Source organism: Triturus cristatus, chromosome 8 (genome assembly GCF_964204655.1).
Source record: "Triturus cristatus chromosome 8, aTriCri1.1, whole genome shotgun sequence".
In the NCBI taxonomy this organism is placed as follows: Eukaryota; Metazoa; Chordata; class Amphibia; order Caudata; family Salamandridae; genus Triturus; species Triturus cristatus.
The window spans coordinates 737,281,052-737,419,343 of record NC_140591.1 but is presented as its reverse complement, the minus strand read 5'-3'; the positions used below and the strand labels follow the sequence as shown (position 1 = coordinate 737,419,343).

The following is a 138,292-nucleotide window of genomic DNA, read 5'->3' as shown; positions in this document are numbered from 1 at the left end:
ATAGGGAGAGAGAGAGCGTCAATATAAACAGACTTTATTTCAATCAAGCTGTCTTTTCTATCCTTCAGGAGCAGAATGTTCTGATCATCAGCGCTCCAGAATGTAGTGTTTTCTTGGCAAGCATCACATATTGTGATGTGTTAGCTAAAAGTTCCATATCCTAGAGACTGATATATTCCTCTGTACTTGTACCTTGGGGATTCATCAAAACCTGGCATCATAAGCAGCTTTCTACTGCCACAGACTGGACAGCGAAACAATTTAAAATATCCCAGAAAAAGAAAATAAGCATGCTTAATCAGAGCTTTCTGGACAGGAAGGACATTTGAGCAAGTGAGGAATAAGCACTGCTTTTGTTAATTTGCATAGGCAGAATAGAGACTTCTGGGAAAAGGCCGAAATTACAGTCACAGAAAATGGCTGCATCTATAGAGAACGCTAAGAAGTGTTGGCAGCTTTTCCTCTGACCCTGGCCACTTTTACAAGCAATCCTATGATAGTCAGCAGGACCCACCCTAAAAAGGAAGGGGCATCCACTTGGACCCTTTCCACCTTTTCTAAATCTCGCCTGATCGAGCACTGATTGAGCAGATAAGCACATGTAATTCTCATTTCAGAAAGGTATTGGTTAGTTTGCTGCTAGCAGCTCAGTTATGTTATGATGTTAGAGGCTATGCAAGGAATGCTTTAGTCCAGCGATATGCAGTTTTTATTGCGCCTTGCATTCAGCAGGAAGATCTTTAGCTTGAATCTGTGGCCTAGGTATTCACCTTGGTATTTCTTTTGGCACAAAGTGAAGGAGTATTTGAGAGAAAATGCACAATGTGTTTCTTATGCTGTTATGAACAACTTGTTACTCTTTCTCATTAAGCTTCAGCCACTGCAGAAATATATAAATAAGGGCTGACTTCCTGTAAGACGTGTCCAAAGCTGGGACGGAATAAAAGGAGACACTTGTAAATGATAGTGCTATCGTTTGAGAAAGGGTAAGTTGAGACTGACTTTCATGCGTATTCACAGACCAAGCATCATAAAGATACCAGCATGATCTTCATTGCGGGCTTAGAGCCGTTATTAGCTTTTGAGAGGTAAGAGGATTTTGAGGGCTCGTTGGTCTAGGGGTATGATTCTCGCTTTGGGTGCGAGAGGTCCTGGGTTCAAATCCCGGACGAGCCCTTTTCTTGGTACTCTTTTCAAGTTGTTTTGAAGTTTGCGTTTCAAAACCAACATCAATTTTTTCTTTGCAGTAGTGGATAATTCTTTGCTAGAGTCTCATGCTTCAGCCCTGCCCAGTCTGAGCTAATACCAAACATCTGGTCTTGCATGGCATGTACGAGCGTTCAGCTAGGGATGTCGGGCAGGTTGCATGAAAGAAATCTAAAGCCAGAGGCCCATGGAATAGCCAGTTCGGAGCAGTTTCATTACAGAAAAATCAACTGTAGGTATCTGTTTCTGTAGTGTAGTGGTTATCACGTTCGCCTCACACGCGAAAGGTCCCCGGTTCGAAACCGGGCAGAAACAGTTGTTATATTGTGTTGGCTACAATGTTGATAGGTGCCGTTTTGCCATGGAATTGTCCAAGCCCTGAAGATTATTTCATGCAATCTCGTTCCAAGAAAGGGAATTCTCTCAAAACACTAAAGTAATCGGCGTGTGGATGTATCTGTTGGTTCTCAGACCTTGCTTTCAAAAGAGCCCTGCAATCGGTTCACTGCTCACCTAGAACAAGCATTAACATGGAGAATTGTTGGCACCAACAGGAATCTTATTTTAGTGGAGTGTTTCTGGCTTTGAGTGCAGAGGCCCTCGGCTCAATTCCAAGATGATCCTTCTCAGGGTGATGATACAAATGCATTGTCACCTTTACGTTTAATGTCAGAATCATTTATTTCCAGTTGGTGGTGTAAGAATGTTTGCAACAGTATGGCGATTTTTCCTAGCCATGCATGAATGAAAGCATATCACTCGCCTTTAGGTGTTTTTCTAATACATTGATATTTGCATCTTCCTTCCTAGCCTGCATGTTTGACTATCTTACAGGCTGCATGTAATAAGTATCACATCAGGGCCCTTCTTCTACTCAATTCACAACTGTTCTATCACGACATAGATAAGAAAGCTGCATCTGCTTTTGTTGTGTAGTGGTAATCAGGTTTACCTGACGTGTGAAAGCCCCATGCTTTGAAAGTACACAGTAACAAAGAAACCGATGACTTTTATAAAAAGGTGTCATGTGTGTCTCTTACTTTGCACAAAAAGTGCCAGAGATGACTTCATTTGCAGTCACTTGAAAAGTAGGGATTCTCCAATAAATGGTAAATGGTTGAAACAAATCTGAAGAAATGCATGACATACCTGTGTGTGTGTGTGTATGCATGTATGTATATATAGGGAGAGAGAGAGCGTCAATATAAACAGACTTTATTTCAATCAAGCTGTCTTTTCTATCCTTCAGGAGCAGAATGTTCTGATCATCAGCGCTCCAGAATGTAGTGTTTTCTTGGCAAGCATCACATATTGTGATGTGTTAGCTAAAAGTTCCATATCCTAGAGACTGATATATTCCTCTGTACTTGTACCTTGGGGATTCATCAAAACCTGGCATCATAAGCAGCTTTCTACTGCCACAGACTGGACAGCGAAACAATTTAAAATATCCCAGAAAAAGAAAATAAGCATGCTTAATCAGAGCTTTCTGGACAGGAAGGACATTTGAGCAAGTGAGGAATAAGCACTGCTTTTGTTAATTTGCATAGGCAGAATAGAGACTTCTGGGAAAAGGCCGAAATTACAGTCACAGAAAATGGCTGCATCTATAGAGAACGCTAAGAAGTGTTGGCAGCTTTTCCTCTGACCCTGGCCACTTTTACAAGCAATCCTATGATAGTCAGCAGGACCCACCCTAAAAAGGAAGGGGCATCCACTTGGACCCTTTCCACCTTTTCTAAATCTCGCCTGATCGAGCACTGATTGAGCAGATAAGCACATGTAATTCTCATTTCAGAAAGGTATTGGTTAGCTTGCTGCTAGCAGCTCAGTTATGTTATGATGTTAGAGGCTATGCAAGGAATGCTTTAGTCCAGCGATATGCAGTTTTTATTGCGCCTTGCATTCAGCAGGAAGATCTTTAGCTTGAATCTGTGGCCTAGGTATTCACCTTGGTATTTCTTTTGGCACAAAGTGAAGGAGTATTTGAGAGAAAATGCACAATGTGTTTCTTATGCTGTTATGAACAACTTGTTACTCTTTCTCATTAAGCTTCAGCCACTGCAGAAATATATAAATAAGGGCTGACTTCCTGTAAGACGTGTCCAAAGCTGGGACGGAATAAAAGGAGACACTTGTAAATGATAGTGCTATCGTTTGAGAAAGGGTAAGTTGAGACTGACTTTCATGCGTATTCACAGACCAAGCATCATAAAGATACCAGCATGATCTTCATTGCGGGCTTAGAGCCGTTATTAGCTTTTGAGAGGTAAGAGGATTTTGAGGGCTCGTTGGTCTAGGGGTATGATTCTCGCTTTGGGTGCGAGAGGTCCTGGGTTCAAATCCCGGACGAGCCCTTTTCTTGGTACTCTTTTCAAGTTGTTTTGAAGTTTGCGTTTCAAAACCAACATCAATTTTTTCTTTGCAGTAGTGGATAATTCTTTGCTAGAGTCTCATGCTTCAGCCCTGCCCAGTCTGAGCTAATACCAAACATCTGGTCTTGCATGGCATGTACGAGCGTTCAGCTAGGGATGTCGGGCAGGTTGCATGAAAGAAATCTAAAGCCAGAGGCCCATGGAATAGCCAGTTCGGAGCAGTTTCATTACAGAAAAATGAACTGTAGGTATCTGTTTCTGTAGTGTAGTGGTTATCACGTTCGCCTCACACGCGAAAGGTCCCCGGTTCGAAACCGGGCAGAAACAGTTGTTATATTGTGTTGGCTACAATGTTGATAGGTGCCGTTTTGCCATGGAATTGTCCAAGCCCTGAAGATTATTTCATGCAATCTCGTTCCAAGAAAGGGAATTCTCTCAAAACACTAAAGTAATCGGCGTGTGGATGTATCTGTTGGTTCTCAGACCTTGCTTTCAAAAGAGCCCTGCAATCGGTTCACTGCTCACCTAGAACAAGCATTAACATGGAGAATTGTTGGCACCAACAGGAATCTTATTTTAGTGGAGTGTTTCTGGCTTTGAGTGCAGAGGCCCTCGGCTCAATTCCAAGATGATCCTTCTCAAGGTGATGATACAAATGCATTGTCACCTTTACGTTTAATGTCAGAATCATTTATTTCCAGTTGGTGGTGTAAGAATGTTTGCAACAGTATGGCGATTTTTCCTAGCCATGCATGAATGAAAGCATATCACTCGCCTTTAGGTGTTTTTCTAATACATTGATATTTGCATCTTCCTTCCTAGCCTGCATGTTTGACTATCTTACAGGCTGCATGTAATAAGTATCACATCAGGGCCCTTCTTCTACTCAATTCACAACTGTTCTATCACGACATAGATAAGAAAGCTGCATCTGCTTTTGTTGTGTAGTGGTAATCAGGTTTACCTGACGTGTGAAAGCCCCATGCTTTGAAAGTACACAGTAACAAAGAAACCGATGACTTTTATAAAAAGGTGTCATGTGCGTCTCTTACTTTGCACAAAAAGTGCCAGAGATGACTTCATTTGCAGTCACTTGAAAAGTAGGGATTCTCCAATAAATGGTAAATGGTTGAAACAAATCTGAAGAAATGCATGACATACCTGTGTGTGTGTGTGTACGCATGTATGTATATATAGGGAGAGAGAGAGCGTCAATATAAACAGACTTTATTTCAATCAAGCTGTCTTTTCTATCCTTCAGGAGCAGAATGTTCTGATCATCAGCGCTCCATAATGTAGTGTTTTCTTGGCAAGCATCACATATTGTGATGTGTTAGCTAAAAGTTCCATATCCTAGAGACTGATATATTCCTCTGTACTTGTACCTTGGGGATTCATCAAAACCTGGCATCATAAGCAGCTTTCTACTGCCACAGACTGGACAGCGAAACAATTTAAAATATCCCAGAAAAAGAAAATAAGCATGCTTAATCAGAGCTTTCTGGACAGGAAGGACCTTTGAGCAAGTGAGGAATAAGCACTGCTTTTGTTAATTTGCATAGGCAGAATAGAGACTTCTGGGAAAAGGCCGAAATTACAGTCACAGAAAATGGCTGCATCTATAGAGAACGCTAAGAAGTGTTGGCAGCTTTTCCTCTGACCCTGACCACTTTTACAAGCAATCCTATGATAGTCAGCAGGACCCACCCTAAAAAGGAAGGGGCATCCACTTGGACCCTTTCCACCTTTTCTAAATCTCGCCTGATTGAGCACTGATTGAGCAGATAAGCACATGTCATTCTCATTTCAGAAAGGTATTGGTTAGCTTGCTGCTAGCAGCTCAGTTATGTTATGATGTTAGAGGCTATGCAAGGAATGCTTTAGTCCAGCGATATGCAGTTTTTATTGCGCCTTGCCTTCACCAGGAAGATCTTTAGCTTGAATCTGTGGCCTAGGTATTCACCTTGGTATTTCTTTTGGCACAAAGTGAAGGAGTATTTGAGAGAAAATGCACAATGTGTTTCTTATGTTGTTATGAACAACTTGTTACTCTTTCTCATTAAGCTTCAGCCACTGCAGAAATATATAAATAAGGGCTGACTTCCTGTAAGACGTGTCCAAAGCTGGGACGGAATAAAAGGAGACACTTGTAAATGATAGTGCTATCGTTTGAGAAAGGGTAAGTTGAGACTGACTTTCATGCGTATTCACAGACCAAGCATCATAAAGATACCAGCATGATCTTCATTGCGGGCTTAGAGCCGGTATTAGCTTTTGAGAGGTAAGAGGATTTTGAGGGCTCGTTGGTCTAGGGGTATGATTCTCGCTTTGGGTGCGAGAGGTCCCGGGTTCAAATCCCGGACGAGCCCTTTTCTTGGTACTCTTTTCAAGTTGGTTTGAAGTTTGCGTTTCAAAACCAACATCAATTTTTTCTTTGCAGTAGTGGATAATTCTTTGCTAGAGTCTCATGCTTCAGCCCTGCCCAGTCTGAGCTAATACCAAACATCTGGTCTTGCATGGCATGTACGAGCGTTCAGCTAGGGATGTCGGGCAGGTTGCATGAAAGAAATCTAAAGCCAGAGGCCCATGGAATAGCCAGTTCGGAGCAGTTTCATTACAGAAAAATCAACTGCAGGTATCTGTTTCTGTAGTGTAGTGGTTATCAAGTTCGCCTCACACGCGAAAGGTCCCCGGTTCGAAACCGGGCTGAAACAGTTGTTATATTGTGTTGGCTACAATGTTGATAGGTGCCGTTTTGCCATGGAATTGTCCAAGCCCTGAAGATTATTTCATACAATCTCGTTCCAAGAAAGGGAATTCTCTCAAAACACTAAAGTAATCGGCGTGTGGATGTATCTGTTGGTTCTCAGACCTTGCTTTCAAAAGAGCCCTGCAATCGGTTCACTGCTCACCTAGAACAAGCATTAACATGGAGAATTGTTGGCACCAACAGGAATCTTATTTTAGTGGAGTGTTTCTGGCTTTGAGTGCAGAGGCCCTCGGCTCAATTCCAAGATGATCCTTCTCAAGGTGATGATACAAATGCATTCTCACCTTTACGTTTAATGTCAGAATCATTTATTTCCAGTTGGTGGTGTAAGAATGTTTGCAACAGTATGGCGATTTTTCCTAGCCATGCATGAATGAAAGCATATCACTCGCCTTTAGGTGTTTTTCTAATACATTGATATTTGCATCTTCCTTCCTAGCCTGCATGTTTGACTATCTTACAGGCTGCATGTAATAAGTATCACATCAGGGCCCTTCTTCTACTCAATTCACAACTGTTCTATCACGACATAGATAAGAAAGCTGCATCTGCTTTTGTTGTGTAGTGGTAATCAGGTTTACCTGACGTGTGAAAGCCCCATGCTTTGAAAGTACACAGTAACAAAGAAACCGATGACTTTTATAATAAGGTGTCATGTGTGTCTCTTACTTTGCACAAAAAGTGCCAGAGATGACTTCATTTGCAGTCACTTGAAAAGTAGGGATTCTCCAATAAATGGTAAATGGTTGAAACAAATCTGAAGAAATGCATGACATACCTGTGTGTGTGTGTGTATGCATGTATGTATATATAGGGAGAGAGAGAGCGTCAATATAAACAGACTTTATTTCAATCAAGCTGTCTTTTCTATCCTTCAGGAGCAGAATGTTCTGATCATCAGCGCTCCAGAATGTAGTGTTTTCTTGGCAAGCATCACATATTGTGATGTGTTAGCTAAAAGTTCCATATCCTAGAGACTGATATATTCCTCTGTACTTGTACCTTGGGGATTCATCAAAACCTGGCATCATAAGCAGCTTTCTACTGCCACAGACTGGACAGCGAAACAATTTAAAATATCCCAGAAAAAGAAAATAAGCATGCTTAATCAGAGCTTTCTGGACAGGAAGGACCTTTGAGCAAGTGAGGAATAAGCACTGCTTTTGTTAATTTGCATAGGCAGAATAGAGACTTCTGGGAAAAGGCCGAAATTACAGTCACAGAAAATGGCTGCATCTATAGAGAACGCTAAGAAGTGTTGGCAGCTTTTCCTCTGACCCTGGCCACTTTTACAAGCAATCCTATGATAGTCAGCAGGACCCACCCTAAAAAGGAAGGGGCATCCACTTGGACCCTTTCCACCTTTTCTAAATCTCGCCTGATCGAGCCCTGATCGAGCCGATAAGCACATGTCATTCTCATTTCAGAAAGGTATTGGTTAGCTTGCTGCTAGCAGCTCAGTTATGTTATGATGTTAGAGGCTATGCAAGGAATGCTTTAGTCCAGCGATATGCAGTTTTTATTGCGCCTTGCATTCAGCAGGAAGATCTTTAGCTTGAATCTGTGGCCTAGGTATTCACCTTGGTATTTTTTTTGGCACAAAGTGAAGGAGTATTTGAGAGAAAATGCACAATGTGTTTCTTATGTTGTTATGAACAACTTGTTACTCTTTCTCATTAAGCTTCAGCCACTGCAGAAATATATAAATAAGGGCTGACTTCCTGTAAGACGTGTCCAAAGCTGGGACGGAATAAAAGGAGACACTTGTAAATGATAGTGCTATCGTTTGAGAAAGGGTAAGTTGAGACTGACTTTCATGCGTATTCACAGACCAAGCATCATAAAGATACCAGCATGATCTTCATTGCGGGCTTAGAGCCGGTATTAGCTTTTGAGAGGTAAGAGGATTTTGAGGGCTCGTTGGTCTAGGGGTATGATTCTCGCTTTGGGTGCGAGAGGTCCCAGGTTCAAATCCCGGACGAGCCCTTTTCTTGGTACTCTTTTCAAGTTGTTTTGAAGTTTGCGTTTCAAAACCAACATCAATTTTTTCTTTGCAGTAGTGGATAATTCTTTGCTAGAGTCTCATGCTTCAGCCCTGCCCAGTCTGAGCTAATACCAAACATCTGGTCTTGCATGGCATGTACGAGCGTTCAGCTAGGGATGTCGGGCAGGTTGCATGAAAGAAATCTAAAGCCAGAGGCCCATGGAATAGCCAGTTCGGAGCAGTTTCATTACAGAAAAATCAACTGTAGGTATCTGTTTCTGTAGTGTAGTGGTTATCACGTTCGCCTCACACGCGAAAGGTCCCCGGTTCGAAACCGGGCAGAAACAGTTGTTATATTGTGTTGGCTACAATGTTGATAGGTGCCGTTTTGCCATGGAATTGTCCAAGCCCTGAAGATTATTTCATGCAATCTCGTTCCAAGAAAGGGAATTCTCTCAAAACACTAAAGTAATCGGCGTGTGGATGTATCTGTTGGTTCTCAGACCTTGCTTTCAAAAGAGCCCTGCAATCGGTTCACTGCTCACCTAGAACAAGCATTAACATGGAGAATTGTTGGCACCAACAGGAATCTTATTTTAGTGGAGTGTTTCTGGCTTTGAGTGCAGAGGCCCTCGGCTCAATTCCAAGATGATCCTTCTCAGGGTGATGATACAAATGCATTGTCACCTTTACGTTTAATGTCAGAATCATTTATTTCCAGTTGGTGGTGTAAGAATGTTTGCAACAGTATGGCGATTTTTCCTAGCCATGCATGAATGAAAGCATATCACACGCCTTTAGGTGTTTTTCTAATACATTGATATTTGCATCTTCCTTCCTAGCCTGCATGTTTGACTATCTTACAGGCTGCATGTAATAAGTATCACATCAGGGCCCTTCTTCTACTCAATTCACAACTGTTCTATCACGACATAGATAAGAAAGCTGCATCTGCTTTTGTTGTGTAGTGGTAATCAGGTTTACCTGACGTGTGAAAGCCCCATGCTTTGAAAGTACACAGTAACAAAGAAACCGATGACTTTTATAAAAAGGTGTCATGTGTGTCTCTTACTTTGCACAAAAAGTGCCAGAGATGACTTCATTTGCAGTCACTTGAAAAGTAGGGATTCTCCAATAAATGGTAAATGGTTGAAACAAATCTGAAGAAATGCATGACATACCTGTGTGTGTGTGTGTATGCATGTATGTATATATAGGGAGAGAGAGAGCGTCAATATAAACAGACTTTATTTCAATCAAGCTGTCTTTTCTATCCTTCAGGAGCAGAATGTTCTGATCATCAGCGCTCCAGAATGTAGTGTTTTCTTGGCAAGCATCACATATTGTGATGTGTTAGCTAAAAGTTCCATATCCTAGAGACTGATATATTCCTCTGTACTTGTACCTTGGGGATTCATCAAAACCTGGCATCATAAGCAGCTTTCTACTGCCACAGACTGGACAGCGAAACAATTTAAAATATCCCAGAAAAAGAAAATAAGCATGCTTAATCAGAGCTTTCTGGACAGGAAGGACATTTGAGCAAGTGAGGAATAAGCACTGCTTTTGTTAATTTGCATAGGCAGAATAGAGACTTCTGGGAAAAGGCCGAAATTACAGTCACAGAAAATGGCTGCATCTATAGAGAATGCTAAGAAGTGTTGGCAGCTTTTCCTCTGACCCTGGCCACTTTTACAAGCAATCCTATGATAGTCAGCAGGACCCACCCTAAAAAGGAAGGGGCATCCACTTGGACCCTTTCCACCTTTTCTAAATCTCGCCTGATCGAGCCTGATTGAGCACTGATTGAGCAGATAAGCACATGTCATTCTCATTTCAGAAAGGTATTGGTTAGCTTGCTGCTAGCAGCTCAGTTATGTTATGATGTTAGAGGCTATGCAAGGAATGCTTTAGTCCAGCGATATGCAGTTTTTATTGCGCCTTGCATTCAGCAGGAAGATCTTTAGCTTGAATCTGTGGCCTAGGTATTCACCTTGGTATTTCTTTTGGCACAAAGTGAAGGAGTATTTGAGAGAAAATGCACAATGTGTTTCTTATGTTGTTATGAACAACTTGTTACTCTTTCTCATTAAGCTTCAGCCACTGAAGAAATATATAAATAAGGGCTGACTTCCTGTAAGACGTGTCCAAAGCTGGGACGGAATAAAAGGAGACACTTGTAAATGATAGTGCTATCGTTTGAGAAAGGGTAAGTTGAGACTGACTTTCATGCGTATTCACAGACCAAGCATCATAAAGATACCAGCATGATCTTCATTGCGGGCTTAGAGCCGGTATTAGCTTTTGAGAGGTAAGAGGATTTTGAGGGCTCGTTGGTCTAGGGGTTTGATTCTCGCTTTGGGTGCGAGAGGTTCCAGGTTCAAATCCCGGACGAGCCCTTTTCTTGGTACTCTTTTCAAGTTGTTTTGAAGTTTGCGTTTCAAAACCAACATCAATTTTTTCTTTGCAGTAGTGGATAATTCTTTGCTAGAGTCTCATGCTTCAGCCCTGCCCAGTCTGAGCTAATACCAAACATCTGGTCTTGCATGGCATGTACGAGCGTTCAGCTAGGGATGTCGGGCAGGTTGCATGAAAGAAATCTAAAGCCAGAGGCCCATGGAATAGCCAGTTCGGAGCAGTTTCATTACAGAAAAATCAACTGTAGGTATCTGTTTCTGTAGTGTAGTGGTTATCAAGTTCGCCTCACACGTGAAAGGTCCCCGGTTCGAAACCGGGCAGAAACAGTTGTTATATTGTGTTGGCTACAATGTTGATAGGTGCCGTTTTGCCATGGAATTGTCCAAGCCCTGAAGATTATTTCATGCAATCTCGTTCCAAGAAAGGGAATTCTCTCAAAACACTAAAGTAATCGGCGTGTGGATGTATCTGTTGGTTCTCAGACCTTGCTTTCAAAAGAGCCCTGCAATCGGTTCACTGCTCACCTAGAACAAGCATTAACATGGAGAATTGTTGGCACCAACAGGAATCTTATTTTAGTGGAGTGTTTCTGGCTTTGAGTGCAGAGGCCCTCGGCTCAATTCCAAGATGATCCTTCTCAGGGTGATGATACAAATGCATTGTCACCTTTACGTTTAATGTCAGAATCATTTATTTCCAGTTGGTGGTGTAAGAATGTTTGCAACAGTATGGCGATTTTTCCTAGCCATGCATGAATGAAAGCATATCACTCGCCTTTAGGTGTTTTTCTAATACATTGATATTTGCATCTTCCTTCCTAGCCTGCATGTTTGACTATCTTACAGGCTGCATGTAATAAGTATCACATCAGGGCCCTTCTTCTACTCAATTCACAACTGTTCTATCACGACATAGATAAGAAAGCTGCATCTGCTTTTGTTGTGTAGTGGTAATCAGGTTTACCTGACGTGTGAAAGCCCCATGCTTTGAAAGTACACAGTAACAAAGAAACCGATGACTTTTATAAAAAGGTGTCATGTGTGTCTCTTACTTTGCACAAAAAGTGCCAGAGATGACTTCATTTGCAGTCACTTGAAAAGTAGGGATTCTCCAATAAATGGTAAATGGTTGAAACAAATCTGAAGAAATGCATGACATACCTGTGTGTGTGTGTGTATGCATGTATGTATATATAGGGAGAGAGAGAGCGTCAATATAAACAGACTTTATTTCAATCAAGCTGTCTTTTCTATCCTTCAGGAGCAGAATGTTCTGATCATCAGCGCTCCAGAATGTAGTGTTTTCTTGGCAAGCATCACATATTGTGATGTGTTAGCTAAAAGTTCCATATCCTAGAGACTGATATATTCCTCTGTACTTGTACCTTGGGGATTCATCAAAACCTGGCATCATAAGCAGCTTTCTACTGCCACAGACTGGACAGCGAAACAATTTAAAATATCCCAGAAAAAGAAAATAAGCATGCTTAATCAGAGCTTTCTGGACAGGAAGGACATTTGAGCAAGTGAGGAATAAGCACTGCTTTTGTTAATTTGCATAGGCAGAATAGAGACTTCTGGGAAAAGGCCGAAATTACAGTCACAGAAAATGGCTGCATCTATAGAGAACGCTAAGAAGTGTTGGCAGCTTTTCCTCTGACCCTGGCCACTTTTACAAGCAATCCTATGATAGTCAGCAGGACCCACCCTAAAAAGGAAGGGGCATCCACTTGGACCCTTTCCACCTTTTCTAAATCTCGCCTGATCGAGCACTGATTGAGCAGATAAGCACATGTAATTCTCATTTCAGAAAGGTATTGGTTAGTTTGCTGCTAGCAGCTCAGTTATGTTATGATGTTAGAGGCTATGCAAGGAATGCTTTAGTCCAGCGATATGCAGTTTTTATTGCGCCTTGCATTCAGCAGGAAGATCTTTAGCTTGAATCTGTGGCCTAGGTATTCACCTTGGTATTTCTTTTGGCACAAAGTGAAGGAGTATTTGAGAGAAAATGCACAATGTGTTTCTTATGCTGTTATGAACAACTTGTTACTCTTTCTCATTAAGCTTCAGCCACTGCAGAAATATATAAATAAGGGCTGACTTCCTGTAAGACGTGTCCAAAGCTGGGACGGAATAAAAGGAGACACTTGTAAATGATAGTGCTATCGTTTGAGAAAGGGTAAGTTGAGACTGACTTTCATGCGTATTCACAGACCAAGCATCATAAAGATACCAGCATGATCTTCATTGCGGGCTTAGAGCCGTTATTAGCTTTTGAGAGGTAAGAGGATTTTGAGGGCTCGTTGGTCTAGGGGTATGATTCTCGCTTTGGGTGCGAGAGGTCCTGGGTTCAAATCCCGGACGAGCCCTTTTCTTGGTACTCTTTTCAAGTTGTTTTGAAGTTTGCGTTTCAAAACCAACATCAATTTTTTCTTTGCAGTAGTGGATAATTCTTTGCTAGAGTCTCATGCTTCAGCCCTGCCCAGTCTGAGCTAATACCAAACATCTGGTCTTGCATGGCATGTACGAGCGTTCAGCTAGGGATGTCGGGCAGGTTGCATGAAAGAAATCTAAAGCCAGAGGCCCATGGAATAGCCAGTTCGGAGCAGTTTCATTACAGAAAAATCAACTGTAGGTATCTGTTTCTGTAGTGTAGTGGTTATCACGTTCGCCTCACACGCGAAAGGTCCCCGGTTCGAAACCGGGCAGAAACAGTTGTTATATTGTGTTGGCTACAATGTTGATAGGTGCCGTTTTGCCATGGAATTGTCCAAGCCCTGAAGATTATTTCATGCAATCTCGTTCCAAGAAAGGGAATTCTCTCAAAACACTAAAGTAATCGGCGTGTGGATGTATCTGTTGGTTCTCAGACCTTGCTTTCAAAAGAGCCCTGCAATCGGTTCACTGCTCACCTAGAACAAGCATTAACATGGAGAATTGTTGGCACCAACAGGAATCTTATTTTAGTGGAGTGTTTCTGGCTTTGAGTGCAGAGGCCCTCGGCTCAATTCCAAGATGATCCTTTTCAGGGTGATGATACAAATGCATTGTCACCTTTACGTTTAATGTCAGAATCATTTATTTCCAGTTGGTGGTGTAAGAATGTTTGCAACAGTATGGCGATTTTTCCTAGCCATGCATGAATGAAAGCATATCACTCGCCTTTAGGTGTTTTTCTAATACATTGATATTTGCATCTTCCTTCCTAGCCTGCATGTTTGACTATCTTACAGGCTGCATGTAATAAGTATCACATCAGGGCCCTTCTTCTACTCAATTCACAACTGTTCTATCACGACATAGATAAGAAAGCTGCATCTGCTTTTGTTGTGTAGTGGTAATCAGGTTTACCTGACGTGTGAAAGCCCCATGCTTTGAAAGTACACAGTAACAAAGAAACCGATGACTTTTATAAAAAGGTGTCATGTGTGTCTCTTACTTTGCACAAAAAGTGCCAGAGATGACTTCATTTGCAGTCACTTGAAAAGTAGGGATTCTCCAATAAATGGTAAATGGTTGAAACAAATCTGAAGAAATGCATGACATACCTGTGTGTGTGTGTGTATGCATGTATGTATATATAGGGAGAGAGAGAGCGTCAATATAAACAGACTTTATTTCAATCAAGCTGTCTTTTCTATCCTTCAGGAGCAGAATGTTCTGATCATCAGCGCTCCAGAATGTAGTGTTTTCTTGGCAAGCATCACATATTGTGATGTGTTAGCTAAAAGTTCCATATCCTAGAGACTGATATATTCCTCTGTACTTGTACCTTGGGGATTCATCAAAACCTGGCATCATAAGCAGCTTTCTACTGCCACAGACTGGACAGCGAAACAATTTAAAATATCCCAGAAAAAGAAAATAAGCATGCTTAATCAGAGCTTTCTGGACAGGAAGGACATTTGAGCAAGTGAGGAATAAGCACTGCTTTTGTTAATTTGCATAGGCAGAATAGAGACTTCTGGGAAAAGGCCGAAATTACAGTCACAGAAAATGGCTGCATCTATAGAGAACGCTAAGAAGTGTTGGCAGCTTTTCCTCTGACCCTGGCCACTTTTACAAGCAATCCTATGATAGTCAGCAGGACCCACCCTAAAAAGGAAGGGGCATCCACTTGGACCCTTTCCACCTTTTCTAAATCTCGCCTGATCGAGCACTGATTGAGCAGATAAGCACATGTAATTCTCATTTCAGAAAGGTATTGGTTAGCTTGCTGCTAGCAGCTCAGTTATGTTATGATGTTAGAGGCTATGCAAGGAATGCTTTAGTCCAGCGATATGCAGTTTTTATTGCGCCTTGCATTCAGCAGGAAGATCTTTAGCTTGAATCTGTGGCCTAGGTATTCACCTTGGTATTTCTTTTGGCACAAAGTGAAGGAGTATTTGAGAGAAAATGCACAATGTGTTTCTTATGCTGTTATGAACAACTTGTTACTCTTTCTCATTAAGCTTCAGCCACTGCAGAAATATATAAATAAGGGCTGACTTCCTGTAAGACGTGTCCAAAGCTGGGACGGAATAAAAGGAGACACTTGTAAATGATAGTGCTATCGTTTGAGAAAGGGTAAGTTGAGACTGACTTTCATGCGTATTCACAGACCAAGCATCATAAAGATACCAGCATGATCTTCATTGCGGGCTTAGAGCCGTTATTAGCTTTTGAGAGGTAAGAGGATTTTGAGGGCTCGTTGGTCTAGGGGTATGATTCTCGCTTTGGGTGCGAGAGGTCCTGGGTTCAAATCCCGGACGAGCCCTTTTCTTGGTACTCTTTTCAAGTTGTTTTGAAGTTTGCGTTTCAAAACCAACATCAATTTTTTCTTTGCAGTAGTGGATAATTCTTTGCTAGAGTCTCATGCTTCAGCCCTGCCCAGTCTGAGCTAATACCAAACATCTGGTCTTGCATGGCATGTACGAGCGTTCAGCTAGGGATGTCGGGCAGGTTGCATGAAAGAAATCTAAAGCCAGAGGCCCATGGAATAGCCAGTTCGGAGCAGTTTCATTACAGAAAAATCAACTGTAGGTATCTGTTTCTGTAGTGTAGTGGTTATCACGTTCGCCTCACACGCGAAAGGTCCCCGGTTCGAAACCGGGCAGAAACAGTTGTTATATTGTGTTGGCTACAATGTTGATAGGTGCCGTTTTGCCATGGAATTGTCCAAGCCCTGAAGATTATTTCATGCAATCTCGTTCCAAGAAAGGGAATTCTCTCAAAACACTAAAGTAATCGGCGTGTGGATGTATCTGTTGGTTCTCAGACCTTGCTTTCAAAAGAGCCCTGCAATCGGTTCACTGCTCACCTAGAACAAGCATTAACATGGAGAATTGTTGGCACCAACAGGAATCTTATTTTAGTGGAGTGTTTCTGGCTTTGAGTGCAGAGGCCCTCGGCTCAATTCCAAGATGATCCTTCTCAAGGTGATGATACAAATGCATTGTCACCTTTACGTTTAATGTCAGAATCATTTATTTCCAGTTGGTGGTGTAAGAATGTTTGCAACAGTATGGCGATTTTTCCTAGCCATGCATGAATGAAAGCATATCACTCGCCTTTAGGTGTTTTTCTAATACATTGATATTTGCATCTTCCTTCCTAGCCTGCATGTTTGACTATCTTACAGGCTGCATGTAATAAGTATCACATCAGGGCCCTTCTTCTACTCAATTCACAACTGTTCTATCACGACATAGATAAGAAAGCTGCATCTGCTTTTGTTGTGTAGTGGTAATCAGGTTTACCTGACGTGTGAAAGCCCCATGCTTTGAAAGTACACAGTAACAAAGAAACCGATGACTTTTATAAAAAGGTGTCATGTGCGTCTCTTACTTTGCACAAAAAGTGCCAGAGATGACTTCATTTGCAGTCACTTGAAAAGTAGGGATTCTCCAATAAATGGTAAATGGTTGAAACAAATCTGAAGAAATGCATGACATACCTGTGTGTGTGTGTGTACGCATGTATGTATATATAGGGAGAGAGAGAGCGTCAATATAAACAGACTTTATTTCAATCAAGCTGTCTTTTCTATCCTTCAGGAGCAGAATGTTCTGATCATCAGCGCTCCATAATGTAGTGTTTTCTTGGCAAGCATCACATATTGTGATGTGTTAGCTAAAAGTTCCATATCCTAGAGACTGATATATTCCTCTGTACTTGTACCTTGGGGATTCATCAAAACCTGGCATCATAAGCAGCTTTCTACTGCCACAGACTGGACAGCGAAACAATTTAAAATATCCCAGAAAAAGAAAATAAGCATGCTTAATCAGAGCTTTCTGGACAGGAAGGACCTTTGAGCAAGTGAGGAATAAGCACTGCTTTTGTTAATTTGCATAGGCAGAATAGAGACTTCTGGGAAAAGGCCGAAATTACAGTCACAGAAAATGGCTGCATCTATAGAGAACGCTAAGAAGTGTTGGCAGCTTTTCCTCTGACCCTGACCACTTTTACAAGCAATCCTATGATAGTCAGCAGGACCCACCCTAAAAAGGAAGGGGCATCCACTTGGACCCTTTCCACCTTTTCTAAATCTCGCCTGATTGAGCACTGATTGAGCAGATAAGCACATGTCATTCTCATTTCAGAAAGGTATTGGTTAGCTTGCTGCTAGCAGCTCAGTTATGTTATGATGTTAGAGGCTATGCAAGGAATGCTTTAGTCCAGCGATATGCAGTTTTTATTGCGCCTTGCCTTCACCAGGAAGATCTTTAGCTTGAATCTGTGGCCTAGGTATTCACCTTGGTATTTCTTTTGGCACAAAGTGAAGGAGTATTTGAGAGAAAATGCACAATGTGTTTCTTATGTTGTTATGAACAACTTGTTACTCTTTCTCATTAAGCTTCAGCCACTGCAGAAATATATAAATAAGGGCTGACTTCCTGTAAGACGTGTCCAAAGCTGGGACGGAATAAAAGGAGACACTTGTAAATGATAGTGCTATCGTTTGAGAAAGGGTAAGTTGAGACTGACTTTCATGCGTATTCACAGACCAAGCATCATAAAGATACCAGCATGATCTTCATTGCGGGCTTAGAGCCGGTATTAGCTTTTGAGAGGTAAGAGGATTTTGAGGGCTCGTTGGTCTAGGGGTATGATTCTCGCTTTGGGTGCGAGAGGTCCCGGGTTCAAATCCCGGACGAGCCCTTTTCTTGGTACTCTTTTCAAGTTGGTTTGAAGTTTGCGTTTCAAAACCAACATCAATTTTTTCTTTGCAGTAGTGGATAATTCTTTGCTAGAGTCTCATGCTTCAGCCCTGCCCAGTCTGAGCTAATACCAAACATCTGGTCTTGCATGGCATGTACGAGCGTTCAGCTAGGGATGTCGGGCAGGTTGCATGAAAGAAATCTAAAGCCAGAGGCCCATGGAATAGCCAGTTCGGAGCAGTTTCATTACAGAAAAATCAACTGCAGGTATCTGTTTCTGTAGTGTAGTGGTTATCAAGTTCGCCTCACACGCGAAAGGTCCCCGGTTCGAAACCGGGCTGAAACAGTTGTTATATTGTGTTGGCTACAATGTTGATAGGTGCCGTTTTGCCATGGAATTGTCCAAGCCCTGAAGATTATTTCATACAATCTCGTTCCAAGAAAGGGAATTCTCTCAAAACACTAAAGTAATCGGCGTGTGGATGTATCTGTTGGTTCTCAGACCTTGCTTTCAAAAGAGCCCTGCAATCGGTTCACTGCTCACCTAGAACAAGCATTAACATGGAGAATTGTTGGCACCAACAGGAATCTTATTTTAGTGGAGTGTTTCTGGCTTTGAGTGCAGAGGCCCTCGGCTCAATTCCAAGATGATCCTTCTCAAGGTGATGATACAAATGCATTCTCACCTTTACGTTTAATGTCAGAATCATTTATTTCCAGTTGGTGGTGTAAGAATGTTTGCAACAGTATGGCGATTTTTCCTAGCCATGCATGAATGAAAGCATATCACTCGCCTTTAGGTGTTTTTCTAATACATTGATATTTGCATCTTCCTTCCTAGCCTGCATGTTTGACTATCTTACAGGCTGCATGTAATAAGTATCACATCAGGGCCCTTCTTCTACTCAATTCACAACTGTTCTATCACGACATAGATAAGAAAGCTGCATCTGCTTTTGTTGTGTAGTGGTAATCAGGTTTACCTGACGTGTGAAAGCCCCATGCTTTGAAAGTACACAGTAACAAAGAAACCGATGACTTTTATAATAAGGTGTCATGTGTGTCTCTTACTTTGCACAAAAAGTGCCAGAGATGACTTCATTTGCAGTCACTTGAAAAGTAGGGATTCTCCAATAAATGGTAAATGGTTGAAACAAATCTGAAGAAATGCATGACATACCTGTGTGTGTGTGTGTATGCATGTATGTATATATAGGGAGAGAGAGAGCGTCAATATAAACAGACTTTATTTCAATCAAGCTGTCTTTTCTATCCTTCAGGAGCAGAATGTTCTGATCATCAGCGCTCCAGAATGTAGTGTTTTCTTGGCAAGCATCACATATTGTGATGTGTTAGCTAAAAGTTCCATATCCTAGAGACTGATATATTCCTCTGTACTTGTACCTTGGGGATTCATCAAAACCTGGCATCATAAGCAGCTTTCTACTGCCACAGACTGGACAGCGAAACAATTTAAAATATCCCAGAAAAAGAAAATAAGCATGCTTAATCAGAGCTTTCTGGACAGGAAGGACCTTTGAGCAAGTGAGGAATAAGCACTGCTTTTGTTAATTTGCATAGGCAGAATAGAGACTTCTGGGAAAAGGCCGAAATTACAGTCACAGAAAATGGCTGCATCTATAGAGAACGCTAAGAAGTGTTGGCAGCTTTTCCTCTGACCCTGGCCACTTTTACAAGCAATCCTATGATAGTCAGCAGGACCCACCCTAAAAAGGAAGGGGCATCCACTTGGACCCTTTCCACCTTTTCTAAATCTCGCCTGATCGAGCCCTGATCGAGCCGATAAGCACATGTCATTCTCATTTCAGAAAGGTATTGGTTAGCTTGCTGCTAGCAGCTCAGTTATGTTATGATGTTAGAGGCTATGCAAGGAATGCTTTAGTCCAGCGATATGCAGTTTTTATTGCGCCTTGCATTCAGCAGGAAGATCTTTAGCTTGAATCTGTGGCCTAGGTATTCACCTTGGTATTTTTTTTGGCACAAAGTGAAGGAGTATTTGAGAGAAAATGCACAATGTGTTTCTTATGTTGTTATGAACAACTTGTTACTCTTTCTCATTAAGCTTCAGCCACTGCAGAAATATATAAATAAGGGCTGACTTCCTGTAAGACGTGTCCAAAGCTGGGACGGAATAAAAGGAGACACTTGTAAATGATAGTGCTATCGTTTGAGAAAGGGTAAGTTGAGACTGACTTTCATGCGTATTCACAGACCAAGCATCATAAAGATACCAGCATGATCTTCATTGCGGGCTTAGAGCCGGTATTAGCTTTTGAGAGGTAAGAGGATTTTGAGGGCTCGTTGGTCTAGGGGTATGATTCTCGCTTTGGGTGCGAGAGGTCCCAGGTTCAAATCCCGGACGAGCCCTTTTCTTGGTACTCTTTTCAAGTTGTTTTGAAGTTTGCGTTTCAAAACCAACATCAATTTTTTCTTTGCAGTAGTGGATAATTCTTTGCTAGAGTCTCATGCTTCAGCCCTGCCCAGTCTGAGCTAATACCAAACATCTGGTCTTGCATGGCATGTACGAGCGTTCAGCTAGGGATGTCGGGCAGGTTGCATGAAAGAAATCTAAAGCCAGAGGCCCATGGAATAGCCAGTTCGGAGCAGTTTCATTACAGAAAAATCAACTGTAGGTATCTGTTTCTGTAGTGTAGTGGTTATCACGTTCGCCTCACACGCGAAAGGTCCCCGGTTCGAAACCGGGCAGAAACAGTTGTTATATTGTGTTGGCTACAATGTTGATAGGTGCCGTTTTGCCATGGAATTGTCCAAGCCCTGAAGATTATTTCATGCAATCTCGTTCCAAGAAAGGGAATTCTCTCAAAACACTAAAGTAATCGGCGTGTGGATGTATCTGTTGGTTCTCAGACCTTGCTTTCAAAAGAGCCCTGCAATCGGTTCACTGCTCACCTAGAACAAGCATTAACATGGAGAATTGTTGGCACCAATAGGAATCTTATTTTAGTGGAGTGTTTCTGGCTTTGAGTGCAGAGGCCCTCGGCTCAATTCCAAGATGATCCTTCTCAGGGTGATGATACAAATGCATTGTCACCTTTACGTTTAATGTCAGAATCATTTATTTCCAGTTGGTGGTGTAAGAATGTTTGCAACAGTATGGCGATTTTTCCTAGCCATGCATGAATGAAAGCATATCACACGCCTTTAGGTGTTTTTCTAATACATTGATATTTGCATCTTCCTTCCTAGCCTGCATGTTTGACTATCTTACAGGCTGCATGTAATAAGTATCACATCAGGGCCCTTCTTCTACTCAATTCACAACTGTTCTATCACGACATAGATAAGAAAGCTGCATCTGCTTTTGTTGTGTAGTGGTAATCAGGTTTACCTGACGTGTGAAAGCCCCATGCTTTGAAAGTACACAGTAACAAAGAAACCGATGACTTTTATAAAAAGGTGTCATGTGTGTCTCTTACTTTGCACAAAAAGTGCCAGAGATGACTTCATTTGCAGTCACTTGAAAAGTAGGGATTCTCCAATAAATGGTAAATGGTTGAAACAAATCTGAAGAAATGCATGACATACCTGTGTGTGTGTGTGTATGCATGTATGTATATATAGGGAGAGAGAGAGCGTCAATATAAACAGACTTTATTTCAATCAAGCTGTCTTTTCTATCCTTCAGGAGCAGAATGTTCTGATCATCAGCGCTCCAGAATGTAGTGTTTTCTTGGCAAGCATCACATATTGTGATGTGTTAGCTAAAAGTTCCATATCCTAGAGACTGATATATTCCTCTGTACTTGTACCTTGGGGATTCATCAAAACCTGGCATCATAAGCAGCTTTCTACTGCCACAGACTGGACAGCGAAACAATTTAAAATATCCCAGAAAAAGAAAATAAGCATGCTTAATCAGAGCTTTCTGGACAGGAAGGACATTTGAGCAAGTGAGGAATAAGCACTGCTTTTGTTAATTTGCATAGGCAGAATAGAGACTTCTGGGAAAAGGCCGAAATTACAGTCACAGAAAATGGCTGCATCTATAGAGAATGCTAAGAAGTGTTGGCAGCTTTTCCTCTGACCCTGGCCACTTTTACAAGCAATCCTATGATAGTCAGCAGGACCCACCCTAAAAAGGAAGGGGCATCCACTTGGACCCTTTCCACCTTTTCTAAATCTCGCCTGATCGAGCCTGATTGAGCACTGATTGAGCAGATAAGCACATGTCATTCTCATTTCAGAAAGGTATTGGTTAGCTTGCTGCTAGCAGCTCAGTTATGTTATGATGTTAGAGGCTATGCAAGGAATGCTTTAGTCCAGCGATATGCAGTTTTTATTGCGCCTTGCATTCAGCAGGAAGATCTTTAGCTTGAATCTGTGGCCTAGGTATTCACCTTGGTATTTCTTTTGGCACAAAGTGAAGGAGTATTTGAGAGAAAATGCACAATGTGTTTCTTATGTTGTTATGAACAACTTGTTACTCTTTCTCATTAAGCTTCAGCCACTGAAGAAATATATAAATAAGGGCTGACTTCCTGTAAGACGTGTCCAAAGCTGGGACGGAATAAAAGGAGACACTTGTAAATGATAGTGCTATCGTTTGAGAAAGGGTAAGTTGAGACTGACTTTCATGCGTATTCACAGACCAAGCATCATAAAGATACCAGCATGATCTTCATTGCGGGCTTAGAGCCGGTATTAGCTTTTGAGAGGTAAGAGGATTTTGAGGGCTCGTTGGTCTAGGGGTTTGATTCTCGCTTTGGGTGCGAGAGGTTCCAGGTTCAAATCCCGGACGAGCCCTTTTCTTGGTACTCTTTTCAAGTTGTTTTGAAGTTTGCGTTTCAAAACCAACATCAATTTTTTCTTTGCAGTAGTGGATAATTCTTTGCTAGAGTCTCATGCTTCAGCCCTGCCCAGTCTGAGCTAATACCAAACATCTGGTCTTGCATGGCATGTACGAGCGTTCAGCTAGGGATGTCGGGCAGGTTGCATGAAAGAAATCTAAAGCCAGAGGCCCATGGAATAGCCAGTTCGGAGCAGTTTCATTACAGAAAAATCAACTGTAGGTATCTGTTTCTGTAGTGTAGTGGTTATCAAGTTCGCCTCACACGTGAAAGGTCCCCGGTTCGAAACCGGGCAGAAACAGTTGTTATATTGTGTTGGCTACAATGTTGATAGGTGCCGTTTTGCCATGGAATTGTCCAAGCCCTGAAGATTATTTCATGCAATCTCGTTCCAAGAAAGGGAATTCTCTCAAAACACTAAAGTAATCGGCGTGTGGATGTATCTGTTGGTTCTCAGACCTTGCTTTCAAAAGAGCCCTGCAATCGGTTCACTGCTCACCTAGAACAAGCATTAACATGGAGAATTGTTGGCACCAACAGGAATCTTATTTTAGTGGAGTGTTTCTGGCTTTGAGTGCAGAGGCCCTCGGCTCAATTCCAAGATGATCCTTCTCAGGGTGATGATACAAATGCATTGTCACCTTTACGTTTAATGTCAGAATCATTTATTTCCAGTTGGTGGTGTAAGAATGTTTGCAACAGTATGGCGATTTTTCCTAGCCATGCATGAATGAAAGCATATCACTCGCCTTTAGGTGTTTTTCTAATACATTGATATTTGCATCTTCCTTCCTAGCCTGCATGTTTGACTATCTTACAGGCTGCATGTAATAAGTATCACATCAGGGCCCTTCTTCTACTCAATTCACAACTGTTCTATCACGACATAGATAAGAAAGCTGCATCTGCTTTTGTTGTGTAGTGGTAATCAGGTTTACCTGACGTGTGAAAGCCCCATGCTTTGAAAGTACACAGTAACAAAGAAACCGATGACTTTTATAAAAAGGTGTCATGTGTGTCTCTTACTTTGCACAAAAAGTGCCAGAGATGACTTCATTTGCAGTCACTTGAAAAGTAGGGATTCTCCAATAAATGGTAAATGGTTGAAACAAATCTGAAGAAATGCATGACATACCTGTGTGTGTGTGTGTATGCATGTATGTATATATAGGGAGAGAGAGAGCGTCAATATAAACAGACTTTATTTCAATCAAGCTGTCTTTTCTATCCTTCAGGAGCAGAATGTTCTGATCATCAGCGCTCCAGAATGTAGTGTTTTCTTGGCAAGCATCACATATTGTGATGTGTTAGCTAAAAGTTCCATATCCTAGAGACTGATATATTCCTCTGTACTTGTACCTTGGGGATTCATCAAAACCTGGCATCATAAGCAGCTTTCTACTGCCACAGACTGGACAGCGAAACAATTTAAAATATCCCAGAAAAAGAAAATAAGCATGCTTAATCAGAGCTTTCTGGACAGGAAGGACATTTGAGCAAGTGAGGAATAAGCACCGCTTTTGTTAATTTGCATAGGCAGAATAGAGACTTCTGGGAAAAGGCCGAAATTACAGTCACAGAAAATGGCTGCATCTATAGAGAACGCTAAGAAGTGTTGGCAGCTTTTCCTCTGACCCTGGCCACTTTTACAAGCAATCCTATGATAGTCAGCAGGACCCACCCTAAAAAGGAAGGGGCATCCACTTGGACCCTTTCCACCTTTTCTAAATCTCGCCTGATCGAGCACTGATTGAGCAGATAAGCACATGTAATTCTCATTTCAGAAAGGTATTGGTTAGCTTGCTGCTAGCAGCTCAGTTATGTTATGATGTTAGAGGCTATGCAAGGAATGCTTTAGTCCAGCGATATGCAGTTTTTATTGCGCCTTGCATTCAGCAGGAAGATCTTTAGCTTGAATCTGTGGCCTAGGTATTCACCTTGGTATTTCTTTTGGCACAAAGTGAAGGAGTATTTGAGAGAAAATGCACAATGTGTTTCTTATGCTGTTATGAACAACTTGTTACTCTTTCTCATTAAGCTTCAGCCACTGCAGAAATATATAAATAAGGGCTGACTTCCTGTAAGACGTGTCCAAAGCTGGGACGGAATAAAAGGAGACACTTGTAAATGATAGTGCTATCGTTTGAGAAAGGGTAAGTTGAGACTGACTTTCATGCGTATTCACAGACCAAGCATCATAAAGATACCAGCATGATCTTCATTGCGGGCTTAGAGCCGTTATTAGCTTTTGAGAGGTAAGAGGATTTTGAGGGCTCGTTGGTCTAGGGGTATGATTCTCGCTTTGGGTGCGAGAGGTCCTGGGTTCAAATCCCGGACGAGCCCTTTTCTTGGTACTCTTTTCAAGTTGTTTTGAAGTTTGCGTTTCAAAACCAACATCAATTTTTTCTTTGCAGTAGTGGATAATTCTTTGCTAGAGTCTCATGCTTCAGCCCTGCCCAGTCTGAGCTAATACCAAACATCTGGTCTTGCATGGCATGTACGAGCGTTCAGCTAGGGATGTCGGGCAGGTTGCATGAAAGAAATCTAAAGCCAGAGGCCCATGGAATAGCCAGTTCGGAGCAGTTTCATTACAGAAAAATCAACTGTAGGTATCTGTTTCTGTAGTGTAGTGGTTATCACGTTCGCCTCACACGCGAAAGGTCCCCGGTTCGAAACCGGGCAGAAACAGTTGTTATATTGTGTTGGCTACAATGTTGATAGGTGCCGTTTTGCCATGGAATTGTCCAAGCCCTGAAGATTATTTCATGCAATCTCGTTCCAAGAAAGGGAATTCTCTCAAAACACTAAAGTAATCGGCGTGTGGATGTATCTGTTGGTTCTCAGACCTTGCTTTCAAAAGAGCCCTGCAATCGGTTCACTGCTCACCTAGAACAAGCATTAACATGGAGAATTGTTGGCACCAACAGGAATCTTATTTTAGTGGAGTGTTTCTGGCTTTGAGTGCAGAGGCCCTCGGCTCAATTCCAAGATGATCCTTCTCAAGGTGATGATACAAATGCATTGTCACCTTTACGTTTAATGTCAGAATCATTTATTTCCAGTTGGTGGTGTAAGAATGTTTGCAACAGTATGGCGATTTTTCCTAGCCATGCATGAATGAAAGCATATCACTCGCCTTTAGGTGTTTTTCTAATACATTGATATTTGCATCTTCCTTCCTAGCCTGCATGTTTGACTATCTTACAGGCTGCATGTAATAAGTATCACATCAGGGCCCTTCTTCTACTCAATTCACAACTGTTCTATCACGACATAGATAAGAAAGCTGCATCTGCTTTTGTTGTGTAGTGGTAATCAGGTTTACCTGACGTGTGAAAGCCCCATGCTTTGAAAGTACACAGTAACAAAGAAACCGATGACTTTTATAAAAAGGTGTCATGTGCGTCTCTTACTTTGCACAAAAAGTGCCAGAGATGACTTCATTTGCAGTCACTTGAAAAGTAGGGATTCTCCAATAAATGGTAAATGGTTGAAACAAATCTGAAGAAATGCATGACATACCTGTGTGTGTGTGTGTACGCATGTATGTATATATAGGGAGAGAGAGAGCGTCAATATAAACAGACTTTATTTCAATCAAGCTGTCTTTTCTATCCTTCAGGAGCAGAATGTTCTGATCATCAGCGCTCCATAATGTAGTGTTTTCTTGGCAAGCATCACATATTGTGATGTGTTAGCTAAAAGTTCCATATCCTAGAGACTGATATATTCCTCTGTACTTGTACCTTGGGGATTCATCAAAACCTGGCATCATAAGCAGCTTTCTACTGCCACAGACTGGACAGCGAAACAATTTAAAATATCCCAGAAAAAGAAAATAAGCATGCTTAATCAGAGCTTTCTGGACAGGAAGGACCTTTGAGCAAGTGAGGAATAAGCACTGCTTTTGTTAATTTGCATAGGCAGAATAGAGACTTCTGGGAAAAGGCCGAAATTACAGTCACAGAAAATGGCTGCATCTATAGAGAACGCTAAGAAGTGTTGGCAGCTTTTCCTCTGACCCTGACCACTTTTACAAGCAATCCTATGATAGTCAGCAGGACCCACCCTAAAAAGGAAGGGGCATCCACTTGGACCCTTTCCACCTTTTCTAAATCTCGCCTGATTGAGCACTGATTGAGCAGATAAGCACATGTCATTCTCATTTCAGAAAGGTATTGGTTAGCTTGCTGCTAGCAGCTCAGTTATGTTATGATGTTAGAGGCTATGCAAGGAATGCTTTAGTCCAGCGATATGCAGTTTTTATTGCGCCTTGCCTTCACCAGGAAGATCTTTAGCTTGAATCTGTGGCCTAGGTATTCACCTTGGTATTTCTTTTGGCACAAAGTGAAGGAGTATTTGAGAGAAAATGCACAATGTGTTTCTTATGTTGTTATGAACAACTTGTTACTCTTTCTCATTAAGCTTCAGCCACTGCAGAAATATATAAATAAGGGCTGACTTCCTGTAAGACGTGTCCAAAGCTGGGACGGAATAAAAGGAGACACTTGTAAATGATAGTGCTATCGTTTGAGAAAGGGTAAGTTGAGACTGACTTTCATGCGTATTCACAGACCAAGCATCATAAAGATACCAGCATGATCTTCATTGCGGGCTTAGAGCCGGTATTAGCTTTTGAGAGGTAAGAGGATTTTGAGGGCTCGTTGGTCTAGGGGTATGATTCTCGCTTTGGGTGCGAGAGGTCCCGGGTTCAAATCCCGGACGAGCCCTTTTCTTGGTACTCTTTTCAAGTTGGTTTGAAGTTTGCGTTTCAAAACCAACATCAATTTTTTCTTTGCAGTAGTGGATAATTCTTTGCTAGAGTCTCATGCTTCAGCCCTGCCCAGTCTGAGCTAATACCAAACATCTGGTCTTGCATGGCATGTACGAGCGTTCAGCTAGGGATGTCGGGCAGGTTGCATGAAAGAAATCTAAAGCCAGAGGCCCATGGAATAGCCAGTTCGGAGCAGTTTCATTACAGAAAAATCAACTGCAGGTATCTGTTTCTGTAGTGTAGTGGTTATCAAGTTCGCCTCACACGCGAAAGGTCCCCGGTTCGAAACCGGGCTGAAACAGTTGTTATATTGTGTTGGCTACAATGTTGATAGGTGCCGTTTTGCCATGGAATTGTCCAAGCCCTGAAGATTATTTCATACAATCTCGTTCCAAGAAAGGGAATTCTCTCAAAACACTAAAGTAATCGGCGTGTGGATGTATCTGTTGGTTCTCAGACCTTGCTTTCAAAAGAGCCCTGCAATCGGTTCACTGCTCACCTAGAACAAGCATTAACATGGAGAATTGTTGGCACCAACAGGAATCTTATTTTAGTGGAGTGTTTCTGGCTTTGAGTGCAGAGGCCCTCGGCTCAATTCCAAGATGATCCTTCTCAAGGTGATGATACAAATGCATTCTCACCTTTACGTTTAATGTCAGAATCATTTATTTCCAGTTGGTGGTGTAAGAATGTTTGCAACAGTATGGCGATTTTTCCTAGCCATGCATGAATGAAAGCATATCACTCGCCTTTAGGTGTTTTTCTAATACATTGATATTTGCATCTTCCTTCCTAGCCTGCATGTTTGACTATCTTACAGGCTGCATGTAATAAGTATCACATCAGGGCCCTTCTTCTACTCAATTCACAACTGTTCTATCACGACATAGATAAGAAAGCTGCATCTGCTTTTGTTGTGTAGTGGTAATCAGGTTTACCTGACGTGTGAAAGCCCCATGCTTTGAAAGTACACAGTAACAAAGAAACCGATGACTTTTATAATAAGGTGTCATGTGTGTCTCTTACTTTGCACAAAAAGTGCCAGAGATGACTTCATTTGCAGTCACTTGAAAAGTAGGGATTCTCCAATAAATGGTAAATGGTTGAAACAAATCTGAAGAAATGCATGACATACCTGTGTGTGTGTGTGTATGCATGTATGTATATATAGGGAGAGAGAGAGCGTCAATATAAACAGACTTTATTTCAATCAAGCTGTCTTTTCTATCCTTCAGGAGCAGAATGTTCTGATCATCAGCGCTCCAGAATGTAGTGTTTTCTTGGCAAGCATCACATATTGTGATGTGTTAGCTAAAAGTTCCATATCCTAGAGACTGATATATTCCTCTGTACTTGTACCTTGGGGATTCATCAAAACCTGGCATCATAAGCAGCTTTCTACTGCCACAGACTGGACAGCGAAACAATTTAAAATATCCCAGAAAAAGAAAATAAGCATGCTTAATCAGAGCTTTCTGGACAGGAAGGACCTTTGAGCAAGTGAGGAATAAGCACTGCTTTTGTTAATTTGCATAGGCAGAATAGAGACTTCTGGGAAAAGGCCGAAATTACAGTCACAGAAAATGGCTGCATCTATAGAGAACGCTAAGAAGTGTTGGCAGCTTTTCCTCTGACCCTGGCCACTTTTACAAGCAATCCTATGATAGTCAGCAGGACCCACCCTAAAAAGGAAGGGGCATCCACTTGGACCCTTTCCACCTTTTCTAAATCTCGCCTGATCGAGCCCTGATCGAGCCGATAAGCACATGTCATTCTCATTTCAGAAAGGTATTGGTTAGCTTGCTGCTAGCAGCTCAGTTATGTTATGATGTTAGAGGCTATGCAAGGAATGCTTTAGTCCAGCGATATGCAGTTTTTATTGCGCCTTGCATTCAGCAGGAAGATCTTTAGCTTGAATCTGTGGCCTAGGTATTCACCTTGGTATTTTTTTTGGCACAAAGTGAAGGAGTATTTGAGAGAAAATGCACAATGTGTTTCTTATGTTGTTATGAACAACTTGTTACTCTTTCTCATTAAGCTTCAGCCACTGCAGAAATATATAAATAAGGGCTGACTTCCTGTAAGACGTGTCCAAAGCTGGGACGGAATAAAAGGAGACACTTGTAAATGATAGTGCTATCGTTTGAGAAAGGGTAAGTTGAGACTGACTTTCATGCGTATTCACAGACCAAGCATCATAAAGATACCAGCATGATCTTCATTGCGGGCTTAGAGCCGGTATTAGCTTTTGAGAGGTAAGAGGATTTTGAGGGCTCGTTGGTCTAGGGGTATGATTCTCGCTTTGGGTGCGAGAGGTCCCAGGTTCAAATCCCGGACGAGCCCTTTTCTTGGTACTCTTTTCAAGTTGTTTTGAAGTTTGCGTTTCAAAACCAACATCAATTTTTTCTTTGCAGTAGTGGATAATTCTTTGCTAGAGTCTCATGCTTCAGCCCTGCCCAGTCTGAGCTAATACCAAACATCTGGTCTTGCATGGCATGTACGAGCGTTCAGCTAGGGATGTCGGGCAGGTTGCATGAAAGAAATCTAAAGCCAGAGGCCCATGGAATAGCCAGTTCGGAGCAGTTTCATTACAGAAAAATCAACTGTAGGTATCTGTTTCTGTAGTGTAGTGGTTATCACGTTCGCCTCACACGCGAAAGGTCCCCGGTTCGAAACCGGGCAGAAACAGTTGTTATATTGTGTTGGCTACAATGTTGATAGGTGCCGTTTTGCCATGGAATTGTCCAAGCCCTGAAGATTATTTCATGCAATCTCGTTCCAAGAAAGGGAATTCTCTCAAAACACTAAAGTAATCGGCGTGTGGATGTATCTGTTGGTTCTCAGACCTTGCTTTCAAAAGAGCCCTGCAATCGGTTCACTGCTCACCTAGAACAAGCATTAACATGGAGAATTGTTGGCACCAACAGGAATCTTATTTTAGTGGAGTGTTTCTGGCTTTGAGTGCAGAGGCCCTCGGCTCAATTCCAAGATGATCCTTCTCAGGGTGATGATACAAATGCATTGTCACCTTTACGTTTAATGTCAGAATCATTTATTTCCAGTTGGTGGTGTAAGAATGTTTGCAACAGTATGGCGATTTTTCCTAGCCATGCATGAATGAAAGCATATCACACGCCTTTAGGTGTTTTTCTAATACATTGATATTTGCATCTTCCTTCCTAGCCTGCATGTTTGACTATCTTACAGGCTGCATGTAATAAGTATCACATCAGGGCCCTTCTTCTACTCAATTCACAACTGTTCTATCACGACATAGATAAGAAAGCTGCATCTGCTTTTGTTGTGTAGTGGTAATCAGGTTTACCTGACGTGTGAAAGCCCCATGCTTTGAAAGTACACAGTAACAAAGAAACCGATGACTTTTATAAAAAGGTGTCATGTGTGTCTCTTACTTTGCACAAAAAGTGCCAGAGATGACTTCATTTGCAGTCACTTGAAAAGTAGGGATTCTCCAATAAATGGTAAATGGTTGAAACAAATCTGAAGAAATGCATGACATACCTGTGTGTGTGTGTGTATGCATGTATGTATATATAGGGAGAGAGAGAGCGTCAATATAAACAGACTTTATTTCAATCAAGCTGTCTTTTCTATCCTTCAGGAGCAGAATGTTCTGATCATCAGCGCTCCAGAATGTAGTGTTTTCTTGGCAAGCATCACATATTGTGATGTGTTAGCTAAAAGTTCCATATCCTAGAGACTGATATATTCCTCTGTACTTGTACCTTGGGGATTCATCAAAACCTGGCATCATAAGCAGCTTTCTACTGCCACAGACTGGACAGCGAAACAATTTAAAATATCCCAGAAAAAGAAAATAAGCATGCTTAATCAGAGCTTTCTGGACAGGAAGGACATTTGAGCAAGTGAGGAATAAGCACTGCTTTTGTTAATTTGCATAGGCAGAATAGAGACTTCTGGGAAAAGGCCGAAATTACAGTCACAGAAAATGGCTGCATCTATAGAGAATGCTAAGAAGTGTTGGCAGCTTTTCCTCTGACCCTGGCCACTTTTACAAGCAATCCTATGATAGTCAGCAGGACCCACCCTAAAAAGGAAGGGGCATCCACTTGGACCCTTTCCACCTTTTCTAAATCTCGCCTGATCGAGCCTGATTGAGCACTGATTGAGCAGATAAGCACATGTCATTCTCATTTCAGAAAGGTATTGGTTAGCTTGCTGCTAGCAGCTCAGTTATGTTATGATGTTAGAGGCTATGCAAGGAATGCTTTAGTCCAGCGATATGCAGTTTTTATTGCGCCTTGCATTCAGCAGGAAGATCTTTAGCTTGAATCTGTGGCCTAGGTATTCACCTTGGTATTTCTTTTGGCACAAAGTGAAGGAGTATTTGAGAGAAAATGCACAATGTGTTTCTTATGTTGTTATGAACAACTTGTTACTCTTTCTCATTAAGCTTCAGCCACTGAAGAAATATATAAATAAGGGCTGACTTCCTGTAAGACGTGTCCAAAGCTGGGACGGAATAAAAGGAGACACTTGTAAATGATAGTGCTATCGTTTGAGAAAGGGTAAGTTGAGACTGACTTTCATGCGTATTCACAGACCAAGCATCATAAAGATACCAGCATGATCTTCATTGCGGGCTTAGAGCCGGTATTAGCTTTTGAGAGGTAAGAGGATTTTGAGGGCTCGTTGGTCTAGGGGTATGATTCTCGCTTTGGGTGCGAGAGGTTCCAGGTTCAAATCCCGGACGAGCCCTTTTCTTGGTACTCTTTTCAAGTTGTTTTGAAGTTTGCGTTTCAAAACCAACATCAATTTTTTCTTTGCAGTAGTGGATAATTCTTTGCTAGAGTCTCATGCTTCAGCCCTGCCCAGTCTGAGCTAATACCAAACATCTGGTCTTGCATGGCATGTACGAGCGTTCAGCTAGGGATGTCGGGCAGGTTGCATGAAAGAAATCTAAAGCCAGAGGCCCATGGAATAGCCAGTTCGGAGCAGTTTCATTACAGAAAAATCAACTGTAGGTATCTGTTTCTGTAGTGTAGTGGTTATCAAGTTCGCCTCACACGCGAAAGGTCCCCGGTTCGAAACCGGGCAGAAACAGTTGTTATATTGTGTTGGCTACAATGTTGATAGGTGCCGTTTTGCCGTGGAATTGTCCAAGCCCTGAAGATTATTTCATGCAATCTCGTTCCAAGAAAGGGAATTCTCTCAAAATACTAAAGTAATCGGCGTGTGGATGTATCTGTTGGTTCTCAGACCTTGCTTTCAAAAGAGCCCTGCAATCGGTTCACTGCTCACCTAGAACAAGCATTAACATGGAGAATTGTTGGCACCAACAGGAATCTTATTTTAGTGGAGTGTTTCTGGCTTTGAGTGCAGAGGCCCTCGGCTCAATTCCAAGATGATCCTTCTCAGGGTGATGATACAAATGCATTGTCACCTTTACGTTTAATGTCAGAATCATTTATTTCCAGTTGGTGGTGTAAGAATGTTTGCAACAGTATGGCGATTTTTCCTAGCCATGCATGAATGAAAGCATATCACTCGCCTTTAGGTGTTTTTCTAATACATTGATATTTGCATCTTCCTTCCTAGCCTGCATGTTTGACTATCTTACAGGCTGCATGTAATAAGTATCACATCAGGGCCCTTCTTCTACTCAATTCACAACTGTTCTATCACGACATAGATAAGAAAGCTGCATCTGCTTTTGTTGTGTAGTGGTAATCAGGTTTACCTGACGTGTGAAAGCCCCATGCTTTGAAAGTACACAGTAACAAAGAAACCGATGACTTTTATAAAAAGGTGTCATGTGTGTCTCTTACTTTGCACAAAAAGTGCCAGAGATGACTTCATTTGCAGTCACTTGAAAAGTAGGGATTCTCCAATAAATGGTAAATGGTTGAAACAAATCTGAAGAAATGCATGACATACCTGTGTGTGTGTGTGTATGCATGTATGTATATATAGGGAGAGAGAGAGCGTCAATATAAACAGACTTTATTTCAATCAAGCTGTCTTTTCTATCCTTCAGGAGCAGAATGTTCTGATCATCAGCGCTCCAGAATGTAGTGTTTTCTTGGCAAGCATCACATATTGTGATGTGTTAGCTAAAAGTTCCATATCCTAGAGACTGATATATTCCTCTGTACTTGTACCTTGGGGATTCATCAAAACCTGGCATCATAAGCAGCTTTCTACTGCCACAGACTGGACAGCGAAACAATTTAAAATATCCCAGAAAAAGAAAATAAGCATGCTTAATCAGAGCTTTCTGGACAGGAAGGACATTTGAGCAAGTGAGGAATAAGCACTGCTTTTGTTAATTTGCATAGGCAGAATAGAGACTTCTGGGAAAAGGCCGAAATTACAGTCACAGAAAATGGCTGCATCTATAGAGAACGCTAAGAAGTGTTGGCAGCTTTTCCTCTGACCCTGGCCACTTTTACAAGCAATCCTATGATAGTCAGCAGGACCCACCCTAAAAAGGAAGGGGCATCCACTTGGACCCTTTCCACCTTTTCTAAATCTCGCCTGATCGAGCACTGATTGAGCAGATAAGCACATGTAATTCTCATTTCAGAAAGGTATTGGTTAGCTTGCTGCTAGCAGCTCAGTTATGTTATGATGTTAGAGGCTATGCAAGGAATGCTTTAGTCCAGCGATATGCAGTTTTTATTGCGCCTTGCATTCAGCAGGAAGATCTTTAGCTTGAATCTGTGGCCTAGGTATTCACCTTGGTATTTCTTTTGGCACAAAGTGAAGGAGTATTTGAGAGAAAATGCACAATGTGTTTCTTATGCTGTTATGAACAACTTGTTACTCTTTCTCATTAAGCTTCAGCCACTGCAGAAATATATAAATAAGGGCTGACTTCCTGTAAGACGTGTCCAAAGCTGGGACGGAATAAAAGGAGACACTTGTAAATGATAGTGCTATCGTTTGAGAAAGGGTAAGTTGAGACTGACTTTCATGCGTATTCACAGACCAAGCATCATAAAGATACCAGCATGATCTTCATTGCGGGCTTAGAGCCGTTATTAGCTTTTGAGAGGTAAGAGGATTTTGAGGGCTCGTTGGTCTAGGGGTATGATTCTCGCTTTGGGTGCGAGAGGTCCTGGGTTCAAATCCCGGACGAGCCCTTTTCTTGGTACTCTTTTCAAGTTGTTTTGAAGTTTGCGTTTCAAAACCAACATCAATTTTTTCTTTGCAGTAGTGGATAATTCTTTGCTAGAGTCTCATGCTTCAGCCCTGCCCAGTCTGAGCTAATACCAAACATCTGGTCTTGCATGGCATGTACGAGCGTTCAGCTAGGGATGTCGGGCAGGTTGCATGAAAGAAATCTAAAGCCAGAGGCCCATGGAATAGCCAGTTCGGAGCAGTTTCATTACAGAAAAATCAACTGTAGGTATCTGTTTCTGTAGTGTAGTGGTTATCACGTTCGCCTCACACGCGAAAGGTCCCCGGTTCGAAACCGGGCAGAAACAGTTGTTATATTGTGTTGGCTACAATGTTGATAGGTGCCGTTTTGCCATGGAATTGTCCAAGCCCTGAAGATTATTTCATGCAATCTCGTTCCAAGAAAGGGAATTCTCTCAAAACACTAAAGTAATCGGCGTGTGGATGTATCTGTTGGTTCTCAGACCTTGCTTTCAAAAGAGCCCTGCAATCGGTTCACTGCTCACCTAGAACAAGCATTAACATGGAGAATTGTTGGCACCAACAGGAATCTTATTTTAGTGGAGTGTTTCTGGCTTTGAGTGCAGAGGCCCTCGGCTCAATTCCAAGATGATCCTTCTCAAGGTGATGATACAAATGCATTGTCACCTTTACGTTTAATGTCAGAATCATTTATTTCCAGTTGGTGGTGTAAGAATGTTTGCAACAGTATGGCGATTTTTCCTAGCCATGCATGAATGAAAGCATATCACTCGCCTTTAGGTGTTTTTCTAATACATTGATATTTGCATCTTCCTTCCTAGCCTGCATGTTTGACTATCTTACAGGCTGCATGTAATAAGTATCACATCAGGGCCCTTCTTCTACTCAATTCACAACTGTTCTATCACGACATAGATAAGAAAGCTGCATCTGCTTTTGTTGTGTAGTGGTAATCAGGTTTACCTGACGTGTGAAAGCCCCATGCTTTGAAAGTACACAGTAACAAAGAAACCGATGACTTTTATAAAAAGGTGTCATGTGCGTCTCTTACTTTGCACAAAAAGTGCCAGAGATGACTTCATTTGCAGTCACTTGAAAAGTAGGGATTCTCCAATAAATGGTAAATGGTTGAAACAAATCTGAAGAAATGCATGACATACCTGTGTGTGTGTGTGTACGCATGTATGTATATATAGGGAGAGAGAGAGCGTCAATATAAACAGACTTTATTTCAATCAAGCTGTCTTTTCTATCCTTCAGGAGCAGAATGTTCTGATCATCAGCGCTCCAGAATGTAGTGTTTTCTTGGCAAGCATCACATATTGTGATGTGTTAGCTAAAAGTTCCATATCCTAGAGACTGATATATTCCTCTGTACTTGTACCTTGGGGATTCATCAAAACCTGGCATCATAAGCAGCTTTCTACTGCCACAGACTGGACAGCGAAACAATTTAAAATATCCCAGAAAAAGAAAATAAGCATGCTTAATCAGAGCTTTCTGGACAGGAAGGACCTTTGAGCAAGTGAGGAATAAGCACTGCTTTTGTTAATTTGCATAGGCAGAATAGAGACTTCTGGGAAAAGGCCGAAATTACAGTCACAGAAAATGGCTGCATCTATAGAGAACGCTAAGAAGTGTTGGCAGGTTTTCCTCTGACCCTGACCACTTTTACAAGCAATCCTATGATAGTCAGCAGGACCCACCCTAAAAAGGAAGGGGCATCCACTTGGACCCTTTCCACCTTTTCTAAATCTCGCCTGATTGAGCACTGATTGAGCAGATAAGCACATGTCATTCTCATTTCAGAAAGGTATTGGTTAGCTTGCTGCTAGCAGCTCAGTTATGTTATGATGTTAGAGGCTATGCAAGGAATGCTTTAGTCCAGCGATATGCAGTTTTTATTGCGCCTTGCCTTCACCAGGAAGATCTTTAGCTTGAATCTGTGGCCTAGGTATTCACCTTGGTATTTCTTTTGGCACAAAGTGAAGGAGTATTTGAGAGAAAATGCACAATGTGTTTCTTATGTTGTTATGAACAACTTGTTACTCTTTCTCATTAAGCTTCAGCCACTGCAGAAATATATAAATAAGGGCTGACTTCCTGTAAGACGTGTCCAAAGCTGGGACGGAATAAAAGGAGACACTTGTAAATGATAGTGCTATCGTTTGAGAAAGGGTAAGTTGAGACTGACTTTCATGCGTATTCACAGACCAAGCATCATAAAGATACCAGCATGATCTTCATTGCGGGCTTAGAGCCGGTATTAGCTTTTGAGAGGTAAGAGGATTTTGAGGGCTCGTTGGTCTAGGGGTATGATTCTCGCTTTGGGTGCGAGAGGTCCCGGGTTCAAATCCCGGACGAGCCCTTTTCTTGGTACTCTTTTCAAGTTGGTTTGAAGTTTGCGTTTCAAAACCAACATCAATTTTTTCTTTGCAGTAGTGGATAATTCTTTGCTAGAGTCTCATGCTTCAGCCCTGCCCAGTCTGAGCTAATACCAAACATCTGGTCTTGCATGGCATGTACGAGCGTTCAGCTAGGGATGTCGGGCAGGTTGCATGAAAGAAATCTAAAGCCAGAGGCCCATGGAATAGCCAGTTAGGAGCAGTTTCATTACAGAAAAATCAACTGCAGGTATCTGTTTCTGTAGTGTAGTGGTTATCAAGTTCGCCTCACACGCGAAAGGTCCCCGGTTCGAAACCGGGCTGAAACAGTTGTTATATTGTGTTGGCTACAATGTTGATAGGTGCCGTTTTGCCATGGAATTGTCCAAGCCCTGAAGATTATTTCATACAATCTCGTTCCAAGAAAGGGAATTCTCTCAAAACACTAAAGTAATCGGCGTGTGGATGTATCTGTTGGTTCTCAGACCTTGCTTTCAAAAGAGCCCTGCAATCGGTTCACTGCTCACCTAGAACAAGCATTAACATGGAGAATTGTTGGCACCAACAGGAATCTTATTTTAGTGGAGTGTTTCTGGCTTTGAGTGCAGAGGCCCTCGGCTCAATTCCAAGATGATCCTTCTCAAGGTGATGATACAAATGCATTCTCACCTTTACGTTTAATGTCAGAATCATTTATTTCCAGTTGGTGGTGTAAGAATGTTTGCAACAGTATGGCGATTTTTCCTAGCCATGCATGAATGAAAGCATATCACTCGCCTTTAGGTGTTTTTCTAATACATTGATATTTGCATCTTCCTTCCTAGCCTGCATGTTTGACTATCTTACAGGCTGCATGTAATAAGTATCACATCAGGGCCCTTCTTCTACTCAATTCACAACTGTTCTATCACGACATAGATAAGAAAGCTGCATCTGCTTTTGTTGTGTAGTGGTAATCAGGTTTACCTGACGTGTGAAAGCCCCATGCTTTGAAAGTACACAGTAACAAAGAAACCGATGACTTTTATAATAAGGTGTCATGTGTGTCTCTTACTTTGCACAAAAAGTGCCAGAGATGACTTCATTTGCAGTCACTTGAAAAGTAGGGATTCTCCAATAAATGGTAAATAGTTGAAACAAATCTGAAGAAATGCATGACATACCTGTGTGTGTGTGTGTGTATGCATGTATGTATATATAGGGAGAGAGAGAGCGTCAATATAAACAGACTTTATTTCAATCAAGCTGTCTTTTCTATCCTTCAGGAGCAGAATGTTCTGATCATCAGCGCTCCAGAATGTAGTGTTTTCTTGGCAAGCATCACATATTGTGATGTGTTAGCTAAAAGTTCCATATCCTAGAGACTGATATATTCCTCTGTACTTGTACCTTGGGGATTCATCAAAACCTGGCATCATAAGCAGCTTTCTACTGCCACAGACTGGACAGCGAAACAATTTAAAATATCCCAGAAAAAGAAAATAAGCATGCTTAATCAGAGCTTTCTGGACAGGAAGGACATTTGAGCAAGTGAGGAATAAGCACTGCTTTTGTTAATTTGCATAGGCAGAATAGAGACTTCTGGGAAAAGGCCGAAATTACAGTCACAGAAAATGGCTGCATCTATAGAGAACGCTAAGAAGTGTTGGCAGCTTTTCCTCTGACCCTGGCCACTTTTACAAGCAATCCTATGATAGTCAGCAGGACCCACCCTAAAAAGGAAGGGGCATCCACTTGGACCCTTTCCACCTTTTCTAAATCTCGCCTGATCGAGCCCTGATCGAGCCGATAAGCACATGTCATTCTCATTTCAGAAAGGTATTGGTTAGCTTGCTGCTAGCAGCTCAGTTATGTTATGATGTTAGAGGCTATGCAAGGAATGCTTTAGTCCAGCGATATGCAGTTTTTATTGCGCCTTGCATTCAGCAGGAAGATCTTTAGCTTGAATCTGTGGCCTAGGTATTCACCTTGGTATTTCTTTTGGCACAAAGTGAAGGAGTATTTGAGAGAAAATGCACAATGTGTTTCTTATGTTGTTATGAACAACTTGTTACTCTTTCTCATTAAGCTTCAGCCACTGAAGAAATATATAAATAAGGGCTGACTTCCTGTAAGACGTGTCCAAAGCTGGGACGGAATAAAAGGAGACACTTGTAAATGATAGTGCTATCGTTTGAGAAAGGGTAAGTTGAGACTGACTTTCATGCGTATTCACAGACCAAGCATCATAAAGATACCAGCATGATCTTCATTGCGGGCTTAGAGCCGGTATTAGCTTTTGAGAGGTAAGAGGATTTTGAGGGCTCGTTGGTCTAGGGGTATGATTCTCGCTTTGGGTGCGAGAGGTTCCAGGTTCAAATCCCGGACGAGCCCTTTTCTTGGTACTCTTTTCAAGTTGTTTTGAAGTTTGCGTTTCAAAACCAACATCAATTTTTTCTTTGCAGTAGTGGATAATTCTTTGCTAGAGTCTCATGCTTCAGCCCTGCCCAGTCTGAGCTAATACCAAACATCTGGTCTTGCATGGCATGTACGAGCGTTCAGCTAGGGATGTCGGGCAGGTTGCATGAAAGAAATCTAAAGCCAGAGGCCCATGGAATAGCCAGTTCGGAGCAGTTTCATTACAGAAAAATCAACTGTAGGTATCTGTTTCTGTAGTGTAGTGGTTATCAAGTTCGCCTCACACGCGAAAGGTCCCCGGTTCGAAACCGGGCAGAAACAGTTGTTATATTGTGTTGGCTACAATGTTGATAGGTGCCGTTTTGCCATGGAATTGTCCAAGCCCTGAAGATTATTTCATGCAATCTCGTTCCAAGAAAGGGAATTCTCTCAAAATACTAAAGTAATCGGCGTGTGGATGTATCTGTTGGTTCTCAGACCTTGCTTTCAAAAGAGCCCTGCAATCGGTTCACTGCTCACCTAGAACAAGCATTAACATGGAGAATTGTTGGCACCAACAGGAATCTTATTTTAGTGGAGTGTTTCTGGCTTTGAGTGCAGAGGCCCTCGGCTCAATTCCAAGATGATCCTTCTCAGGGTGATGATACAAATGCATTGTCACCTTTACGTTTAATGTCAGAATCATTTATTTCCAGTTGGTGGTGTAAGAATGTTTGCAACAGTATGGCGATTTTTCCTAGCCATGCATGAATGAAAGCATATCACTCGCCTTTAGGTGTTTTTCTAATACATTGATATTTGCATCTTCCTTCCTAGCCTGCATGTTTGACTATCTTACAGGCTGCATGTAATAAGTATCACATCAGGGCCCTTCTTCTACTCAATTCACAACTGTTCTATCACGACATAGATAAGAAAGCTGCATCTGCTTTTGTTGTGTAGTGGTAATCAGGTTTACCTGACGTGTGAAAGCCCCATGCTTTGAAAGTACACAGTAACAAAGAAACCGATGACTTTTATAAAAAGGTGTCATGTGTGTCTCTTACTTTGCACAAAAAGTGCCAGAGATGACTTCATTTGCAGTCACTTGAAAAGTAGGGATTCTCCAATAAATGGTAAATGGTTGAAACAAATCTGAAGAAATGCATGACATACCTGTGTGTGTGTGTGTATGCATGTATGTATATATAGGGAGAGAGAGAGCGTCAATATAAACAGACTTTATTTCAATCAAGCTGTCTTTTCTATCCTTCAGGAGCAGAATGTTCTGATCATCAGCGCTCCAGAATGTAGTGTTTTCTTGGCAAGCATCACATATTGTGATGTGTTAGCTAAAAGTTCCATATCCTAGAGACTGATATATTCCTCTGTACTTGTACCTTGGGGATTCATCAAAACCTGGCATCATAAGCAGCTTTCTACTGCCACAGACTGGACAGCGAAACAATTTAAAATATCCCAGAAAAAGAAAATAAGCATGCTTAATCAGAGCTTTCTGGACAGGAAGGACATTTGAGCAAGTGAGGAATAAGCACTGCTTTTGTTAATTTGCATAGGCAGAATAGAGACTTCTGGGAAAAGGCCGAAATTACAGTCACAGAAAATGGCTGCATCTATAGAGAACGCTAAGAAGTGTTGGCAGCTTTTCCTCTGACCCTGGCCACTTTTACAAGCAATCCTATGATAGTCAGCAGGACCCACCCTAAAAAGGAAGGGGCATCCACTTGGACCCTTTCCACCTTTTCTAAATCTCGCCTGATCGAGCACTGATTGAGCAGATAAGCACATGTAATTCTCATTTCAGAAAGGTATTGGTTAGCTTGCTGCTAGCAGCTCAGTTATGTTATGATGTTAGAGGCTATGCAAGGAATGCTTTAGTCCAGCGATATGCAGTTTTTATTGCGCCTTGCATTCAGCAGGAAGATCTTTAGCTTGAATCTGTGGCCTAGGTATTCACCTTGGTATTTCTTTTGGCACAAAGTGAAGGAGTATTTGAGAGAAAATGCACAATGTGTTTCTTATGCTGTTATGAACAACTTGTTACTCTTTCTCATTAAGCTTCAGCCACTGCAGAAATATATAAATAAGGGCTGACTTCCTGTAAGACGTGTCCAAAGCTGGGACGGAATAAAAGGAGACACTTGTAAATGATAGTGCTATCGTTTGAGAAAGGGTAAGTTGAGACTGACTTTCATGCGTATTCACAGACCAAGCATCATAAAGATACCAGCATGATCTTCATTGCGGGCTTAGAGCCGTTATTAGCTTTTGAGAGGTAAGAGGATTTTGAGGGCTCGTTGGTCTAGGGGTATGATTCTCGCTTTGGGTGCGAGAGGTCCTGGGTTCAAATCCCGGACGAGCCCTTTTCTTGGTACTCTTTTCAAGTTGTTTTGAAGTTTGCGTTTCAAAACCAACATCAATTTTTTCTTTGCAGTAGTGGATAATTCTTTGCTAGAGTCTCATGCTTCAGCCCTGCCCAGTCTGAGCTAATACCAAACATCTGGTCTTGCATGGCATGTACGAGCGTTCAGCTAGGGATGTCGGGCAGGTTGCATGAAAGAAATCTAAAGCCAGAGGCCCATGGAATAGCCAGTTCGGAGCAGTTTCATTACAGAAAAATCAACTGTAGGTATCTGTTTCTGTAGTGTAGTGGTTATCACGTTCGCCTCACACGCGAAAGGTCCCCGGTTCGAAACCGGGCAGAAACAGTTGTTATATTGTGTTGGCTACAATGTTGATAGGTGCCGTTTTGCCATGGAATTGTCCAAGCCCTGAAGATTATTTCATGCAATCTCGTTCCAAGAAAGGGAATTCTCTCAAAACACTAAAGTAATCGGCGTGTGGATGTATCTGTTGGTTCTCAGACCTTGCTTTCAAAAGAGCCCTGCAATCGGTTCACTGCTCACCTAGAACAAGCATTAACATGGAGAATTGTTGGCACCAACAGGAATCTTATTTTAGTGGAGTGTTTCTGGCTTTGAGTGCAGAGGCCCTCGGCTCAATTCCAAGATGATCCTTCTCAAGGTGATGATACAAATGCATTGTCACCTTTACGTTTAATGTCAGAATCATTTATTTCCAGTTGGTGGTGTAAGAATGTTTGCAACAGTATGGCGATTTTTCCTAGCCATGCATGAATGAAAGCATATCACTCGCCTTTAGGTGTTTTTCTAATACATTGATATTTGCATCTTCCTTCTTAGCCTGCATGTTTGACTATCTTACAGGCTGCATGTAATAAGTATCACATCAGGGCCCTTCTTCTACTCAATTCACAACTGTTCTGTCACGACATAGATAAGAAAGCTGCATCTGCTTTTGTTGTGTAGTGGTAATCAGGTTTACCTGACGTGTGAAAGCCCCATGCTTTGAAAGTACACAGTAACAAAGAAACCGATGACTTTTATAAAAAGGTGTCATGTGCGTCTCTTACTTTGCACAAAAAGTGCCAGAGATGACTTCATTTGCAGTCACTTGAAAAGTAGGGATTCTCCAATAAATGGTAAATGGTTGAAACAAATCTGAAGAAATGCATGACATACCTGTGTGTGTGTGTGTACGCATGTATGTATATATAGGGAGAGAGAGAGCGTCAATATAAACAGACTTTATTTCAATCAAGCTGTCTTTTCTATCCTTCAGGAGCAGAATGTTCTGATCATCAGCGCTCCAGAATGTAGTGTTTTCTTGGCAAGCATCACATATTGTGATGTGTTAGCTAAAAGTTCCATATCCTAGAGACTGATATATTCCTCTGTACTTGTACCTTGGGGATTCATCAAAACCTGGCATCATAAGCAGCTTTCTACTGCCACAGACTGGACAGCGAAACAATTTAAAATATCCCAGAAAAAGAAAATAAGCATGCTTAATCAGAGCTTTCTGGACAGGAAGGACCTTTGAGCAAGTGAGGAATAAGCACTGCTTTTGTTAATTTGCATAGGCAGAATAGAGACTTCTGGGAAAAGGCCGAAATTACAGTCACAGAAAATGGCTGCATCTATAGAGAACGCTAAGAAGTGTTGGCAGCTTTTCCTCTGACCCTGACCACTTTTACAAGCAATCCTATGATAGTCAGCAGGACCCACCCTAAAAAGGAAGGGGCATCCACTTGGACCCTTTCCACCTTTTCTAAATCTCGCCTGATTGAGCACTGATTGAGCAGATAAGCACATGTCATTCTCATTTCAGAAAGGTATTGGTTAGCTTGCTGCTAGCAGCTCAGTTATGTTATGATGTTAGAGGCTATGCAAGGAATGCTTTAGTCCAGCGATATGCAGTTTTTATTGCGCCTTGCCTTCACCAGGAAGATCTTTAGCTTGAATCTGTGGCCTAGGTATTCACCTTGGTATTTCTTTTGGCACAAAGTGAAGGAGTATTTGAGAGAAAATGCACAATGTGTTTCTTATGTTGTTATGAACAACTTGTTACTCTTTCTCATTAAGCTTCAGCCACTGCAGAAATATATAAATAAGGGCTGACTTCCTGTAAGACGTGTCCAAAGCTGGGACGGAATAAAAGGAGACACTTGTAAATGATAGTGCTATCGTTTGAGAAAGGGTAAGTTGAGACTGACTTTCATGCGTATTCACAGACCAAGCATCATAAAGATACCAGCATGATCTTCATTGCGGGCTTAGAGCCGGTATTAGCTTTTGAGAGGTAAGAGGATTTTGAGGGCTCGTTGGTCTAGGGGTATGATTCTCGCTTTGGGTGCGAGAGGTCCCGGGTTCAAATCCCGGACGAGCCCTTTTCTTGGTACTCTTTTCAAGTTGGTTTGAAGTTTGCGTTTCAAAACCAACATCAATTTTTTCTTTGCAGTAGTGGATAATTCTTTGCTAGAGTCTCATGCTTCAGCCCTGCCCAGTCTGAGCTAATACCAAACATCTGGTCTTGCATGGCATGTACGAGCGTTCAGCTAGGGATGTCGGGCAGGTTGCATGAAAGAAATCTAAAGCCAGAGGCCCATGGAATAGCCAGTTAGGAGCAGTTTCATTACAGAAAAATCAACTGCAGGTATCTGTTTCTGTAGTGTAGTGGTTATCAAGTTCGCCTCACACGCGAAAGGTCCCCGGTTCGAAACCGGGCTGAAACAGTTGTTATATTGTGTTGGCTACAATGTTGATAGGTGCTGTTTTGCCATGGAATTGTCCAAGCCCTGAAGATTATTTCATACAATCTCGTTCCAAGAAAGGGAATTCTCTCAAAACACTAAAGTAATCGGCGTGTGGATGTATCTGTTGGTTCTCAGACCTTGCTTTCAAAAGAGCCCTGCAATCGGTTCACTGCTCACCTAGAACAAGCATTAACATGGAGAATTGTTGGCACCAACAGGAATCTTATTTTAGTGGAGTGTTTCTGGCTTTGAGTGCAGAGGCCCTCGGCTCAATTCCAAGATGATCCTTCTCAAGGTGATGATACAAATGCATTCTCACCTTTACGTTTAATGTCAGAATCATTTATTTCCAGTTGGTGGTGTAAGAATGTTTGCAACAGTATGGCGATTTTTCCTAGCCATGCATGAATGAAAGCATATCACTCGCCTTTAGGTGTTTTTCTAATACATTGATATTTGCATCTTCCTTCCTAGCCTGCATGTTTGACTATCTTACAGGCTGCATGTAATAAGTATCACATCAGGGCCCTTCTTCTACTCAATTCACAACTGTTCTATCACGACATAGATAAGAAAGCTGCATCTGCTTTTGTTGTGTAGTGGTAATCAGGTTTACCTGACGTGTGAAAGCCCCATGCTTTGAAAGTACACAGTAACAAAGAAACCGATGACTTTTATAATAAGGTGTCATGTGTGTCTCTTACTTTGCACAAAAAGTGCCAGAGATGACTTCATTTGCAGTCACTTGAAAAGTAGGGATTCTCCAATAAATGGTAAATGGTTGAAACAAATCTGAAGAAATGCATGACATACCTGTGTGTGTGTGTGTATGCATGTATGTATATATAGGGAGAGAGAGAGCGTCAATATAAACAGACTTTATTTCAATCAAGCTGTCTTTTCTATCCTTCAGGAGCAGAATGTTCTGATCATCAGCGCTCCAGAATGTAGTGTTTTCTTGGCAAGCATCACATATTGTGATGTGTTAGCTAAAAGTTCCATATCCTAGAGACTGATATATTCCTCTGTACTTGTACCTTGGGGATTCATCAAAACCTGGCATCATAAGCAGCTTTCTACTGCCACAGACTGGACAGCGAAACAATTTAAAATATCCCAGAAAAAGAAAATAAGCATGCTTAATCAGAGCTTTCTGGACAGGAAGGACCTTTGAGCAAGTGAGGAATAAGCACTGCTTTTGTTAATTTGCATAGGCAGAATAGAGACTTCTGGGAAAAGGCCGAAATTACAGTCACAGAAAATGGCTGCATCTATAGAGAACGCTAAGAAGTGTTGGCAGCTTTTCCTCTGACCCTGGCCACTTTTACAAGCAATCCTATGATAGTCAGCAGGACCCACCCTAAAAAGGAAGGGGCATCCACTTGGACCCTTTCCACCTTTTCTAAATCTCGCCTGATCGAGCCCTGATCGAGCCGATAAGCACATGTCATTCTCATTTCAGAAAGGTATTGGTTAGCTTGCTGCTAGCAGCTCAGTTATGTTATGATGTTAGAGGCTATGCAAGGAATGCTTTAGTCCAGCGATATGCAGTTTTTATTGCGCCTTGCATTCAGCAGGAAGATCTTTAGCTTGAATCTGTGGCCTAGGTATTCACCTTGGTATTTTTTTGGGCACAAAGTGAAGGAGTATTTGAGAGAAAATGCACAATGTGTTTCTTATGTTGTTATGAACAACTTGTTACTCTTTCTCATTAAGCTTCAGCCACTGCAGAAATATATAAATAAGGGCTGACTTCCTGTAAGACGTGTCCAAAGCTGGGACGGAATAAAAGGAGACACTTGTAAATGATAGTGCTATCGTTTGAGAAAGGGTAAGTTGAGACTGACTTTCATGCGTATTCACAGACCAAGCATCATAAAGATACCAGCATGATCTTCATTGCGGGCTTAGAGCCGGTATTAGCTTTTGAGAGGTAAGAGGATTTTGAGGGCTCGTTGGTCTAGGGGTATGATTCTCGCTTTGGGTGCGAGAGGTCCCAGGTTCAAATCCCGGACGAGCCCTTTTCTTGGTACTCTTTTCAAGTTGTTTTGAAGTTTGCGTTTCAAAACCAACATCAATTTTTTCTTTGCAGTAGTGGATAATTCTTTGCTAGAGTCTCATGCTTCAGCCCTGCCCAGTCTGAGCTAATACCAAACATCTGGTCTTGCATGGCATGTACGAGCGTTCAGCTAGGGATGTCGGGCAGGTTGCATGAAAGAAATCTAAAGCCAGAGGCCCATGGAATAGCCAGTTCGGAGCAGTTTCATTACAGAAAAATCAACTGTAGGTATCTGTTTCTGTAGTGTAGTGGTTATCACGTTCGCCTCACACGCGAAAGGTCCCCGGTTCGAAACCGGGCAGAAACAGTTGTTATATTGTGTTGGCTACAATGTTGATAGGTGCCGTTTTGCCATGGAATTGTCCAAGCCCTGAAGATTATTTCATGCAATCTCGTTCCAAGAAAGGGAATTCTCTCAAAACACTAAAGTAATCGGCGTGTGGATGTATCTGTTGGTTCTCAGACCTTGCTTTCAAAAGAGCCCTGCAATCGGTTCACTGCTCACCTAGAACAAGCATTAACATGGAGAATTGTTGGCACCAACAGGAATCTTATTTTAGTGGAGTGTTTCTGGCTTTGAGTGCAGAGGCCCTCGGCTCAATTCCAAGATGATCCTTCTCAGGGTGATGATACAAATGCATTGTCACCTTTACGTTTAATGTCAGAATCATTTATTTCCAGTTGGTGGTGTAAGAATGTTTGCAACAGTATGGCGATTTTTCCTAGCCATGCATGAATGAAAGCATATCACTCGCCTTTAGGTGTTTTTCTAATACATTGATATTTGCATCTTCCTTCCTAGCCTGCATGTTTGACTATCTTACAGGCTGCATGTAATAAGTATCACATCAGGGCCCTTCTTCTACTCAATTCACAACTGTTCTATCACGACATAGATAAGAAAGCTGCATCTGCTTTTGTTGTGTAGTGGTAATCAGGTTTACCTGACGTGTGAAAGCCCCATGCTTTGAAAGTACACAGTAACAAAGAAACCGATGACTTTTATAAAAAGGTGTCATGTGTGTCTCTTACTTTGCACAAAAAGTGCCAGAGATGACTTCATTTGCAGTCACTTGAAAAGTAGGGATTCTCCAATAAATGGTAAATAGTTGAAACAAATCTGAAGAAATGCATGACATACCTGTGTGTGTGTGTGTGTATGCATGTATGTATATATAGGGAGAGAGAGAGCGTCAATATAAACAGACTTTATTTCAATCAAGCTGTCTTTTCTATCCTTCAGGAGCAGAATGTTCTGATCATCAGCGCTCCAGAATGTAGTGTTTTCTTGGCAAGCATCACATATTGTGATGTGTTAGCTAAAAGTTCCATATCCTAGAGACTGATATATTCCTCTGTACTTGTACCTTGGGGATTCATCAAAACCTGGCATCATAAGCAGCTTTCTACTGCCACAGACTGGACAGCGAAACAATTTAAAATATCCCAGAAAAAGAAAATAAGCATGCTTAATCAGAGCTTTCTGGACAGGAAGGACATTTGAGCAAGTGAGGAATAAGCACTGCTTTTGTTAATTTGCATAGGCAGAATAGAGACTTCTGGGAAAAGGCCGAAATTACAGTCACAGAAAATGGCTGCATCTATAGAGAACGCTAAGAAGTGTTGGCAGCTTTTCCTCTGACCCTGGCCACTTTTACAAGCAATCCTATGATAGTCAGCAGGACCCACCCTAAAAAGGAAGGGGCATCCACTTGGACCCTTTCCACCTTTTCTAAATCTCGCCTGATCGAGCCCTGATCGAGCCGATAAGCACATGTCATTCTCATTTCAGAAAGGTATTGGTTAGCTTGCTGCTAGCAGCTCAGTTATGTTATGATGTTAGAGGCTATGCAAGGAATGCTTTAGTCCAGCGATATGCAGTTTTTATTGCGCCTTGCATTCAGCAGGAAGATCTTTAGCTTGAATCTGTGGCCTAGGTATTCACCTTGGTATTTTTTTTGGCACAAAGTGAAGGAGTATTTGAGAGAAAATGCACAATGTGTTTCTTATGTTGTTATGAACAACTTGTTACTCTTTCTCATTAAGCTTCAGCCACTGCAGAAATATCTAAATAAGGGCTGACTTCCTGTAAGACGTGTCCAAAGCTGGGACGGAATAAAAGGAGACACTTGTAAATGATAGTGCTATCGTTTGAGAAAGGGTAAGTTGAGACTGACTTTCATGCGTATTCACAGACCAAGCATCATAAAGATACCAGCATGATCTTCATTGCGGGCTTAGAGCCGGTATTAGCTTTTGAGAGGTAAGAGGATTTTGAGGGCTCGTTGGTCTAGGGGTATGATTCTCGCTTTGGGTGCGAGAGGTCCCAGGTTCAAATCCCGGACGAGCCCTTTTCTTGGTACTCTTTTCAAGTTGTTTTGAAGTTTGCGTTTCAAAACCAACATCAATTTTTTCTTTGCAGTAGTGGATAATTCTTTGCTAGAGTCTCATGCTTCAGCCCTGCCCAGTCTGAGCTAATACCAAACATCTGGTCTTGCATGGCATGTACGAGCGTTCAGCTAGGGATGTCGGGCAGGTTGCATGAAAGAAATCTAAAGCCAGAGGCCCATGGAATAGCCAGTTCGGAGCAGTTTCATTACAGAAAAATCAACTGTAGGTATCTGTTTCTGTAGTGTAGTGGTTATCACGTTCGCCTCACACGCGAAAGGTCCCCGGTTCGAAACCGGGCAGAAACAGTTGTTATATTGTGTTGGCTACAATGTTGATAGATGCCGTTTTGCCATGGAATTGTCCAAGCCCTGAAGATTATTTCATGCAATCTCGTTCCAAGAAAGGGAATTCTCTCAAAACACTAAAGTAATCGGCGTGTGGATGTATCTGTTGGTTCTCAGACCTTGCTTTCAAAAGAGCCCTGCAATCGGTTCACTGCTCACCTAGAACAAGCATTAACATGGAGAATTGTTGGCACCAACAGGAATCTTATTTTAGTGGAGTGTTTCTGGCTTTGAGTGCAGAGGCCCTCGGCTCAATTCCAAGATGATCCTTCTCAGGGTGATGATACAAATGCATTGTCACCTTTACGTTTAATGTCAGAATCATTTATTTCCAGTTGGTGGTGTAAGAATGTTTGCAACAGTATGGCGATTTTTCCTAGCCATGCATGAATGAAAGCATATCACACGCCTTTAGGTGTTTTTCTAATACATTGATATTTGCATCTTCCTTCCTAGCCTGCATGTTTGACTATCTTACAGGCTGCATGTAATAAGTATCACATCAGGGCCCTTCTTCTACTCAATTCACAACTGTTCTATCACGACATAGATAAGAAAGCTGCATCTGCTTTTGTTGTGTAGTGGTAATCAGGTTTACCTGACGTGTGAAAGCCCCATGCTTTGAAAGTACACAGTAACAAAGAAACCGATGACTTTTATAAAAAGGTGTCATGTGTGTCTCTTACTTTGCACAAAAAGTGCCAGAGATGACTTCATTTGCAGTCACTTGAAAAGTAGGGATTCTCCAATAAATGGTAAATGGTTGAAACAAATCTGAAGAAATGCATGACATACCTGTGTGTGTGTGTGTATGCATGTATGTATATATAGGGAGAGAGAGAGCGTCAATATAAACAGACTTTATTTCAATCAAGCTGTCTTTTCTATCCTTCAGGAGCAGAATGTTCTGATCATCAGCGCTCCAGAATGTAGTGTTTTCTTGGCAAGCATCACATATTGTGATGTGTTAGCTAAAAGTTCCATATCCTAGAGACTGATATATTCCTCTGTACTTGTACCTTGGGGATTCATCAAAACCTGGCATCATAAGCAGCTTTCTACTGCCACAGACTGGACAGCGAAACAATTTAAAATATCCCAGAAAAAGAAAATAAGCATGCTTAATCAGAGCTTTCTGGACAGGAAGGACATTTGAGCAAGTGAGGAATAAGCACTGCTTTTGTTAATTTGCATAGGCAGAATAGAGACTTCTGGGAAAAGGCCGAAATTACAGTCACAGAAAATGGCTGCATCTATAGAGAACGCTAAGAAGTGTTGGCAGCTTTTCCTCTGACCCTGGCCACTTTTACAAGCAATCCTATGATAGTCAGCAGGACCCACCCTAAAAAGGAAGGGGCATCCACTTGGACCCTTTCCACCTTTTCTAAATCTCGCCTGATCGAGCACTGATTGAGCAGATAAGCACATGTAATTCTCATTTCAGAAAGGTATTGGTTAGCTTGCTGCTAGCAGCTCAGTTATGTTATGATGTTAGAGGCTATGCAAGGAATGCTTTAGTCCAGCGATATGCAGTTTTTATTGCGCCTTGCCTTCACCAGGAAGATCTTTAGCTTGAATCTGTGGCCTAGGTATTCACCTTGGTATTTCTTTTGGCACAAAGTGAAGGAGTATTTGAGAGAAAATGCACAATGTGTTTCTTATGTTGTTATGAACAACTTGTTACTCTTTCTCATTAAGCTTCAGCCACTGCAGAAATATATAAATAAGGGCTGACTTCCTGTAAGACGTGTCCAAAGCTGGGACGGAATAAAAGGAGACACTTGTAAATGATAGTGCTATCGTTTGAGAAAGGGTAAGTTGAGACTGACTTTCATGCGTATTCACAGACCAAGCATCATAAAGATACCAGCATGATCTTCATTGCGGGCTTAGAGCCGGTATTAGCTTTTGAGAGGTAAGAGGATTTTGAGGGCTCGTTGGTCTAGGGGTATGATTCTCGCTTTGGGTGCGAGAGGTCCCGGGTTCAAATCCCGGACGAGCCCTTTTCTTGGTACTCTTTTCAAGTTGGTTTGAAGTTTGCGTTTCAAAACCAACATCAATTTTTTCTTTGCAGTAGTGGATAATTCTTTGCTAGAGTCTCATGCTTCAGCCCTGCCCAGTCTGAGCTAATACCAAACATCTGGTCTTGCATGGCATGTACGAGCGTTCAGCTAGGGATGTCGGGCAGGTTGCATGAAAGAAATCTAAAGCCAGAGGCCCATGGAATAGCCAGTTCGGAGCAGTTTCATTACAGAAAAATCAACTGCAGGTATCTGTTTCTGTAGTGTAGTGGTTATCAAGTTCGCCTCACACGCGAAAGGTCCCCGGTTCGAAACCGGGCTGAAACAGTTGTTATATTGTGTTGGCTACAATGTTGATAGGTGCCGTTTTGCCATGGAATTGTCCAAGCCCTGAAGATTATTTCATACAATCTCGTTCCAAGAAAGGGAATTCTCTCAAAACACTAAAGTAATCGGCGTGTGGATGTATCTGTTGGTTCTCAGACCTTGCTTTCAAAAGAGCCCTGCAATCGGTTCACTGCTCACCTAGAACAAGCATTAACATGGAGAATTGTTGGCACCAACAGGAATCTTATTTTAGTGGAGTGTTTCTGGCTTTGAGTGCAGAGGCCCTCGGCTCAATTCCAAGATGATCCTTCTCAGGGTGATGATACAAATGCATTGTCACCTTTACGTTTAATGTCAGAATCATTTATTTCCAGTTGGTGGTGTAAGAATGTTTGCAACAGTATGGCGATTTTTCCTAGCCATGCATGAATGAAAGCATATCACACGCCTTTAGGTGTTTTTCTAATACATTGATATTTGCATCTTCCTTCCTAGCCTGCATGTTTGACTATCTTACAGGCTGCATGTAATAAGTATCACATCAGGGCCCTTCTTCTACTCAATTCACAACTGTTCTATCACGACATAGATAAGAAAGCTGCATCTGCTTTTGTTGTGTAGTGGTAATCAGGTTTACCTGACGTGTGAAAGCCCCATGCTTTGAAAGTACACAGTAACAAAGAAACCGATGACTTTTATAAAAAGGTGTCATGTGTGTCTCTTACTTTGCACAAAAAGTGCCAGAGATGACTTCATTTGCAGTCACTTGAAAAGTAGGGATTCTCCAATAAATGGTAAATGGTTGAAACAAATCTGAAGAAATGCATGACATACCTGTGTGTGTGTGTGTATGCATGTATGTATATATAGGGAGAGAGAGAGCGTCAATATAAACAGACTTTATTTCAATCAAGCTGTCTTTTCTATCCTTCAGGAGCAGAATGTTCTGATCATCAGCGCTCCAGAATGTAGTGTTTTCTTGGCAAGCATCACATATTGTGATGTGTTAGCTAAAAGTTCCATATCCTAGAGACTGATATATTCCTCTGTACTTGTACCTTGGGGATTCATCAAAACCTGGCATCATAAGCAGCTTTCTACTGCCACAGACTGGACAGCGAAACAATTTAAAATATCCCAGAAAAAGAAAATAAGCATGCTTAATCAGAGCTTTCTGGACAGGAAGGACATTTGAGCAAGTGAGGAATAAGCACTGCTTTTGTTAATTTGCATAGGCAGAATAGAGACTTCTGGGAAAAGGCCGAAATTACAGTCACAGAAAATGGCTGCATCTATAGAGAATGCTAAGAAGTGTTGGCAGCTTTTCCTCTGACCCTGGCCACTTTTACAAGCAATCCTATGATAGTCAGCAGGACCCACCCTAAAAAGGAAGGGGCATCCACTTGGACCCTTTCCACCTTTTCTAAATCTCGCCTGATCGAGCCTGATTGAGCACTGATTGAGCAGATAAGCACATGTCATTCTCATTTCAGAAAGGTATTGGTTAGCTTGCTGCTAGCAGCTCAGTTATGTTATGATGTTAGAGGCTATGCAAGGAATGCTTTAGTCCAGCGATATGCAGTTTTTATTGCGCCTTGCATTCAGCAGGAAGATCTTTAGCTTGAATCTGTGGCCTAGGTATTCACCTTGGTATTTCTTTTGGCACAAAGTGAAGGAGTATTTGAGAGAAAATGCACAATGTGTTTCTTATGTTGTTATGAACAACTTGTTACTCTTTCTCATTAAGCTTCAGCCACTGAAGAAATATATAAATAAGGGCTGACTTCCTGTAAGACGTGTCCAAAGCTGGGACGGAATAAAAGGAGACACTTGTAAATGATAGTGCTATCGTTTGAGAAAGGGTAAGTTGAGACTGACTTTCATGCGTATTCACAGACCAAGCATCATAAAGATACCAGCATGATCTTCATTGCGGGCTTAGAGCCGGTATTAGCTTTTGAGAGGTAAGAGGATTTTGAGGGCTCGTTGGTCTAGGGGTATGATTCTCGCTTTGGGTGCGAGAGGTTCCAGGTTCAAATCCCGGACGAGCCCTTTTCTTGGTACTCTTTTCAAGTTGTTTTGAAGTTTGCGTTTCAAAACCAACATCAATTTTTTCTTTGCAGTAGTGGATAATTCTTTGCTAGAGTCTCATGCTTCAGCCCTGCCCAGTCTGAGCTAATACCAAACATCTGGTCTTGCATGGCATGTACGAGCGTTCAGCTAGGGATGTCGGGCAGGTTGCATGAAAGAAATCTAAAGCCAGAGGCCCATGGAATAGCCAGTTCGGAGCAGTTTCATTACAGAAAAATCAACTGTAGGTATCTGTTTCTGTAGTGTAGTGGTTATCAAGTTCGCCTCACACGCGAAAGGTCCCCGGTTCGAAACCGGGCAGAAACAGTTGTTATATTGTGTTGGCTACAATGTTGATAGGTGCCGTTTTGCCGTGGAATTGTCCAAGCCCTGAAGATTATTTCATGCAATCTCGTTCCAAGAAAGGGAATTCTCTCAAAATACTAAAGTAATCGGCGTGTGGATGTATCTGTTGGTTCTCAGACCTTGCTTTCAAAAGAGCCCTGCAATCGGTTCACTGCTCACCTAGAACAAGCATTAACATGGAGAATTGTTGGCACCAACAGGAATCTTATTTTAGTGGAGTGTTTCTGGCTTTGAGTGCAGAGGCCCTCGGCTCAATTCCAAGATGATCCTTCTCAGGGTGATGATACAAATGCATTGTCACCTTTACGTTTAATGTCAGAATCATTTATTTCCAGTTGGTGGTGTAAGAATGTTTGCAACAGTATGGCGATTTTTCCTAGCCATGCATGAATGAAAGCATATCACTCGCCTTTAGGTGTTTTTCTAATACATTGATATTTGCATCTTCCTTCCTAGCCTGCATGTTTGACTATCTTACAGGCTGCATGTAATAAGTATCACATCAGGGCCCTTCTTCTACTCAATTCACAACTGTTCTATCACGACATAGATAAGAAAGCTGCATCTGCTTTTGTTGTGTAGTGGTAATCAGGTTTACCTGACGTGTGAAAGCCCCATGCTTTGAAAGTACACAGTAACAAAGAAACCGATGACTTTTATAAAAAGGTGTCATGTGTGTCTCTTACTTTGCACAAAAAGTGCCAGAGATGACTTCATTTGCAGTCACTTGAAAAGTAGGGATTCTCCAATAAATGGTAAATGGTTGAAACAAATCTGAAGAAATGCATGACATACCTGTGTGTGTGTGTGTATGCATGTATGTATATATAGGGAGAGAGAGAGCGTCAATATAAACAGACTTTATTTCAATCAAGCTGTCTTTTCTATCCTTCAGGAGCAGAATGTTCTGATCATCAGCGCTCCAGAATGTAGTGTTTTCTTGGCAAGCATCACATATTGTGATGTGTTAGCTAAAAGTTCCATATCCTAGAGACTGATATATTCCTCTGTACTTGTACCTTGGGGATTCATCAAAACCTGGCATCATAAGCAGCTTTCTACTGCCACAGACTGGACAGCGAAACAATTTAAAATATCCCAGAAAAAGAAAATAAGCATGCTTAATCAGAGCTTTCTGGACAGGAAGGACATTTGAGCAAGTGAGGAATAAGCACTGCTTTTGTTAATTTGCATAGGCAGAATAGAGACTTCTGGGAAAAGGCCGAAATTACAGTCACAGAAAATGGCTGCATCTATAGAGAACGCTAAGAAGTGTTGGCAGCTTTTCCTCTGACCCTGGCCACTTTTACAAGCAATCCTATGATAGTCAGCAGGACCCACCCTAAAAAGGAAGGGGCATCCACTTGGACCCTTTCCACCTTTTCTAAATCTCGCCTGATCGAGCACTGATTGAGCAGATAAGCACATGTAATTCTCATTTCAGAAAGGTATTGGTTAGCTTGCTGCTAGCAGCTCAGTTATGTTATGATGTTAGAGGCTATGCAAGGAATGCTTTAGTCCAGCGATATGCAGTTTTTATTGCGCCTTGCATTCAGCAGGAAGATCTTTAGCTTGAATCTGTGGCCTAGGTATTCACCTTGGTATTTCTTTTGGCACAAAGTGAAGGAGTATTTGAGAGAAAATGCACAATGTGTTTCTTATGCTGTTATGAACAACTTGTTACTCTTTCTCATTAAGCTTCAGCCACTGCAGAAATATATAAATAAGGGCTGACTTCCTGTAAGACGTGTCCAAAGCTGGGACGGAATAAAAGGAGACACTTGTAAATGATAGTGCTATCGTTTGAGAAAGGGTAAGTTGAGACTGACTTTCATGCGTATTCACAGACCAAGCATCATAAAGATACCAGCATGATCTTCATTGCGGGCTTAGAGCCGTTATTAGCTTTTGAGAGGTAAGAGGATTTTGAGGGCTCGTTGGTCTAGGGGTATGATTCTCGCTTTGGGTGCGAGAGGTCCTGGGTTCAAATCCCGGACGAGCCCTTTTCTTGGTACTCTTTTCAAGTTGTTTTGAAGTTTGCGTTTCAAAACCAACATCAATTTTTTCTTTGCAGTAGTGGATAATTCTTTGCTAGAGTCTCATGCTTCAGCCCTGCCCAGTCTGAGCTAATACCAAACATCTGGTCTTGCATGGCATGTACGAGCGTTCAGCTAGGGATGTCGGGCAGGTTGCATGAAAGAAATCTAAAGCCAGAGGCCCATGGAATAGCCAGTTCGGAGCAGTTTCATTACAGAAAAATCAACTGTAGGTATCTGTTTCTGTAATGTAGTGGTTATCACGTTCGCCTCACACGCGAAAGGTCCCCGGTTCGAAACCGGGCAGAAACAGTTGTTATATTGTGTTGGCTACAATGTTGATAGGTGCCGTTTTGCCATGGAATTGTCCAAGCCCTGAAGATTATTTCATGCAATCTCGTTCCAAGAAAGGGAATTCTCTCAAAACACTAAAGTAATCGGCGTGTGGATGTATCTGTTGGTTCTCAGACCTTGCTTTCAAAAGAGCCCTGCAATCGGTTCACTGCTCACCTAGAACAAGCATTAACATGGAGAATTGTTGGCACCAACAGGAATCTTATTTTAGTGGAGTGTTTCTGGCTTTGAGTGCAGAGGCCCTCGGCTCAATTCCAAGATGATCCTTCTCAAGGTGATGATACAAATGCATTGTCACCTTTACGTTTAATGTCAGAATCATTTATTTCCAGTTGGTGGTGTAAGAATGTTTGCAACAGTATGGCGATTTTTCCTAGCCATGCATGAATGAAAGCATATCACTCGCCTTTAGGTGTTTTTCTAATACATTGATATTTGCATCTTCCTTCCTAGCCTGCATGTTTGACTATCTTACAGGCTGCATGTAATAAGTATCACATCAGGGCCCTTCTTCTACTCAATTCACAACTGTTCTATCACGACATAGATAAGAAAGCTGCATCTGCTTTTGTTGTGTAGTGGTAATCAGGTTTACCTGACGTGTGAAAGCCCCATGCTTTGAAAGTACACAGTAACAAAGAAACCGATGACTTTTATAAAAAGGTGTCATGTGCGTCTCTTACTTTGCACAAAAAGTGCCAGAGATGACTTCATTTGCAGTCACTTGAAAAGTAGGGATTCTCCAATAAATGGTAAATGGTTGAAACAAATCTGAAGAAATGCATGACATACCTGTGTGTGTGTGTGTACGCATGTATGTATATATAGGGAGAGAGAGAGCGTCAATATAAACAGACTTTATTTCAATCAAGCTGTCTTTTCTATCCTTCAGGAGCAGAATGTTCTGATCATCAGCGCTCCAGAATGTAGTGTTTTCTTGGCAAGCATCACATATTGTGATGTGTTAGCTAAAAGTTCCATATCCTAGAGACTGATATATTCCTCTGTACTTGTACCTTGGGGATTCATCAAAACCTGGCATCATAAGCAGCTTTCTACTGCCACAGACTGGACAGCGAAACAATTTAAAATATCCCAGAAAAAGAAAATAAGCATGCTTAATCAGAGCTTTCTGGACAGGAAGGACCTTTGAGCAAGTGAGGAATAAGCACTGCTTTTGTTAATTTGCATAGGCAGAATAGAGACTTCTGGGAAAAGGCCGAAATTACAGTCACAGAAAATGGCTGCATCTATAGAGAACGCTAAGAAGTGTTGGCAGCTTTTCCTCTGACCCTGACCACTTTTACAAGCAATCCTATGATAGTCAGCAGGACCCACCCTAAAAAGGAAGGGGCATCCACTTGGACCCTTTCCACCTTTTCTAAATCTCGCCTGATTGAGCACTGATTGAGCAGATAAGCACATGTCATTCTCATTTCAGAAAGGTATTGGTTAGCTTGCTGCTAGCAGCTCAGTTATGTTATGATGTTAGAGGCTATGCAAGGAATGCTTTAGTCCAGCGATATGCAGTTTTTATTGCGCCTTGCCTTCACCAGGAAGATCTTTAGCTTGAATCTGTGGCCTAGGTATTCACCTTGGTATTTCTTTTGGCACAAAGTGAAGGAGTATTTGAGAGAAAATGCACAATGTGTTTCTTATGTTGTTATGAACAACTTGTTACTCTTTCTCATTAAGCTTCAGCCACTGCAGAAATATATAAATAAGGGCTGACTTCCTGTAAGACGTGTCCAAAGCTGGGACGGAATAAAAGGAGACACTTGTAAATGATAGTGCTATCGTTTGAGAAAGGGTAAGTTGAGACTGACTTTCATGCGTATTCACAGACCAAGCATCATAAAGATACCAGCATGATCTTCATTGCGGGCTTAGAGCCGGTATTAGCTTTTGAGAGGTAAGAGGATTTTGAGGGCTCGTTGGTCTAGGGGTATGATTCTCGCTTTGGGTGCGAGAGGTCCCGGGTTCAAATCCCGGACGAGCCCTTTTCTTGGTACTCTTTTCAAGTTGGTTTGAAGTTTGCGTTTCAAAACCAACATCAATTTTTTCTTTGCAGTAGTGGATAATTCTTTGCTAGAGTCTCATGCTTCAGCCCTGCCCAGTCTGAGCTAATACCAAACATCTGGTCTTGCATGGCATGTACGAGCGTTCAGCTAGGGATGTCGGGCAGGTTGCATGAAAGAAATCTAAAGCCAGAGGCCCATGGAATAGCCAGTTAGGAGCAGTTTCATTACAGAAAAATCAACTGCAGGTATCTGTTTCTGTAGTGTAGTGGTTATCAAGTTCGCCTCACACGCGAAAGGTCCCCGGTTCGAAACCGGGCTGAAACAGTTGTTATATTGTGTTGGCTACAATGTTGATAGGTGCTGTTTTGCCATGGAATTGTCCAAGCCCTGAAGATTATTTCATACAATCTCGTTCCAAGAAAGGGAATTCTCTCAAAACACTAAAGTAATCGGCGTGTGGATGTATCTGTTGGTTCTCAGACCTTGCTTTCAAAAGAGCCCTGCAATCGGTTCACTGCTCACCTAGAACAAGCATTAACATGGAGAATTGTTGGCACCAACAGGAATCTTATTTTAGTGGAGTGTTTCTGGCTTTGAGTGCAGAGGCCCTCGGCTCAATTCCAAGATGATCCTTCTCAAGGTGATGATACAAATGCATTCTCACCTTTACGTTTAATGTCAGAATCATTTATTTCCAGTTGGTGGTGTAAGAATGTTTGCAACAGTATGGCGATTTTTCCTAGCCATGCATGAATGAAAGCATATCACTCGCCTTTAGGTGTTTTTCTAATACATTGATATTTGCATCTTCCTTCCTAGCCTGCATGTTTGACTATCTTACAGGCTGCATGTAATAAGTATCACATCAGGGCCCTTCTTCTACTCAATTCACAACTGTTCTATCACGACATAGATAAGAAAGCTGCATCTGCTTTTGTTGTGTAGTGGTAATCAGGTTTACCTGACGTGTGAAAGCCCCATGCTTTGAAAGTACACAGTAACAAAGAAACCGATGACTTTTATAATAAGGTGTCATGTGTGTCTCTTACTTTGCACAAAAAGTGCCAGAGATGACTTCATTTGCAGTCACTTGAAAAGTAGGGATTCTCCAATAAATGGTAAATGGTTGAAACAAATCTGAAGAAATGCATGACATACCTGTGTGTGTGTGTGTATGCATGTATGTATATATAGGGAGAGAGAGAGCGTCAATATAAACAGACTTTATTTCAATCAAGCTGTCTTTTCTATCCTTCAGGAGCAGAATGTTCTGATCATCAGCGCTCCAGAATGTAGTGTTTTCTTGGCAAGCATCACATATTGTGATGTGTTAGCTAAAAGTTCCATATCCTAGAGACTGATATATTCCTCTGTACTTGTACCTTGGGGATTCATCAAAACCTGGCATCATAAGCAGCTTTCTACTGCCACAGACTGGACAGCGAAACAATTTAAAATATCCCAGAAAAAGAAAATAAGCATGCTTAATCAGAGCTTTCTGGACAGGAAGGACCTTTGAGCAAGTGAGGAATAAGCACTGCTTTTGTTAATTTGCATAGGCAGAATAGAGACTTCTGGGAAAAGGCCGAAATTACAGTCACAGAAAATGGCTGCATCTATAGAGAACGCTAAGAAGTGTTGGCAGCTTTTCCTCTGACCCTGGCCACTTTTACAAGCAATCCTATGATAGTCAGCAGGACCCACCCTAAAAAGGAAGGGGCATCCACTTGGACCCTTTCCACCTTTTCTAAATCTCGCCTGATCGAGCCCTGATCGAGCCGATAAGCACATGTCATTCTCATTTCAGAAAGGTATTGGTTAGCTTGCTGCTAGCAGCTCAGTTATGTTATGATGTTAGAGGCTATGCAAGGAATGCTTTAGTCCAGCGATATGCAGTTTTTATTGCGCCTTGCATTCAGCAGGAAGATCTTTAGCTTGAATCTGTGGCCTAGGTATTCACCTTGGTATTTTTTTTGGCACAAAGTGAAGGAGTATTTGAGAGAAAATGCACAATGTGTTTCTTATGTTGTTATGAACAACTTGTTACTCTTTCTCATTAAGCTTCAGCCACTGCAGAAATATATAAATAAGGGCTGACTTCCTGTAAGACGTGTCCAAAGCTGGGACGGAATAAAAGGAGACACTTGTAAATGATAGTGCTATCGTTTGAGAAAGGGTAAGTTGAGACTGACTTTCATGCGTATTCACAGACCAAGCATCATAAAGATACCAGCATGATCTTCATTGCGGGCTTAGAGCCGGTATTAGCTTTTGAGAGGTAAGAGGATTTTGAGGGCTCGTTGGTCTAGGGGTATGATTCTCGCTTTGGGTGCGAGAGGTCCCAGGTTCAAATCCCGGACGAGCCCTTTTCTTGGTACTCTTTTCAAGTTGTTTTGAAGTTTGCGTTTCAAAACCAACATCAATTTTTTCTTTGCAGTAGTGGATAATTCTTTGCTAGAGTCTCATGCTTCAGCCCTGCCCAGTCTGAGCTAATACCAAACATCTGGTCTTGCATGGCATGTACGAGCGTTCAGCTAGGGATGTCGGGCAGGTTGCATGAAAGAAATCTAAAGCCAGAGGCCCATGGAATAGCCAGTTCGGAGCAGTTTCATTACAGAAAAATCAACTGTAGGTATCTGTTTCTGTAGTGTAGTGGTTATCACGTTCGCCTCACACGCGAAAGGTCCCCGGTTCGAAACCGGGCAGAAACAGTTGTTATATTGTGTTGGCTACAATGTTGATAGGTGCCGTTTTGCCATGGAATTGTCCAAGCCCTGAAGATTATTTCATGCAATCTCGTTCCAAGAAAGGGAATTCTCTCAAAACACTAAAGTAATCGGCGTGTGGATGTATCTGTTGGTTCTCAGACCTTGCTTTCAAAAGAGCCCTGCAATCGGTTCACTGCTCACCTAGAACAAGCATTAACATGGAGAATTGTTGGCACCAACAGGAATCTTATTTTAGTGGAGTGTTTCTGGCTTTGAGTGCAGAGGCCCTCGGCTCAATTCCAAGATGATCCTTCTCAGGGTGATGATACAAATGCATTGTCACCTTTACGTTTAATGTCAGAATCATTTATTTCCAGTTGGTGGTGTAAGAATGTTTGCAACAGTATGGCGATTTTTCCTAGCCATGCATGAATGAAAGCATATCACTCGCCTTTAGGTGTTTTTCTAATACATTGATATTTGCATCTTCCTTCCTAGCCTGCATGTTTGACTATCTTACAGGCTGCATGTAATAAGTATCACATCAGGGCCCTTCTTCTACTCAATTCACAACTGTTCTATCACGACATAGATAAGAAAGCTGCATCTGCTTTTGTTGTGTAGTGGTAATCAGGTTTACCTGACGTGTGAAAGCCCCATGCTTTGAAAGTACACAGTAACAAAGAAACCGATGACTTTTATAAAAAGGTGTCATGTGTGTCTCTTACTTTGCACAAAAAGTGCCAGAGATGACTTCATTTGCAGTCACTTGAAAAGTAGGGATTCTCCAATAAATGGTAAATAGTTGAAACAAATCTGAAGAAATGCATGACATACCTGTGTGTGTGTGTGTGTATGCATGTATGTATATATAGGGAGAGAGAGAGCGTCAATATAAACAGACTTTATTTCAATCAAGCTGTCTTTTCTATCCTTCAGGAGCAGAATGTTCTGATCATCAGCGCTCCAGAATGTAGTGTTTTCTTGGCAAGCATCACATATTGTGATGTGTTAGCTAAAAGTTCCATATCCTAGAGACTGATATATTCCTCTGTACTTGTACCTTGGGGATTCATCAAAACCTGGCATCATAAGCAGCTTTCTACTGCCACAGACTGGACAGCGAAACAATTTAAAATATCCCAGAAAAAGAAAATAAGCATGCTTAATCAGAGCTTTCTGGACAGGAAGGACATTTGAGCAAGTGAGGAATAAGCACTGCTTTTGTTAATTTGCATAGGCAGAATAGAGACTTCTGGGAAAAGGCCGAAATTACAGTCACAGAAAATGGCTGCATCTATAGAGAACGCTAAGAAGTGTTGGCAGCTTTTCCTCTGACCCTGGCCACTTTTACAAGCAATCCTATGATAGTCAGCAGGACCCACCCTAAAAAGGAAGGGGCATCCACTTGGACCCTTTCCACCTTTTCTAAATCTCGCCTGATCGAGCCCTGATCGAGCCGATAAGCACATGTCATTCTCATTTCAGAAAGGTATTGGTTAGCTTGCTGCTAGCAGCTCAGTTATGTTATGATGTTAGAGGCTATGCAAGGAATGCTTTAGTCCAGCGATATGCAGTTTTTATTGCGCCTTGCATTCAGCAGGAAGATCTTTAGCTTGAATCTGTGGCCTAGGTATTCACCTTGGTATTTTTTTTGGCACAAAGTGAAGGAGTATTTGAGAGAAAATGCACAATGTGTTTCTTATGTTGTTATGAACAACTTGTTACTCTTTCTCATTAAGCTTCAGCCACTGCAGAAATATATAAATAAGGGCTGACTTCCTGTAAGACGTGTCCAAAGCTGGGACGGAATAAAAGGAGACACTTGTAAATGATAGTGCTATCGTTTGAGAAAGGGTAAGTTGAGACTGACTTTCATGCGTATTCACAGACCAAGCATCATAAAGATACCAGCATGATCTTCATTGCGGGCTTAGAGCCGGTATTAGCTTTTGAGAGGTAAGAGGATTTTGAGGGCTCGTTGGTCTAGGGGTATGATTCTCGCTTTGGGTGCGAGAGGTCCCAGGTTCAAATCCCGGACGAGCCCTTTTCTTGGTACTCTTTTCAAGTTGTTTTGAAGTTTGCGTTTCAAAACCAACATCAATTTTTTCTTTGCAGTAGTGGATAATTCTTTGCTAGAGTCTCATGCTTCAGCCCTGCCCAGTCTGAGCTAATACCAAACATCTGGTCTTGCATGGCATGTACGAGCGTTCAGCTAGGGATGTCGGGCAGGTTGCATGAAAGAAATCTAAAGCCAGAGGCCCATGGAATAGCCAGTTCGGAGCAGTTTCATTACAGAAAAATCAACTGTAGGTATCTGTTTCTGTAGTGTAGTGGTTATCACGTTCGCCTCACACGCGAAAGGTCCCCGGTTCGAAACCGGGCAGAAACAGTTGTTATATTGTGTTGGCTACAATGTTGATAGATGCCGTTTTGCCATGGAATTGTCCAAGCCCTGAAGATTATTTCATGCAATCTCGTTCCAAGAAAGGGAATTCTCTCAAAACACTAAAGTAATCGGCGTGTGGATGTATCTGTTGGTTCTCAGACCTTGCTTTCAAAAGAGCCCTGCAATCGGTTCACTGCTCACCTAGAACAAGCATTAACATGGAGAATTGTTGGCACCAACAGGAATCTTATTTTAGTGGAGTGTTTCTGGCTTTGAGTGCAGAGGCCCTCGGCTCAATTCCAAGATGATCCTTCTCAGGGTGATGATACAAATGCATTGTCACCTTTACGTTTAATGTCAGAATCATTTATTTCCAGTTGGTGGTGTAAGAATGTTTGCAACAGTATGGCGATTTTTCCTAGCCATGCATGAATGAAAGCATATCACACGCCTTTAGGTGTTTTTCTAATACATTGATATTTGCATCTTCCTTCCTAGCCTGCATGTTTGACTATCTTACAGGCTGCATGTAATAAGTATCACATCAGGGCCCTTCTTCTACTCAATTCACAACTGTTCTATCACGACATAGATAAGAAAGCTGCATCTGCTTTTGTTGTGTAGTGGTAATCAGGTTTACCTGACGTGTGAAAGCCCCATGCTTTGAAAGTACACAGTAACAAAGAAACCGATGACTTTTATAAAAAGGTGTCATGTGTGTCTCTTACTTTGCACAAAAAGTGCCAGAGATGACTTCATTTGCAGTCACTTGAAAAGTAGGGATTCTCCAATAAATGGTAAATGGTTGAAACAAATCTGAAGAAATGCATGACATACCTGTGTGTGTGTGTGTATGCATGTATGTATATATAGGGAGAGAGAGAGCGTCAATATAAACAGACTTTATTTCAATCAAGCTGTCTTTTCTATCCTTCAGGAGCAGAATGTTCTGATCATCAGCGCTCCAGAATGTAGTGTTTTCTTGGCAAGCATCACATATTGTGATGTGTTAGCTAAAAGTTCCATATCCTAGAGACTGATATATTCCTCTGTACTTGTACCTTGGGGATTCATCAAAACCTGGCATCATAAGCAGCTTTCTACTGCCACAGACTGGACAGCGAAACAATTTAAAATATCCCAGAAAAAGAAAATAAGCATGCTTAATCAGAGCTTTCTGGACAGGAAGGACATTTGAGCAAGTGAGGAATAAGCACTGCTTTTGTTAATTTGCATAGGCAGAATAGAGACTTCTGGGAAAAGGCCGAAATTACAGTCACAGAAAATGGCTGCATCTATAGAGAATGCTAAGAAGTGTTGGCAGCTTTTCCTCTGACCCTGGCCACTTTTACAAGCAATCCTATGATAGTCAGCAGGACCCACCCTAAAAAGGAAGGGGCATCCACTTGGACCCTTTCCACCTTTTCTAAATCTCGCCTGATCGAGCCTGATTGAGCAGATAAGCACATGTCATTCTCATTTCAGAAAGGTATTGGTTAGCTTGCTGCTAGCAGCTCAGTTATGTTATGATGTTAGAGGCTATGCAAGGAATGCTTTAGTCCAGCGATATGCAGTTTTTATTGCGCCTTGCATTCAGCAGGAAGATCTTTAGCTTGAATCTGTGGCCTAGGTATTCACCTTGGTATTTCTTTTGGCACAAAGTGAAGGAGTATTTGAGAGAAAATGCACAATGTGTTTCTTATGTTGTTATGAACAACTTGTTACTCTTTCTCATTAAGCTTCAGCCACTGAAGAAATATATAAATAAGGGCTGACTTCCTGTAAGACGTGTCCAAAGCTGGGACGGAATAAAAGGAGACACTTGTAAATGATAGTGCTATCGTTTGAGAAAGGGTAAGTTGAGACTGACTTTCATGCGTATTCACAGACCAAGCATCATAAAGATACCAGCATGATCTTCATTGCGGGCTTAGAGCCGGTATTAGCTTTTGAGAGGTAAGAGGATTTTGAGGGCTCGTTGGTCTAGGGGTATGATTCTCGCTTTGGGTGCGAGAGGTTCCAGGTTCAAATCCCGGACGAGCCCTTTTCTTGGTACTCTTTTCAAGTTGTTTTGAAGTTTGCGTTTCAAAACCAACATCAATTTTTTCTTTGCAGTAGTGGATAATTCTTTGCTAGAGTCTCATGCTTCAGCCCTGCCCAGTCTGAGCTAATACCAAACATCTGGTCTTGCATGGCATGTACGAGCGTTCAGCTAGGGATGTCGGGCAGGTTGCATGAAAGAAATCTAAAGCCAGAGGCCCATGGAATAGCCAGTTCGGAGCAGTTTCATTACAGAAAAATCAACTGTAGGTATCTGTTTCTGTAGTGTAGTGGTTATCAAGTTCGCCTCACACGCGAAAGGTCCCCGGTTCGAAACCGGGCAGAAACAGTTGTTATATTGTGTTGGCTACAATGTTGATAGGTGCCGTTTTGCCATGGAATTGTCCAAGCCCTGAAGATTATTTCATGCAATCTCGTTCCAAGAAAGGGAATTCTCTCAAAACACTAAAGTAATCGGCGTGTGGATGTATCTGTTGGTTCTCAGACCTTGCTTTCAAAAGAGCCCTGCAATCGGTTCACTGCTCACCTAGAACAAGCATTAACATGGAGAATTGTTGGCACCAACAGGAATCTTATTTTAGTGGAGTGTTTCTGGCTTTGAGTGCAGAGGCCCTCGGCTCAATTCCAAGATGATCCTTCTCAGGGTGATGATACAAATGCATTGTCACCTTTACGTTTAATGTCAGAATCATTTATTTCCAGTTGGTGGTGTAAGAATGTTTGCAACAGTATGGCGATTTTTCCTAGCCATGCATGAATGAAAGCATATCACTCGCCTTTAGGTGTTTTTCTAATACATTGATATTTGCATCTTCCTTCCTAGCCTGCATGTTTGACTATCTTACAGGCTGCATGTAATAAGTATCACATCAGGGCCCTTCTTCTACTCAATTCACAACTGTTCTATCACGACATAGATAAGAAAGCTGCATCTGCTTTTGTTGTGTAGTGGTAATCAGGTTTACCTGACGTGTGAAAGCCCCATGCTTTGAAAGTACACAGTAACAAAGAAACCGATGACTTTTATAAAAAGGTGTCATGTGTGTCTCTTACTTTGCACAAAAAGTGCCAGAGATGACTTCATTTGCAGTCACTTGAAAAGTAGGGATTCTCCAATAAATGGTAAATGGTTGAAACAAATCTGAAGAAATGCATGACATACCTGTGTGTGTGTGTGTATGCATGTATGTATATATAGGGAGAGAGAGAGCGTCAATATAAACAGACTTTATTTCAATCAAGCTGTCTTTTCTATCCTTCAGGAGCAGAATGTTCTGATCATCAGCGCTCCAGAATGTAGTGTTTTCTTGGCAAGCATCACATATTGTGATGTGTTAGCTAAAAGTTCCATATCCTAGAGACTGATATATTCCTCTGTACTTGTACCTTGGGGATTCATCAAAACCTGGCATCATAAGCAGCTTTCTACTGCCACAGACTGGACAGCGAAACAATTTAAAATATCCCAGAAAAAGAAAATAAGCATGCTTAATCAGAGCTTTCTGGACAGGAAGGACATTTGAGCAAGTGAGGAATAAGCACTGCTTTTGTTAATTTGCATAGGCAGAATAGAGACTTCTGGGAAAAGGCCGAAATTACAGTCACAGAAAATGGCTGCATCTATAGAGAACGCTAAGAAGTGTTGGCAGCTTTTCCTCTGACCCTGGCCACTTTTACAAGCAATCCTATGATAGTCAGCAGGACCCACCCTAAAAAGGAAGGGGCATCCACTTGGACCCTTTCCACCTTTTCTAAATCTCGCCTGATCGAGCCTGATTGAGCACTGATTGAGCAGATAAGCACATGTCATTCTCATTTCAGAAAGGTATTGGTTAGCTTGCTGCTAGCAGCTCAGTTATGTTATGATGTTAGAGGCTATGCAAGGAATGCTTTAGTCCAGCGATATGCAGTTTTTATTGCACCTTGCATTCAGCAGGAAGATCTTTAGCTTGAATCTGTGGCCTAGGTATTCACCTTGGTATTTCTTTTGGCACAAAGTGAAGGAGTATTTAAGAGAAAATGCACAATGTGTTTCTTATGTTGTTATGAACAACTTGTTACTCTTTCTCATTAAGCTTCAGCCACTGAAGAAATATATAAATAAGGGCTGACTTCCTGTAAGACGTGTCCAAAGCTGGGACGGAATAAAAGGAGACACTTGTAAATGATAGTGCTATCGTTTGAGAAAGGGTAAGTTGAGACTGACTTTCATGCGTATTCACAGACCAAGCATCATAAAGATACCAGCATGATCTTCATTGCGGGCTTAGAGCCGTTATTAGCTTTTGAGAGGTAAGAGGATTTTGAGGGCTCGTTGGTCTAGGGGTATGATTCTCGCTTTGGGTGCGAGAGGTCCCGGGTTCAAATCCCGGACGAGCCCTTTTCTTGGTACTCTTTTCAAGTTGTTTTGAAGTTTGCGTTTCAAAACCAACATCAATTTTTTCTTTGCAGTAGTGGATAATTCTTTGCTAGAGTCTCATGCTTCAGCCCTGCCCAGTCTGAGCTAATACCAAACATCTGGTCTTGCATGGCATGTACGAGCGTTCAGCTAGGGATGTCGGGCAGGTTGCATGAAAGAAATCTAAAGCCAGAGGCCCATGGAATAGCCAGTTCGGAGCAGTTTCATTACAGAAAAATCAACTGTAGGTATCTGTTTCTGTAGTGTAGTGGTTATCACGTTCGCCTCACACGCGAAAGGTCCCCGGTTCGAAACCGGGCAGAAACAGTTGTTATATTGTGTTGGCTACAATGTTGATAGGTGCCGTTTTGCCATGGAATTGTCCAAGCCCTGAAGATTATTTCATGCAATCTCGTTCCAAGAAAGGGAATTCTCTCAAAACACTAAAGTAATCGGCGTGTGGATGTATCTGTTGGTTCTCAGACCTTGCTTTCAAAAGAGCCCTGCAATCGGTTCACTGCTCACCTAGAACAAGCATTAACATGGAGAATTGTTGGCACCAACAGGAATCTTATTTTAGTGGAGTGTTTCTGGCTTTGAGTGCAGAGGCCCTCGGCTCAATTCCAAGATGATCCTTCTCAAGGTGATGATACAAATGCATTGTCACCTTTACGTTTAATGTCAGAATCATTTATTTCCAGTTGGTGGTGTAAGAATGTTTGCAACAGTATGGCGATTTTTCCTAGCCATGCATGAATGAAAGCATATCACTCGCCTTTAGGTGTTTTTCTAATACATTGATATTTGCATCTTCCTTCCTAGCCTGCATGTTTGACTATCTTACAGGCTGCATGTAATAAGTATCACATCAGGGCCCTTCTTCTACTCAATTCACAACTGTTCTATCACGACATAGATAAGAAAGCTGCATCTGCTTTTGTTGTGTAGTGGTAATCAGGTTTACCTGACGTGTGAAAGCCCCATGCTTTGAAAGTACACAGTAACAAAGAAACCGATGACTTTTATAAAAAGGTGTCATGTGCGTCTCTTACTTTGCACAAAAAGTGCCAGAGATGACTTCATTTGCAGTCACTTGAAAAGTAGGGATTCTCCAATAAATGGTAAATGGTTGAAACAAATCTGAAGAAATGCATGACATACCTGTGTGTGTGTGTGTACGCATGTATGTATATATAGGGAGAGAGAGAGCGTCAATATAAACAGACTTTATTTCAATCAAGCTGTCTTTTCTATCCTTCAGGAGCAGAATGTTCTGATCATCAGCGCTCCAGAATGTAGTGTTTTCTTGGCAAGCATCACATATTGTGATGTGTTAGCTAAAAGTTCCATATCCTAGAGACTGATATATTCCTCTGTACTTGTACCTTGGGGATTCATCAAAACCTGGCATCATAAGCAGCTTTCTACTGCCACAGACTGGACAGCGAAACAATTTAAAATATCCCAGAAAAAGAAAATAAGCATGCTTAATCAGAGCTTTCTGGACAGGAAGGACCTTTGAGCAAGTGAGGAATAAGCACTGCTTTTGTTAATTTGCATAGGCAGAATAGAGACTTCTGGGAAAAGGCCGAAATTACAGTCACAGAAAATGGCTGCATCTATAGAGAACGCTAAGAAGTGTTGGCAGCTTTTCCTCTGACCCTGACCACTTTTACAAGCAATCCTATGATAGTCAGCAGGACCCACCCTAAAAAGGAAGGGGCATCCACTTGGACCCTTTCCACCTTTTCTAAATCTCGCCTGATTGAGCACTGATTGAGCAGATAAGCACATGTCATTCTCATTTCAGAAAGGTATTGGTTAGCTTGCTGCTAGCAGCTCAGTTATGTTATGATGTTAGAGGCTATGCAAGGAATGCTTTAGTCCAGCGATATGCAGTTTTTATTGCGCCTTGCCTTCACCAGGAAGATCTTTAGCTTGAATCTGTGGCCTAGGTATTCACCTTGGTATTTCTTTTGGCACAAAGTGAAGGAGTATTTGAGAGAAAATGCACAATGTGTTTCTTATGTTGTTATGAACAACTTGTTACTCTTTCTCATTAAGCTTCAGCCACTGCAGAAATATATAAATAAGGGCTGACTTCCTGTAAGACGTGTCCAAAGCTGGGACGGAATAAAAGGAGACACTTGTAAATGATAGTGCTATCGTTTGAGAAAGGGTAAGTTGAGACTGACTTTCATGCGTATTCACAGACCAAGCATCATAAAGATACCAGCATGATCTTCATTGCGGGCTTAGAGCCGGTATTAGCTTTTGAGAGGTAAGAGGATTTTGAGGGCTCGTTGGTCTAGGGGTATGATTCTCGCTTTGGGTGCGAGAGGTCCCGGGTTCAAATCCCGGACGAGCCCTTTTCTTGGTACTCTTTTCAAGTTGGTTTGAAGTTTGCGTTTCAAAACCAACATCAATTTTTTCTTTGCAGTAGTGGATAATTCTTTGCTAGAGTCTCATGCTTCAGCCCTGCCCAGTCTGAGCTAATACCAAACATCTGGTCTTGCATGGCATGTACGAGCGTTCAGCTAGGGATGTCGGGCAGGTTGCATGAAAGAAATCTAAAGCCAGAGGCCCATGGAATAGCCAGTTCGGAGCAGTTTCATTACAGAAAAATCAACTGTAGGTATCTGTTTCTGTAGTGTAGTGGTTATCAAGTTCGCCTCACACGCGAAAGGTCCCCGGTTCGAAACCGGGCTGAAACAGTTGTTATATTGTGTTGGCTACAATGTTGATAGGTGCCGTTTTGCCATGGAATTGTCCAAGCCCTGAAGATTATTTCATACAATCTCGTTCCAAGAAAGGGAATTCTCTCAAAACACTAAAGTAATCGGCGTGTGGATGTATCTGTTGGTTCTCAGACCTTGCTTTCAAAAGAGCCCTGCAATCGGTTCACTGCTCACCTAGAACAAGCATTAACATGGAGAATTGTTGGCACCAACAGGAATCTTATTTTAGTGGAGTGTTTCTGGCTTTGAGTGCAGAGGCCCTCGGCTCAATTCCAAGATGATCCTTCTCAAGGTGATGATACAAATGCATTCTCACCTTTACGTTTAATGTCAGAATCATTTATTTCCAGTTGGTGGTGTAAGAATGTTTGCAACAGTATGGCGATTTTTCCTAGCCATGCATGAATGAAAGCATATCACTCGCCTTTAGGTGTTTTTCTAATACATTGATATTTGCATCTTCCTTCCTAGCCTGCATGTTTGACTATCTTACAGGCTGCATGTAATAAGTATCACATCAGGGCCCTTCTTCTACTCAATTCACAACTGTTCTATCACGACATAGATAAGAAAGCTGCATCTGCTTTTGTTGTGTAGTGGTAATCAGGTTTACCTGACGTGTGAAAGCCCCATGCTTTGAAAGTACACAGTAACAAAGAAACCGATGACTTTTATAATAAGGTGTCATGTGTGTCTCTTACTTTGCACAAAAAGTGCCAGAGATGACTTCATTTGCAGTCACTTGAAAAGTAGGGATTCTCCAATAAATGGTAAATGGTTGAAACAAATCTGAAGAAATGCATGACATACCTGTGTGTGTGTGTGTATGCATGTATGTATATATAGGGAGAGAGAGAGCGTCAATATAAACAGACTTTATTTCAATCAAGCTGTCTTTTCTATCCTTCAGGAGCAGAATGTTCTGATCATCAGCGCTCCAGAATGTAGTGTTTTCTTGGCAAGCATCACATATTGTGATGTGTTAGCTAAAAGTTCCATATCCTAGAGACTGATATATTCCTCTGTACTTGTACCTTGGGGATTCATCAAAACCTGGCATCATAAGCAGCTTTCTACTGCCACAGACTGGACAGCGAAACAATTTAAAATATCCCAGAAAAAGAAAATAAGCATGCTTAATCAGAGCTTTCTGGACAGGAAGGACCTTTGAGCAAGTGAGGAATAAGCACTGCTTTTGTTAATTTGCATAGGCAGAATAGAGACTTCTGGGAAAAGGCCGAAATTACAGTCACAGAAAATGGCTGCATCTATAGAGAACGCTAAGAAGTGTTGGCAGCTTTTCCTCTGACCCTGGCCACTTTTACAAGCAATCCTATGATAGTCAGCAGGACCCACCCTAAAAAGGAAGGGGCATCCACTTGGACCCTTTCCACCTTTTCTAAATCTCGCCTGATCGAGCCTAATTGAGCACTGATTGAGCAGATAAGCACATGTCATTCTCATTTCAGAAAGGTATTGGTTAGCTTGCTGCTAGCAGCTCAGTTATGTTATGATGTTAGAGGCTATGCAAGGAATGCTTTAGTCCAGCGATATGCAGTTTTTATTGCGCCTTGCATTCAGCAGGAAGATCTTTAGCTTGAATCTGTGGCCTAGGTATTCACCTTGGTATTTCTTTTGGCACAAAGTGAAGGAGTATTTAAGAGAAAATGCACAATGTGTTTCTTATGTTGTTATGAACAACTTGTTACTCTTTCTCATTAAGCTTCAGCCACTGAAGAAATATATAAATAAGGGCTGACTTCCTGTAAGACGTGTCCAAAGCTGGGACGGAATAAAAGGAGACACTTGTAAATGATAGTGCTATCGTTTGAGAAAGGGTAAGTTGAGACTGACTTTCATGCGTATTCACAGACCAAGCATCATAAAGATACCAGCATGATCTTCATTGCGGGCTTAGAGCCGGTATTAGCTTTTGAGAGGTAAGAGGATTTTCAGGGCTCGTTGGTCTAGGGGTATGATTCTCGCTTTGGGTGCGAGAGGTCCCGGGTTCAAATCCCGGACGAGCCCTTTTCTTGGTACTCTTTTCGAGTTGTTTTGAAGTTTGCGTTTCAAAACCAACATCAATTTTTTCTTTGCAGTAGTGGATAATTCTTTGCTAGAGTCTCATGCTTCAGCCCTGCCCAGTCTGAGCTAATACCAAACATCTGGTCTTGCATGGCATGTACGAGCGTTCAGCTAGGGATGTCGGGCAGGTTGCATGAAAGAAATCTAAAGCCAGAGGCCCATGGAATAGCCAGTTCAGAGCAGTTTCATTACAGAAAAATCAACTGTAGGTATCTGTTTCTGTAGTGTAGTGGTTATCACGTTTGCCTCACACGCGAAAGGTCCCCGGTTCGAAACCGGGCAGAAACAGTTGTTATATTGTGTTGGCTACAATGTTGATAGGTGCCGTTTTGCCATGGAATTGTCCAAGCCCTGAAGATTATTTCATGCAATCTCGTTCCAAGAAAGGGAATTCTCTCAAAACACTAAAGTAATCGGCGTGTGGATGTATCTGTTGGTTCTCAGACCTTGCTTTCAAAAGAGCCCTGCAATCGGTTCACTGCTCACCTAGAACAAGCATTAACATGGAGAATTGTTGGCACCAACAGGAATCTTATTTTAGTGGAGTGTTTCTGGCTTTGAGTGCAGAGGCCCTCGGCTCAATTCCAAGATGATCCTTCTCAGGGTGATGATACAAATGCATTGTCACCTTTACGTTTAATGTCAGAATCATTTATTTCCAGTTGGTGGTGTAAGAATGTTTGCAACAGTATGGCGATTTTTCCTAGCCATGCATGAATGAAAGCATATCACTCGCCTTTAGGTGTTTTTCTAATACATTGATATTTGCATCTTCCTTCCTAGCCTGCATGTTTGACTATCTTACAGGCTGCATGTAATAAGTATCACATCAGGGCCCTTCTTCTACTCAATTCACAACTGTTCTATCACGACATAGATAAGAAAGCTGCATCTGCTTTTGTTGTGTAGTGGTAATCAGGTTTACCTGACGTGTGAAAGCCCCATGCTTTGAAAGTACACAGTAACAAAGAAACCGATGACTTTTATAAAAAGGTGTCATGTGTGTCTCTTACTTTGCACAAAAAGTGCCAGAGATGACTTCATTTGCAGTCACTTGAAAAGTAGGGATTCTCCAATAAATGGTAAATAGTTGAAACAAATCTGAAGAAATGCATGACATACCTGTGTGTGTGTGTGTGTATGCATGTATGTATATATAGGGAGAGAGAGAGCGTCAATATAAACAGACTTTATTTCAATCAAGCTGTCTTTTCTATCCTTCAGGAGCAGAATGTTCTGATCATCAGCGCTCCAGAATGTAGTGTTTTCTTGGCAAGCATCACATATTGTGATGTGTTAGCTAAAAGTTCCATATCCTAGAGACTGATATATTCCTCTGTACTTGTACCTTGGGGATTCATCAAAACCTGGCATCATAAGCAGCTTTCTACTGCCACAGACTGGACAGCGAAACAATTTAAAATATCCCAGAAAAAGAAAATAAGCATGCTTAATCAGAGCTTTCTGGACAGGAAGGACATTTGAGCAAGTGAGGAATAAGCACTGCTTTTGTTAATTTGCATAGGCAGAATAGAGACTTCTGGGAAAAGGCCGAAATTACAGTCACAGAAAATGGCTGCATCTATAGAGAACGCTAAGAAGTGTTGGCAGCTTTTCCTCTGACCCTGGCCACTTTTACAAGCAATCCTATGATAGTCAGCAGGACCCACCCTAAAAAGGAAGGGGCATCCACTTGGACCCTTTCCACCTTTTCTAAATCTCGCCTGATCGAGCCCTGATCGAGCCGATAAGCACATGTCATTCTCATTTCAGAAAGGTATTGGTTAGCTTGCTGCTAGCAGCTCAGTTATGTTATGATGTTAGAGGCTATGCAAGGAATGCTTTAGTCCAGCGATATGCAGTTTTTATTGCGCCTTGCATTCAGCAGGAAGATCTTTAGCTTGAATCTGTGGCCTAGGTATTCACCTTGGTATTTTTTTTGGCACAAAGTGAAGGAGTATTTGAGAGAAAATGCACAATGTGTTTCTTATGTTGTTATGAACAACTTGTTACTCTTTCTCATTAAGCTTCAGCCACTGCAGAAATATATAAATAAGGGCTGACTTCCTGTAAGACGTGTCCAAAGCTGGGACGGAATAAAAGGAGACACTTGTAAATGATAGTGCTATCGTTTGAGAAAGGGTAAGTTGAGACTGACTTTCATGCGTATTCACAGACCAAGCATCATAAAGATACCAGCATGATCTTCATTGCGGGCTTAGAGCCGGTATTAGCTTTTGAGAGGTAAGAGGATTTTGAGGGCTCGTTGGTCTAGGGGTATGATTCTCGCTTTGGGTGCGAGAGGTCCCAGGTTCAAATCCCGGACGAGCCCTTTTCTTGGTACTCTTTTCAAGTTGTTTTGAAGTTTGCGTTTCAAAACCAACATCAATTTTTTCTTTGCAGTAGTGGATAATTCTTTGCTAGAGTCTCATGCTTCAGCCCTGCCCAGTCTGAGCTAATACCAAACATCTGGTCTTGCATGGCATGTACGAGCGTTCAGCTAGGGATGTCGGGCAGGTTGCATGAAAGAAATCTAAAGCCAGAGGCCCATGGAATAGCCAGTTCGGAGCAGTTTCATTACAGAAAAATCAACTGTAGGTATCTGTTTCTGTAGTGTAGTGGTTATCACGTTCGCCTCACACGCGAAAGGTCCCCGGTTCGAAACCGGGCAGAAACAGTTGTTATATTGTGTTGGCTACAATGTTGATAGATGCCGTTTTGCCATGGAATTGTCCAAGCCCTGAAGATTATTTCATGCAATCTCGTTCCAAGAAAGGGAATTCTCTCAAAACACTAAAGTAATCGGCGTGTGGATGTATCTGTTGGTTCTCAGACCTTGCTTTCAAAAGAGCCCTGCAATCGGTTCACTGCTCACCTAGAACAAGCATTAACATGGAGAATTGTTGGCACCAACAGGAATCTTATTTTAGTGGAGTGTTTCTGGCTTTGAGTGCAGAGGCCCTCGGCTCAATTCCAAGATGATCCTTCTCAGGGTGATGATACAAATGCATTGTCACCTTTACGTTTAATGTCAGAATCATTTATTTCCAGTTGGTGGTGTAAGAATGTTTGCAACAGTATGGCGATTTTTCCTAGCCATGCATGAATGAAAGCATATCACACGCCTTTAGGTGTTTTTCTAATACATTGATATTTGCATCTTCCTTCCTAGCCTGCATGTTTGACTATCTTACAGGCTGCATGTAATAAGTATCACATCAGGGCCCTTCTTCTACTCAATTCACAACTGTTCTATCACGACATAGATAAGAAAGCTGCATCTGCTTTTGTTGTGTAGTGGTAATCAGGTTTACCTGACGTGTGAAAGCCCCATGCTTTGAAAGTACACAGTAACAAAGAAACCGATGACTTTTATAAAAAGGTGTCATGTGTGTCTCTTACTTTGCACAAAAAGTGCCAGAGATGACTTCATTTGCAGTCACTTGAAAAGTAGGGATTCTCCAATAAATGGTAAATGGTTGAAACAAATCTGAAGAAATGCATGACATACCTGTGTGTGTGTGTGTATGCATGTATGTATATATAGGGAGAGAGAGAGCGTCAATATAAACAGACTTTATTTCAATCAAGCTGTCTTTTCTATCCTTCAGGAGCAGAATGTTCTGATCATCAGCGCTCCAGAATGTAGTGTTTTCTTGGCAAGCATCACATATTGTGATGTGTTAGCTAAAAGTTCCATATCCTAGAGACTGATATATTCCTCTGTACTTGTACCTTGGGGATTCATCAAAACCTGGCATCATAAGCAGCTTTCTACTGCCACAGACTGGACAGCGAAACAATTTAAAATATCCCAGAAAAAGAAAATAAGCATGCTTAATCAGAGCTTTCTGGACAGGAAGGACATTTGAGCAAGTGAGGAATAAGCACTGCTTTTGTTAATTTGCATAGGCAGAATAGAGACTTCTGGGAAAAGGCCGAAATTACAGTCACAGAAAATGGCTGCATCTATAGAGAATGCTAAGAAGTGTTGGCAGCTTTTCCTCTGACCCTGGCCACTTTTACAAGCAATCCTATGATAGTCAGCAGGACCCACCCTAAAAAGGAAGGGGCATCCACTTGGACCCTTTCCACCTTTTCTAAATCTCGCCTGATCGAGCCTGATTGAGCAGATAAGCACATGTCATTCTCATTTCAGAAAGGTATTGGTTAGCTTGCTGCTAGCAGCTCAGTTATGTTATGATGTTAGAGGCTATGCAAGGAATGCTTTAGTCCAGCGATATGCAGTTTTTATTGCGCCTTGCCTTCACCAGGAAGATCTTTAGCTTGAATCTGTGGCCTAGGTATTCACCTTGGTATTTCTTTTGGCACAAAGTGAAGGAGTATTTGAGAGAAAATGCACAATGTGTTTCTTATGTTGTTATGAACAACTTGTTACTCTTTCTCATTAAGCTTCAGCCACTGCAGAAATATATAAATAAGGGCTGACTTCCTGTAAGACGTGTCCAAAGCTGGGACGGAATAAAAGGAGACACTTGTAAATGATAGTGCTATCGTTTGAGAAAGGGTAAGTTGAGACTGACTTTCATGCGTATTCACAGACCAAGCATCATAAAGATACCAGCATGATCTTCATTGCGGGCTTAGAGCCGGTATTAGCTTTTGAGAGGTAAGAGGATTTTGAGGGCTCGTTGGTCTAGGGGTATGATTCTCGCTTTGGGTGCGAGAGGTCCCGGGTTCAAATCCCGGACGAGCCCTTTTCTTGGTACTCTTTTCAAGTTGGTTTGAAGTTTGCGTTTCAAAACCAACATCAATTTTTTCTTTGCAGTAGTGGATAATTCTTTGCTAGAGTCTCATGCTTCAGCCCTGCCCAGTCTGAGCTAATACCAAACATCTGGTCTTGCATGGCATGTACGAGCGTTCAGCTAGGGATGTCGGGCAGGTTGCATGAAAGAAATCTAAAGCCAGAGGCCCATGGAATAGCCAGTTCGGAGCAGTTTCATTACAGAAAAATCAACTGTAGGTATCTGTTTCTGTAGTGTAGTGGTTATCAAGTTCGCCTCACACGCGAAAGGTCCCCGGTTCGAAACCGGGCTGAAACAGTTGTTATATTGTGTTGGCTACAATGTTGATAGGTGCCGTTTTGCCATGGAATTGTCCAAGCCCTGAAGATTATTTCATACAATCTCGTTCCAAGAAAGGGAATTCTCTCAAAACACTAAAGTAATCGGCGTGTGGATGTATCTGTTGGTTCTCAGACCTTGCTTTCAAAAGAGCCCTGCAATCGGTTCACTGCTCACCTAGAACAAGCATTAACATGGAGAATTGTTGGCACCAACAGGAATCTTATTTTAGTGGAGTGTTTCTGGCTTTGAGTGCAGAGGCCCTCGGCTCAATTCCAAGATGATCCTTCTCAAGGTGATGATACAAATGCATTCTCACCTTTACGTTTAATGTCAGAATCATTTATTTCCAGTTGGTGGTGTAAGAATGTTTGCAACAGTATGGCGATTTTTCCTAGCCATGCATGAATGAAAGCATATCACTCGCCTTTAGGTGTTTTTCTAATACATTGATATTTGCATCTTCCTTCCTAGCCTGCATGTTTGACTATCTTACAGGCTGCATGTAATAAGTATCACATCAGGGCCCTTCTTCTACTCAATTCACAACTGTTCTATCACGACATAGATAAGAAAGCTGCATCTGCTTTTGTTGTGTAGTGGTAATCAGGTTTACCTGACGTGTGAAAGCCCCATGCTTTGAAAGTACACAGTAACAAAGAAACCGATGACTTTTATAATAAGGTGTCATGTGTGTCTCTTACTTTGCACAAAAAGTGCCAGAGATGACTTCATTTGCAGTCACTTGAAAAGTAGGGATTCTCCAATAAATGGTAAATGGTTGAAACAAATCTGAAGAAATGCATGACATACCTGTGTGTGTGTGTGTATGCATGTATGTATATATAGGGAGAGAGAGAGCGTCAATATAAACAGACTTTATTTCAATCAAGCTGTCTTTTCTATCCTTCAGGAGCAGAATGTTCTGATCATCAGCGCTCCAGAATGTAGTGTTTTCTTGGCAAGCATCACATATTGTGATGTGTTAGCTAAAAGTTCCATATCCTAGAGACTGATATATTCCTCTGTACTTGTACCTTGGGGATTCATCAAAACCTGGCATCATAAGCAGCTTTCTACTGCCACAGACTGGACAGCGAAACAATTTAAAATATCCCAGAAAAAGAAAATAAGCATGCTTAATCAGAGCTTTCTGGACAGGAAGGACCTTTGAGCAAGTGAGGAATAAGCACTGCTTTTGTTAATTTGCATAGGCAGAATAGAGACTTCTGGGAAAAGGCCGAAATTACAGTCACAGAAAATGGCTGCATCTATAGAGAACGCTAAGAAGTGTTGGCAGCTTTTCCTCTGACCCTGGCCACTTTTACAAGCAATCCTATGATAGTCAGCAGGACCCACCCTAAAAAGGAAGGGGCATCCACTTGGACCCTTTCCACCTTTTCTAAATCTCGCCTGATCGAGCCTAATTGAGCACTGATTGAGCAGATAAGCACATGTCATTCTCATTTCAGAAAGGTATTGGTTAGCTTGCTGCTAGCAGCTCAGTTATGTTATGATGTTAGAGGCTATGCAAGGAATGCTTTAGTCCAGCGATATGCAGTTTTTATTGCGCCTTGCATTCAGCAGGAAGATCTTTAGCTTGAATCTGTGGCCTAGGTATTCACCTTGGTATTTCTTTTGGCACAAAGTGAAGGAGTATTTAAGAGAAAATGCACAATGTGTTTCTTATGTTGTTATGAACAACTTGTTACTCTTTCTCATTAAGCTTCAGCCACTGAAGAAATATATAAATAAGGGCTGACTTCCTGTAAGACGTGTCCAAAGCTGGGACGGAATAAAAGGAGACACTTGTAAATGATAGTGCTATCGTTTGAGAAAGGGTAAGTTGAGACTGACTTTCATGCGTATTCACAGACCAAGCATCATAAAGATACCAGCATGATCTTCATTGCGGGCTTAGAGCCGGTATTAGCTTTTGAGAGGTAAGAGGATTTTCAGGGCTCGTTGGTCTAGGGGTATGATTCTCGCTTTGGGTGCGAGAGGTCCCGGGTTCAAATCCCGGACGAGCCCTTTTCTTGGTACTCTTTTCGAGTTGTTTTGAAGTTTGCGTTTCAAAACCAACATCAATTTTTTCTTTGCAGTAGTGGATAATTCTTTGCTAGAGTCTCATGCTTCAGCCCTGCCCAGTCTGAGCTAATACCAAACATCTGGTCTTGCATGGCATGTACGAGCGTTCAGCTAGGGATGTCGGGCAGGTTGCATGAAAGAAATCTAAAGCCAGAGGCCCATGGAATAGCCAGTTCAGAGCAGTTTCATTACAGAAAAATCAACTGTAGGTATCTGTTTCTGTAGTGTAGTGGTTATCACGTTTGCCTCACACGCGAAAGGTCCCCGGTTCGAAACCGGGCAGAAACAGTTGTTATATTGTGTTGGCTACAATGTTGATAGGTGCCGTTTTGCCATGGAATTGTCCAAGCCCTGAAGATTATTTCATGCAATCTCGTTCCAAGAAAGGGAATTCTCTCAAAACACTAAAGTAATCGGCGTGTGGATGTATCTGTTGGTTCTCAGACCTTGCTTTCAAAAGAGCCCTGCAATCGGTTCACTGCTCACCTAGAACAAGCATTAACATGGAGAATTGTTGGCACCAACAGGAATCTTATTTTAGTGGAGTGTTTCTGGCTTTGAGTGCAGAGGCCCTCGGCTCAATTCCAAGATGATCCTTCTCAGGGTGATGATACAAATGCATTGTCACCTTTACGTTTAATGTCAGAATCATTTATTTCCAGTTGGTGGTGTAAGAATGTTTGCAACAGTATGGCGATTTTTCCTAGCCATGCATGAATGAAAGCATATCACTCGCCTTTAGGTGTTTTTCTAATACATTGATATTTGCATCTTCCTTCCTAGCCTGCATGTTTGACTATCTTACAGGCTGCATGTAATAAGTATCACATCAGGGCCCTTCTTCTACTCAATTCACAACTGTTCTATCACGACATAGATAAGAAAGCTGCATCTGCTTTTGTTGTGTAGTGGTAATCAGGTTTACCTGACGTGTGAAAGCCCCATGCTTTGAAAGTACACAGTAACAAAGAAACCGATGACTTTTATAAAAAGGTGTCATGTGTGTCTCTTACTTTGCACAAAAAGTGCCAGAGATGACTTCATTTGCAGTCACTTGAAAAGTAGGGATTCTCCAATAAATGGTAAATAGTTGAAACAAATCTGAAGAAATGCATGACATACCTGTGTGTGTGTGTGTATGCATGTATGTATATATAGGGAGAGAGAGAGCGTCAATATAAACAGACTTTATTTCAATCAAGCTGTCTTTTCTATCCTTCAGGAGCAGAATGTTCTGATCATCAGCGCTCCAGAATGTAGTGTTTTCTTGGCAAGCATCACATATTGTGATGTGTTAGCTAAAAGTTCCATATCCTAGAGACTGATATATTCCTCTGTACTTGTACCTTGGGGATTCATCAAAACCTGGCATCATAAGCAGCTTTCTACTGCCACAGACTGGACAGCGAAACAATTTAAAATATCCCAGAAAAAGAAAATAAGCATGCTTAATCAGAGCTTTCTGGACAGGAAGGACATTTGAGCAAGTGAGGAATAAGCACTGCTTTTGTTAATTTGCATAGGCAGAATAGAGACTTCTGGGAAAAGGCCGAAATTACAGTCACAGAAAATGGCTGCATCTATAGAGAACGCTAAGAAGTGTTGGCAGCTTTTCCTCTGACCCTGGCCACTTTTACAAGCAATCCTATGATAGTCAGCAGGACCCACCCTAAAAAGGAAGGGGCATCCACTTGGACCCTTTCCACCTTTTCTAAATCTCGCCTGATCGAGCCCTGATCGAGCCGATAAGCACATGTCATTCTCATTTCAGAAAGGTATTGGTTAGCTTGCTGCTAGCAGCTCAGTTATGTTATGATGTTAGAGGCTATGCAAGGAATGCTTTAGTCCAGCGATATGCAGTTTTTATTGCGCCTTGCATTCAGCAGGAAGATCTTTAGCTTGAATCTGTGGCCTAGGTATTCACCTTGGTATTTTTTTTGGCACAAAGTGAAGGAGTATTTGAGAGAAAATGCACAATGTGTTTCTTATGTTGTTATGAACAACTTGTTACTCTTTCTCATTAAGCTTCAGCCACTGCAGAAATATATAAATAAGGGCTGACTTCCTGTAAGACGTGTCCAAAGCTGGGACGGAATAAAAGGAGACACTTGTAAATGATAGTGCTATCGTTTGAGAAAGGGTAAGTTGAGACTGACTTTCATGCGTATTCACAGACCAAGCATCATAAAGATACCAGCATGATCTTCATTGCGGGCTTAGAGCCGGTATTAGCTTTTGAGAGGTAAGAGGATTTTGAGGGCTCGTTGGTCTAGGGGTATGATTCTCGCTTTGGGTGCGAGAGGTCCCAGGTTCAAATCCAGGACGAGCCCTTTTCTTGGTACTCTTTTCAAGTTGTTTTGAAGTTTGCGTTTCAAAACCAACATCAATTTTTTCTTTGCAGTAGTGGATAATTCTTTGCTAGAGTCTCATGCTTCAGCCCTGCCCAGTCTGAGCTAATACCAAACATCTGGTCTTGCATGGCATGTACGAGCGTTCAGCTAGGGATGTCGGGCAGGTTGCATGAAAGAAATCTAAAGCCAGAGGCCCATGGAATAGCCAGTTCGGAGCAGTTTCATTACAGAAAAATCAACTGTAGGTATCTGTTTCTGTAGTGTAGTGGTTATCACGTTCGCCTCACACGCGAAAGGTCCCCGGTTCGAAACCGGGCAGAAACAGTTGTTATATTGTGTTGGCTACAATGTTGATAGGTGCCATTTTGCCATGGAATTGTCCAAGCCCTGAAGATTATTTCATGCAATCTCGTTCCAAGAAAGGGAATTCTCTCAAAACACTAAAGTAATCGGCGTGTGGATGTATCTGTTGGTTTTTCAGACCTTGCTTTCAAAAGAGCCCTGCAATCGGTTCACTGCTCACCTAGAACAAGCATTAACATGGAGAATTGTTGGCACCAACAGGAATCTTATTTTAGTGGAGTGTTTCTGGCTTTGAGTGCAGAGGCCCTCGGCTCAATTCCAAGATGATCCTTCTCAGGGTGATGATACAAATGCATTGTCACCTTTACGTTTAATGTCAGAATCATTTATTTCCAGTTGGTGGTGTAAGAATGTTTGCAACAGTATGGCGATTTTTCCTAGCCATGCATGAATGAAAGCATATCACTCGCCTTTAGGTGTTTTTCTAATACATTGATATTTGCATCTTCCTTCCTAGCCTGCATGTTTGACTATCTTACAGGCTGCATGTAATAAGTATCACATCAGGGCCCTTCTTCTACTCAATTCACAACTGTTCTATCACGACATAGATAAGAAAGCTGCATCTGCTTTTGTTGTGTAGTGGTAATCAGGTTTACCTGACGTGTGAAAGCCCCATGCTTTGAAAGTACACAGTAACAAAGAAACCGATGACTTTTATAAAAAGGTGTCATGTGTGTCTCTTACTTTGCACAAAAAGTGCCAGAGATGACTTCATTTGCAGTCACTTGAAAAGTAGGGATTCTCCAATAAATGGTAAATGGTTGAAACAAATCTGAAGAAATGCATGACATACCTGTGTGTGTGTGTGTATGCATGTATGTATATATAGGGAGAGAGAGAGCGTCAATATAAACAGACTTTATTTCAATCAAGCTGTCTTTTCTATCCTTCAGGAGCAGAATGTTCTGATCATCAGCGCTCCAGAATGTAGTGTTTTCTTGGCAAGCATCACATATTGTGATGTGTTAGCTAAAAGTTCCATATCCTAGAGACTGATATATTCCTCTGTACTTGTACCTTGGGGATTCATCAAAACCTGGCATCATAAGCAGCTTTCTACTGCCACAGACTGGACAGCGAAACAATTTAAAATATCCCAGAAAAAGAAAATAAGCATGCTTAATCAGAGCTTTCTGGACAGGAAGGACATTTGAGCAAGTGAGGAATAAGCACTGCTTTTGTTAATTTGCATAGGCAGAATAGAGACTTCTGGGAAAAGGCCGAAATTACAGTCACAGAAAATGGCTGCATCTATAGAGAACGCTAAGAAGTGTTGGCAGCTTTTCCTCTGACCCTGGCCACTTTTACAAGCAATCCTATGATAGTCAGCAGGACCCACCCTAAAAAGGAAGGGGCATCCACTTGGACCCTTTCCACCTTTTCTAAATCTCGCCTGATCGAGCCTGATTGAGCACTGATTGAGCAGATAAGCACATGTCATTCTCATTTCAGAAAGGTATTGGTTAGCTTGCTGCTAGCAGCTCAGTTATGTTATGATGTTAGAGGCTATGCAAGGAATGCTTTAGTCCAGCGATATGCAGTTTTTATTGCACCTTGCATTCAGCAGGAAGATCTTTAGCTTGAATCTGTGGCCTAGGTATTCACCTTGGTATTTCTTTTGGCACAAAGTGAAGGAGTATTTAAGAGAAAATGCACAATGTGTTTCTTATGTTGTTATGAACAACTTGTTACTCTTTCTCATTAAGCTTCAGCCACTGAAGAAATATATAAATAAGGGCTGACTTCCTGTAAGACGTGTCCAAAGCTGGGACGGAATAAAAGGAGACACTTGTAAATGATAGTGCTATCGTTTGAGAAAGGGTAAGTTGAGACTGACTTTCATGCGTATTCACAGACCAAGCATCATAAAGATACCAGCATGATCTTCATTGCGGGCTTAGAGCCGGTATTAGCTTTTGAGAGGTAAGAGGATTTTGAGGGCTCGTTGGTCTAGGGGTATGATTCTCGCTTTGGGTGCGAGAGGTCCCGGGTTCAAATCCCGGACGAGCCCTTTTCTTGGTACTCTTTTCAAGTTGTTTTGAAGTTTGCGTTTCAAAACCAACATCAATTTTTTCTTTGCAGTAGTGGATAATTCTTTGCTAGAGTCTCATGCTTCAGCCCTGCCCAGTCTGAGCTAATACCAAACATCTGGTCTTGCATGGCATGTACGAGCGTTCAGCTAGGGATGTCGGGCAGGTTGCATGAAAGAAATCTAAAGCCAGAGGCCCATGGAATAGCCAGTTCGGAGCAGTTTCATTACAGAAAAATCAACTGTAGGTATCTGTTTCTGTAGTGTAGTGGTTATCACGTTCGCCTCACACGCGAAAGGTCCCCGGTTCGAAACCGGGCAGAAACAGTTGTTATATTGTGTTGGCTACAATGTTGATAGGTGCCGTTTTGCCATGGAATTGTCCAAGCCCTGAAGATTATTTCATGCAATCTCGTTCCAAGAAAGGGAATTCTCTCAAAACACTAAAGTAATCGGCGTGTGGATGTATCTGTTGGTTCTCAGACCTTGCTTTCAAAAGAGCCCTGCAATCGGTTCACTGCTCACCTAGAACAAGCATTAACATGGAGAATTGTTGGCACCAACAGGAATCTTATTTTAGTGGAGTGTTTCTGGCTTTGAGTGCAGAGGCCCTCGGCTCAATTCCAAGATGATCCTTCTCAAGGTGATGATACAAATGCATTGTCACCTTTACGTTTAATGTCAGAATCATTTATTTCCAGTTGGTGGTGTAAGAATGTTTGCAACAGTATGGCGATTTTTCCTAGCCATGCATGAATGAAAGCATATCACTCGCCTTTAGGTGTTTTTCTAATACATTGATATTTGCATCTTCCTTCCTAGCCTGCATGTTTGACTATCTTACAGGCTGCATGTAATAAGTATCACATCAGGGCCCTTCTTCTACTCAATTCACAACTGTTCTATCACGACATAGATAAGAAAGCTGCATCTGCTTTTGTTGTGTAGTGGTAATCAGGTTTACCTGACGTGTGAAAGCCCCATGCTTTGAAAGTACACAGTAACAAAGAAACCGATGACTTTTATAAAAAGGTGTCATGTGCGTCTCTTACTTTGCACAAAAAGTGCCAGAGATGACTTCATTTGCAGTCACTTGAAAAGTAGGGATTCTCCAATAAATGGTAAATGGTTGAAACAAATCTGAAGAAATGCATGACATACCTGTGTGTGTGTGTGTACGCATGTATGTATATATAGGGAGAGAGAGAGCGTCAATATAAACAGACTTTATTTCAATCAAGCTGTCTTTTCTATCCTTCAGGAGCAGAATGTTCTGATCATCAGCGCTCCAGAATGTAGTGTTTTCTTGGCAAGCATCACATATTGTGATGTGTTAGCTAAAAGTTCCATATCCTAGAGACTGATATATTCCTCTGTACTTGTACCTTGGGGATTCATCAAAACCTGGCATCATAAGCAGCTTTCTACTGCCACAGACTGGACAGCGAAACAATTTAAAATATCCCAGAAAAAGAAAATAAGCATGCTTAATCAGAGCTTTCTGGACAGGAAGGACCTTTGAGCAAGTGAGGAATAAGCACTGCTTTTGTTAATTTGCATAGGCAGAATAGAGACTTCTGGGAAAAGGCCGAAATTACAGTCACAGAAAATGGCTGCATCTATAGAGAACGCTAAGAAGTGTTGGCAGCTTTTCCTCTGACCCTGACCACTTTTACAAGCAATCCTATGATAGTCAGCAGGACCCACCCTAAAAAGGAAGGGGCATCCACTTGGACCCTTTCCACCTTTTCTAAATCTCGCCTGATTGAGCACTGATTGAGCAGATAAGCACATGTCATTCTCATTTCAGAAAGGTATTGGTTAGCTTGCTGCTAGCAGCTCAGTTATGTTATGATGTTAGAGGCTATGCAAGGAATGCTTTAGTCCAGCGATATGCAGTTTTTATTGCGCCTTGCCTTCACCAGGAAGATCTTTAGCTTGAATCTGTGGCCTAGGTATTCACCTTGGTATTTCTTTTGGCACAAAGTGAAGGAGTATTTGAGAGAAAATGCACAATGTGTTTCTTATGTTGTTATGAACAACTTGTTACTCTTTCTCATTAAGCTTCAGCCACTGCAGAAATATATAAATAAGGGCTGACTTCCTGTAAGACGTGTCCAAAGCTGGGACGGAATAAAAGGAGACACTTGTAAATGATAGTGCTATCGTTTGAGAAAGGGTAAGTTGAGACTGACTTTCATGCGTATTCACAGACCAAGCATCATAAAGATACCAGCATGATCTTCATTGCGGGCTTAGAGCCGGTATTAGCTTTTGAGAGGTAAGAGGATTTTGAGGGCTCGTTGGTCTAGGGGTATGATTCTCGCTTTGGGTGCGAGAGGTCCCGGGTTCAAATCCCGGACGAGCCCTTTTCTTGGTACTCTTTTCAAGTTGGTTTGAAGTTTGCGTTTCAAAACCAACATCAATTTTTTCTTTGCAGTAGTGGATAATTCTTTGCTAGAGTCTCATGCTTCAGCCCTGCCCAGTCTGAGCTAATACCAAACATCTGGTCTTGCATGGCATGTACGAGCGTTCAGCTAGGGATGTCGGGCAGGTTGCATGAAAGAAATCTAAAGCCAGAGGCCCATGGAATAGCCAGTTCGGAGCAGTTTCATTACAGAAAAATCAACTGTAGGTATCTGTTTCTGTAGTGTAGTGGTTATCAAGTTCGCCTCACACGCGAAAGGTCCCCGGTTCGAAACCGGGCTGAAACAGTTGTTATATTGTGTTGGCTACAATGTTGATAGGTGCCGTTTTGCCATGGAATTGTCCAAGCCCTGAAGATTATTTCATACAATCTCGTTCCAAGAAAGGGAATTCTCTCAAAACACTAAAGTAATCGGCGTGTGGATGTATCTGTTGGTTCTCAGACCTTGCTTTCAAAAGAGCCCTGCAATCGGTTCACTGCTCACCTAGAACAAGCATTAACATGGAGAATTGTTGGCACCAACAGGAATCTTATTTTAGTGGAGTGTTTCTGGCTTTGAGTGCAGAGGCCCTCGGCTCAATTCCAAGATGATCCTTCTCAAGGTGATGATACAAATGCATTCTCACCTTTACGTTTAATGTCAGAATCATTTATTTCCAGTTGGTGGTGTAAGAATGTTTGCAACAGTATGGCGATTTTTCCTAGCCATGCATGAATGAAAGCATATCACTCGCCTTTAGGTGTTTTTCTAATACATTGATATTTGCATCTTCCTTCCTAGCCTGCATGTTTGACTATCTTACAGGCTGCATGTAATAAGTATCACATCAGGGCCCTTCTTCTACTCAATTCACAACTGTTCTATCACGACATAGATAAGAAAGCTGCATCTGCTTTTGTTGTGTAGTGGTAATCAGGTTTACCTGACGTGTGAAAGCCCCATGCTTTGAAAGTACACAGTAACAAAGAAACCGATGACTTTTATAATAAGGTGTCATGTGTGTCTCTTACTTTGCACAAAAAGTGCCAGAGATGACTTCATTTGCAGTCACTTGAAAAGTAGGGATTCTCCAATAAATGGTAAATGGTTGAAACAAATCTGAAGAAATGCATGACATACCTGTGTGTGTGTGTGTATGCATGTATGTATATATAGGGAGAGAGAGAGCGTCAATATAAACAGACTTTATTTCAATCAAGCTGTCTTTTCTATCCTTCAGGAGCAGAATGTTCTGATCATCAGCGCTCCAGAATGTAGTGTTTTCTTGGCAAGCATCACATATTGTGATGTGTTAGCTAAAAGTTCCATATCCTAGAGACTGATATATTCCTCTGTACTTGTACCTTGGGGATTCATCAAAACCTGGCATCATAAGCAGCTTTCTACTGCCACAGACTGGACAGCGAAACAATTTAAAATATCCCAGAAAAAGAAAATAAGCATGCTTAATCAGAGCTTTCTGGACAGGAAGGACCTTTGAGCAAGTGAGGAATAAGCACTGCTTTTGTTAATTTGCATAGGCAGAATAGAGACTTCTGGGAAAAGGCCGAAATAACAGTCACAGAAAATGGCTGCATCTATAGAGAACGCTAAGAAGTGTTGGCAGCTTTTCCTCTGACCCTGGCCACTTTTACAAGCAATCCTATGATAGTCAGCAGGACCCACCCTAAAAAGGAAGGGGCATCCACTTGGACCCTTTCCACCTTTTCTAAATCTCGCCTGATCGAGCCTAATTGAGCACTGATTGAGCAGATAAGCACATGTCATTCTCATTTCAGAAAGGTATTGGTTAGCTTGCTGCTAGCAGCTCAGTTATGTTATGATGTTAGAGGCTATGCAAGGAATGCTTTAGTCCAGCGATATGCAGTTTTTATTGCGCCTTGCATTCAGCAGGAAGATCTTTAGCTTGAATCTGTGGCCTAGGTATTCACCTTGGTATTTCTTTTGGCACAAAGTGAAGGAGTATTTAAGAGAAAATGCACAATGTGTTTCTTATGTTGTTATGAACAACTTGTTACTCTTTCTCATTAAGCTTCAGCCACTGAAGAAATATATAAATAAGGGCTGACTTCCTGTAAGACGTGTCCAAAGCTGGGACGGAATAAAAGGAGACACTTGTAAATGATAGTGCTATCGTTTGAGAAAGGGTAAGTTGAGACTGACTTTCATGCGTATTCACAGACCAAGCATCATAAAGATACCAGCATGATCTTCATTGCGGGCTTAGAGCCGGTATTAGCTTTTGAGAGGTAAGAGGATTTTCAGGGCTCGTTGGTCTAGGGGTATGATTCTCGCTTTGGGTGCGAGAGGTCCCGGGTTCAAATCCCGGACGAGCCCTTTTCTTGGTACTCTTTTCGAGTTGTTTTGAAGTTTGCGTTTCAAAACCAACATCAATTTTTTCTTTGCAGTAGTGGATAATTCTTTGCTAGAGTCTCATGCTTCAGCCCTGCCCAGTCTGAGCTAATACCAAACATCTGGTCTTGCATGGCATGTACGAGCGTTCAGCTAGGGATGTCGGGCAGGTTGCATGAAAGAAATCTAAAGCCAGAGGCCCATGGAATAGCCAGTTCAGAGCAGTTTCATTACAGAAAAATCAACTGTAGGTATCTGTTTCTGTAGTGTAGTGGTTATCACGTTTGCCTCACACGCGAAAGGTCCCCGGTTCGAAACCGGGCAGAAACAGTTGTTATATTGTGTTGGCTACAATGTTGATAGGTGCCGTTTTGCCATGGAATTGTCCAAGCCCTGAAGATTATTTCATGCAATCTCGTTCCAAGAAAGGGAATTCTCTCAAAACACTAAAGTAATCGGCGTGTGGATGTATCTGTTGGTTCTCAGACCTTGCTTTCAAAAGAGCCCTGCAATCGGTTCACTGCTCACCTAGAACAAGCATTAACATGGAGAATTGTTGGCACCAACAGGAATCTTATTTTAGTGGAGTGTTTCTGGCTTTGAGTGCAGAGGCCCTCGGCTCAATTCCAAGATGATCCTTCTCAGGGTGATGATACAAATGCATTGTCACCTTTACGTTTAATGTCAGAATCATTTATTTCCAGTTGGTGGTGTAAGAATGTTTGCAACAGTATGGCGATTTTTCCTAGCCATGCATGAATGAAAGCATATCACTCGCCTTTAGGTGTTTTTCTAATACATTGATATTTGCATCTTCCTTCCTAGCCTGCATGTTTGACTATCTTACAGGCTGCATGTAATAAGTATCACATCAGGGCCCTTCTTCTACTCAATTCACAACTGTTCTATCACGACATAGATAAGAAAGCTGCATCTGCTTTTGTTGTGTAGTGGTAATCAGGTTTACCTGACGTGTGAAAGCCCCATGCTTTGAAAGTACACAGTAACAAAGAAACCGATGACTTTTATAAAAAGGTGTCATGTGTGTCTCTTACTTTGCACAAAAAGTGCCAGAGATGACTTCATTTGCAGTCACTTGAAAAGTAGGGATTCTCCAATAAATGGTAAATAGTTGAAACAAATCTGAAGAAATGCATGACATACCTGTGTGTGTGTGTGTATGCATGTATGTATATATAGGGAGAGAGAGAGCGTCAATATAAACAGACTTTATTTCAATCAAGCTGTCTTTTCTATCCTTCAGGAGCAGAATGTTCTGATCATCAGCGCTCCAGAATGTAGTGTTTTCTTGGCAAGCATCACATATTGTGATGTGTTAGCTAAAAGTTCCATATCCTAGAGACTGATATATTCCTCTGTACTTGTACCTTGGGGATTCATCAAAACCTGGCATCATAAGCAGCTTTCTACTGCCACAGACTGGACAGCGAAACAATTTAAAATATCCCAGAAAAAGAAAATAAGCATGCTTAATCAGAGCTTTCTGGACAGGAAGGACATTTGAGCAAGTGAGGAATAAGCACTGCTTTTGTTAATTTGCATAGGCAGAATAGAGACTTCTGGGAAAAGGCCGAAATTACAGTCACAGAAAATGGCTGCATCTATAGAGAACGCTAAGAAGTGTTGGCAGCTTTTCCTCTGACCCTGGCCACTTTTACAAGCAATCCTATGATAGTCAGCAGGACCCACCCTAAAAAGGAAGGGGCATCCACTTGGACCCTTTCCACCTTTTCTAAATCTCGCCTGATCGAGCCCTGATCGAGCCGATAAGCACATGTCATTCTCATTTCAGAAAGGTATTGGTTAGCTTGCTGCTAGCAGCTCAGTTATGTTATGATGTTAGAGGCTATGCAAGGAATGCTTTAGTCCAGCGATATGCAGTTTTTATTGCGCCTTGCATTCAGCAGGAAGATCTTTAGCTTGAATCTGTGGCCTAGGTATTCACCTTGGTATTTTTTTTGGCACAAAGTGAAGGAGTATTTGAGAGAAAATGCACAATGTGTTTCTTATGTTGTTATGAACAACTTGTTACTCTTTCTCATTAAGCTTCAGCCACTGCAGAAATATATAAATAAGGGCTGACTTCCTGTAAGACGTGTCCAAAGCTGGGACGGAATAAAAGGAGACACTTGTAAATGATAGTGCTATCGTTTGAGAAAGGGTAAGTTGAGACTGACTTTCATGCGTATTCACAGACCAAGCATCATAAAGATACCAGCATGATCTTCATTGCGGGCTTAGAGCCGGTATTAGCTTTTGAGAGGTAAGAGGATTTTGAGGGCTCGTTGGTCTAGGGGTATGATTCTCGCTTTGGGTGCGAGAGGTCCCAGGTTCAAATCCCGGACGAGCCCTTTTCTTGGTACTCTTTTCAAGTTGTTTTGAAGTTTGCGTTTCAAAACCAACATCAATTTTTTCTTTGCAGTAGTGGATAATTCTTTGCTAGAGTCTCATGCTTCAGCCCTGCCCAGTCTGAGCTAATACCAAACATCTGGTCTTGCATGGCATGTACGAGCGTTCAGCTAGGGATGTCGGGCAGGTTGCATGAAAGAAATCTAAAGCCAGAGGCCCATGGAATAGCCAGTTCGGAGCAGTTTCATTACAGAAAAATCAACTGTAGGTATCTGTTTCTGTAGTGTAGTGGTTATCACGTTCGCCTCACACGCGAAAGGTCCCCGGTTCGAAACCGGGCAGAAACAGTTGTTATATTGTGTTGGCTACAATGTTGATAGGTGCCATTTTGCCATGGAATTGTCCAAGCCCTGAAGATTATTTCATGCAATCTCGTTCCAAGAAAGGGAATTCTCTCAAAACACTAAAGTAATCGGCGTGTGGATGTATCTGTTGGTTTTTCAGACCTTGCTTTCAAAAGAGCCCTGCAATCGGTTCACTGCTCACCTAGAACAAGCATTAACATGGAGAATTGTTGGCACCAACAGGAATCTTATTTTAGTGGAGTGTTTCTGGCTTTGAGTGCAGAGGCCCTCGGCTCAATTCCAAGATGATCCTTCTCAGGGTGATGATACAAATGCATTGTCACCTTTACGTTTAATGTCAGAATCATTTATTTCCAGTTGGTGGTGTAAGAATGTTTGCAACAGTATGGCGATTTTTCCTAGCCATGCATGAATGAAAGCATATCACTCGCCTTTAGGTGTTTTTCTAATACATTGATATTTGCATCTTCCTTCCTAGCCTGCATGTTTGACTATCTTACAGGCTGCATGTAATAAGTATCACATCAGGGCCCTTCTTCTACTCAATTCACAACTGTTCTATCACGACATAGATAAGAAAGCTGCATCTGCTTTTGTTGTGTAGTGGTAATCAGGTTTACCTGACGTGTGAAAGCCCCATGCTTTGAAAGTACACAGTAACAAAGAAACCGATGACTTTTATAAAAAGGTGTCATGTGCGTCTCTTACTTTGCACAAAAAGTGCCAGAGATGACTTCATTTGCAGTCACTTGAAAAGTAGGGATTCTCCAATAAATGGTAAATGGTTGAAACAAATCTGAAGAAATGCATGACATACCTGTGTGTGTGTGTGTACGCATGTATGTATATATAGGGAGAGAGAGAGCGTCAATATAAACAGACTTTATTTCAATCAAGCTGTCTTTTCTATCCTTCAGGAGCAGAATGTTCTGATCATCAGCGCTCCAGAATGTAGTGTTTTCTTGGCAAGCATCACATATTGTGATGTGTTAGCTAAAAGTTCCATATCCTAGAGACTGATATATTCCTCTGTACTTGTACCTTGGGGATTCATCAAAACCTGGCATCATAAGCAGCTTTCTACTGCCACAGACTGGACAGCGAAACAATTTAAAATATCCCAGAAAAAGAAAATAAGCATGCTTAATCAGAGCTTTCTGGACAGGAAGGACCTTTGAGCAAGTGAGGAATAAGCACTGCTTTTGTTAATTTGCATAGGCAGAATAGAGACTTCTGGGAAAAGGCCGAAATTACAGTCACAGAAAATGGCTGCATCTATAGAGAACGCTAAGAAGTGTTGGCAGCTTTTCCTCTGACCCTGACCACTTTTACAAGCAATCCTATGATAGTCAGCAGGACCCACCCTAAAAAGGAAGGGGCATCCACTTGGACCCTTTCCACCTTTTCTAAATCTCGCCTGATTGAGCACTGATTGAGCAGATAAGCACATGTCATTCTCATTTCAGAAAGGTATTGGTTAGCTTGCTGCTAGCAGCTCAGTTATGTTATGATGTTAGAGGCTATGCAAGGAATGCTTTAGTCCAGCGATATGCAGTTTTTATTGCGCCTTGCCTTCACCAGGAAGATCTTTAGCTTGAATCTGTGGCCTAGGTATTCACCTTGGTATTTCTTTTGGCACAAAGTGAAGGAGTATTTGAGAGAAAATGCACAATGTGTTTCTTATGTTGTTATGAACAACTTGTTACTCTTTCTCATTAAGCTTCAGCCACTGCAGAAATATATAAATAAGGGCTGACTTCCTGTAAGACGTGTCCAAAGCTGGGACGGAATAAAAGGAGACACTTGTAAATGATAGTGCTATCGTTTGAGAAAGGGTAAGTTGAGACTGACTTTCATGCGTATTCACAGACCAAGCATCATAAAGATACCAGCATGATCTTCATTGCGGGCTTAGAGCCGGTATTAGCTTTTGAGAGGTAAGAGGATTTTGAGGGCTCGTTGGTCTAGGGGTATGATTCTCGCTTTGGGTGCGAGAGGTCCCGGGTTCAAATCCCGGACGAGCCCTTTTCTTGGTACTCTTTTCAAGTTGGTTTGAAGTTTGCGTTTCAAAACCAACATCAATTTTTTCTTTGCAGTAGTGGATAATTCTTTGCTAGAGTCTCATGCTTCAGCCCTGCCCAGTCTGAGCTAATACCAAACATCTGGTCTTGCATGGCATGTACGAGCGTTCAGCTAGGGATGTCGGGCAGGTTGCATGAAAGAAATCTAAAGCCAGAGGCCCATGGAATAGCCAGTTCGGAGCAGTTTCATTACAGAAAAATCAACTGTAGGTATCTGTTTCTGTAGTGTAGTGGTTATCAAGTTCGCCTCACACGCGAAAGGTCCCCGGTTCGAAACCGGGCTGAAACAGTTGTTATATTGTGTTGGCTACAATGTTGATAGGTGCCGTTTTGCCATGGAATTGTCCAAGCCCTGAAGATTATTTCATACAATCTCGTTCCAAGAAAGGGAATTCTCTCAAAACACTAAAGTAATCGGCGTGTGGATGTATCTGTTGGTTCTCAGACCTTGCTTTCAAAAGAGCCCTGCAATCGGTTCACTGCTCACCTAGAACAAGCATTAACATGGAGAATTGTTGGCACCAACAGGAATCTTATTTTAGTGGAGTGTTTCTGGCTTTGAGTGCAGAGGCCCTCGGCTCAATTCCAAGATGATCCTTCTCAAGGTGATGATACAAATGCATTCTCACCTTTACGTTTAATGTCAGAATCATTTATTTCCAGTTGGTGGTGTAAGAATGTTTGCAACAGTATGGCGATTTTTCCTAGCCATGCATGAATGAAAGCATATCACTCGCCTTTAGGTGTTTTTCTAATACATTGATATTTGCATCTTCCTTCCTAGCCTGCATGTTTGACTATCTTACAGGCTGCATGTAATAAGTATCACATCAGGGCCCTTCTTCTACTCAATTCACAACTGTTCTATCACGACATAGATAAGAAAGCTGCATCTGCTTTTGTTGTGTAGTGGTAATCAGGTTTACCTGACGTGTGAAAGCCCCATGCTTTGAAAGTACACAGTAACAAAGAAACCGATGACTTTTATAATAAGGTGTCATGTGTGTCTCTTACTTTGCACAAAAAGTGCCAGAGATGACTTCATTTGCAGTCACTTGAAAAGTAGGGATTCTCCAATAAATGGTAAATGGTTGAAACAAATCTGAAGAAATGCATGACATACCTGTGTGTGTGTGTGTATGCATGTATGTATATATAGGGAGAGAGAGAGCGTCAATATAAACAGACTTTATTTCAATCAAGCTGTCTTTTCTATCCTTCAGGAGCAGAATGTTCTGATCATCAGCGCTCCAGAATGTAGTGTTTTCTTGGCAAGCATCACATATTGTGATGTGTTAGCTAAAAGTTCCATATCCTAGAGACTGATATATTCCTCTGTACTTGTACCTTGGGGATTCATCAAAACCTGGCATCATAAGCAGCTTTCTACTGCCACAGACTGGACAGCGAAACAATTTAAAATATCCCAGAAAAAGAAAATAAGCATGCTTAATCAGAGCTTTCTGGACAGGAAGGACCTTTGAGCAAGTGAGGAATAAGCACTGCTTTTGTTAATTTGCATAGGCAGAATAGAGACTTCTGGGAAAAGGCCGAAATAACAGTCACAGAAAATGGCTGCATCTATAGAGAACGCTAAGAAGTGTTGGCAGCTTTTCCTCTGACCCTGGCCACTTTTACAAGCAATCCTATGATAGTCAGCAGGACCCACCCTAAAAAGGAAGGGGCATCCACTTGGACCCTTTCCACCTTTTCTAAATCTCGCCTGATCGAGCCTAATTGAGCACTGATTGAGCAGATAAGCACATGTCATTCTCATTTCAGAAAGGTATTGGTTAGCTTGCTGCTAGCAGCTCAGTTATGTTATGATGTTAGAGGCTATGCAAGGAATGCTTTAGTCCAGCGATATGCAGTTTTTATTGCGCCTTGCATTCAGCAGGAAGATCTTTAGCTTGAATCTGTGGCCTAGGTATTCACCTTGGTATTTCTTTTGGCACAAAGTGAAGGAGTATTTAAGAGAAAATGCACAATGTGTTTCTTATGTTGTTATGAACAACTTGTTACTCTTTCTCATTAAGCTTCAGCCACTGAAGAAATATATAAATAAGGGCTGACTTCCTGTAAGACGTGTCCAAAGCTGGGACGGAATAAAAGGAGACACTTGTAAATGATAGTGCTATCGTTTGAGAAAGGGTAAGTTGAGACTGACTTTCATGCGTATTCACAGACCAAGCATCATAAAGATACCAGCATGATCTTCATTGCGGGCTTAGAGCCGGTATTAGCTTTTGAGAGGTAAGAGGATTTTCAGGGCTCGTTGGTCTAGGGGTATGATTCTCGCTTTGGGTGCGAGAGGTCCCGGGTTCAAATCCCGGACGAGCCCTTTTCTTGGTACTCTTTTCGAGTTGTTTTGAAGTTTGCGTTTCAAAACCAACATCAATTTTTTCTTTGCAGTAGTGGATAATTCTTTGCTAGAGTCTCATGCTTCAGCCCTGCCCAGTCTGAGCTAATACCAAACATCTGGTCTTGCATGGCATGTACGAGCGTTCAGCTAGGGATGTCGGGCAGGTTGCATGAAAGAAATCTAAAGCCAGAGGCCCATGGAATAGCCAGTTCAGAGCAGTTTCATTACAGAAAAATCAACTGTAGGTATCTGTTTCTGTAGTGTAGTGGTTATCACGTTTGCCTCACACGCGAAAGGTCCCCGGTTCGAAACCGGGCAGAAACAGTTGTTATATTGTGTTGGCTACAATGTTGATAGGTGCCGTTTTGCCATGGAATTGTCCAAGCCCTGAAGATTATTTCATGCAATCTCGTTCCAAGAAAGGGAATTCTCTCAAAACACTAAAGTAATCGGCGTGTGGATGTATCTGTTGGTTCTCAGACCTTGCTTTCAAAAGAGCCCTGCAATCGGTTCACTGCTCACCTAGAACAAGCATTAACATGGAGAATTGTTGGCACCAACAGGAATCTTATTTTAGTGGAGTGTTTCTGGCTTTGAGTGCAGAGGCCCTCGGCTCAATTCCAAGATGATCCTTCTCAGGGTGATGATACAAATGCATTGTCACCTTTACGTTTAATGTCAGAATCATTTATTTCCAGTTGGTGGTGTAAGAATGTTTGCAACAGTATGGCGATTTTTCCTAGCCATGCATGAATGAAAGCATATCACTCGCCTTTAGGTGTTTTTCTAATACATTGATATTTGCATCTTCCTTCCTAGCCTGCATGTTTGACTATCTTACAGGCTGCATGTAATAAGTATCACATCAGGGCCCTTCTTCTACTCAATTCACAACTGTTCTATCACGACATAGATAAGAAAGCTGCATCTGCTTTTGTTGTGTAGTGGTAATCAGGTTTACCTGACGTGTGAAAGCCCCATGCTTTGAAAGTACACAGTAACAAAGAAACCGATGACTTTTATAAAAAGGTGTCATGTGTGTCTCTTACTTTGCACAAAAAGTGCCAGAGATGACTTCATTTGCAGTCACTTGAAAAGTAGGGATTCTCCAATAAATGGTAAATAGTTGAAACAAATCTGAAGAAATGCATGACATACCTGTGTGTGTGTGTGTATGCATGTATGTATATATAGGGAGAGAGAGAGCGTCAATATAAACAGACTTTATTTCAATCAAGCTGTCTTTTCTATCCTTCAGGAGCAGAATGTTCTGATCATCAGCGCTCCAGAATGTAGTGTTTTCTTGGCAAGCATCACATATTGTGATGTGTTAGCTAAAAGTTCCATATCCTAGAGACTGATATATTCCTCTGTACTTGTACCTTGGGGATTCATCAAAACCTGGCATCATAAGCAGCTTTCTACTGCCACAGACTGGACAGCGAAACAATTTAAAATATCCCAGAAAAAGAAAATAAGCATGCTTAATCAGAGCTTTCTGGACAGGAAGGACATTTGAGCAAGTGAGGAATAAGCACTGCTTTTGTTAATTTGCATAGGCAGAATAGAGACTTCTGGGAAAAGGCCGAAATTACAGTCACAGAAAATGGCTGCATCTATAGAGAACGCTAAGAAGTGTTGGCAGCTTTTCCTCTGACCCTGGCCACTTTTACAAGCAATCCTATGATAGTCAGCAGGACCCACCCTAAAAAGGAAGGGGCATCCACTTGGACCCTTTCCACCTTTTCTAAATCTCGCCTGATCGAGCCCTGATCGAGCCGATAAGCACATGTCATTCTCATTTCAGAAAGGTATTGGTTAGCTTGCTGCTAGCAGCTCAGTTATGTTATGATGTTAGAGGCTATGCAAGGAATGCTTTAGTCCAGCGATATGCAGTTTTTATTGCGCCTTGCATTCAGCAGGAAGATCTTTAGCTTGAATCTGTGGCCTAGGTATTCACCTTGGTATTTTTTTTGGCACAAAGTGAAGGAGTATTTGAGAGAAAATGCACAATGTGTTTCTTATGTTGTTATGAACAACTTGTTACTCTTTCTCATTAAGCTTCAGCCACTGCAGAAATATATAAATAAGGGCTGACTTCCTGTAAGACGTGTCCAAAGCTGGGACGGAATAAAAGGAGACACTTGTAAATGATAGTGCTATCGTTTGAGAAAGGGTAAGTTGAGACTGACTTTCATGCGTATTCACAGACCAAGCATCATAAAGATACCAGCATGATCTTCATTGCGGGCTTAGAGCCGGTATTAGCTTTTGAGAGGTAAGAGGATTTTGAGGGCTCGTTGGTCTAGGGGTATGATTCTCGCTTTGGGTGCGAGAGGTCCCAGGTTCAAATCCCGGACGAGCCCTTTTCTTGGTACTCTTTTCAAGTTGTTTTGAAGTTTGCGTTTCAAAACCAACATCAATTTTTTCTTTGCAGTAGTGGATAATTCTTTGCTAGAGTCTCATGCTTCAGCCCTGCCCAGTCTGAGCTAATACCAAACATCTGGTCTTGCATGGCATGTACGAGCGTTCAGCTAGGGATGTCGGGCAGGTTGCATGAAAGAAATCTAAAGCCAGAGGCCCATGGAATAGCCAGTTCGGAGCAGTTTCATTACAGAAAAATCAACTGTAGGTATCTGTTTCTGTAGTGTAGTGGTTATCACGTTCGCCTCACACGCGAAAGGTCCCCGGTTCGAAACCGGGCAGAAACAGTTGTTATATTGTGTTGGCTACAATGTTGATAGGTGCCATTTTGCCATGGAATTGTCCAAGCCCTGAAGATTATTTCATGCAATCTCGTTCCAAGAAAGGGAATTCTCTCAAAACACTAAAGTAATCGGCGTGTGGATGTATCTGTTGGTTTTTCAGACCTTGCTTTCAAAAGAGCCCTGCAATCGGTTCACTGCTCACCTAGAACAAGCATTAACATGGAGAATTGTTGGCACCAACAGGAATCTTATTTTAGTGGAGTGTTTCTGGCTTTGAGTGCAGAGGCCCTCGGCTCAATTCCAAGATGATCCTTCTCAGGGTGATGATACAAATGCATTGTCACCTTTACGTTTAATGTCAGAATCATTTATTTCCAGTTGGTGGTGTAAGAATGTTTGCAACAGTATGGCGATTTTTCCTAGCCATGCATGAATGAAAGCATATCACACGCCTTTAGGTGTTTTTCTAATACATTGATATTTGCATCTTCCTTCCTAGCCTGCATGTTTGACTATCTTACAGGCTGCATGTAATAAGTATCACATCAGGGCCCTTCTTCTACTCAATTCACAACTGTTCTATCACGACATAGAGAAGAAAGCTGCATCTGCTTTTGTTGTGTAGTGGTAATCAGGTTTACCTGACGTGTGAAAGCCCCATGCTTTGAAAGTACACAGTAACAAAGAAACCGATGACTTTTATAAAAAGGTGTCATGTGTGTCTCTTACTTTGCACAAAAAGTGCCAGAGATGACTTCATTTGCAGTCACTTGAAAAGTAGGGATTCTCCAATAAATGGTAAATGGTTGAAACAAATCTGAAGAAATGCATGACATACCTGTGTGTGTGTGTGTATGCATGTATGTATATATAGGGAGAGAGAGAGCGTCAATATAAACAGACTTTATTTCAATCAAGCTGTCTTTTCTATCCTTCAGGAGCAGAATGTTCTGATCATCAGCGCTCCAGAATGTAGTGTTTTCTTGGCAAGCATCACATATTGTGATGTGTTAGCTAAAAGTTCCATATCCTAGAGACTGATATATTCCTCTGTACTTGTACCTTGGGGATTCATCAAAACCTGGCATCATAAGCAGCTTTCTACTGCCACAGACTGGACAGCGAAACAATTTAAAATATCCCAGAAAAAGAAAATAAGCATGCTTAATCAGAGCTTTCTGGACAGGAAGGACATTTGAGCAAGTGAGGAATAAGCACTGCTTTTGTTAATTTGCATAGGCAGAATAGAGACTTCTGGGAAAAGGCCGAAATTACAGTCACAGAAAATGGCTGCATCTATAGAGAATGCTAAGAAGTGTTGGCAGCTTTTCCTCTGACCCTGGCCACTTTTACAAGCAATCCTATGATAGTCAGCAGGACCCACCCTAAAAAGGAAGGGGCATCCACTTGGACCCTTTCCACCTTTTCTAAATCTCGCCTGATCGAGCCTGATTGAGCACTGATTGAGCAGATAAGCACATGTCATTCTCATTTCAGAAAGGTATTGGTTAGCTTGCTGCTAGCAGCTCAGTTATGTTATGATGTTAGAGGCTATGCAAGGAATGCTTTAGTCCAGCGATATGCAGTTTTTATTGCGCCTTGCATTCAGCAGGAAGATCTTTAGCTTGAATCTGTGGCCTAGGTATTCACCTTGGTATTTCTTTTGGCACAAAGTGAAGGAGTATTTGAGAGAAAATGCACAATGTGTTTCTTATGTTGTTATGAACAACTTGTTACTCTTTCTCATTAAGCTTCAGCCACTGAAGAAATATATAAATAAGGGCTGACTTCCTGTAAGACGTGTCCAAAGCTGGGACGGAATAAAAGGAGACACTTGTAAATGATAGTGCTATCGTTTGAGAAAGGGTAAGTTGAGACTGACTTTCATGCGTATTCACAGACCAAGCATCATAAAGATACCAGCATGATCTTCATTGCGGGCTTAGAGCCGGTATTAGCTTTTGAGAGGTAAGAGGATTTTGAGGGCTCGTTGGTCTAGGGGTATGATTCTCGCTTTGGGTGCGAGAGGTTCCAGGTTCAAATCCCGGACGAGCCCTTTTCTTGGTACTCTTTTCAAGTTGTTTTGAAGTTTGCGTTTCAAAACCAACATCAATTTTTTCTTTGCAGTAGTGGATAATTCTTTTCTAGAGTCTCATGCTTCAGCCCTGCCCAGTCTGAGCTAATACCAAACATCTGGTCTTGCATGGCATGTACGAGCGTTCAGCTAGGGATGTCGGGCAGGTTGCATGAAAGAAATCTAAAGCCAGAGGCCCATGGAATAGCCAGTTCGGAGCAGTTTCATTACAGAAAAATCAACTGTAGGTATCTGTTTCTGTAGTGTAGTGGTTATCACGTTCGCCTCACACGCGAAAGGTCCCCGGTTCGAAACCGGGCAGAAACAGTTGTTATATTGTGTTGGCTACAATGTTGATAGGTGCCGTTTTGCCATGGAATTGTCCAAGCCCTGAAGATTATTTCATGCAATCTCGTTCCAAGAAAGGGAATTCTCTCAAAACACTAAAGTAATCGGCGTGTGGATGTATCTGTTGGTTCTCAGACCTTGCTTTCAAAAGAGCCCTGCAATCGGTTCACTGCTCACCTAGAACAAGCATTAACATGGAGAATTGTTGGCACCAACAGGAATCTTATTTTAGTGGAGTGTTTCTGGCTTTGAGTGCAGAGGCCCTCGGCTCAATTCCAAGATGATCCTTCTCAAGGTGATGATACAAATGCATTGTCACCTTTACGTTTAATGTCAGAATCATTTATTTCCAGTTGGTGGTGTAAGAATGTTTGCAACAGTATGGCGATTTTTCCTAGCCATGCATGAATGAAAGCATATCACTCGCCTTTAGGTGTTTTTCTAATACATTGATATTTGCATCTTCCTTCCTAGCCTGCATGTTTGACTATCTTACAGGCTGCATGTAATAAGTATCACATCAGGGCCCTTCTTCTACTCAATTCACAACTGTTCTATCACGACATAGATAAGAAAGCTGCATCTGCTTTTGTTGTGTAGTGGTAATCAGGTTTACCTGACGTGTGAAAGCCCCATGCTTTGAAAGTACACAGTAACAAAGAAACCGATGACTTTTATAAAAAGGTGTCATGTGTGTCTCTTACTTTGCACAAAAAGTGCCAGAGATGGCTTCATTTGCAGTCACTTGAAAAGTAGGGATTCTCCAATAAATGGTAAATGGTTTAAACAAATCTGAAGAAATGCATGACATACCTGTGTGTGTGTGTGTACGCATGTATGTATATATAGGGAGAGAGAGAGCGTCAATATAAACAGACTTTATTTCAATCAAGCTGTCTTTTCTATCCTTCAGGAGCAGAATGTTCTGATCATCAGCGCTCCAGAATGTAGTGTTTTCTTGGCAAGCATCACATATTGTGATGTGTTAGCTAAAAGTTCCATATCCTAGAGACTGATATATTCCTCTGTACTTGTACCTTGGGGATTCATCAAAACCTGGCATCATAAGCAGCTTTCTACTGCCACAGACTGGACAGCGAAACAATTTAAAATATCCCAGAAAAAGAAAATAAGCATGCTTAATCAGAGCTTTCTGGACAGGAAGGACATTTGAGCAAGTGAGGAATAAGCACTGCTTTTGTTAATTTGCATAGGCAGAATAGAGACTTCTGGGAAAAGGCCGAAATTACAGTCACAGAAAATGGCTGCATCTATAGAGAACGCTAAGAAGTGTTGGCAGCTTTTCCTCTGACCCTGGCCACTTTTACAAGCAATCCTATGATAGTCAGCAGGACCCACCCTAAAAAGGAAGGGGCATCCACTTGGACCCTTTCCACCTTTTCTAAATCTCGCCTGATCGAGCACTGATTGAGCAGATAAGCACATGTAATTCTCATTTCAGAAAGGTATTGGTTAGCTTGCTGCTAGCAGCTCAGTTATGTTATGATGTTAGAGGCTATGCAAGGAATGCTTTAGTCCAGCGATATGCAGTTTTTATTGCGCCTTGCATTCAGCAGGAAGATCTTTAGCTTGAATCTGTGGCCTAGGTATTCACCTTGGTATTTCTTTTGGCACAAAGTGAAGGAGTATTTGAGAGAAAATGCACAATGTGTTTCTTATGCTGTTATGAACAACTTGTTACTCTTTCTCATTAAGCTTCAGCCACTGCAGAAATATATAAATAAGGGCTGACTTCCTGTAAGACGTGTCCAAAGCTGGGACGGAATAAAAGGAGACACTTGTAAATGATAGTGCTATCGTTTGAGAAAGGGTAAGTTGAGACTGACTTTCATGCGTATTCACAGACCAAGCATCATAAAGATACCAGCATGATCTTCATTGCGGGCTTAGAGCCGTTATTAGCTTTTGAGAGGTAAGAGGATTTTGAGGGCTAGTTGGTCTAGGGGTATGATTCTCGCTTTGGGTGCGAGAGGTCCCGGGTTCAAATCCCGGACGAGCCCTTTTCTTGGCACTCTTTTCAAGTTGTTTTGAAGTTTGCGTTTCAAAACCAACATCAATTTTTTCTTTGCAGTAGTGGATAATTCTTTGCTAGAGTCTCATGCTTCAGCCCTGCCCAGTCTGAGCTAATACCAAACATCTGGTCTTGCATGGCATGTACGAGCGTTCAGCTAGGGATGTCGGGCAGGTTGCATGAAAGAAATCTAAAGCCAGAGGCCCATGGAATAGCCAGTTCGGAGCAGTTTCATTACAGAAAAATCAACTGTAGGTATCTGTTTCTGTAGTGTAGTGGTTATCACGTTCGCCTCGCACGCGAAAGGTCCCCGGTTCGAAACCGGGCAGAAACAGTTGTTATATTGTGTTGGCTACAATGTTGATAGGTGCCGTTTTGCCATGGAATTGTCCAAGCCCTGAAGATTATTTCATGCAATCTCGTTCCAAGAAAGGGAATTCTCTCAAAACACTAAAGTAATCGGCGTGTGGATGTATCTGTTGGTTCTCAGACCTTGCTTTCAAAAGAGCCCTGCAATCGGTTCACTGCTCACCTAGAACAAGCATTAACATGGAGAATTGTTGGCACCAACAGGAATCTTATTTTAGTGGAGTGTTTCTGGCTTTGAGTGCAGAGGCCCTCGGCTCAATTCCAAGATGATCCTTCTCAAGGTGATGATACAAATGCATTGTCACCTTTACGTTTAATGTCAGAATCATTTATTTCCAGTTGGTGGTGTAAGAATGTTTGCAACAGTATGGCGATTTTTCCTAGCCATGCATGAATGAAAGCATATCACTCGCCTTTAGGTGTTTTTCTAATACATTGATATTTGCATCTTCCTTCCTAGCCTGCATGTTTGACTATCTTACAGGCTGCATGTAATAAGTATCACATCAGGGCCCTTCTTCTACTCAATTCACAACTGTTCTATCACGACATAGATAAGAAAGCTGCATCTGCTTTTGTTGTTTAGTGGTAATCAGGTTTACCTGACGTGTGAAAGCCCCATGCTTTGAAAGTACACAGTAACAAAGAAACCGATGACTTTTATAAAAAGGTGTCATGTGCGTCTCTTACTTTGCACAAAAAGTGCCAGAGATGACTTCATTTGCAGTCACTTGAAAAGTAGGGATTCTCCAATAAATGGTAAATGGTTGAAACAAATCTGAAGAAATGCATGACATACCTGTGTGTGTGTGTGTACGCATGTATGTATATATAGGGAGAGAGAGAGCATCAATATAAACAGACTTTATTTCAATCAAGCTGTCTTTTCTATCCTTCAGGAGCAGAATGTTCTGATCATCAGCGCTCCAGAATGTAGTGTTTTCTTGGCAAGCATCACATATTGTGATGTGTTAGCTAAAAGTTCCATATCCTAGAGACTGATATATTCCTCTGTACTTGTACCTTGGGGATTCATCAAAACCTGGCATCATAAGCAGCTTTCTACTGCCACAGACTGGACAGCGAAACAATTTAAAATATCCCAGAAAAAGAAAATAAGCATGCTTAATCAGAGCTTTCTGGACAGGAAGGACCTTTGAGCAAGTGAGGAATAAGCACTGCTTTTGTTAATTTGCATAGGCAGAATAGAGACTTCTGGGAAAAGGCCGAAATTACAGTCACAGAAAATGGCTGCATCTATAGAGAACGCTAAGAAGTGTTGGCAGCTTTTCCTCTGACCCTGACCACTTTTACAAGCAATCCTATGATAGTCAGCAGGACCCACCCTAAAAAGGAAGGGGCATCCACTTGGACCCTTTCCACCTTTTCTAAATCTCGCCTGATTGAGCACTGATTGAGCAGATAAGCACATGTCATTCTTATTTCAGAAAGGTATTGGTTAGCTTGCTGCTAGCAGCTCAGTTATGTTATGATGTTAGAGGCTATGCAAGGAATGCTTTAGTCCAGCGATATGCAGTTTTTATTGCGCCTTGCCTTCACCAGGAAGATCTTTAGCTTGAATCTGTGGCCTAGGTATTCACCTTGGTATTTCTTTTGGCACAAAGTGAAGGAGTATTTGAGAGAAAATGCACAATGTGTTTCTTATGTTGTTATGAACAACTTGTTACTCTTTCTCATTAAGCTTCAGCCACTGCAGAAATATATAAATAAGGGCTGACTTCCTGTAAGACGTGTCCGAAGCTGGGACGGAATAAAAGGAGACACTTGTAAATGATAGTGCTATCGTTTGAGAAAGGGTAAGTTGAGACTGACTTTCATGCGTATTCACAGACCAAGCATCATAAAGATACCAGCATGATCTTCATTGCGGGCTTAGAGCCGGTATTAGCTTTTGAGAGGTAAGAGGATTTTGAGGGCTCGTTGGTCTAGGGGTATGATTCTCGCTTTGGGTGCGAGAGGTCCCGGGTTCAAATCCCGGACGAGCCCTTTTCTTGGTACTCTTTTCAAGTTGTTTTGAAGTTTGCGTTTCAAAACCAACATCAATTTTTTCTTTGCAGTAGTGGATAATTCTTTGCTAGAGTCTCATGCTTCAGCCCTGCCCAGTCTGAGCTAATACCAAACATCTGGTCTTGCATGGCATGTACGAGCGTTCAGCTAGGGATGTCGGGCAGGTTGCATGAAAGAAATCTAAAGCCAGAGGCCCATGGAATAGCCAGTTCGGAGCAGTTTCATTACAGAAAAATCAACTGTAGGTATCTGTTTCTGTAGTGTAGTGGTTATCAAGTTCGCCTCACACGCGAAAGGTCCCCGGTTCGAAACCGGGCAGAAACAGTTGTTATATTGTGTTGGCTACAATGTTGATAGGTGCCGTTTTGCCATGGAATTGTCCAAGCCCTGAAGATTATTTCATGCAATCTCGTTCCAAGAAAGGGAATTCTCTCAAAACACTAAAGTAATCGGCGTGTGGATGTATCTGTTGGTTCTCAGACCTTGCTTTCAAAAGAGCCCTGCAATCGGTTCACTGCTCACCTAGAACAAGCATTAACATGGGGAATTGTTGGCACCAACAGGAATCTTATTTTAGTGGAGTGTTTCTGGCTTTGAGTGCAGAGGCCCTCGGCTCAATTCCAAGATGATCCTTCTCAAGGTGATGATACAAATGCATTGTCACCTTTACGTTTAATGTCAGAATCATTTATTTCCAGTTGGTGGTGTAAGAATGTTTGCAACAGTATGGCGATTTTTCCTAGCCATGCATGAATGAAAGCATATCACTCGCCTTTAGGTGTTTTTCTAATACATTGATATTTGCATCTTCCTTCCTAGCCTGCATGTTTGACTATCTTACAGGCTGCATGTAATAAGTATCACATCAGGGCCCTTCTTCTACTCAATTCACAACTGTTCTATCACGACATAGATAAGAAAGCTGCATCTGCTTTTGTTGTGTAGTGGTAATCAGGTTTACCTGACGTGTGAAAGCCCCATGCTTTGAAAGTACACAGTAACAAAGAAACCGATGACTTTTATAAAAAGGTGTCATGTGTGTCTCTTACTTTGCACAAAAAGTGCCAGAGATGGCTTCATTTGCAGTCACTTGAAAAGTAGGGATTCTCCAATAAATGGTAAATGGTTTAAACAAATCTGAAGAAATGCATGACATACCTGTGTGTGTGTGTGTACGCATGTATGTATATATAGGGAGAGAGAGAGCGTCAATATAAACAGACTTTATTTCAATCAAGCTGTCTTTTCTATCCTTCAGGAGCAGAATGTTCTGATCATCAGCGCTCCAGAATGTAGTGTTTTCTTGGCAAGCATCACATATTGTGATGTGTTAGCTAAAAGTTCCATATCCTAGAGACTGATATATTCCTCTGTACTTGTACCTTGGGGATTCATCAAAACCTGGCATCATAAGCAGCTTTCTACTGCCACAGACTGGACAGCGAAACAATTTAAAATATCCCAGAAAAAGAAAATAAGCATGCTTAATCAGAGCTTTCTGGACAGGAAGGACATTTGAGCAAGTGAGGAATAAGCACTGCTTTTGTTAATTTGCATAGGCAGAATAGAGACTTCTGGGAAAAGGCCGAAATTACAGTCACAGAAAATGGCTGCATCTATAGAGAACGCTAAGAAGTGTTGGCAGCTTTTCCTCTGACCCTGGCCACTTTTACAAGCAATCCTATGATAGTCAGCAGGACCCACCCTAAAAAGGAAGGGGCATCCACTTGGACCCTTTCCACCTTTTCTAAATCTCGCCTGATCGAGCACTGATTGAGCAGATAAGCACATGTAATTCTCATTTCAGAAAGGTATTGGTTAGCTTGCTGCTAGCAGCTCAGTTATGTTATGATGTTAGAGGCTATGCAAGGAATGCTTTAGTCCAGCGATATGCAGTTTTTATTGCGCCTTGCATTCAGCAGGAAGATCTTTAGCTTGAATCTGTGGCCTAGGTATTCACCTTGGTATTTCTTTTGGCACAAAGTGAAGGAGTATTTGAGAGAAAATGCACAATGTGTTTCTTATGCTGTTATGAACAACTTGTTACTCTTTCTCATTAAGCTTCAGCCACTGCAGAAATATATAAATAAGGGCTGACTTCCTGTAAGACGTGTCCAAAGCTGGGACGGAATAAAAGGAGACACTTGTAAATGATAGTGCTATCGTTTGAGAAAGGGTAAGTTGAGACTGACTTTCATGCGTATTCACAGACCAAGCATCATAAAGATACCAGCATGATCTTCATTGCGGGCTTAGAGCCGTTATTAGCTTTTGAGAGGTAAGAGGATTTTGAGGGCTAGTTGGTCTAGGGGTATGATTCTCGCTTTGGGTGCGAGAGGTCCCGGGTTCAAATCCCGGACGAGCCCTTTTCTTGGCACTCTTTTCAAGTTGTTTTGAAGTTTGCGTTTCAAAACCAACATCAATTTTTTCTTTGCAGTAGTGGATAATTCTTTGCTAGAGTCTCATGCTTCAGCCCTGCCCAGTCTGAGCTAATACCAAACATCTGGTCTTGCATGGCATGTACGAGCGTTCAGCTAGGGATGTCGGGCAGGTTGCATGAAAGAAATCTAAAGCCAGAGGCCCATGGAATAGCCAGTTCGGAGCAGTTTCATTACAGAAAAATCAACTGTAGGTATCTGTTTCTGTAGTGTAGTGGTTATCACGTTCGCCTCGCACGCGAAAGGTCCCCGGTTCGAAACCGGGCAGAAACAGTTGTTATATTGTGTTGGCTACAATGTTGATAGGTGCCGTTTTGCCATGGAATTGTCCAAGCCCTGAAGATTATTTCATGCAATCTCGTTCCAAGAAAGGGAATTCTCTCAAAACACTAAAGTAATCGGCGTGTGGATGTATCTGTTGGTTCTCAGACCTTGCTTTCAAAAGAGCCCTGCAATCGGTTCACTGCTCACCTAGAACAAGCATTAACATGGAGAATTGTTGGCACCAACAGGAATCTTATTTTAGTGGAGTGTTTCTGGCTTTGAGTGCAGAGGCCCTCGGCTCAATTCCAAGATGATCCTTCTCAAGGTGATGATACAAATGCATTGTCACCTTTACGTTTAATGTCAGAATCATTTATTTCCAGTTGGTGGTGTAAGAATGTTTGCAACAGTATGGCGATTTTTCCTAGCCATGCATGAATGAAAGCATATCACTCGCCTTTAGGTGTTTTTCTAATACATTGATATTTGCATCTTCCTTCCTAGCCTGCATGTTTGACTATCTTACAGGCTGCATGTAATAAGTATCACATCAGGGCCCTTCTTCTACTCAATTCACAACTGTTCTATCACGACATAGATAAGAAAGCTGCATCTGCTTTTGTTGTGTAGTGGTAATCAGGTTTACCTGACGTGTGAAAGCCCCATGCTTTGAAAGTACACAGTAACAAAGAAACCGATGACTTTTATAAAAAGGTGTCATGTGTGTCTCTTACTTTGCACAAAAAGTGCCAGAGATGACTTCATTTGCAGTCACTTGAAAAGTAGGGATTCTCCAATAAATGGTAAATGGTTGAAACAAATCTGAAGAAATGCATGACATACCTGTGTGTGTGTGTGTACGCATGTATGTATATATAGGGAGAGAGAGAGCGTCAATATAAACAGACTTTATTTCAATCAAGCTGTCTTTTCTATCCTTCAGGAGCAGAATGTTCTGATCATCAGCGCTCCAGAATGTAGTGTTTTCTTGGCAAGCATCACATATTGTGATGTGTTAGCTAAAAGTTCCATATCCTAGAGACTGATATATTCCTCTGTACTTGTACCTTGGGGATTCATCAAAACCTGGCATCATAAGCAGCTTTCTACTGCCACAGACTGGACAGCGAAACAATTTAAAATATCCCAGAAAAAGAAAATAAGCATGCTTAATCAGAGCTTTCTGGACAGGAAGGACATTTGAGCAAGTGAGGAATAAGCACTGCTTTTGTTAATTTGCATAGGCAGAATAGAGACTTCTGGGAAAAGGCCGAAATTACAGTCACAGAAAATGGCTGCATCTATAGAGAATGCTAAGAAGTGTTGGCAGCTTTTCCTCTGACCCTGGCCACTTTTACAAGCAATCCTATGATAGTCAGCAGGACCCACCCTAAAAAGGAAGGGGCATCCACTTGGACCCTTTCCACCTTTTCTAAATCTCGCCTGATCGAGCACTGATTGAGCAGATAAGCACATGTAATTCTCATTTCAGAAAGGTATTGGTTAGCTTGCTGCTAGCAGCTCAGTTATGTTATGATGTTAGAGGCTATGCAAGGAATGCTTTAGTCCAGCGATATGCAGTTTTTATTGCGCCTTGCATTCAGCAGGAAGATCTTTAGCTTGAATCTGTGGCCTAGGTATTCACCTTGGTATTTCTTTTGGCACAAAGTGAAGGAGTATTTGAGAGAAAATGCACAATGTGTTTCTTATGCTGTTATGAACAACTTGTTACTCTTTCTCATTAAGCTTCAGCCACTGCAGAAATATATAAATAAGGGCTGACTTCCTGTAAGACGTGTCCAAAGCTGGGACGGAATAAAAGGAGACACTTGTAAATGATAGTGCTATCGTTTGAGAAAGGGTAAGTTGAGACTGACTTTCATGCGTATTCACAGACCAAGCATCATAAAGATACCAGCATGATCTTCATTGCGGGCTTAGAGCCGTTATTAGCTTTTGAGAGGTAAGAGGATTTTGAGGGCTAGTTGGTCTAGGGGTATGATTCTCGCTTTGGGTGCGAGAGGTCCCGGGTTCAAATCCCGGACGAGCCCTTTTCTTGGCACTCTTTTCAAGTTGTTTTGAAGTTTGCGTTTCAAAACCAACATCAATTTTTTCTTTGCAGTAGTGGATAATTCTTTGCTAGAGTCTCATGCTTCAGCCCTGCCCAGTCTGAGCTAATACCAAACATCTGGTCTTGCATGGCATGTACGAGCGTTCAGCTAGGGATGTCGGGCAGGTTGCATGAAAGAAATCTAAAGCCAGAGGCCCATGGAATAGCCAGTTCGGAGCAGTTTCATTACAGAAAAATCAACTGTAGGTATCTGTTTCTGTAGTGTAGTGGTTATCACGTTCGCCTCGCACGCGAAAGGTCCCCGGTTCGAAACCGGGCAGAAACAGTTGTTATATTGTGTTGGCTACAATGTTGATAGGTGCCGTTTTGCCATGGAATTGTCCAAGCCCTGAAGATTATTTCATGCAATCTCGTTCCAAGAAAGGGAATTCTCTCAAAACACTAAAGTAATCGGCGTGTGGATGTATCTGTTGGTTCTCAGACCTTGCTTTCAAAAGAGCCCTGCAATCGGTTCACTGCTCACCTAGAACAAGCATTAACATGGAGAATTGTTGGCACCAACAGGAATCTTATTTTAGTGGAGTGTTTCTGGCTTTGAGTGCAGAGGCCCTCGGCTCAATTCCAAGATGATCCTTCTCAAGGTGATGATACAAATGCATTGTCACCTTTACGTTTAATGTCAGAATCATTTATTTCCAGTTGGTGGTGTAAGAATGTTTGCAACAGTATGGCGATTTTTCCTAGCCATGCATGAATGAAAGCATATCACTCGCCTTTAGGTGTTTTTCTAATACATTGATATTTGCATCTTCCTTCCTAGCCTGCATGTTTGACTATCTTACAGGCTGCATGTAATAAGTATCACATCAGGGCCCTTCTTCTACTCAATTCACAACTGTTCTATCACGACATAGATAAGAAAGCTGCATCTGCTTTTGTTGTGTAGTGGTAATCAGGTTTACCTGACGTGTGAAAGCCCCATGCTTTGAAAGTACACAGTAACAAAGAAACCGGTGACTTTTATAAAAAGGTGTCATGTGCGTCTCTTACTTTGCACAAAAAGTGCCAGAGATGACTTCATTTGCAGTCACTTGAAAAGTAGGGATTCTCCAATAAATGGTAAATGGTTGAAACAAATCTGAAGAAATGCATGACATACCTGTGTGTGTGTGTGTACGCATGTATGTATATATAGGGAGAGAGAGAGCGTCAATATAAACAGACTTTATTTCAATCAAGCTGTCTTTTCTATCCTTCAGGAGCAGAATGTTCTGATCATCAGCGCTCCAGAATGTAGTGTTTTCTTGGCAAGCATCACATATTGTGATGTGTTAGCTAAAAGTTCCATATCCTAGAGACTGATATATTCCTCTGTACTTGTACCTTGGGGATTCATCAAAACCTGGCATCATAAGCAGCTTTCTACTGCCACAGACTGGACAGCGAAACAATTTAAAATATCCCAGAAAAAGAAAATAAGCATGCTTAATCAGAGCTTTCTGGACAGGAAGGACCTTTGAGCAAGTGAGGAATAAGCACTGCTTTTGTTAATTTGCATAGGCAGAATAGAGACTTCTGGGAAAAGGCCGAAATTACAGTCACAGAAAATGGCTGCATCTATAGAGAACGCTAAGAAGTGTTGGCAGCTTTTCCTCTGACCCTGACCACTTTTACAAGCAATCCTATGATAGTCAGCAGGACCCACCCTAAAAAGGAAGGGGCATCCACTTGGACCCTTTCCACCTTTTCTAAATCTCGCCTGATTGAGCACTGATTGAGCAGATAAGCACATGTCATTCTCATTTCAGAAAGGTATTGGTTAGCTTGCTGCTAGCAGCTCAGTTATGTTATGATGTTAGAGGCTATGCAAGGAATGCTTTAGTCCAGCGATATGCAGTTTTTATTGCGCCTTGCCTTCACCAGGAAGATCTTTAGCTTGAATCTGTGGCCTAGGTATTCACCTTGGTATTTCTTTTGGCACAAAGTGAAGGAGTATTTGAGAGAAAATGCACAATGTGTTTCTTATGTTGTTATGAACAACTTGTTACTCTTTCTCATTAAGCTTCAGCCACTGCAGAAATATATAAATAAGGGCTGACTTCCTGTAAGACGTGTCCAAAGCTGGGACGGAATAAAAGGAGACACTTGTAAATGATAGTGCTATCGTTTGAGAAAGGGTAAGTTGAGACTGACTTTCATGCGTATTCACAGACCAAGCATCATAAAGATACCAGCATGATCTTCATTGCGGGCTTAGAGCCGGTATTAGCTTTTGAGAGGTAAGAGGATTTTGAGGGCTCGTTGGTCTAGGGGTATGATTCTCGCTTTGGGTGCGAGAGGTCCCGGGTTCAAATCCCGGACGAGCCCTTTTCTTGGTACTCTTTTCAAGTTGGTTTGAAGTTTGCGTTTCAAAACCAACATCAATTTTTTCTTTGCAGTAGTGGATAATTCTTTGCTAGAGTCTCATGCTTCAGCCCTGCCCAGTCTGAGCTAATACCAAACATCTGGTCTTGCATGGCATGTACGAGCGTTCAGCTAGGGATGTCGGGCAGGTTGCATGAAAGAAATCTAAAGCCAGAGGCCCATGGAATAGCCAGTTCGGAGCAGTTTCATTACAGAAAAATCAACTGTAGGTATCTGTTTCTGTAGTGTAGTGGTTATCAAGTTCGCCTCACACGCGAAAGGTCCCCGGTTCGAAACCGGGCTGAAACAGTTGTTATATTGTGTTGGCTACAATGTTGATAGGTGCCGTTTTGCCATGGAATTGTCCAAGCCCTGAAGATTATTTCATACAATCTCGTTCCAAGAAAGGGAATTCTCTCAAAACACTAAAGTAATCGGCGTGTGGATGTATCTGTTGGTTCTCAGACCTTGCTTTCAAAAGAGCCCTGCAATCGGTTCACTGCTCACCTAGAACAAGCATTAACATGGAGAATTGTTGGCACCAACAGGAATCTTATTTTAGTGGAGTGTTTCTGGCTTTGAGTGCAGAGGCCCTCGGCTCAATTCCAAGATGATCCTTCTCAGGGTGATGATACAAATGCATTGTCACCTTTACGTTTAATGTCAGAATCATTTATTTCCAGTTGGTGGTGTAAGAATGTTTGCAACAGTATGGCGATTTTTCCTAGCCATGCATGAATGAAAGCATATCACACGCCTTTAGGTGTTTTTCTAATACATTGATATTTGCATCTTCCTTCCTAGCCTGCATGTTTGACTATCTTACAGGCTGCATGTAATAAGTATCACATCAGGGCCCTTCTTCTACTCAATTCACAACTGTTCTATCACGACATAGAGAAGAAAGCTGCATCTGCTTTTGTTGTGTAGTGGTAATCAGGTTTACCTGACGTGTGAAAGCCCCATGCTTTGAAAGTACACAGTAACAAAGAAACCGATGACTTTTATAAAAAGGTGTCATGTGTGTCTCTTACTTTGCACAAAAAGTGCCAGAGATGACTTCATTTGCAGTCACTTGAAAAGTAGGGATTCTCCAATAAATGGTAAATGGTTGAAACAAATCTGAAGAAATGCATGACATACCTGTGTGTGTGTGTGTATGCATGTATGTATATATAGGGAGAGAGAGAGCGTCAATATAAACAGACTTTATTTCAATCAAGCTGTCTTTTCTATCCTTCAGGAGCAGAATGTTCTGATCATCAGCGCTCCAGAATGTAGTGTTTTCTTGGCAAGCATCACATATTGTGATGTGTTAGCTAAAAGTTCCATATCCTAGAGACTGATATATTCCTCTGTACTTGTACCTTGGGGATTCATCAAAACCTGGCATCATAAGCAGCTTTCTACTGCCACAGACTGGACAGCGAAACAATTTAAAATATCCCAGAAAAAGAAAATAAGCATGCTTAATCAGAGCTTTCTGGACAGGAAGGACATTTGAGCAAGTGAGGAATAAGCACTGCTTTTGTTAATTTGCATAGGCAGAATAGAGACTTCTGGGAAAAGGCCGAAATTACAGTCACAGAAAATGGCTGCATCTATAGAGAATGCTAAGAAGTGTTGGCAGCTTTTCCTCTGACCCTGGCCACTTTTACAAGCAATCCTATGATAGTCAGCAGGACCCACCCTAAAAAGGAAGGGGCATCCACTTGGACCCTTTCCACCTTTTCTAAATCTCGCCTGATCGAGCCTGATTGAGCACTGATTGAGCAGATAAGCACATGTCATTCTCATTTCAGAAAGGTATTGGTTAGCTTGCTGCTAGCAGCTCAGTTATGTTATGATGTTAGAGGCTATGCAAGGAATGCTTTAGTCCAGCGATATGCAGTTTTTATTGCGCCTTGCATTCAGCAGGAAGATCTTTAGCTTGAATCTGTGGCCTAGGTATTCACCTTGGTATTTCTTTTGGCACAAAGTGAAGGAGTATTTGAGAGAAAATGCACAATGTGTTTCTTATGTTGTTATGAACAACTTGTTACTCTTTCTCATTAAGCTTCAGCCACTGAAGAAATATATAAATAAGGGCTGACTTCCTGTAAGACGTGTCCAAAGCTGGGACGGAATAAAAGGAGACACTTGTAAATGATAGTGCTATCGTTTGAGAAAGGGTAAGTTGAGACTGACTTTCATGCGTATTCACAGACCAAGCATCATAAAGATACCAGCATGATCTTCATTGCGGGCTTAGAGCCGGTATTAGCTTTTGAGAGGTAAGAGGATTTTGAGGGCTCGTTGGTCTAGGGGTATGATTCTCGCTTTGGGTGCGAGAGGTTCCAGGTTCAAATCCCGGACGAGCCCTTTTCTTGGTACTCTTTTCAAGTTGTTTTGAAGTTTGCGTTTCAAAACCAACATCAATTTTTTCTTTGCAGTAGTGGATAATTCTTTTCTAGAGTCTCATGCTTCAGCCCTGCCCAGTCTGAGCTAATACCAAACATCTGGTCTTGCATGGCATGTACGAGCGTTCAGCTAGGGATGTCGGGCAGGTCGCATGAAAGAAATCTAAAGCCAGAGGCCCATGGAATAGCCAGTTCGGAGCAGTTTCATTACAGAAAAATCAACTGTAGGTATCTGTTTCTGTAGTGTAGTGGTTATCACGTTCGCCTCACACGCGAAAGGTCCCCGGTTCGAAACCGGGCAGAAACAGTTGTTATATTGTGTTGGCTACAATGTTGATAGGTGCCGTTTTGCCATGGAATTGTCCAAGCCCTGAAGATTATTTCATGCAATCTCGTTCCAAGAAAGGGAATTCTCTCAAAACACTAAAGTAATCGGCGTGTGGATGTATCTGTTGGTTCTCAGACCTTGCTTTCAAAAGAGCCCTGCAATCGGTTCACTGCTCACCTAGAACAAGCATGAACATGGAGAATTGTTGGCACCAACAGGAATCTTATTTTAGTGGAGTGTTTCTGGCTTTGAGTGCAGAGGCCCTCGGCTCAATTCCAAGATGATCCTTCTCAAGGTGATGATACAAATGCATTGTCACCTTTACGTTTAATGTCAGAATCATTTATTTCCAGTTGGTGGTGTAAGAATGTTTGCAACAGTATGGCGATTTTTCCTAGCCATGCATGAATGAAAGCATATCACTCGCCTTTAGGTGTTTTTCTAATACATTGATATTTGCATCTTCCTTCCTAGCCTGCATGTTTGACTATCTTACAGGCTGCATGTAATAAGTATCACATCAGGGCCCTTCTTCTACTCAATTCACAACTGTTCTATCACGACATAGATAAGAAAGCTGCATCTGCTTTTGTTGTGTAGTGGTAATCAGGTTTACCTGACGTGTGAAAGCCCCATGCTTTGAAAGTACACAGTAACAAAGAAACCGATGACTTTTATAAAAAGGTGTCATGTGTGTCTCTTACTTTGCACAAAAAGTGCCAGAGATGGCTTCATTTGCAGTCACTTGAAAAGTAGGGATTCTCCAATAAATGGTAAATGGTTTAAACAAATCTGAAGAAATGCATGACATACCTGTGTGTGTGTGTGTACGCATGTATGTATATATAGGGAGAGAGAGAGCGTCAATATAAACAGACTTTATTTCAATCAAGCTGTCTTTTCTATCCTTCAGGAGCAGAATGTTCTGATCATCAGCGCTCCAGAATGTAGTGTTTTCTTGGCAAGCATCACATATTGTGATGTGTTAGCTAAAAGTTCCATATCCTAGAGACTGATATATTCCTCTGTACTTGTACCTTGGGGATTCATCAAAACCTGGCATCATAAGCAGCTTTCTACTGCCACAGACTGGACAGCGAAACAATTTAAAATATCCCAGAAAAAGAAAATAAGCATGCTTAATCAGAGCTTTCTGGACAGGAAGGACATTTGAGCAAGTGAGGAATAAGCACTGCTTTTGTTAATTTGCATAGGCAGAATAGAGACTTCTGGGAAAAGGCCGAAATTACAGTCACAGAAAATGGCTGCATCTATAGAGAACGCTAAGAAGTGTTGGCAGCTTTTCCTCTGACCCTGGCCACTTTTACAAGCAATCCTATGATAGTCAGCAGGACCCACCCTAAAAAGGAAGGGGCATCCACTTGGACCCTTTCCACCTTTTCTAAATCTCGCCTGATCGAGCACTGATTGAGCAGATAAGCACATGTAATTCTCATTTCAGAAAGGTATTGGTTAGCTTGCTGCTAGCAGCTCAGTTATGTTATGATGTTAGAGGCTATGCAAGGAATGCTTTAGTCCAGCGATATGCAGTTTTTATTGCGCCTTGCATTCAGCAGGAAGATCTTTAGCTTGAATCTGTGGCCTAGGTATTCACCTTGGTATTTCTTTTGGCACAAAGTGAAGGAGTATTTGAGAGAAAATGCACAATGTGTTTCTTATGCTGTTATGAACAACTTGTTACTCTTTCTCATTAAGCTTCAGCCACTGCAGAAATATATAAATAAGGGCTGACTTCCTGTAAGACGTGTCCAAAGCTGGGACGGAATAAAAGGAGACACTTGTAAATGATAGTGCTATCGTTTGAGAAAGGGTAAGTTGAGACTGACTTTCATGCGTATTCACAGACCAAGCATCATAAAGATACCAGCATGATCTTCATTGCGGGCTTAGAGCCGTTATTAGCTTTTGAGAGGTAAGAGGATTTTGAGGGCTAGTTGGTCTAGGGGTATGATTCTCGCTTTGGGTGCGAGAGGTCCCGGGTTCAAATCCCGGACGAGCCCTTTTCTTGGCACTCTTTTCAAGTTGTTTTGAAGTTTGCGTTTCAAAACCAACATCAATTTTTTCTTTGCAGTAGTGGATAATTCTTTGCTAGAGTCTCATGCTTCAGCCCTGCCCAGTCTGAGCTAATACCAAACATCTGGTCTTGCATGGCATGTACGAGCGTTCAGCTAGGGATGTCGGGCAGGTTGCATGAAAGAAATCTAAAGCCAGAGGCCCATGGAATAGCCAGTTCGGAGCAGTTTCATTACAGAAAAATCAACTGTAGGTATCTGTTTCTGTAGTGTAGTGGTTATCACGTTCGCCTCGCACGCGAAAGGTCCCCGGTTCGAAACCGGGCAGAAACAGTTGTTATATTGTGTTGGCTACAATGTTGATAGGTGCCGTTTTGCCATGGAATTGTCCAAGCCCTGAAGATTATTTCATGCAATCTCGTTCCAAGAAAGGGAATTCTCTCAAAACACTAAAGTAATCGGCGTGTGGATGTATCTGTTGGTTCTCAGACCTTGCTTTCAAAAGAGCCCTGCAATCGGTTCACTGCTCACCTAGAACAAGCATTAACATGGAGAATTGTTGGCACCAACAGGAATCTTATTTTAGTGGAGTGTTTCTGGCTTTGAGTGCAGAGGCCCTCGGCTCAATTCCAAGATGATCCTTCTCAAGGTGATGATACAAATGCATTGTCACCTTTACGTTTAATGTCAGAATCATTTATTTCCAGTTGGTGGTGTAAGAATGTTTGCAACAGTATGGCGATTTTTCCTAGCCATGCATGAATGAAAGCATATCACTCGCCTTTAGGTGTTTTTCTAATACATTGATATTTGCATCTTCCTTCCTAGCCTGCATGTTTGACTATCTTACAGGCTGCATGTAATAAGTATCACATCAGGGCCCTTCTTCTACTCAATTCACAACTGTTCTATCACGACATAGATAAGAAAGCTGCATCTGCTTTTGTTGTGTAGTGGTAATCAGGTTTACCTGACGTGTGAAAGCCCCATGCTTTGAAAGTACACAGTAACAAAGAAACCGATGACTTTTATAAAAAGGTGTCATGTGCGTCTCTTACTTTGCACAAAAAGTGCCAGAGATGACTTCATTTGCAGTCACTTGAAAAGTAGGGATTCTCCAATAAATGGTAAATGGTTGAAACAAATCTGAAGAAATGCATGACATACCTGTGTGTGTGTGTGTACGCATGTATGTATATATAGGGAGAGAGAGAGCATCAATATAAACAGACTTTATTTCAATCAAGCTGTCTTTTCTATCCTTCAGGAGCAGAATGTTCTGATCATCAGCGCTCCAGAATGTAGTGTTTTCTTGGCAAGCATCACATATTGTGATGTGTTAGCTAAAAGTTCCATATCCTAGAGACTGATATATTCCTCTGTACTTGTACCTTGGGGATTCATCAAAACCTGGCATCATAAGCAGCTTTCTACTGCCACAGACTGCACAGCGAAACAATTTAAAATATCCCAGAAAAAGAAAATAAGCATGCTTAATCAGAGCTTTCTGGACAGGAAGGACATTTGAGCAAGTGAGGAATAAGCACTGCTTTTGTTAATTTGCATAGGCAGAATAGAGACTTCTGGGAAAAGGCCGAAATTACAGTCACAGAAAATGGCTGCATCTATAGAGAACGCTAAGAAGTGTTGGCAGCTTTTCCTCTGACCCTGACCACTTTTACAAGCAATCCTATGATAGTCAGCAGGACCCACCCTAAAAAGGAAGGGGCATCCACTTGGACCCTTTCCACCTTTTCTAAATCTCGCCTGATTGAGCACTGATTGAGCAGATAAGCACATGTCATTCTTATTTCAGAAAGGTATTGGTTAGCTTGCTGCTAGCAGCTCAGTTATGTTATGATGTTAGAGGCTATGCAAGGAATGCTTTAGTCCAGCGATATGCAGTTTTTATTGCGCCTTGCCTTCACCAGGAAGATCTTTAGCTTGAATCTGTGGCCTAGGTATTCACCTTGGTATTTCTTTTGGCACAAAGTGAAGGAGTATTTGAGAGAAAATGCACAATGTGTTTCTTATGTTGTTATGAACAACTTGTTACTCTTTCTCATTAAGCTTCAGCCACTGCAGAAATATATAAATAAGGGCTGACTTCCTGTAAGACGTGTCCGAAGCTGGGACGGAATAAAAGGAGACACTTGTAAATGATAGTGCTATCGTTTGAGAAAGGGTAAGTTGAGACTGACTTTCATGCGTATTCACAGACCAAGCATCATAAAGATACCAGCATGATCTTCATTGCGGGCTTAGAGCCGGTATTAGCTTTTGAGAGGTAAGAGGATTTTGAGGGCTCGTTGGTCTAGGGGTATGATTCTCGCTTTGGGTGCGAGAGGTCCCGGGTTCAAATCCCGGACGAGCCCTTTTCTTGGTACTCTTTTCAAGTTGTTTTGAAGTTTGCGTTTCAAAACCAACATCAATTTTTTCTTTGCAGTAGTGGATAATTCTTTGCTAGAGTCTCATGCTTCAGCCCTGCCCAGTCTGAGCTAATACCAAACATCTGGTCTTGCATGGCATGTACGAGCGTTCAGCTAGGGATGTCGGGCAGGTTGCATGAAAGAAATCTAAAGCCAGAGGCCCATGGAATAGCCAGTTCGGAGCAGTTTCATTACAGAAAAATCAACTGTAGGTATCTGTTTCTGTAGTGTAGTGGTTATCAAGTTCGCCTCACACGCGAAAGGTCCCCGGTTCGAAACCGGGCAGAAACAGTTGTTATATTGTGTTGGCTACAATGTTGATAGGTGCCGTTTTGCCATGGAATTGTCCAAGCCCTGAAGATTATTTCATGCAATCTCGTTCCAAGAAAGGGAATTCTCTCAAAACACTAAAGTAATCGGCGTGTGGATGTATCTGTTGGTTCTCAGACCTTGCTTTCAAAAGAGCCCTGCAATCGGTTCACTGCTCACCTAGAACAAGCATTAACATGGGGAATTGTTGGCACCAACAGGAATCTTATTTTAGTGGAGTGTTTCTGGCTTTGAGTGCAGAGGCCCTCGGCTCAATTCCAAGATGATCCTTCTCAAGGTGATGATACAAATGCATTGTCACCTTTACGTTTAATGTCAGAATCATTTATTTCCAGTTGGTGGTGTAAGAATGTTTGCAACAGTATGGCGATTTTTCCTAGCCATGCATGAATGAAAGCATATCACTCGCCTTTAGGTGTTTTTCTAATACATTGATATTTGCATCTTCCTTCCTAGCCTGCATGTTTGACTATCTTACAGGCTGCATGTAATAAGTATCACATCAGGGCCCTTCTTCTACTCAATTCACAACTGTTCTATCACGACATAGATAAGAAAGCTGCATCTGCTTTTGTTGTGTAGTGGTAATCAGGTTTACCTGACGTGTGAAAGCCCCATGCTTTGAAAGTACACAGTAACAAAGAAACCGATGACTTTTATAAAAAGGTGTCATGTGTGTCTCTTACTTTGCACAAAAAGTGCCAGAGATGGCTTCATTTGCAGTCACTTGAAAAGTAGGGATTCTCCAATAAATGGTAAATGGTTTAAACAAATCTGAAGAAATGCATGACATACCTGTGTGTGTGTGTGTACGCATGTATGTATATATAGGGAGAGAGAGAGCGTCAATATAAACAGACTTTATTTCAATCAAGCTGTCTTTTCTATCCTTCAGGAGCAGAATGTTCTGATCATCAGCGCTCCAGAATGTAGTGTTTTCTTGGCAAGCATCACATATTGTGATGTGTTAGCTAAAAGTTCCATATCCTAGAGACTGATATATTCCTCTGTACTTGTACCTTGGGGATTCATCAAAACCTGGCATCATAAGCAGCTTTCTACTGCCACAGACTGGACAGCGAAACAATTTAAAATATCCCAGAAAAAGAAAATAAGCATGCTTAATCAGAGCTTTCTGGACAGGAAGGACATTTGAGCAAGTGAGGAATAAGCACTGCTTTTGTTAATTTGCATAGGCAGAATAGAGACTTCTGGGAAAAGGCCGAAATTACAGTCACAGAAAATGGCTGCATCTATAGAGAACGCTAAGAAGTGTTGGCAGCTTTTCCTCTGACCCTGGCCACTTTTACAAGCAATCCTATGATAGTCAGCAGGACCCACCCTAAAAAGGAAGGGGCATCCACTTGGACCCTTTCCACCTTTTCTAAATCTCGCCTGATCGAGCACTGATTGAGCAGATAAGCACATGTAATTCTCATTTCAGAAAGGTATTGGTTAGCTTGCTGCTAGCAGCTCAGTTATGTTATGATGTTAGAGGCTATGCAAGGAATGCTTTAGTCCAGCGATATGCAGTTTTTATTGCGCCTTGCATTCAGCAGGAAGATCTTTAGCTTGAATCTGTGGCCTAGGTATTCACCTTGGTATTTCTTTTGGCACAAAGTGAAGGAGTATTTGAGAGAAAATGCACAATGTGTTTCTTATGCTGTTATGAACAACTTGTTACTCTTTCTCATTAAGCTTCAGCCACTGCAGAAATATATAAATAAGGGCTGACTTCCTGTAAGACGTGTCCAAAGCTGGGACGGAATAAAAGGAGACACTTGTAAATGATAGTGCTATCGTTTGAGAAAGGGTAAGTTGAGACTGACTTTCATGCGTATTCACAGACCAAGCATCATAAAGATACCAGCATGATCTTCATTGCGGGCTTAGAGCCGTTATTAGCTTTTGAGAGGTAAGAGGATTTTGAGGGCTAGTTGGTCTAGGGGTATGATTCTCGCTTTGGGTGCGAGAGGTCCCGGGTTCAAATCCCGGACGAGCCCTTTTCTTGGCACTCTTTTCAAGTTGTTTTGAAGTTTGCGTTTCAAAACCAACATCAATTTTTTCTTTGCAGTAGTGGATAATTCTTTGCTAGAGTCTCATGCTTCAGCCCTGCCCAGTCTGAGCTAATACCAAACATCTGGTCTTGCATGGCATGTACGAGCGTTCAGCTAGGGATGTCGGGCAGGTTGCATGAAAGAAATCTAAAGCCAGAGGCCCATGGAATAGCCAGTTCGGAGCAGTTTCATTACAGAAAAATCAACTGTAGGTATCTGTTTCTGTAGTGTAGTGGTTATCACGTTCGCCTCGCACGCGAAAGGTCCCCGGTTCGAAACCGGGCAGAAACAGTTGTTATATTGTGTTGGCTACAATGTTGATAGGTGCCGTTTTGCCATGGAATTGTCCAAGCCCTGAAGATTATTTCATGCAATCTCGTTCCAAGAAAGGGAATTCTCTCAAAACACTAAAGTAATCGGCGTGTGGATGTATCTGTTGGTTCTCAGACCTTGCTTTCAAAAGAGCCCTGCAATCGGTTCACTGCTCACCTAGAACAAGCATTAACATGGAGAATTGTTGGCACCAACAGGAATCTTATTTTAGTGGAGTGTTTCTGGCTTTGAGTGCAGAGGCCCTCGGCTCAATTCCAAGATGATCCTTCTCAAGGTGATGATACAAATGCATTGTCACCTTTACGTTTAATGTCAGAATCATTTATTTCCAGTTGGTGGTGTAAGAATGTTTGCAACAGTATGGCGATTTTTCCTAGCCATGCATGAATGAAAGCATATCACTCGCCTTTAGGTGTTTTTCTAATACATTGATATTTGCATCTTCCTTCCTAGCCTGCATGTTTGACTATCTTACAGGCTGCATGTAATAAGTATCACATCAGGGCCCTTCTTCTACTCAATTCACAACTGTTCTATCACGACATAGATAAGAAAGCTGCATCTGCTTTTGTTGTGTAGTGGTAATCAGGTTTACCTGACGTGTGAAAGCCCCATGCTTTGAAAGTACACAGTAACAAAGAAACCGATGACTTTTATAAAAAGGTGTCATGTGTGTCTCTTACTTTGCACAAAAAGTGCCAGAGATGACTTCATTTGCAGTCACTTGAAAAGTAGGGATTCTCCAATAAATGGTAAATGGTTGAAACAAATCTGAAGAAATGCATGACATACCTGTGTGTGTGTGTGTACGCATGTATGTATATATAGGGAGAGAGAGAGCGTCAATATAAACAGACTTTATTTCAATCAAGCTGTCTTTTCTATCCTTCAGGAGCAGAATGTTCTGATCATCAGCGCTCCAGAATGTAGTGTTTTCTTGGCAAGCATCACATATTGTGATGTGTTAGCTAAAAGTTCCATATCCTAGAGACTGATATATTCCTCTGTACTTGTACCTTGGGGATTCATCAAAACCTGGCATCATAAGCAGCTTTCTACTGCCACAGACTGGACAGCGAAACAATTTAAAATATCCCAGAAAAAGAAAATAAGCATGCTTAATCAGAGCTTTCTGGACAGGAAGGACATTTGAGCAAGTGAGGAATAAGCACTGCTTTTGTTAATTTGCATAGGCAGAATAGAGACTTCTGGGAAAAGGCCGAAATTACAGTCACAGAAAATGGCTGCATCTATAGAGAATGCTAAGAAGTGTTGGCAGCTTTTCCTCTGACCCTGGCCACTTTTACAAGCAATCCTATGATAGTCAGCAGGACCCACCCTAAAAAGGAAGGGGCATCCACTTGGACCCTTTCCACCTTTTCTAAATCTCGCCTGATCGAGCACTGATTGAGCAGATAAGCACATGTAATTCTCATTTCAGAAAGGTATTGGTTAGCTTGCTGCTAGCAGCTCAGTTATGTTATGATGTTAGAGGCTATGCAAGGAATGCTTTAGTCCAGCGATATGCAGTTTTTATTGCGCCTTGCATTCAGCAGGAAGATCTTTAGCTTGAATCTGTGGCCTAGGTATTCACCTTGGTATTTCTTTTGGCACAAAGTGAAGGAGTATTTGAGAGAAAATGCACAATGTGTTTCTTATGCTGTTATGAACAACTTGTTACTCTTTCTCATTAAGCTTCAGCCACTGCAGAAATATATAAATAAGGGCTGACTTCCTGTAAGACGTGTCCAAAGCTGGGACGGAATAAAAGGAGACACTTGTAAATGATAGTGCTATCGTTTGAGAAAGGGTAAGTTGAGACTGACTTTCATGCGTATTCACAGACCAAGCATCATAAAGATACCAGCATGATCTTCATTGCGGGCTTAGAGCCGTTATTAGCTTTTGAGAGGTAAGAGGATTTTGAGGGCTAGTTGGTCTAGGGGTATGATTCTCGCTTTGGGTGCGAGAGGTCCCGGGTTCAAATCCCGGACGAGCCCTTTTCTTGGCACTCTTTTCAAGTTGTTTTGAAGTTTGCGTTTCAAAACCAACATCAATTTTTTCTTTGCAGTAGTGGATAATTCTTTGCTAGAGTCTCATGCTTCAGCCCTGCCCAGTCTGAGCTAATACCAAACATCTGGTCTTGCATGGCATGTACGAGCGTTCAGCTAGGGATGTCGGGCAGGTTGCATGAAAGAAATCTAAAGCCAGAGGCCCATGGAATAGCCAGTTCGGAGCAGTTTCATTACAGAAAAATCAACTGTAGGTATCTGTTTCTGTAGTGTAGTGGTTATCACGTTCGCCTCGCACGCGAAAGGTCCCCGGTTCGAAACCGGGCAGAAACAGTTGTTATATTGTGTTGGCTACAATGTTGATAGGTGCCGTTTTGCCATGGAATTGTCCAAGCCCTGAAGATTATTTCATGCAATCTCGTTCCAAGAAAGGGAATTCTCTCAAAACACTAAAGTAATCGGCGTGTGGATGTATCTGTTGGTTCTCAGACCTTGCTTTCAAAAGAGCCCTGCAATCGGTTCACTGCTCACCTAGAACAAGCATTAACATGGAGAATTGTTGGCACCAACAGGAATCTTATTTTAGTGGAGTGTTTCTGGCTTTGAGTGCAGAGGCCCTCGGCTCAATTCCAAGATGATCCTTCTCAAGGTGATGATACAAATGCATTGTCACCTTTACGTTTAATGTCAGAATCATTTATTTCCAGTTGGTGGTGTAAGAATGTTTGCAACAGTATGGCGATTTTTCCTAGCCATGCATGAATGAAAGCATATCACTCGCCTTTAGGTGTTTTTCTAATACATTGATATTTGCATCTTCCTTCCTAGCCTGCATGTTTGACTATCTTACAGGCTGCATGTAATAAGTATCACATCAGGGCCCTTCTTCTACTCAATTCACAACTGTTCTATCACGACATAGATAAGAAAGCTGCATCTGCTTTTGTTGTGTAGTGGTAATCAGGTTTACCTGACGTGTGAAAGCCCCATGCTTTGAAAGTACACAGTAACAAAGAAACCGATGACTTTTATAAAAAGGTGTCATGTGCGTCTCTTACTTTGCACAAAAAGTGCCAGAGATGACTTCATTTGCAGTCACTTGAAAAGTAGGGATTCTCCAATAAATGGTAAATGGTTGAAACAAATCTGAAGAAATGCATGACATACCTGTGTGTGTGTGTGTACGCATGTATGTATATATAGGGAGAGAGAGAGCATCAATATAAACAGACTTTATTTCAATCAAGCTGTCTTTTCTATCCTTCAGGAGCAGAATGTTCTGATCATCAGCGCTCCAGAATGTAGTGTTTTCTTGGCAAGCATCACATATTGTGATGTGTTAGCTAAAAGTTCCATATCCTAGAGACTGATATATTCCTCTGTACTTGTACCTTGGGGATTCATCAAAACCTGGCATCATAAGCAGCTTTCTACTGCCACAGACTGGACAGCGAAACAATTTAAAATATCCCAGAAAAAGAAAATAAGCATGCTTAATCAGAGCTTTCTGGACAGGAAGGACCTTTGAGCAAGTGAGGAATAAGCACTGCTTTTGTTAATTTGCATAGGCAGAATAGAGACTTCTGGGAAAAGGCCGAAATTACAGTCACAGAAAATGGCTGCATCTATAGAGAACGCTAAGAAGTGTTGGCAGCTTTTCCTCTGACCCTGACCACTTTTACAAGCAATCCTATGATAGTCAGCAGGACCCACCCTAAAAAGGAAGGGGCATCCACTTGGACCCTTTCCACCTTTTCTAAATCTCGCCTGATTGAGCACTGATTGAGCAGATAAGCACATGTCATTCTTATTTCAGAAAGGTATTGGTTAGCTTGCTGCTAGCAGCTCAGTTATGTTATGATGTTAGAGGCTATGCAAGGAATGCTTTAGTCCAGCGATATGCAGTTTTTATTGCGCCTTGCCTTCACCAGGAAGATCTTTAGCTTGAATCTGTGGCCTAGGTATTCACCTTGGTATTTCTTTTGGCACAAAGTGAAGGAGTATTTGAGAGAAAATGCACAATGTGTTTCTTATGTTGTTATGAACAACTTGTTACTCTTTCTCATTAAGCTTCAGCCACTGCAGAAATATATAAATAAGGGCTGACTTCCTGTAAGACGTGTCCGAAGCTGGGACGGAATAAAAGGAGACACTTGTAAATGATAGTGCTATCGTTTGAGAAAGGGTAAGTTGAGACTGACTTTCATGCGTATTCACAGACCAAGCATCATAAAGATACCAGCATGATCTTCATTGCGGGCTTAGAGCCGGTATTAGCTTTTGAGAGGTAAGAGGATTTTGAGGGCTCGTTGGTCTAGGGGTATGATTCTCGCTTTGGGTGCGAGAGGTCCCGGGTTCAAATCCCGGACGAGCCCTTTTCTTGGTACTCTTTTCAAGTTGTTTTGAAGTTTGCGTTTCAAAACCAACATCAATTTTTTCTTTGCAGTAGTGGATAATTCTTTGCTAGAGTCTCATGCTTCAGCCCTGCCCAGTCTGAGCTAATACCAAACATCTGGTCTTGCATGGCATGTACGAGCGTTCAGCTAGGGATGTCGGGCAGGTTGCATGAAAGAAATCTAAAGCCAGAGGCCCATGGAATAGCCAGTTCGGAGCAGTTTCATTACAGAAAAATCAACTGTAGGTATCTGTTTCTGTAGTGTAGTGGTTATCAAGTTCGCCTCACACGCGAAAGGTCCCCGGTTCGAAACCGGGCAGAAACAGTTGTTATATTGTGTTGGCTACAATGTTGATAGGTGCCGTTTTGCCATGGAATTGTCCAAGCCCTGAAGATTATTTCATGCAATCTCGTTCCAAGAAAGGGAATTCTCTCAAAACACTAAAGTAATCGGCGTGTGGATGTATCTGTTGGTTCTCAGACCTTGCTTTCAAAAGAGCCCTGCAATCGGTTCACTGCTCACCTAGAACAAGCATTAACATGGGGAATTGTTGGCACCAACAGGAATCTTATTTTAGTGGAGTGTTTCTGGCTTTGAGTGCAGAGGCCCTCGGCTCAATTCCAAGATGATCCTTCTCAAGGTGATGATACAAATGCATTCTCACCTTTACGTTTAATGTCAGAATCATTTATTTCCAGTTGGTGGTGTAAGAATGTTTGCAACAGTATGGCGATTTTTCCTAGCCATGCATGAATGAAAGCATATCACTCGCCTTTAGGTGTTTTTCTAATACATTGATATTTGCATCTTCCTTCCTAGCCTGCATGTTTGACTATCTTACAGGCTGCATGTAATAAGTATCACATCAGGGCCCTTCTTCTACTCAATTCACAACTGTTCTATCACGACATAGATAAGAAAGCTGCATCTGCTTTTGTTGTGTAGTGGTAATCAGGTTTACCTGACGTGTGAAAGCCCCATGCTTTGAAAGTACACAGTAACAAAGAAACCGATGACTTTTATAATAAGGTGTCATGTGTGTCTCTTACTTTGCACAAAAAGTGCCAGAGATGACTTCATTTGCAGTCACTTGAAAAGTAGGGATTCTCCAATAAATGGTAAATGGTTGAAACAAATCTGAAGAAATGCATGACATACCTGTGTGTGTGTGTGTATGCATGTATGTATATATAGGGAGAGAGAGAGCGTCAATATAAACAGACTTTATTTCAATCAAGCTGTCTTTTCTATCCTTCAGGAGCAGAATGTTCTGATCATCAGCGCTCCAGAATGTAGTGTTTTCTTGGCAAGCATCACATATTGTGATGTGTTAGCTAAAAGTTCCATATCCTAGAGACTGATATATTCCTCTGTACTTGTACCTTGGGGATTCATCAAAACCTGGCATCATAAGCAGCTTTCTACTGCCACAGACTGGACAGCGAAACAATTTAAAATATCCCAGAAAAAGAAAATAAGCATGCTTAATCAGAGCTTTCTGGACAGGAAGGACATTTGAGCAAGTGAGGAATAAGCACTGCTTTTGTTAATTTGCATAGGCAGAATAGAGACTTCTGGGAAAAGGCCGAAATTACAGTCACAGAAAATGGCTGCATCTATAGAGAACGCTAAGAAGTGTTGGCAGCTTTTCCTCTGACCCTGGCCACTTTTACAAGCAATCCTATGATAGTCAGCAGGACCCACCCTAAAAAGGAAGGGGCATCCACTTGGACCCTTTCCACCTTTTCTAAATCTCGCCTGATCGAGCACTGATTGAGCAGATAAGCACATGTCATTCTCATTTCAGAAAGGTATTGGTTAGCTTGCTGCTAGCAGCTCAGTTATGTTATGATGTTAGAGGCTATGCAAGGAATGCTTTAGTCCAGCGATATGCAGTTTTTATTGCGCCTTGCATTCAGCAGGAAGATCTTTAGCTTGAATCTGTGGCCTAGGTATTCACCTTGGTATTTCTTTTGGCACTAAGTGAAGGAGTATTTAAGAGAAAATGCACAATGTGTTTCTTATGTTGTTATGAACAACTTGTTACTCTTTCTCATTAAGCTTCAGCCACTGAAGAAATATATAAATAAGGGCTGACTTCCTGTAAGACGTGTCCAAAGCTGGGACGGAATAAAAGGAGACACTTGTAAATGATAGTGCTATCGTTTGAGAAAGGGTAAGTTGAGACTGACTTTCATGCGTATTCACAGACCAAGCATCATAAAGATACCAGCATGATCTTCATTGCGGGCTTAGAGCCGGTATTAGCTTTTGAGAGGTAAGAGGATTTTGAGGGCTCGTTGGTCTAGGGGTATGATTCTCGCTTTGGGTGCGAGAGGTCCCGGGTTCAAATCCCGGACGAGCCCTTTTCTTGGTACTCTTTTCAAGTTGTTTTGAAGTTTGCGTTTCAAAACCAACATCAATTTTTTCTTTGCAGTAGTGGATAATTCTTTGCTAGAGTCTCATGCTTCAGCCCTGCCCAGTCTGAGCTAATACCAAACATCTGGTCTTGCATGGCATGTACGAGCGTTCAGCTAGGGATGTCGGGCAGGTTGCATGAAAGAAATCTAAAGCCAGAGGCCCATGGAATAGCCAGTTCGGAGCAGTTTCATTACAGAAAAATCAACTGTAGGTATCTGTTTCTGTAGTGTAGTGGTTATCACGTTCGCCTCGCACGCGAAAGGTCCCCGGTTCGAAACCGGGCAGAAACAGTTGTTATATTGTGTTGGCTACAATGTTGATAGGTGCCGTTTTGCCATGGAATTGTCCAAGCCCTGAAGATTATTTCATGCAATCTCGTTCCAAGAAAGGGAATTCTCTCAAAACACTAAAGTAATCGGCGTGTGGATGTATCTGTTGGTTCTCAGACCTTGCTTTCAAAAGAGCCCTGCAATCGGTTCACTGCTCACCTAGAACAAGCATTAACATGGAGAATTGTTGGCACCAACAGGAATCTTATTTTAGTGGAGTGTTTCTGGCTTTGAGTGCAGAGGCCCTCGGCTCAATTCCAAGATGATCCTTCTCAAGGTGATGATACAAATGCATTGTCACCTTTACGTTTAATGTCAGAATCATTTATTTCCAGTTGGTGGTGTAAGAATGTTTGCAACAGTATGGCGATTTTTCCTAGCCATGCATGAATGAAAGCATATCACTCGCCTTTAGGTGTTTTTCTAATACATTGATATTTGCATCTTCCTTCCTAGCCTGCATGTTTGACTATCTTACAGGCTGCATGTAATAAGTATCACATCAGGGCCCTTCTTCTACTCAATTCACAACTGTTCTATCACGACATAGATAAGAAAGCTGCATCTGCTTTTGTTGTGTAGTGGTAATCAGGTTTACCTGACGTGTGAAAGCCCCATGCTTTGAAAGTACACAGTAACAAAGAAACCGATGACTTTTATAAAAAGGTGTCATGTGCGTCTCTTACTTTGCACAAAAAGTGCCAGAGATGACTTCATTTGCAGTCACTTGAAAAGTAGGGATTCTCCAATAAATGGTAAATGGTTGAAACAAATCTGAAGAAATGCATGACATACCTGTGTGTGTGTGTGTACGCATGTATGTATATATAGGGAGAGAGAGAGCATCAATATAAACAGACTTTATTTCAATCAAGCTGTCTTTTCTATCCTTCAGGAGCAGAATGTTCTGATCATCAGCGCTCCAGAATGTAGTGTTTTCTTGGCAAGCATCACATATTGTGATGTGTTAGCTAAAAGTTCCATATCCTAGAGACTGATATATTCCTCTGTACTTGTACCTTGGGGATTCATCAAAACCTGGCATCATAAGCAGCTTTCTACTGCCACAGACTGGACAGCGAAACAATTTAAAATATCCCAGAAAAAGAAAATAAGCATGCTTAATCAGAGCTTTCTGGACAGGAAGGACCTTTGAGCAAGTGAGGAATAAGCACTGCTTTTGTTAATTTGCATAGGCAGAATAGAGACTTCTGGGAAAAGGCCGAAATTACAGTCACAGAAAATGGCTGCATCTATAGAGAACGCTAAGAAGTGTTGGCAGCTTTTCCTCTGACCCTGACCACTTTTACAAGCAATCCTATGATAGTCAGCAGGACCCACCCTAAAAAGGAAGGGGCATCCACTTGGACCCTTTCCACCTTTTCTAAATCTCGCCTGATTGAGCACTGATTGAGCAGATAAGCACATGTCATTCTTATTTCAGAAAGGTATTGGTTAGCTTGCTGCTAGCAGCTCAGTTATGTTATGATGTTAGAGGCTATGCAAGGAATGCTTTAGTCCAGCGATATGCAGTTTTTATTGCGCCTTGCCTTCACCAGGAAGATCTTTAGCTTGAATCTGTGGCCTAGGTATTCACCTTGGTATTTCTTTTGGCACAAAGTGAAGGAGTATTTGAGAGAAAATGCACAATGTGTTTCTTATGTTGTTATGAACAACTTGTTACTCTTTCTCATTAAGCTTCAGCCACTGCAGAAATATATAAATAAGGGCTGACTTCCTGTAAGACGTGTCCGAAGCTGGGACGGAATAAAAGGAGACACTTGTAAATGATAGTGCTATCGTTTGAGAAAGGGTAAGTTGAGACTGACTTTCATGCGTATTCACAGACCAAGCATCATAAAGATACCAGCATGATCTTCATTGCGGGCTTAGAGCCGGTATTAGCTTTTGAGAGGTAAGAGGATTTTGAGGGCTCGTTGGTCTAGGGGTATGATTCTCGCTTTGGGTGCGAGAGGTCCCGGGTTCAAATCCCGGACGAGCCCTTTTCTTGGTACTCTTTTCAAGTTGTTTTGAAGTTTGCGTTTCAAAACCAACATCAATTTTTTCTTTGCAGTAGTGGATAATTCTTTGCTAGAGTCTCATGCTTCAGCCCTGCCCAGTCTGAGCTAATACCAAACATCTGGTCTTGCATGGCATGTACGAGCGTTCAGCTAGGGATGTCGGGCAGGTTGCATGAAAGAAATCTAAAGCCAGAGGCCCATGGAATAGCCAGTTCGGAGCAGTTTCATTACAGAAAAATCAACTGTAGGTATCTGTTTCTGTAGTGTAGTGGTTATCAAGTTCGCCTCACACGCGAAAGGTCCCCGGTTCGAAACCGGGCAGAAACAGTTGTTATATTGTGTTGGCTACAATGTTGATAGGTGCCGTTTTGCCATGGAATTGTCCAAGCCCTGAAGATTATTTCATGCAATCTCGTTCCAAGAAAGGGAATTCTCTCAAAACACTAAAGTAATCGGCGTGTGGATGTATCTGTTGGTTCTCAGACCTTGCTTTCAAAAGAGCCCTGCAATCGGTTCACTGCTCACCTAGAACAAGCATTAACATGGGGAATTGTTGGCACCAACAGGAATCTTATTTTAGTGGAGTGTTTCTGGCTTTGAGTGCAGAGGCCCTCGGCTCAATTCCAAGATGATCCTTCTCAAGGTGATGATACAAATGCATTCTCACCTTTACGTTTAATGTCAGAATCATTTATTTCCAGTTGGTGGTGTAAGAATGTTTGCAACAGTATGGCGATTTTTCCTAGCCATGCATGAATGAAAGCATATCACTCGCCTTTAGGTGTTTTTCTAATACATTGATATTTGCATCTTCCTTCCTAGCCTGCATGTTTGACTATCTTACAGGCTGCATGTAATAAGTATCACATCAGGGCCCTTCTTCTACTCAATTCACAACTGTTCTATCACGACATAGATAAGAAAGCTGCATCTGCTTTTGTTGTGTAGTGGTAATCAGGTTTACCTGACGTGTGAAAGCCCCATGCTTTGAAAGTACACAGTAACAAAGAAACCGATGACTTTTATAATAAGGTGTCATGTGTGTCTCTTACTTTGCACAAAAAGTGCCAGAGATGACTTCATTTGCAGTCACTTGAAAAGTAGGGATTCTCCAATAAATGGTAAATGGTTGAAACAAATCTGAAGAAATGCATGACATACCTGTGTGTGTGTGTGTATGCATGTATGTATATATAGGGAGAGAGAGAGCGTCAATATAAACAGACTTTATTTCAATCAAGCTGTCTTTTCTATCCTTCAGGAGCAGAATGTTCTGATCATCAGCGCTCCAGAATGTAGTGTTTTCTTGGCAAGCATCACATATTGTGATGTGTTAGCTAAAAGTTCCATATCCTAGAGACTGATATATTCCTCTGTACTTGTACCTTGGGGATTCATCAAAACCTGGCATCATAAGCAGCTTTCTACTGCCACAGACTGGACAGCGAAACAATTTAAAATATCCCAGAAAAAGAAAATAAGCATGCTTAATCAGAGCTTTCTGGACAGGAAGGACATTTGAGCAAGTGAGGAATAAGCACTGCTTTTGTTAATTTGCATAGGCAGAATAGAGACTTCTGGGAAAAGGCCGAAATTACAGTCACAGAAAATGGCTGCATCTATAGAGAACGCTAAGAAGTGTTGGCAGCTTTTCCTCTGACCCTGGCCACTTTTACAAGCAATCCTATGATAGTCAGCAGGACCCACCCTAAAAAGGAAGGGGCATCCACTTGGACCCTTTCCACCTTTTCTAAATCTCGCCTGATCGAGCACTGATTGAGCAGATAAGCACATGTCATTCTCATTTCAGAAAGGTATTGGTTAGCTTGCTGCTAGCAGCTCAGTTATGTTATGATGTTAGAGGCTATGCAAGGAATGCTTTAGTCCAGCGATATGCAGTTTTTATTGCGCCTTGCATTCAGCAGGAAGATCTTTAGCTTGAATCTGTGGCCTAGGTATTCACCTTGGTATTTCTTTTGGCACTAAGTGAAGGAGTATTTAAGAGAAAATGCACAATGTGTTTCTTATGTTGTTATGAACAACTTGTTACTCTTTCTCATTAAGCTTCAGCCACTGAAGAAATATATAAATAAGGGCTGACTTCCTGTAAGACGTGTCCAAAGCTGGGACGGAATAAAAGGAGACACTTGTAAATGATAGTGCTATCGTTTGAGAAAGGGTAAGTTGAGACTGACTTTCATGCGTATTCACAGACCAAGCATCATAAAGATACCAGCATGATCTTCATTGCGGGCTTAGAGCCGGTATTAGCTTTTGAGAGGTAAGAGGATTTTGAGGGCTCGTTGGTCTAGGGGTATGATTCTCGCTTTGGGTGCGAGAGGTCCCGGGTTCAAATCCCGGACGAGCCCTTTTCTTGGTACTCTTTTCAAGTTGTTTTGAAGTTTGCGTTTCAAAACCAACATCAATTTTTTCTTTGCAGTAGTGGATAATTCTTTGCTAGAGTCTCATGCTTCAGCCCTGCCCAGTCTGAGCTAATACCAAACATCTGGTCTTGCATGGCATGTACGAGCGTTCAGCTAGGGATGTCGGGCAGGTTGCATGAAAGAAATCTAAAGCCAGAGGCCCATGGAATAGCCAGTTCGGAGCAGTTTCATTACAGAAAAATCAACTGTAGGTATCTGTTTCTGTAGTGTAGTGGTTATCACGTTCGCCTCACACGCGAAAGGTCCCCGGGTCGAAACCGGGCAGAAACAGTTGTTATATTGTGTTGGCTACAATGTTGATAGGTGCCGTTTTGCCATGGAATTGTCCAAGCCCTGAAGATTATTTCATGCAATCTCGTTCCAAGAAAGGGAATTCTCTCAAAACACTAAAGTAATCGGCGTGTGGATGTATCTGTTGGTTCTCAGACCTTGCTTTCAAAAGAGCCCTGCAATCGGTTCACTGCTCACCTAGAACAAGCATTAACATGGAGAATTGTTGGCACCAACAGGAATCTTATTTTAGTGGAGTGTTTCTGGCTTTGAGTGCAGAGGCCCTCGGCTCAATTCCAAGATGATCCTTCTCAAGGTGATGATACAAATGCATTGTCACCTTTACGTTTAATGTCAGAATCATTTATTTCCAGTTGGTGGTGTAAGAATGTTTGCAACAGTATGGCGATTTTTCCTAGCCATGCATGAATGAAAGCATATCACTCGCCTTAAGGTGTTTTTCTAATACATTGATATTTGCATCTTCCTTCCTAGCCTGCATGTTTGACTATCTTACAGGCTGCATGTAATAAGTATCACATCAGGGCCCTTCTTCTACTCAATTCACAACTGTTCTATCACGACATAGATAAGAAAGCTGCATCTGCTTTTGTTGTGTAGTGGTAATCAGGTTTACCTGACGTGTGAAAGCCCCATGCTTTGAAAGTACACAGTAACAAAGAAACCGATGACTTTTATAAAAAGGTGTCATGTGCGTCTCTTACTTTGCACAAAAAGTGCCAGAGATGACTTCATTTGCAGTCACTTGAAAAGTAGGGATTCTCCAATAAATGGTAAATGGTTGAAACAAATCTGAAGAAATGCATGACATACCTGTGTGTGTGTGTGTACGCATGTATGTATATATAGGGAGAGAGAGAGCGTCAATATAAACAGACTTTATTTCAATCAAGCTGTCTTTTCTATCCTTCAGGAGCAGAATGTTCTGATCATCAGCGCTCCAGAATGTAGTGTTTTCTTGGCAAGCATCACATATTGTGATGTGTTAGCTAAAAGTTCCATATCCTAGAGACTGATATATTCCTCTGTACTTGTACCTTGGGGATTCATCAAAACCTGGCATCATAAGCAGCTTTCTACTGCCACAGACTGGACAGCGAAACAATTTAAAATATCCCAGAAAAAGAAAATAAGCATGCTTAATCAGAGCTTTCTGGACAGGAAGGACCTTTGAGCAAGTGAGGAATAAGCACTGCTTTTGTTAATTTGCATAGGCAGAATAGAGACTTCTGGGAAAAGGCCGAAATTACAGTCACAGAAAATGGCTGCATCTATAGAGAACGCTAAGAAGTGTTGGCAGCTTTTCCTCTGACCCTGACCACTTTTACAAGCAATCCTATGATAGTCAGCAGGACCCACCCTAAAAAGGAAGGGGCATCCACTTGGACCCTTTCCACCTTTTCTAAATCTCGCCTGATTGAGCACTGATTGAGCAGATAAGCACATGTCATTCTCATTTCAGAAAGGTATTGGTTAGCTTGCTGCTAGCAGCTCAGTTATGTTATGATGTTAGAGGCTATGCAAGGAATGCTTTAGTCCAGCGATATGCAGTTTTTATTGCGCCTTGCCTTCACCAGGAAGATCTTTAGCTTGAATCTGTGGCCTAGGTATTCACCTTGGTATTTCTTTTGGCACAAAGTGAAGGAGTATTTGAGAGAAAATGCACAATGTGTTTCTTATGTTGTTATGAACAACTTGTTACTCTTTCTCATTAAGCTTCAGCCACTGCAGAAATATATAAATAAGGGCTGACTTCCTGTAAGACGTGTCCAAAGCTGGGACGGAATAAAAGGAGACACTTGTAAATGATAGTGCTATCGTTTGAGAAAGGGTAAGTTGAGACTGACTTTCATGCGTATTCACAGACCAAGCATCATAAAGATACCAGCATGATCTTCATTGCGGGCTTAGAGCCGGTATTAGCTTTTGAGAGGTAAGAGGATTTTGAGGGCTCGTTGGTCTAGGGGTATGATTCTCGCTTTGGGTGCGAGAGGTCCCGGGTTCAAATCCCGGACGAGCCCTTTTCTTGGTACTCTTTTCAAGTTGTTTTGAAGTTTGCGTTTCAAAACCAACATCAATTTTTTCTTTGCAGTAGTGGATAATTCTTTGCTAGAGTCTCATGCTTCAGCCCTGCCCAGTCTGAGCTAATACCAAACATCTGGTCTTGCATGGCATGTACGAGCGTTCAGCTAGGGATGTCGGGCAGGTTGCATGAAAGAAATCTAAAGCCAGAGGCCCATGGAATAGCCAGTTCGGAGCAGTTTCATTACAGAAAAATCAACTGTAGGTATCTGTTTCTGTAGTGTAGTGGTTATCAAGTTCGCCTCACACGCGAAAGGTCCCCGGTTCGAAACCGGGCAGAAACAGTTGTTATATTGTGTTGGCTACAATGTTGATAGGTGCCGTTTTGCCATGGAATTGTCCAAGCCCTGAAGATTATTTCATGCAATCTCGTTCCAAGAAAGGGAATTCTCTCAAAACACTAAAGTAATCGGCGTGTGGATGTATCTGTTGGTTCTCAGACCTTGCTTTCAAAAGAGCCCTGCAATCGGTTCACTGCTCACCTAGAACAAGCATTAACATGGAGAATTGTTGGCACCAACAGGAATCTTATTTTAGTGGAGTGTTTCTGGCTTTGAGTGCAGAGGCCCTCGGCTCAATTCCAAGATGATCCTTCTCAAGGTGATGATACAAATGCATTGTCACCTTTACGTTTAATGTCAGAATCATTTATTTCCAGTTGGTGGTGTAAGAATGTTTGCAACAGTATGGCGATTTTTCCTAGCCATGCATGAATGAAAGCATATCACTCGCCTTTAGGTGTTTTTCTAATACATTGATATTTGCATCTTCCTTCCTAGCCTGCATGTTTGACTATCTTACAGGCTGCATGTAATAAGTATCACATCAGGGCCCTTCTTCTACTCAATTCACAACTGTTCTATCACG

General features: G+C 41.8%; 58 non-coding genes across 58 annotated transcripts; all 58 read left to right on the top strand.

Moving 5' to 3' along the window:
• Positions 1–1,448: 1,448 nt before the first annotated feature.
• On the top strand, positions 1,449–1,521 carry TRNAV-CAC (transfer RNA valine (anticodon CAC)). The gene has a single exon. It is a non-coding gene; the product is annotated as a tRNA-Val (tRNA).
• A 2,314-nt stretch (positions 1,522–3,835) lies between these two features.
• On the top strand, positions 3,836–3,908 carry TRNAV-CAC (transfer RNA valine (anticodon CAC)). The gene has a single exon. It is a non-coding gene; the product is annotated as a tRNA-Val (tRNA).
• A 1,970-nt stretch (positions 3,909–5,878) lies between these two features.
• On the top strand, positions 5,879–5,950 carry TRNAP-UGG (transfer RNA proline (anticodon UGG)). Its single transcript has one exon. It is a non-coding gene; the product is annotated as a tRNA-Pro (tRNA).
• A 2,659-nt stretch (positions 5,951–8,609) lies between these two features.
• On the top strand, positions 8,610–8,682 carry TRNAV-CAC (transfer RNA valine (anticodon CAC)). Its single transcript has one exon. It is a non-coding gene; the product is annotated as a tRNA-Val (tRNA).
• Positions 8,683–13,393: 4,711 nt separating this feature from the next.
• TRNAV-CAC (transfer RNA valine (anticodon CAC)) lies at positions 13,394–13,466 on the top strand. Its single transcript has one exon. It is a non-coding gene; the product is annotated as a tRNA-Val (tRNA).
• Positions 13,467–15,780: 2,314 nt separating this feature from the next.
• On the top strand, positions 15,781–15,853 carry TRNAV-CAC (transfer RNA valine (anticodon CAC)). Its single transcript has one exon. It is a non-coding gene; the product is annotated as a tRNA-Val (tRNA).
• Positions 15,854–17,823: 1,970 nt separating this feature from the next.
• TRNAP-UGG (transfer RNA proline (anticodon UGG)) lies at positions 17,824–17,895 on the top strand. Its single transcript has one exon. It is a non-coding gene; the product is annotated as a tRNA-Pro (tRNA).
• A 2,659-nt stretch (positions 17,896–20,554) lies between these two features.
• Positions 20,555–20,627, top strand: TRNAV-CAC (transfer RNA valine (anticodon CAC)). Its single transcript has one exon. It is a non-coding gene; the product is annotated as a tRNA-Val (tRNA).
• A 4,711-nt stretch (positions 20,628–25,338) lies between these two features.
• TRNAV-CAC (transfer RNA valine (anticodon CAC)) lies at positions 25,339–25,411 on the top strand. The gene has a single exon. It is a non-coding gene; the product is annotated as a tRNA-Val (tRNA).
• A 1,970-nt stretch (positions 25,412–27,381) lies between these two features.
• Positions 27,382–27,453, top strand: TRNAP-UGG (transfer RNA proline (anticodon UGG)). Its single transcript has one exon. It is a non-coding gene; the product is annotated as a tRNA-Pro (tRNA).
• A 2,659-nt stretch (positions 27,454–30,112) lies between these two features.
• TRNAV-CAC (transfer RNA valine (anticodon CAC)) lies at positions 30,113–30,185 on the top strand. Its single transcript has one exon. It is a non-coding gene; the product is annotated as a tRNA-Val (tRNA).
• Positions 30,186–34,896: 4,711 nt separating this feature from the next.
• On the top strand, positions 34,897–34,969 carry TRNAV-CAC (transfer RNA valine (anticodon CAC)). The gene has a single exon. It is a non-coding gene; the product is annotated as a tRNA-Val (tRNA).
• Positions 34,970–36,939: 1,970 nt separating this feature from the next.
• TRNAP-UGG (transfer RNA proline (anticodon UGG)) lies at positions 36,940–37,011 on the top strand. The gene has a single exon. It is a non-coding gene; the product is annotated as a tRNA-Pro (tRNA).
• Positions 37,012–42,059: 5,048 nt separating this feature from the next.
• On the top strand, positions 42,060–42,132 carry TRNAV-CAC (transfer RNA valine (anticodon CAC)). The gene has a single exon. It is a non-coding gene; the product is annotated as a tRNA-Val (tRNA).
• A 1,970-nt stretch (positions 42,133–44,102) lies between these two features.
• Positions 44,103–44,174, top strand: TRNAP-UGG (transfer RNA proline (anticodon UGG)). The gene has a single exon. It is a non-coding gene; the product is annotated as a tRNA-Pro (tRNA).
• Positions 44,175–46,833: 2,659 nt separating this feature from the next.
• On the top strand, positions 46,834–46,906 carry TRNAV-CAC (transfer RNA valine (anticodon CAC)). Its single transcript has one exon. It is a non-coding gene; the product is annotated as a tRNA-Val (tRNA).
• A 2,316-nt stretch (positions 46,907–49,222) lies between these two features.
• TRNAV-CAC (transfer RNA valine (anticodon CAC)) lies at positions 49,223–49,295 on the top strand. Its single transcript has one exon. It is a non-coding gene; the product is annotated as a tRNA-Val (tRNA).
• Positions 49,296–51,265: 1,970 nt separating this feature from the next.
• Positions 51,266–51,337, top strand: TRNAP-UGG (transfer RNA proline (anticodon UGG)). The gene has a single exon. It is a non-coding gene; the product is annotated as a tRNA-Pro (tRNA).
• A 7,099-nt stretch (positions 51,338–58,436) lies between these two features.
• TRNAP-UGG (transfer RNA proline (anticodon UGG)) lies at positions 58,437–58,508 on the top strand. The gene has a single exon. It is a non-coding gene; the product is annotated as a tRNA-Pro (tRNA).
• Positions 58,509–61,167: 2,659 nt separating this feature from the next.
• On the top strand, positions 61,168–61,240 carry TRNAV-CAC (transfer RNA valine (anticodon CAC)). The gene has a single exon. It is a non-coding gene; the product is annotated as a tRNA-Val (tRNA).
• Positions 61,241–63,556: 2,316 nt separating this feature from the next.
• On the top strand, positions 63,557–63,629 carry TRNAV-CAC (transfer RNA valine (anticodon CAC)). The gene has a single exon. It is a non-coding gene; the product is annotated as a tRNA-Val (tRNA).
• A 4,366-nt stretch (positions 63,630–67,995) lies between these two features.
• Positions 67,996–68,067, top strand: TRNAP-UGG (transfer RNA proline (anticodon UGG)). The gene has a single exon. It is a non-coding gene; the product is annotated as a tRNA-Pro (tRNA).
• A 272-nt stretch (positions 68,068–68,339) lies between these two features.
• TRNAV-CAC (transfer RNA valine (anticodon CAC)) lies at positions 68,340–68,412 on the top strand. The gene has a single exon. It is a non-coding gene; the product is annotated as a tRNA-Val (tRNA).
• Positions 68,413–70,382: 1,970 nt separating this feature from the next.
• TRNAP-UGG (transfer RNA proline (anticodon UGG)) lies at positions 70,383–70,454 on the top strand. Its single transcript has one exon. It is a non-coding gene; the product is annotated as a tRNA-Pro (tRNA).
• A 2,325-nt stretch (positions 70,455–72,779) lies between these two features.
• On the top strand, positions 72,780–72,851 carry TRNAP-UGG (transfer RNA proline (anticodon UGG)). Its single transcript has one exon. It is a non-coding gene; the product is annotated as a tRNA-Pro (tRNA).
• Positions 72,852–73,123: 272 nt separating this feature from the next.
• On the top strand, positions 73,124–73,196 carry TRNAV-CAC (transfer RNA valine (anticodon CAC)). The gene has a single exon. It is a non-coding gene; the product is annotated as a tRNA-Val (tRNA).
• A 2,316-nt stretch (positions 73,197–75,512) lies between these two features.
• Positions 75,513–75,585, top strand: TRNAV-CAC (transfer RNA valine (anticodon CAC)). The gene has a single exon. It is a non-coding gene; the product is annotated as a tRNA-Val (tRNA).
• A 1,969-nt stretch (positions 75,586–77,554) lies between these two features.
• On the top strand, positions 77,555–77,626 carry TRNAP-UGG (transfer RNA proline (anticodon UGG)). Its single transcript has one exon. It is a non-coding gene; the product is annotated as a tRNA-Pro (tRNA).
• Positions 77,627–79,951: 2,325 nt separating this feature from the next.
• Positions 79,952–80,023, top strand: TRNAP-UGG (transfer RNA proline (anticodon UGG)). The gene has a single exon. It is a non-coding gene; the product is annotated as a tRNA-Pro (tRNA).
• Positions 80,024–80,295: 272 nt separating this feature from the next.
• On the top strand, positions 80,296–80,368 carry TRNAV-CAC (transfer RNA valine (anticodon CAC)). Its single transcript has one exon. It is a non-coding gene; the product is annotated as a tRNA-Val (tRNA).
• A 2,314-nt stretch (positions 80,369–82,682) lies between these two features.
• On the top strand, positions 82,683–82,755 carry TRNAV-CAC (transfer RNA valine (anticodon CAC)). Its single transcript has one exon. It is a non-coding gene; the product is annotated as a tRNA-Val (tRNA).
• Positions 82,756–84,736: 1,981 nt separating this feature from the next.
• Positions 84,737–84,808, top strand: TRNAP-UGG (transfer RNA proline (anticodon UGG)). The gene has a single exon. It is a non-coding gene; the product is annotated as a tRNA-Pro (tRNA).
• Positions 84,809–85,080: 272 nt separating this feature from the next.
• TRNAV-CAC (transfer RNA valine (anticodon CAC)) lies at positions 85,081–85,153 on the top strand. Its single transcript has one exon. It is a non-coding gene; the product is annotated as a tRNA-Val (tRNA).
• Positions 85,154–87,123: 1,970 nt separating this feature from the next.
• On the top strand, positions 87,124–87,195 carry TRNAP-UGG (transfer RNA proline (anticodon UGG)). The gene has a single exon. It is a non-coding gene; the product is annotated as a tRNA-Pro (tRNA).
• Positions 87,196–89,520: 2,325 nt separating this feature from the next.
• TRNAP-UGG (transfer RNA proline (anticodon UGG)) lies at positions 89,521–89,592 on the top strand. The gene has a single exon. It is a non-coding gene; the product is annotated as a tRNA-Pro (tRNA).
• A 272-nt stretch (positions 89,593–89,864) lies between these two features.
• Positions 89,865–89,937, top strand: TRNAV-CAC (transfer RNA valine (anticodon CAC)). Its single transcript has one exon. It is a non-coding gene; the product is annotated as a tRNA-Val (tRNA).
• A 2,314-nt stretch (positions 89,938–92,251) lies between these two features.
• Positions 92,252–92,324, top strand: TRNAV-CAC (transfer RNA valine (anticodon CAC)). The gene has a single exon. It is a non-coding gene; the product is annotated as a tRNA-Val (tRNA).
• Positions 92,325–94,295: 1,971 nt separating this feature from the next.
• On the top strand, positions 94,296–94,367 carry TRNAP-UGG (transfer RNA proline (anticodon UGG)). The gene has a single exon. It is a non-coding gene; the product is annotated as a tRNA-Pro (tRNA).
• A 2,325-nt stretch (positions 94,368–96,692) lies between these two features.
• TRNAP-UGG (transfer RNA proline (anticodon UGG)) lies at positions 96,693–96,764 on the top strand. The gene has a single exon. It is a non-coding gene; the product is annotated as a tRNA-Pro (tRNA).
• A 272-nt stretch (positions 96,765–97,036) lies between these two features.
• TRNAV-CAC (transfer RNA valine (anticodon CAC)) lies at positions 97,037–97,109 on the top strand. The gene has a single exon. It is a non-coding gene; the product is annotated as a tRNA-Val (tRNA).
• Positions 97,110–99,423: 2,314 nt separating this feature from the next.
• TRNAV-CAC (transfer RNA valine (anticodon CAC)) lies at positions 99,424–99,496 on the top strand. The gene has a single exon. It is a non-coding gene; the product is annotated as a tRNA-Val (tRNA).
• A 2,325-nt stretch (positions 99,497–101,821) lies between these two features.
• TRNAV-CAC (transfer RNA valine (anticodon CAC)) lies at positions 101,822–101,894 on the top strand. Its single transcript has one exon. It is a non-coding gene; the product is annotated as a tRNA-Val (tRNA).
• A 2,314-nt stretch (positions 101,895–104,208) lies between these two features.
• Positions 104,209–104,281, top strand: TRNAA-CGC (transfer RNA alanine (anticodon CGC)). The gene has a single exon. It is a non-coding gene; the product is annotated as a tRNA-Ala (tRNA).
• A 1,970-nt stretch (positions 104,282–106,251) lies between these two features.
• On the top strand, positions 106,252–106,323 carry TRNAP-UGG (transfer RNA proline (anticodon UGG)). The gene has a single exon. It is a non-coding gene; the product is annotated as a tRNA-Pro (tRNA).
• Positions 106,324–108,982: 2,659 nt separating this feature from the next.
• Positions 108,983–109,055, top strand: TRNAA-CGC (transfer RNA alanine (anticodon CGC)). Its single transcript has one exon. It is a non-coding gene; the product is annotated as a tRNA-Ala (tRNA).
• A 2,314-nt stretch (positions 109,056–111,369) lies between these two features.
• TRNAA-CGC (transfer RNA alanine (anticodon CGC)) lies at positions 111,370–111,442 on the top strand. The gene has a single exon. It is a non-coding gene; the product is annotated as a tRNA-Ala (tRNA).
• Positions 111,443–113,412: 1,970 nt separating this feature from the next.
• On the top strand, positions 113,413–113,484 carry TRNAP-UGG (transfer RNA proline (anticodon UGG)). The gene has a single exon. It is a non-coding gene; the product is annotated as a tRNA-Pro (tRNA).
• A 2,669-nt stretch (positions 113,485–116,153) lies between these two features.
• Positions 116,154–116,226, top strand: TRNAV-CAC (transfer RNA valine (anticodon CAC)). The gene has a single exon. It is a non-coding gene; the product is annotated as a tRNA-Val (tRNA).
• A 2,314-nt stretch (positions 116,227–118,540) lies between these two features.
• On the top strand, positions 118,541–118,613 carry TRNAA-CGC (transfer RNA alanine (anticodon CGC)). Its single transcript has one exon. It is a non-coding gene; the product is annotated as a tRNA-Ala (tRNA).
• Positions 118,614–120,583: 1,970 nt separating this feature from the next.
• On the top strand, positions 120,584–120,655 carry TRNAP-UGG (transfer RNA proline (anticodon UGG)). Its single transcript has one exon. It is a non-coding gene; the product is annotated as a tRNA-Pro (tRNA).
• A 2,659-nt stretch (positions 120,656–123,314) lies between these two features.
• Positions 123,315–123,387, top strand: TRNAA-CGC (transfer RNA alanine (anticodon CGC)). The gene has a single exon. It is a non-coding gene; the product is annotated as a tRNA-Ala (tRNA).
• Positions 123,388–125,701: 2,314 nt separating this feature from the next.
• TRNAA-CGC (transfer RNA alanine (anticodon CGC)) lies at positions 125,702–125,774 on the top strand. Its single transcript has one exon. It is a non-coding gene; the product is annotated as a tRNA-Ala (tRNA).
• A 1,970-nt stretch (positions 125,775–127,744) lies between these two features.
• Positions 127,745–127,816, top strand: TRNAP-UGG (transfer RNA proline (anticodon UGG)). Its single transcript has one exon. It is a non-coding gene; the product is annotated as a tRNA-Pro (tRNA).
• Positions 127,817–130,131: 2,315 nt separating this feature from the next.
• Positions 130,132–130,203, top strand: TRNAP-UGG (transfer RNA proline (anticodon UGG)). The gene has a single exon. It is a non-coding gene; the product is annotated as a tRNA-Pro (tRNA).
• Positions 130,204–130,475: 272 nt separating this feature from the next.
• Positions 130,476–130,548, top strand: TRNAA-CGC (transfer RNA alanine (anticodon CGC)). The gene has a single exon. It is a non-coding gene; the product is annotated as a tRNA-Ala (tRNA).
• A 1,970-nt stretch (positions 130,549–132,518) lies between these two features.
• TRNAP-UGG (transfer RNA proline (anticodon UGG)) lies at positions 132,519–132,590 on the top strand. Its single transcript has one exon. It is a non-coding gene; the product is annotated as a tRNA-Pro (tRNA).
• A 2,315-nt stretch (positions 132,591–134,905) lies between these two features.
• TRNAP-UGG (transfer RNA proline (anticodon UGG)) lies at positions 134,906–134,977 on the top strand. Its single transcript has one exon. It is a non-coding gene; the product is annotated as a tRNA-Pro (tRNA).
• A 2,315-nt stretch (positions 134,978–137,292) lies between these two features.
• Positions 137,293–137,364, top strand: TRNAP-UGG (transfer RNA proline (anticodon UGG)). The gene has a single exon. It is a non-coding gene; the product is annotated as a tRNA-Pro (tRNA).
• The last annotated feature ends 928 nt before the right edge of the window (positions 137,365–138,292 follow it).